The sequence below is a fragment of the Monodelphis domestica genome, chromosome 5, assembly GCF_027887165.1.
Source record: "Monodelphis domestica isolate mMonDom1 chromosome 5, mMonDom1.pri, whole genome shotgun sequence".
In the NCBI taxonomy this organism is placed as follows: domain Eukaryota; kingdom Metazoa; phylum Chordata; class Mammalia; order Didelphimorphia; family Didelphidae; genus Monodelphis; species Monodelphis domestica.
In genome coordinates, this window is record NC_077231.1 from 117,911,178 (window position 1) to 118,055,356 (window position 144,179).

The following is a 144,179-nucleotide window of genomic DNA, read 5'->3' on the forward strand; positions in this document are numbered from 1 at the left end:
TTTTTTCCTTCAATCTTTCAATTCTGTTCTAATATTTCTTGATGTCTCATAGAATTGATTTCTGTTTGGTCTATTTCAGTTCTCTGGGAATTCATTTCTTGGATAATTCTACTTTCTATCCTAAGCTGCTTATTTTCTGCCTGATTTTTTCTTTCAAAGCTTTTCCTTCATTTTCATCCTTATTTTCTTTCTTATAGACACTCATGTAATTCTTGTGGAAAATCCATTTTTCCCTTGAAGTATCTGATGGCAACTGTTAGGGAATTAATTGATCCTTTTTTCAGGGGACCTCTATATTTGCAATAATTTTTTATATTGCTTGGTGTTTGTTTTACTTATTTCTCTACCTTTGGTTCTGAATTGAGAGTTAGTAACAGGGCCAACCTCTTCCAACTGCTTTGAGTCTGGTCCTTGTCCTCTGCTATTCCTTAGGACTTCTAAGGTCTTGACCCAAAGACTTTTTGACTACTCTGTATGTTCCCCTGGGGAGTACTTTGTTCTTGCTGCTTCCGGACATGGAAACCTGCAAGCTATACATGACCTACCTCTGGTCAAGATCACATTAACTTTGATGGAAGGGTCTTTTCCCTATTGCCTGTGGGCTTGTTTATGGCTGACTTTTTGCAAAGTTCTGGGTTTGCAGAATTAATTTACTGTAGGTTGTTTTTTTGTTTTTGTTTTTTTGCTTGTTTTACAATCATTACTCAGGATGGCACAGACTGGATTTTGCTGGAGTAGGTGTATGGGAACTGGGAGGAATACTTCCCTTCAGGCATCAGTTTGGAAAAGTTTATCTACATGCATGTTAGACTACTCTGACCAATATTTGGTTATCAAAACTTACATGAAGACATCAATAAGTTGTTTCCATTCTTTAAAGTGCTTGAGTGCATATGTTCACTCCACATTCAAAAAGGAATTACTCATGGGATCAATACTCCCACGACATTGATTCTTAGGAGAATTAGCTTCCTTCTAGGTTCAACTCTCACTTCACTTCCTACTACAAGAAGCTTTTTCTGATCCCATTAAATGTAAAGCATGGACTGTGCTCAATAAACTCCAATGACTCCCTATTTCCACTCTAATTAAATATTAAGTCCCTCTAGCCTTTAAAGCTTTTTACAAACTCATTTTTGTTTGTTTATTTAGTCATTTTCATTCATGGCAAAGATTTCATCATTGGCAAACATACTGGAGTGGATTTTCACTTTCTTTTCCAGCTCATTTGACAGATAAGGAAACTGAGACAGAGTTAAGTGACTTCCCAGGCCACACAGCTAGTAAGTGTTCTCCCTACTCTCCTCTGCCTCTTAGAATACCTGGTTGTCTTAGAATCAGATCAAAAGTCAGTCTTTATTGGGGACCTGTCCTATTGCCCCCAGCTGATGCCAGTCCTTCAGTTCTCTTATGTGAGCTTCTGGAGGGCTTTTCCTTTGGATCCCTAGTGCTTAGCACATTGCCTAGGACAAAGTGTTTTAACAAATGCTTCTTGATAGACCGATAAAATTATATTGCATGTCAATTTAAGTGCTTCCCTCAGAATAGTACAGTAATTGCTTTGTCCCAGAGGCCTTTTTTTTTTGTCTTTGGGTCTGTAGCATCTAGCATAGTACCATCTATGTAATAATCTAAATGAACTTTAGAAATGAAGGTTCAAAATGTAACTCAATCTCTTATCCATTAATTACACCCTTCCTCCAAACTTCTTTTCATTTCCAGCTGACCCTAGATATCCCACACGGCTATCTTGAGTCATCATTTAGTCTCCCTCTATACTATTTCATTTGGTGATGTCATCAGCTCCCATGGGTTCCATTCTACACCTCTGTGGATGATTCTCTAATCTACTTATCCAGCCCTAACCTCTTTTCTGACCTCCAATCTCACATTTCCTACTGCCTGTTAGACACCTCAAATTATAGATCTGTCTTAGAACTCAACACGTGCAAAGCTAAACTGATCTTTCCTCCCCAAACTTTCCCTCAGAACTTCCATATTACATCAAGAGGACTGCCATCTTGCTAGTCTCTTGGCTCTCAGCCTAGGGGTCATTTTATGATCCTTATGATGTTTCACCTTCTAAATCCAATCTGTTTCCAAGGCCTCTCAATTTCACCTTTGCAACATCTCTAAAGTCCACCATGTCCCCTCTAAGAATGTCACTACCCCTGTGCAGGCCCTCATTGACCCATGCTTATATTATTACAATGGCCTTCTGGTTGGGCATGTGGCACAAGTCTTTCCCCACTCCAATCCTTCCTCCATTCAATTGCCAAAATGATTTTCCTGAGCATGCCACGTCCCTCTTCTCAAGAAATTCTGTCTAGTAGTTCCTTGTCACCTTTAGGTGACAAATACAAAATCCCCCATTTGATATTCGAAGTTCTTTAGAATCTAGCTCTCTCCATCTTTCCAGGCTTCTTTATACCTTAAATTCTGCCCCCTCAGCTTCCTAGATGTCCCTAGATGTGACTCTTCGTCACTTCCGCACATTTTCGCTAGCTGTCCTCCATGCCTGGAATGCTCTCCCTCCTTATCTCTTCCTCCTGGCTTCCTTGGCTCCTTTTAAGTTCCAGCTAATATTTCACCCTTCCCAGGAAGTATTTCCCAATGCCTCTTACTCCAGTGCCTTTCCTTTGTTGATTATTTCCAAGGTATCCTGAATTTACTTGTTTGCATGTTGTCTTCCCACATTAGATTGTGAGCTCCTGGAAGGCAAACACTGTTTTTGCTTTTCTTCGTATTCCCAGCACTCAGCACAATGCCTAGCACGTAGTAGGAGTTCAATAAGTGCTTATTGACTGGCTATTTCTTTTTGTAACACTAGCCATCACCTAGAACACTAGCTGTGTTGTAAAGGAGGTCTTTCTTCAGCTTCCAGAAAGATCACTTATTACAGTTTATCTAAGGAAATGGTGACATATCTGAATTCCCCACCAGGTGACGCCCTACTTGAGAGTCTAGTCCAGCCTTTTCAATTACTCTCTCTGGTCCATCACTGAGGTAGCCTTTTCCCAAGAAGATGCAGCATTCATTCTGGCCACCAGAGGTCACTCGGCTTACAAATGCCCAAGATAATACCCAAGTGCTAAACCTAGGCATGAAAATAGGAATTAACACCCTCATGGGCTGTTTGAATTTAGTTTGGGGATGAATGGGAATATTATTCAAAATGGTAAAATATAAAATCTGTTTGCTCTAGCTGGCTCAGATCCATCAACCTCATCTGGGAATTCTACTCTTTCAGTTAACTTTTCAAAGAGGGAGAGACAGAGAGAGACAGAGAGAGAGAGAGAGAGAGAGAGAGAGAGAGAGAGAGAGAGAGAGAGAGAGAGAGAGAGAGAGAGAGAGAGAGAGAGAGATTGGTTTGGATTGGTTTCTCCCATGTTACCATTTCTGTTCCAAGTTCAGAAACTCTCTTCATGGCATTAGGGATTTGAGATGTCCCTGGTCCCTGGTCATTCCCAGCTGTTTGCACTTCTTTCTGGAAAGTCTGAATTGCAAAGATATTGAAAGGAAAATAGAAAGCAAAAAGAGAATACTGAAATGTATAGCTAGTGTCCCTAGGGAATGCAGTGGCTACTTGTACATAGCAATGGGCACATGTGTTACCTTGGTAAAGTCTGGATTTGGTCTCCTGGCTATCTTGTTGGCTTGTATTTATTTCCTTAAGCATAATTGACTTAACTCTAAGATGGATACTTCCAGCCTTAAATTTGAACATGTGAGTTTGAGAGGTCAGAAATTCCTGGGCCTCTTGGCTGGAGCTAACTGGCAAAAACAGGGATTTTTTACAACTATACTCTTCTTGGAAAAGATGACCACTAAGCAGAAAATGAACTCTACCTGATTTATCAGAAGACACGGACCTTCAGAAAGTGTTTCAGACAGTACAGAGCCAAAGTGCTTGGGGGCAGAAGAAAGAGGGATTAGGGAAGCATCTTCCTTATGGGAAATCTAAGAGAGAACCTCATAGATGGGAAGATAGAAAGAGACAGAGAAACAAAGACAGAACAAGGGGAGAAGGAGGAGGAGGAAGAGGAGAAGAAGGAGAAGAAAACCCTTTTTGGAGTTTTCTTGGCAAAGATACTAGAATGGTTTGCTATTTCCTTCTCCAGATCATTTTACAGATGAAGAAACCAAGGCAACATGATTAAGTGACTTGCCCAAGGTAGATGTCTGAGGTCAAATTTGAACTCAGGAAGAGAACTCCTGTACAGGCACATTATCAACTGTACCACCTACCCACCCCTTATTAAATATACATATTGAATTAAATATGGTCCATGTGTAGGGACAAAAAGTCCTCAGGAGCATCAAATGAAAACCAAGTGACAGGCTTCCCAGAAGTTGAATATGTCCGCTTGTCTCTTGCCTGTTCTTTTAGTTTGAGTAAAAACTTTTATTTGGGGCTACTCTGGAAGCTTTGCTTTAAGGTATTTGTAAACTGACTCAGGCATTAGACATTATTTACCTAACACTTCCATTTTATAGATGAAGAAACTGAGGTCCAGAAAATTTAAATGAATTATCTTGGGTCACAGCAGAAATTCCAGTTTTCTGATTCCAAATCCACTTCTCTTTCCACCATAGCCAAATATCTCATTTTTGAATAGGGTTAAGTGTTAAAGAGAGAAAAATAAAGGAGGGATAGGACAGAAGTCAGAGCAAGGCATTTGTGTATTACTGATATGGGTTGAAACGTGTACTTCTATGTATTACAATTCACTGGAGACTTCGAGACTTGAACTATTACCAGAAACGGCTAAGTAAGGCTTCCTTGAATCCCTCTTGTGTCTCCTTAAGCAGTTATCAAGATTAAATTCATGTTAAGAAGGTTCTTGGGGTCTTTGTTTTGGACAAAGTCAAAACTTGCCTCACCCTGAAACCATATTCATGATGGATGATGGATTTACTGTGCCATGCTAAACCTGGGCATGAATTTAAGGGCGAGATCAGAGATAGACAGAAGCTGAGGGAGATACTGAGAGAGGAGGCTTTACCCAGAAGGCAGATTTAGGTTCCTGGAGGGAAGCTTGTGCATGACCCTCTAGTGTAAAAATAATCAAGCAACGGATTGATTATGGCTTATAAACTGCTTTTGACACTCTGCTTGCCTAGCTGAGAGGGAACCAAGTTTCCCCCGAGATTGCTATGGCCAAGCCATGAGGAGGTCCTTGGCTAAGCCTCTTGGGACTTAGTGGAGAAGATGCCATTTGGTTGGCCTGGAAGATGAGTTCACTTTCCTTTGAATGTAGAGGACTAAACATGAATCAGTTTCTATCATTCTCAGGGAACAGATGCTCCCCTCACACGAAGAATTTGATTCTTGTAAACACCAGTCTTGGTTCTGGGTCACAGATATGCATCTGACTGGATTAATCACAAAATAAGTAGCTGCACGCCACACCAAGAATAATTTCCTAGCATTGCAAAATGTGCATTTAGAAAATGTAATATTAAAAAGTGTTCCTTGTGATGGTGTTGCACCCTGGGCAGTTGCCCATTTTCCTACACCTAGTCCCACGTCTGAGTGGGAGGGCAGGAGGGTTTATGGCAGCACTGTAAATCTGGTACACACCATGGAATTCTTTTTTTTTTTAAGCTCTGGTGTTTTTTAAAAATGACACTGACCCAAATCTGGTCCTAGACTCTTCTTAGCTGGTCACCTTGGGTAAGTCACTTACCCCTCACTGCCTAGCCCTCACTATTCTTTTGTCTTAGAACCTAGACACAGTATTGGTTCTAAAACAGAAGGTAAGAGTTTAAAAATATTTTTTTCAAATAACACTGGTTTATTATAATATTTTGCGTAGTTGTTTCCAGTCTGCAGTGGAAATGAATTCTTCTGGAATTTCCTTCAAGGCTGAGATGTTTTCTATTTCTAGCATACTCATTCATTAATTATATCCACAATGACTCCTTGATACTCTGAAGTTTTTAACTAGCTCTCGCTGCAGTTATTGATAAGCCTGGTACTTCCTTGACACCATTTATGTGCCAGGAATTATTCTTATGTAACAACAGTAATTATGCATAGCTGGACCATAACTACTTGTGAGGTCCAGTAAAACAAGTGGCAGTTCTGCAAAACCAGTAGAGAATGGCTATTTGGATTTTGATGTGCCTTCTTTCATTTAATCCTTACAAATGCCTTGAGAGGTAGATGCTATCATTCTCTCCATTTTATGGTGAAGAAACTGAGGCACAGATAGGTTAAATGCCCATGGTCACAAAGCTGAGTGACTTTTAACATTCAATAGAAACCAGGAAAATCAGGAAAAAAGAACACATCTATAGGCACCATAGGAATAAAAGTTGTTTTTTTTAGGACACAGCACACTGGAAAGAGCACCTAAGTTCTAGTCTTAACTTTGCTTCCAGCTCAGAGCGAATTGCTTCAGTTTCCTAAGCCTCAGTTTACTCATCTGCTAAATGAGGGAGCGGGCCCCTTCCAGTTCAGATTGTCCACATCTTTCTTTTAGATCAAGTCAAAGTGGTACAAAATTCCTTAGCCAGGTTGCTATGCCGTTTCTAAGGGAATATAACGAAGGTGTGACAGGGTAGGATGCTGGTGTCAGCTGAGTGATTGCCAAAAGTGTGTAGCCACTAGTTATGCCTTTGTGGAGTGACCCCTTTCCAGGGCTGTTCTTTCTCAGGAAGGGGCATCCATTTTTCCTTCCCTGAGTAATGTGGTGGAGACACAAGAAATCATAGACCTGTGCTGGAAGTGTGGCTATTTTGCAGTCAAATAGCCTGTTTTCACTGTGCAATACATGAGAAAGGGAAAAATCAAAGACCATTTTAATTGTATGTGACTTTTCCTCTATATGGGAGACAAAGAAACAATAATATATTGGACAAGGAAAGGTTTTAGAGATATTATTGTTCAAATTCCTCATTTTATACACAACTTTAGAAAAAGGGGGAAAAAAGCAAGTGACTGACCCAAGGCAATTTGGGAATTTGAGCATGCTGGGCAAGACATTGCTTCCAATTAGTTTCTTCTTGCTCTATCCCAATGACGTGGGTACTTTGTAGACTCTGTATCACTATGCATAGTCAATTCAACTCAATTCAACAAACATTTATTAAATGCCTACTATATGCATGGCACTTTGGTAGGCACTGAAAATACAAAAATAAAAATGAAACAGTCCCTGCCCCCAAGGAGCTTACATTCTACTAGGGAACTCAATATTCAAACAGATAAATTTAGTGCAAGGAGAACTGAGGTGGGAGAACTCACTAATATGGTAGGAGAGAGGGAGGGGAGGGAGAGGGAGAGAAGGAGAAAGAAAGAGAGAAAGGGAGAGAGAGAAGAGAGAGGGAAGGAGGGAGAGAGAGGGAGGGAGGGAGAGATGAGAGAGAGGGAAGAATGGAAAGAGAGAAGGGAAGGAGGGAGAGAGAGAAGAGAGGGAAGGAAGGAGAGAGGGAAGGAGGGAGGGAGAGAAGAGAGAGGATAGAGAAGGAAGGAGAGAGAGAAGAGAGAGGGAGGGAAAGAGAGAGAGGAGAGAGAGAGAGAGAGGGAGGGAGAGGGAGAGAGAGAGAGAGAGAGAGAGAGAGAGAGAGAGAGAGAGAGAGAGAGAGAGAGAGAGAGAGAGAGAGAGAGAGGGAGAGGGAGAGAGAGAGAGAGAGAGAGAGAGAGAGAGAGAGAGAGAAATTAGGTAAGCCTCAGTACAGGAGCTCAATTTTAGCTGAGTCTTGAAGGAAGCTAGGGAATCTACTGGGTGGAGGGAAGAAAAGAATACATCCCAGGCATGGGGAATAAGCCTGTGCAAAGGCACGAAGGTTGGAGATCTGGAATGTAGCATGCACTAAGGGAAGCAGTATGGAATTAGTCCATAAAGGGGGAATCAGATTGTGGATGGCTTTAAGTGACAGATATAGTAATTTCTGTCTTATCTTGGAGATTGAAGTTACAGAATCTTCTTTTGCACAGGAATGACATGATCAGACATGTCTTGGAAATATTAATTTAGCAATTATGTGGATAGTAGCTTGTAAAGGGAAAAGACTAGAAGTAGGGAGGCCAATGAAGAAGCTATGGCAGTACTCTGTGTTAGAGGTGATGGGGGTCTTGAGAAGTGGTCTTCAAGGGAATAGATGTAAGAGATGTGATATGGACAGAGTTAAAAAGACTTGTCCACTTATTAGATGTAGAGAGTTAAGGAGGAAGAGTCAAAGAAGATTTGAAGGTTGTGAACTCGTGTCACTGGAAGGTTGGTAGTACCCTCTAGAGACATAGGGAAATTTGGAGGGATGCCAGATTAAGGGGAAACGATAGTGAGTTCTGTTTTGGGCATTCTGTAGTCATGATGATGATGGAACTTCCAAGGGGAAGATGCCTAACAGTTGGCAATTCAGGTGAAAAATTAGGGCTTGAAAAATACATGTGAATCCTCTGCATATAGGAACTCATGAACACAATGTTTGCTTAGGAGAGCTCCAGGAGATTATTGTCACCAGTGGAATTTTAAAAGGGTAAACTGAGGCAACTCTCCCAGAGAGATGACCTTTATTAACAGGGCATATTAATAAAGGAGTCTTCTCATCAGTCTCTATTTAAACCTAGGTGTGTCTTCCATCTGATTGACCTGATAATACATTATCTGGATCTCCCCTGGTAAACATAAGGCAATCTTGATTGGTGCCATTTTAATGATGGGGGTAATTATTTCTCAGCTCCTCCCTATTACTTCATAGATGTTGGGGCAGGGCTCATTGTGCAGCTAGGGAGAGCGGGCAGGCTTTCAGAGAGATGTTCCTGATCATACCCTCTCTGACACTCAAGAAATGCTAGCTGCCCCAGGAGACCCAGAAGTCTGGGTCACAAAACCAAGCCATTTCCATCAGGATTTCCCCCATTTTTTTAGACCAGGTCACCCCAAATCTTGACTGGGAGAGGCAAAGACATAATAGGCATCCCTGGAGGAGGGGAGCCTCAGCTCAAGCTGGCTTAGGGTCTGAGTAAATGGATGGATTTGCGGAGAAATACTGGTTATGAAACAATACAATCTAGTATTAATTTACCTCATTAGGTAGGGAGAGAATGAGACAGAGCGGGAAACGAATAATGATTGAGTAAAGGAGCCTGAGGAATGGTCAACCGGGTAGAAGGAAAACCAAGAGAAGGTTTCCAAAGGAAGAGAGGAATATCCTGGAGGAGCAGGGAGGGGGTATCTTAACAGAGGTCAAATTAAATGATGCCTGGGAGGGGACCACTTGATTTAGCAGTAGAGACCAGATTGCAATGGAAGCAATGAATATGGGTAACTCCTTCCAGGAGTCAAAGCATGAAATGGAGAAGAAACAGGATGTTGGCTTGCATGGATGGCTAGGTCAAGCGTATGTGAGATCTTGGGGAGCAGGACACAGTTTTCTTAGCTATCCAATGAAGATGAATAAAAAACACCCACCTCCCAGCTGCTCATGTTTTTAACTCCTGACTGTTGCTAGGCAAAGAGGAGATTGAATGTTGTTCTTTGAAGTTTTGGGAATTTGTCCAGATTTTCATCCAAATGTGCACCACAGCCTGCTCCATTCAGCTTTAGGACTGAGAAAGGCAATAGTCTGAGAAGAGTCTGAAATACCAGATCACAGAAACTCAGAAGGGTTCTGGGGGGGCCAAAAAGTGAACGGGCACAGAGAGTATCTTTGTCAGCTTTGGAACTTGTTCATGGGGGCAAGTCACTGAACTCATGAGGTCATTTTTGCTGGTTGGCTCAGGAACCTGTGACTTGCAAAAGGGGCCAGCAAAAAGGTGAACATTGCCAGGCCTTGAGCCCTAGCCTCAGGTTCCACCTTATCTCTAAGGTGAGACAGTGGTAAGGAGAAGGAGCAGCAACCTTCTAGAGCTGAGAATGAGAAGCATTCCCTCGCCAACCCCGCTGGCTACTAGGAGGCAATAAGAAAAAGGCAAAGCTTTCTATGCTTGTTTTCTTTAGAAAGGTGTGCGTGTGTGCATGTGTGTATGTGCATGCACATGTGTGTGCATGCATGCGTGTGTGTGAGAAGACAAAGTAGAATCATCTTTCCACTATAAAAGTATAGAGGTGAACGCAGGGTTTGGTTTGCTGAGAGTCAATGGGGTCTTACTACCAGCTAGGACAGATCCCCTAGTCACTTACAACTGAAGTGAGGGTAAAAGGAGTAAACTGAGGCCACAGTTTAAAGGCAGGGGATCTCTGATAAGCGTTCAAGAATTTACTATGAGCCCTTTATTTTTAACTGAAAGCAATGTGATTGGGTAGGGAGAGAAGAGAGATAGATAACTGGAGAGCTAGGTCTGAAGTACGTAGAGGAACAATGTGACCAAAGAATGATGAGATGGAAATGGGTTTGACTGGGAGGGTGCTTTCTGATCTGGGGCCTTGGGGCTTGGGAAGAAAGATGGGTTCTTTAGTTTCATGTAATTGTTGGGATGGTGAGGACTGATGGAGATGAAGGAAGCACATAGTCTTTTTATGAACTATCAAAAAAAGGGGAAAAGTCATCTGCCACTCCTACCCTTGGCATTTTCTGGGCATGGCATATGCACCCACTAAATTGCATCAATAATATTTAGATCAAAGAAAGGAAATAAACATTCTAAATATAACCCATATTAGAAACAAATGGGGAAAAAAAGAAAGAAAAAAAGAAAAAGAAACAAATGGGAAGAAATTATTAAGTTGGCTGCTGAAGCTGTCGGGGCTTCATCAATCACCTTAGGAAATAATCAGAGAGAAAGTAAGAAGTAGATCAAGAACCTAGAGGCAAAACTGATCACTGACTTGAGGGCACATGCTGTTTTCCAAAATCATCTATGATTCCCATGGAGGAATGTTAGTTTTATAAGGCAAGTAAACAACATTAGCCTGGGGTTATTTCATAGGTTCGAGAAAATGAAACCAAGTGACGGAAGCCCCAGAGTAGCAAAACACTTTTACAGACAAGAAAAGTAGCACTTATAAAAAGGATCTTTGTGTGTCCTCTATGGCCTTGGCTAGGTTTGCAGGGTTTTGTTTTTAAACCATTAATGGATGATTTCCAATACAATCTACTTCATAGCTATAAAATATGGTCAACATAAATTCTAATGTAAATGAAAACTAGGAAATAACTAAAATTATTTTAAAATACTCTATTACAATCAAATCAATGCATCTTAACAAAATAAAACATTTCCCCCTAAAAGTTATATGCAAAAAAGTAAATATCCACCTATTCCTGAAGTTTTAAAGCTATTTGGTGCGTACTAGTTATCAAAAGAATGGCAAGAAATTAAACAAAAGTATTTGGCGAATTGGAATGAATGGGCCAAGCAAGCTTTTTTCCTTTGGCTTCCCTGTCAAATGAATCATATATTGAGTCTTTGGTTACAGTTTTGGCTGTGACAGGTATATCTGAAATGCCAACATAATTTTTTTTGGCCACCCTTGAACTGGTTGTGATAGTATAGGCATTGCTTCGGTAGCATTTCATTGAAGACATACAAAAAGTTTCCTTCATCCCTCTCCTGAAGTTGACATTATAAATGGAATATAAAGTAGGTTTAGAGGCTGAAGAGCTGAATGATATCCAAGTGATCACTGTGAAAACCAAGGAGCTTTTCCTATAGTCTCTTTCATGTGGGTGCCAGAGTTGAACCACATGAAAAGGAAGCCAGGAGAGCAAAAATATTAGATTTAACATCAGGAACATTTTGATGGTCTTCACTTTTGTCCTTGGAACAATGTTCATTGTCCTCTTCACTGTTCGACTATCAATGCCTATCCTCCAAATATATTTGATGACCTTCTGGTAGAATATAATAATGAAGAAGGATGGAATCCCAAAACCTATCAGAAAGTGAATAATACCATACATAGTCCCATCCCAAGAATAAGGGAGGAAAAAATTACAATGCTGATCCCAGCTGGAACCATAGAAAAAGAATACAGGTGACATGAAGGCTGCATCAAAGATCCAAGATGCCACAATCATTTTCTTGGCTTTTTCTCTGGACACCTTGAAGCTCAGAGGGTAAACTATTGTATAGAACCTGTCTATACAGATGGAAAGTAGTACATAGATCTGTACCCCTGGTGTGAGGTGTTGACAGTATCTTACCAGTTTACACATGACATTACCCAGTGTCCACCTACCAGATGTGAACTGGAGCAAGACAAAAGGAGCACTGGCCACACTGATGAGGAGGTCAGCACATGCTAAGGAAACCACAAAGTAGTTGGTGGTGGACTGAGTCCTCCTGCTCCGATGGATGACCAAGCAAACCAGGACATTTCCAAAGACTGAAAACAACCACAGAATCCCAAAAACCACGCTGACTGTGGCAATTTCTCCTGGCGTTGATTCATATGCCAAGTTGGTGTGGTTTCTTTCCAGTTGGTATTCCTTGTATAATTCTGTCATATCACGACCCATCAGACGCAGAGATGTCTTAAGGTGGCTGTTGTTCTGAAGTGGCACCAATACTGTTGGGATGACCAGAAGAGGTTTGCTCTCATCTGTTGTGTGATCAAAACCCATGTTCATCCTTTCTCCCTCAACTCTGAATAAAAGAAGAAAGAAGCTCATTGTTAAAATAGAAACATATTTATGATAGCAATCTACAGTAATAAAATAATTTGGTTGGCCATCCTTGGGTTGGTCTAACTCTAAGCTGAAAATGACAAATATACAGGTGAAAATTCTTCTAATTGATTACCATCACTAAGAATCTACTTGGGTCTCCAATTCTCAATAGAGTCAAAATCTTTCTTAGTTGTCCCCAAAATATGTTTTCTCACATGTGGTCCTTGGGCTCCATTTTCCTTGCCTGAAGCAGAGAGACAGCAAAAGTGGTTTCCAAGAATGGCCTTATTCTTTCAAATTTCATCCTCTTTCCTTTACTTTGGGATTTTGGGGTCACAGAGAGCTCAATAGCCCCCCAAGAAACCCCCTACAAAAACTGTCTATATCGTGATGGTATTTTTATTCTGAATAAGTACTATTTGAATAAGTACATTCCTGATTTTTCTAACATGGAAGCATTGTGGTGGTAAAAGAGAAAACTTGGACAGATAGAATTATGTAATTGGAGCTTTGGAAAAATACAGAAGCAATGAGAGCATCTGGCAACCAAAATGCATGATATCCTAAATTGTTAAGCTATCCTAGACATGAGAATCTCATAGTCTGGCTTGTATATTGTGTATATGAAAGAGAATAATATGAGATAAAGTTGGAAAGTTAGAATGTAAGTAAAATGTAAGCTGCTTAAGAGAAAGACTAATGTGTTGGCTTTTGTTTCTCCAGCACCTACCAGTGCCTTGCATCAAGTAGCCATTCAATAGATATTTCTCAAATTGAATTGGAGGGTAGATTGGGGCCAAATTATAAGGGGCTTCAATGTCAAGATGGGGTCTTGATACATTTTTAGTGGACCTAAAAGTTCACTTAAGTCCATGGACTAATATAGACTAATATAATACTTACTCACAAATGGTATTATTTTGAAGAAAAAATATAATGCATAAAACATAAAATCCAGAATGTTTTTTGGTTTTATTGCTCACAGAGAAGTAATGACTAGATTATTTATAAAACTCTAGAATCCTGGAGGTAAAAGGGACTGAAGAAATCATCTAATCCAAATGAATAACTGAACAAATTAACGCCTGATAGTATCTTGCCAGATGATCATTTATCCTCTGCTTGAAGACTTCCAGCAATGATGAAACTACCAAGGTGCCCTATTTCACTTCCTAACAACCTTCTTCAGAAGATTTTCATCAAGACAAAATCTCTCTTCTTCAGTCAATTCCTGCTATCCTGATTTTTCTGGGTTCAAGAAAAGCCAGTGTGATTCCTAATCCAAATGACAGCCCTTTGGATATTTGAAAAATTATTATACTATCGTCTCTCTAAATATTTTCTTCTCTTGGTTATACATTCTTTAATTATGGATCAAAATTTCTGCAACATCCTTAGAGGCAGCCTGGAAGATGAATAGAGTTGAACCTGGACTCAAATCATGCACCCACACTGTTTCTTAGTTGTATGATCATGGGCATAGCATTTAACGGCTCTGAACCTCAGTTTCTTCATCTGTAAAATGGGGATAATAAGGGGCTTCCTGCCAAGGTGACTGCCTAAATAGAGGCAGGCCACTGGGTTCCCACATAACTACACTAGAAAAAACCTGACATCCACACTTAACTAAATAATGATCAAGAAATCCAATGAGTAACTATAGCAAATAATTTCTTTCACCCCTGGGCAACACAAAAACTCAGCCAGAAGCCCATAGATATTAGGAAAAGTGGTCATTAGTAAAGCCAGTACTCATACAGGCAAAGAAGTATGTAGCTTCTCAAAGTGACTAGAAATGGCCAAAATCACATGTAACTTGCAGGACTTGAGGTTTGGAGGAAGCATTATAAGGGAGCTTCCTTACAAAGTCCCATGATTATTGTAAACCCATCCCAGTTGGAATTCTTGGGATTTCTGGGGAGCAGCATGAACTTAGATATATTTATATGAAAAAAAAAGAATATTTATTTATTTGAGCAACTGGAAAGGGCTTACATTAATGTAAGACTAAAAAGAGAAAAGAAGCAAGGGTCCCTTCAGAGTCTAAGGAATTCAAGTTACTAAAGGAATCAAATAGGAAAAACAGATATCCAGGAGATGGATTGGTTCTGTTCTGAGTTTTAAGAGAGGAGGGAGATAGGAGATTAAAAGGTACCTACATTCCACAGTTGATAAATGGTTGAGGAGTATAAATAAACAGTTTAAAGAGGCAGAAGTCCAAGCTATCAACAGCCATATGCAAAATTACCCCAAATCACACAGAAAGATCTGCATGAAGTTATGATGAGTAAAAAAGAGCAGAACCAAGAGAATATTATATACAGCAACAGAAATATTGTTTGAAGAATGACTTATGTATGACCACCTTCAGAGGTAAATAGAAATAAGTAAGACATAGTTTTACCTATACATATATCTTTTTGTCAAATGATGCCTTTTCTACAAGGGAAGGGGAGGATGGAGGGAACTAAATGGATCTTTTAATGTAACAAAAAAAAAAGAAATTCAAATTACATGAACTCTGAGATTATCATCTCATATCCATCAGATTGGCTGAATTGGCAAAAAAAAAAAAGGAAAATGTCAAATGCTAAAGGGGATGTAGGAAAATAGGTACATTAAATGCATTTTTGATAGAACTGTATGGTGCAACCATTCCAGAAAGCAATTTGGAACTATGTCACCAAACCTATTAATTATGTATACCCTTTGACCTAGCATGTCACTACTAGGTTTATACTTCAAAGTGACCAAAGAAAGAGAAAAAGAACCTGAATGTAAAGCAAAACATATGACAGCTTTTTTTCGTAGTGTCAAAGAATTGGAAACCAAGGGGGTGCCTTAGAAAGTAGAGTCTGAACAAGTAGTTATGATATATGAAGGTTGCAAAATATTATTGTGCCATAAGAAATGATGAAGAGGATAGTTTCAAAACAGCATAGGAAGCCTTGTATGAACTGAAGCAAAGTGAAGTGAGCAGAACCAGGAGAACAACTTATATGATAGTAATAACATTAAAGACTTAGGAATTTGGGTCAGCACAATGACCAACCCCCCCAATTCCAGAAGACTCAAGATGAAATATGCTACCCACCCTCCAGAAAGAGAAGTGATAGACTCAGAATGCAGATTTTAGCTTGTTTTTCATTTTTTATATGGGCCATGCAAGAATTTGTTTTGCTCGACTATACATATTTATAATTGGTTTTGTCTTTCTTGTTTTCTCAATGGGGAAGGGGTAGAGGGAGGAAGAAGAGAGAGAATTAGAACCCAAATATAAAATAAAATTGAATTTGCTAGTGTAGAAGGGAAGGAGTTGGAACTTGCTCTTTCTCATAATTGTTCATGAGGAGAAGAGTATAGACACAAAGAAGGAGTGGGGTGGGAAAGAGGCCATCTGATGAACCTCACTTCTGTCTGAAATGGACAAAAAAGGTTGAACAAATACACACAAATAATTTAGTGTAGAAATACAGCAAACTCAATGGGGAAACAAACCAGGATAGAGGTGGCATTGGCCATTTAGAGAGGGGATAATACAGAGTTAGGAAGGGTCACAAGTAAACATACTTCCTGCTCTTAAAGGGGTATTAAAAAAAGAAAAGGAAAAGAAATACAATTTTAGGGGGTGCCCATCAACTGGGGAGTAGCTGAACAAATGGTGGCATGGGAATGCAAATGAATATTATTGCATCATAAATAATGCTGAAAGAGATGATTTTAGAACCAGGAAAACTATTTATACAAGAACAATAATGCTGTACCAAAAAAAAATAATAACAATCTTTTTTTAAAAACCCTTACTTTTCATCTTAGAATCAAAACTATGTACTGGTTCCAAGGCAGAAGAGTGGTACAGGTTAGGCAGTGGGGGGTTAAGAGATTTGAACCCAGGTCCTCCCAACTCCAGGTCTAGCACTAGATCTGCTGTAAGATCTAGTTGTTCTTCCTTGATCAGTGTTCTTCCTTGAATGTAGGATCCAGAACAGAACATATGACTCCAGTTATATTGTAGGAGAATAGATTTAGAGTGAAAAGTGACTTTAGAGATCATCTCATCCAACTCCCTCATTTTACTAATGAGTCTCAGAGAGTTAAGTGGTAAGCAAAAATGTCACTTAGCCAGTAAGAGACAGAGTCAGATTTTAATTCTAGGTCCTCTGACTCCAAACCCAATGTCATTTCAAAGGCATTCTCTTGTGCCTAGTATCTTACTTGGACCCTATTAGAGAACTGTAATCTTTATTTGGCATATTATGCTTCTACTAGTAAAGATTCAAGTCATAGCTTTTTTTGGCCATCATCTCACCCAATTGATTCATATTTGACCTTTCAGTTTCCTGAAAATTCCAGATGTTTTGCCCTTACACCAATTATTGTCTTAACATGCCTCCTCAAATGTGAACTTGTATAGTTGTTTTTTAAAATCCATTTTTGAGATTATATCTATCTATATATCTACATATATATCTACATATATATCTACATATATATATATATATATTCAACTTTACTTTTTTAGATTTTACCCACCACCAAGAGAATTTTGGATTCCTTTCCCCATTCAGTTTCAGTTTACCAGAAATTTCATCAATAACATCCATGCCATTCCATGAAATTATCCAGCACTGAATGGAAGGGCCAATAACAGGGTTCCATGGAATTTCACTAGAGTCTTTTAAAGAGGTTGACATGAGTCCATTAATTACCATTCTTTGAGTCCAGTTACTGAACCAATTCCAAATCCACCAGACTATACTCTCATTTAGCCTACACGTCGTCATCTTGTCCTCAAAGACATCATGAAAAGCTTCATCAAATGCCATGCTGACATCCAGGTATATACTATCTATGGAATTTTCTTGATCTTCCCATCTAATAATCCTGTTTAAAAAAGAAAGAAACAAGGTTAGTCTAGTATGACTTACTGACTTTTAACACTTCCTTTGCTATATGTTTGCAACCTGACCATATAAAAATAGATATCAGAGGGGGCAGCTGGGTGGCTCAGTGGATTGAGAGCCAGGCCTAAAGAAGGGAGGTCCTGGGTTCAAATCTGGCCTTAGACCCTTCCTCGTCTGACCCTAAGCAAATAAATGAACCCCCATTGCCTAGCCCTTACCACTTTTCTGCCTTAGAACTAATACATAATATTGATTTTAAGATGGAAGATAAAGGTTTAAGAATATTTTATTAATAATATATTCTTGTGGCTAAAGTTCTCATAAACAGGAGAGTTTATAAGCAGAGATTTATAATATAAATGTAAATTGATCCTGATACCTATAAAAGATGAGCCCTTGATACAAGGAAAAGGTCTTTTTCTTTTTTTTTTGTCATTGGACCAGTGAGCATCTTCCCCTAAAACCTGCTATTAGGGAATCTATTTCCTTGGTAAAATGCTACATAAAGGGAAATCTGCCTCACTACTCTTTGTATTCTTCTTTACAATATGATATCATTCCTGTAGGATATCCCTTACTATTCTTTTTTTGGGTTTCTGGTTTTGTTCCTAAGTTGCAGCCTGTTGATCCAAAGATCACAGGACTCTTTATTGTCCCAGGTATGCTACTAATGTTTAAATCTTAGGAGGCAGTGCTATTTTATGTTTTACTGATGACATGGCAACACCAATAGAATGTTAATATGGAAAAGATAGACCTTTGCTTTCATGGACAGTCCTAGGTCAGTAAAAAGTACTCAAAAGGAATCTACCTTCCCCTCTTCTATTTAACTCCTGGGTTCAGCATATTGACCATTTATACTATTTGTCCCAGAAAGACTTACTGTTGGATAAGCTAAACATGGTTTCTATCCATCTCAAAACTGGACAACAGACATTTTTCATCCACTTGGTCATTGTTAGGTGGATGGATGGGTTGAATTCCATTGAGTAATTATAGATCTCTTTCAGGAGGCTCTTCAATGTTCTGGGGTTTGATGTAATACATTGCTGATAATTCTGAGATATTATTCATTCATTTTGGGTTAAAGTATTAAAGTTACATATTATATATCAGTTCTCTCTTGAAGAGAAAGCATATTAAGTTATTATTCTATCAGATGAGATAAGTGGGTCATCCCAAGTAGGGAAATAGAACATAGAATGGGCACCACTTTGATGGAAGGTTTGGGACTGTAATCAAGAAGGATTTTTGTGACATACAGTGGAGGTTGGGGAGAAGAAGTATCTAGACAGTTGAGGTCTGCATGAAAAATCTGGGAAGAAGGGAAATGGAGGTGGGGGAGAAGAAAGGACATGCTGTAGAAGCAAAAAAAAGGAGCCCTGCAGAATTGGAAATTTTGTCAAGAACAATCTCTGGCTCTACCTTATCTATCGGCTGTTCTTATTTTTAACCTGTCTGCCTCAGTTGCTCTAGCTGTAAAATGGGTTTAATAAAAGTACCTTCTTCCGGGGTGTAGTGAGGATCAAATGAGACAGTATTTGTAATGCACTTTGCAACCCTTAAAGTGATATATCAAAACTAGATGTTATTATTCTTGATTTAATTTTTTTTAAACATGATTAGACACAGTGTTGGTTTTCAAATGGATCAAATGAGCAGTAGCAATAGGGTTTTCTTTGGAATGGAAAACATACTCGATATTGTGCTCATTTTAAATAGTACTTTTTAAAAGTCCACTAGTAAATAATGAACAGAACGATGGGCACATGTTCATCATTTTACAGTTCCTGCAAGGTCACTAAGAGCTAGGTTTGTATTCAGAGGAGAGAAAAAGAATAGCTAGGTTTTCACTGACTCCTCAATTCAGGAATCTTGGGGACATATGTTATTCCACCCTAACCTTCTTTGTAATGATCATTTATCTCTCACTCACCCACAGATAATCTGTTTTGGCATGCTAGCGGAGGTATATGTGACATATTGAAGGTCTGAAAAAAACATGATTACACCCGCCTTCTATGTACCACCACGTACCCTCACATGTTGATCTAGAGGTGCAACACGGGAATAAAGAATAAAGGCTGATTGGAGCTTCTAGGTAGAAAGCAAGGTACAACTGAATGATTTACTGCCTCTGGAATCAGAGAACTTGCACTCAAATCCTGCTTCTGATGCCTCCTTCTTTGGAGCTGACCTTCCTCATCTTTAAAATGAGGGGATGAAATCTAAGATCCTAGAAGAGGTAGCTTTTAGCCTTTAAACCCCAAAGGGAAGGAATCTACAATTTGAATTTTAGGGAAGAATTCATTAAAAGAATCCTATAAAATAGGAAAATTCCAAATTATGATTTTAAAACTGGATTAAAAATGTGCAGAATAGTGCAGAATGAGCATAAGAGTTAGAGAAGTTGAGTTTGAACCCTAGCCTGATTAATTTTTTTGGAATATATGTTTATATAAAGTACATTCAACATACATGGTTAATGCCCCCCCAAAGCTGTCCTGCTTGACTCTTTCCCGCTAACCTACTTCTGTTTACTTATCAACATTTTAAAATGTTTCATTGATGTTTTCTCCTTCCTCCCCTCTTCCCTCTTCACCTCCCTTTTTTCTTCCCTTTCCTCCCTCACTCCTTCTTTCCTTCTCTCCTTTTCTTTCTCTGTATATTTGCCTTTGCTATACTTGAATTAACTATTCCTTTGTAAAAGCTAATCTGACTGTTGGTGTTTAAATGGAACTGGGGGTGCAGAGGAACCTTACAAATGGGGGTGGGACACTATGACACTCTGAGGGAGGGGCTAGAGCCAATGGGAGCAAGACTAATCATTCCCAAATCCCAGTGGAGCACTGAAGAACTATGAGGAGGAGTGAAATGTCATTTATCTGGGCTTTAGATAGTGGGAGTCAGTAGTCACTGTTATATATAAACCACATATGGATAAAACCCAGTTATCTACTTAATGCATGCTATATGTCCATCACTATGCTAAGCACCATGAAAGACTGAAGGATGTATGACTTGATTTCTGACTTCAGGGAGTTTAAATCTAGTTAGGGAGACAAGATCATCCCAAAGAATAATATAAGACAATATAGGGTAAAAATGCTAAATTGTGTGAAATAGGGGCATATGCACATTTCTTATGTGGCAGATTCAATATTTTGTCTTTATTTGCTACAATACTTTACAGATTATTGGTGGCTGTCCACAGCTCCCAGCCAAACCCTTGGATTCTTGCATTTTTAGTTTTATCCTCTTGAGGGCCTTGCTTTAATCTTCCATGTCTTAGGCCCTCTGTTTCCCCTCTCAACTTTGTGTACAGCTTGGCAGTTACCCAGCTGCAGGTCAAAATCTGCTGAAGCTTGTAGCTTTATGCAGGAGTGGGAGAGTATGGAGTGATGGAAGGACTTTGGAAAAGTTACTTAAGAGGAAAGAGAATGAACGTGGGAAAGTGAGGCGTGAGAACAGGAGACAATAACAGGCAAATGTAAAAATATCCCAACTTTTCTGTAGTTCCTGTATTCATTTCCTTTTCAAAGCCAAGAACTTCCTTTATTTCAGAGTTGTTATATTTAGTACAAAGCATCTTTCTTTCTTTCTTTCTTTCTTTCTTTCTTTCTTTCTTTCTTTCTTTCTTTCTTTCTTTCTTTCTTTCTTTCTTTCTTTCTTTCTTTCTTTCTTTCTTTCTTTCTTTCTTTCTTTCTTTCTTTCTTTCTTTCTTTCTTTCTTTCTTTCTCTCTTTCTCTCTTTCTCTCTTTCTCTTCTTTCTTTCTTTCTTTCTTTCTTTCTTTCTTTCTTTCTTTCTTTCTTTCTTTCTTTCTTTCTTTCTTTCTTTCTTTCTTTCTTCCTTTTCCCCAATTAAGGAATTTTCCTCATTTTCCAAATTTTCACACCACAAAGAATATGGCTATAAATACTTTTGTAGTGGTATTTCATTTTTTAAAGCCCTTTGGGTATAATTTCAAATTGCCTTCCAGAAAGGCTGGATCAATTCACAACTCCACCAGCAATGCATTAGTGTCCCAATTTTGCCACATCTCCTCTAACATTTATTTTCCTTTGCTGTCATGTTAGCCAATCTGCTAGGTGTGAGGTGGAACCTCAGAGTTGTTTTGATTTGCATTTCTCTAATGAGAAGAGATTTAGAACACTTTTTCATGTGCTTACGGATAGTTTTGATTTCTTTAAATGAAAACTGCCTATTCATATCCCTTGACCATGTATCAATTGGAGAATAGCGTGAATTCTTACACATTTGATTTAGTTGATGCTTGGAACTTTTAAAATGAATTAAGATACTATTATCTGGGATGTGTAGCACTGTCACTAGAAAACATATTAACATAGATTAGAGTATTTAGTAGATTTATCCCCACATTGTCATCTCAATTAAATGAAATTACAAAAAGAATATATTTTGTTGGAAGATGGAGAAGGAAGAAGTTGTACCTATGTTTGCCTAGGGCTGAATGAACTCAGTTGTGGCTCTGTTTTAAGTATTTAGTATATTATCATTATCATCAACATCATTACCATCATCAACAATACCAGAAGTAGTAGTAGTAGTAGTAGTAGTAGTAATTCACATTTTTAAAGTAATTATAAAGTGCTTTCCTTATAACAACCCTGTGAGTTAGGTTGTGCAGATGTGGTTTTCCCCCATTTTCTAGATAAGGAAACAGAGAGTTTAAGTAACTCACTCATTGTCACATGGTTAGTGAAGGTTAGTCAGGATTTAAACCTACATCTTCTGACTCCAAATTGTTCTTTCCATTATGCCCCACTGGAGTACGATCCTCAAAAGAAGAATAGAGGTTTGAAGGCAAAGTCTCTTTTAAAAATAATTTGCCTCAGGTCTGCCCTACTCCTTTCTATAAACACACACTGGTTTTGCCAGCATGTAAGTAATTCTCCTTTCCAAAAGATAGATGAGAGGGGAAAAGCCAAGCTCTATAGTTCCATACCTACTAACTTACTTCCACACACCCCTGAGAACTGAAATACCTATTACGTCTCACTTTGACTACATGATCCCATTGAACTTTCTAACCCTCCATTCTTGCTTGCAGTTGTTCAGTTGTGTCTGACTCTTCATGACCCCATGACAGGTTTTCATGGCAAAAAATACTGGAGTGGTTTACCATTTCCTTCCCCAGTTTATTTTACAGATGAGGAACTGAGGCAGCCCGGGTTAAGTGATTTGCCCAGAGGCATCCAGCTAATGTCTGAAGCCAGATTTGAATTCATGGATGAAGAAACTTCCTGATTCCAAGCCCATCGCCACATAGCTGCCCTCCATTCTTGGTCAGGTAATTTCTAAATGTAATTAGAATGATAATAATTAGACATTTCTAATTAAGAAAGGAAGAGGAGGCATTACAGTGCACAGATTTCATGGAGTTCTTTGAAAAGAAGATGGATGGTATTTGGCAAGTATTCTAGTCACTGTTTGTTGTTCACAAGCACTTATGTATCTTGTTCCACATGACAAGTATGTCAGCAAGCTTCAACAAATTGACAAAATATGATCCCTATAAACAGCCCACTAGATTTTCCATAAACTCCTAGCTAGATGTAACAAGTTTCAATTTCCTTCTTTCTCTCTAAGATCCCTTTCAATACCATCGAATATTCTGAGCATGACGTCATGAGGACCTTCATCAGGGTGGTGGCAATGTCAGGGGAGAGAAGGGGGGTTTATGTGAGATATGTTATGAAGGCAAAACTATAAATAAAGGATGAATGAGAATTCGCATTAAATATGCATCCATTTTGCATGGATTCATCAGGTATCCTATGGGCTGGCTGGGCAAAACATCAAGGCACTCTGATGGAAAGCCAGGAAGCTGAATGGGCAAGGTGAGTCAAACTACCACCAGCAAGTCTAATGATACTCCCTGTGTTCGGACTCTGCTGGACGCTGTCCAAGATCTTTTGCCCGATAGTCCTGGGCCAGCAGTATCCCTATCCCTTAATGCTTCTGCTTCTAATCTGGCTCCTGCCACCAACCATCATTCAAAGGAGGACTGGAGAGACTCAACTAGGCAACTCTCTCTTTCGATACTGCTCTCACCTGCTCATCAGCTACAGCTACTGAAGACCCCCCAAATTAAGTTCTTGCCACTAAAGTCTGTAGCAGTGACAATTAGATATCTGCAATGGATATGGTTTTGTTGATGGAAATGGCATTAAAGAAGGATGCACTAGCTGGTCACGGTGATATGTGCTTATTATCCCTGCTCTCAAGAGGGAGTTCTGAGCTGCAGTGGACTAAGCTGATTAAGTGTTTGCTCTAAATCCAGCAATAACATGGTGAATCCGTGGGACCAGAGGGCCACTAGATGGCTCAAGAAGGTGCAAACTAACCCAGGAGAGCAAGTCAAAGCTCCCATGGTCATCACAGAGGGGTAGGGCCCATGAGTCATCCTTGTATGCTGTAGTCCAGTAAATTAGGGGGACTTAGTATTTTTTTTTAAAACTGCCTTGAAACAGTGCTTTGCCCATAATAGATGCTTATTCATTCATAAATTATATATAATTGTGAATAAATGCAAATATGGTCACATAAATATTTTAGATGGCCTTTTCCTATCTGTAGTAGGTGCTTAATATTTGTTCTGTTATATTCAGAAAAAGCAAGTCAGCATTCATTAAACACCTACTACATGCCAGGCACTGGGGATACAGAGAAAGGGAGTACAGAGTCCTGTAGTCAAGAAGCTCACAGTCTAATGAGGGAGATAATCCAAAATTAACTATGTATAAATATATACCGAATAAATGAAGATAATCAACAGAATTAGATTACTAGCATTAATAGACAAGCTGCTAAATTGACTAGATAAACTTATTCAAATGAAAAAAAAAGAGAGAGACAAGCTGGTAGGAGTGTGTGTGTGGGGCAACTAGAAGTTTCCATAGATTGAAAGCCAGACCTGGAGATGGGAGGTCCTGGGTTCAAATCTGAACTCAGATATTTCCTATGTGATGCTGGGCAAGTCACTTAACCCCAAATATTTAGCCCTTACCATGCCTTGGAACTGGTACTGATTCTAAGTCAGAAGACAGACAGAGACAGAGAGAGAGAAGGGGAAGGAAAGAGGGAGAGAGAGACAGAAAAAGAGAGAGAAAGAGAGAGAGAGAGAGAGAGGAGAGAGAGAGAGAGAGAGAGAGGGACAGAGAGAGAAAGAGGGACAGAGAGGGAGAGAAATAAAAGGAGAGGGAAAGAGAGGGGAAGAAAGAGGGGGAGGGAAAGAGTGAGAGAGTGAAAGAGAAAGAGAGAAGGAGAGAGTGAGAGAGAGGGGGAGAGAGAGAGGGAGGGAAAGAGAGAGAGGAGAGAAAGAGGGAGAGAGAGGGATATAGAAGAAAGGGAGGAGGGAAAGAGAGGGGGAGAGAGGAAAAGAGAGGGAGAGAGCGGGAGAGAGAAAGGAAGAGAGAGGGGGGAGAAAGGGAGAGAGAAAGAGAAAGAGAGGAGAGAGAGGAGAGAGGGGGAAAGAGAGGGGGAGAGAGGAAGAGAGAGAAAGAGAGAGAAAGAAAGGAGAGAGTAAGAGGGGGAAATGAGGAGGAGGGAAGGAGAGAGAGAGAGAGAGAGAGAGAGAGAGAGAGAGAGAGAGAGAGAGAGAGAGAGAGAGAGAGAGAGAGAGAGAGAGAGAGAGAAGGAAAAACTCCTTGTAGAAGGTGTTATTTTAGCAAAGGTTTGAAGGAAACCAGAGAAGCCAGTAGGTGAGGATGAGGAGGAATAGAATTACAGACATAAAGGACAGTAAGTGAAAATGTCTGATGATGGCAGATGAATTGTCTTGTTTGAGGAAAAGCAAGGAAGTCAGTGTCACTCTACAGAGTATGTGGGGGGTCAAGTAAAGTGTAAGGAGACTGGAAAGATAGGAAGGAGCCAGGGTGTCAGGTTATGAAGAGCTTTCAACAGCACCCAGAGGATTTTATATTTGATCTTGGAGTTGAAAGGAAGTGACTGGAACAGATCTATTAGTAGGGCGTCATGGCCAGAACTGTGCTTTAAAAAGATGAATTTGATGGTTCAGAGGGGGATAGATTAGAGTCAGGGGAACCTTGTGTCAGGGAGACCAAGCAGACAATTGCAACAATCCAGGAGTGAGATGACAAAGGCCAGCACCAGGGTGGTGGCAGTGGCAATGTCAGAGGAGAGAAGAGGGTATTTAATTAAGATGTTAAGAAAGCAAAACTTCATAGGTCTTGGCTATGATGAGGTGGGGGTGGGGGACTGGCTAAGAGAGAATGAGGAGTTGAGGACAACACCTAAGTTATAAGCCTGAGTGACTCTCGGGGATGATGGTACCCTTCCAGGGAAGTTAGGGGAAAGTTAACTGTGGTTGGGGGGGGGGAGGGAGATGAGGAAGGGGATGCATGAGATAAAAAATGATGATTCACTCAAATAAACAAACCTGAAGTCAGAAGGTAGGAGTTAAAAAAAAAAAGGCAATTTATTCCCTTCATGAAAGGGGGCACTTCAGTGATGGGCTAAAAAGCGCCAACTGACTAGGCAGCAAGCAGGCATTATATACACCACCCCCTAACCTTGATTTACAACCTAAAACACTTCTCCATTACACTGGGTTGTAGCTTCTTCCAACCTAGTTCAGGTGAGGTAAAGGGAGCAATGGAGCTGTTCATTGCTCTTTCTGTCTTCCATCAGTCTCCCTCCTAAGTTTCTCCTGAGTTCTCAATCAACAAAAGGTAACAAACTAGTCTTTGTGAGCCAAATGCTCTTCCTGAGAACAGCACACTGAATTCTACCTCACTCAGGGAGGTGAAGACATATGAATTTCGTTTTGGACATGTTGATATGGGATATCCAGTTCAAGATGTCCAATCAGTACTTGGAGATGTGAGTTTGGAGTTTAAGAAATATTTTCCAAGCAAAATGCTATTATTGCTAGCCCCCCTTCAGGTTATCATTTCTTAATTTTTCTTTTTACTTTTTTTGCTTATACATTAAAATAGTATCAAATTTCCTACTCTATGAATATATTAAGAATGGCAAAACTTTTTGTTGCTGGAAGGAACTAGGGCAAAGGGCACTAGCTCTTTTTGGTATTCTCTTCCTAGCTCAGCTCATGGTGCCCAAGAGACATCAAGGAGAGTTAAGAGGCATCTTTTCATCTCATGTCATTAACAGTTTTGAGCTCATACAGCTCCTTTGCCATTTTGTTCATTGGAATCCTTGAGAATGATTTGGGAAGTCTAAAAATGTAACAGAAAATAAAAAGAATTTCCTGACAATACAATAATAAAATAACATGCTTTTTTGAAGTAAGCAAAACCAAATGGTAATAGTAAGGCAGTAATATGTTGAATTATAGAATTGGAGCTAAAAGGGGCCCAAGACTTCTCTTAGTTGAAAGCCCTCATTTTACAGATGGGGAACCCTAAATAGTGATTCACCCAATAGCACAAAGATAGTAGGTAGTAGAACCAGGATTCAAAGATGGATCCACTGAAAATATAGAGATTTTGTCCATTGCATTACATTAATTTGGAAAAGCAACTAGATAGCATAGTGGTTAGAGGCTTGAACTTGGAGTCAAGAAGACCTGAGTTTAAACCTGATACCAGCTATATCACTCCTCCAAGATACTTAATCTTTCAGCCTCAGTTCCTTCCTTTAAAAATGGGGGATAATAATAACATCTCCCTTCCAGAGTCACTGTGAGGATCAAGTGAGATAACATATGGAAAGCTTTTTACAAAACTATGTAAATATTAGCTTGTAGTAGTAGCAATGGAGAAGAAGGAATGGGAAGTTCAAAAGACAAGCTTTTTCTAAAGACTTTTGTAGGAACAGAGCTGGGTAGAGTTGACTCAAGTCTGAAAATCAAGAGATAAATACTTTGAAGCTGTGAGATTTTCAGAGTTGCCACAGTTAAAGAAAAGACGCTGTTATCCTAGCTGGTGGCAGTGAGCAGTTCAGATGACCTGCCCAGTAGAGAATAATGTTTTGAACCTTTGTTCACTAGAGAAGGGCTCAAGGAGGTTCATAGCAGAGAGCAGGATGATGATATTACTAAGAGATAAATACTTTCCCTTTTAGACATCTATAGGTTTCTTTGGAACCATCTACATCTATTTCTAGACACTCTCATTTGGCATATTCAGAAGATGACTAGGATTTCCAGGTTATTAAGTCCTTACAAAGGTTCTAGGGTTTGTAAACCCTAATTTAAATGTATAGTCCCATCCCACCTTGAAATATAGAAGAGACTAGTGTGACAAGGTTCCTGCATCTAAATTTAGCAGACATAGTTGGGGGTTTATGAGGTTTAGATTTGCAGAATTTTTGTCATAGGGTTGAGGAAAATAGAGATGGACCCATGAAGAAGTATAGACTGCCAGAGGATTTATTTCCTGGACATAAGAGCTTTCCAGGCTCAATAGGTTTAACTGACCAAAAGTAAACATAGCTTTAACCTGAAGAGAAGTAGGATAGAAGAGAAAAGATAACAGCAACCACTAGGGGAAAGCACCAGTCAGAAATAGCCTATCAGCTGAGGGAGGCTTGCCTTGAGGTACCTTATCTCCTTTATCTTTTAGGGATAAGTGGTTCCTCCAGGCTTGAGGTGCTTGTGACCCTGTTTTGCCTGATCCCATTTCCCTTCTGCCCAGCTATTTAGGTGTACACTGACACAAAACTATCACCTTAGAGTTTGGACCATTTTCACAAAGATTGGGACAGAGATTGGGGCAAGGATGGGGAAGGACCTGAATTCACATGAGCCGATTTCAAATAAAAAACTCTTGTCAGGGACAGCTGGGTAGCTCAGTGGATTGAGAGCCAGGCCTAGAGATGGGAGGTCCTGGGTTCAAATCTGGCATCAGACACTTCCTAGCTGTGTGACCCTGGGCAAGTCACTTAACCCCCATTGTCCAGCCCTTACTGCTCTTCTGCCTTGGAACCAAAACACAGTATTGATTCCAAGATGAAAGGTAAGGGTTTAAAAAAACACAAAACTATTGTCAAGGTTCAAAAGAAAAAAGAAAAGAAATAGAGAGGAGTATTTCTCTGTGCTTTCTCCTCATATTGCTCAGTCTATTAGGTTTATCATAGATCTAGCCCAAAGCGAAATTTTAGAGTATAAAGTGTATTTCTTTGCTTCCCCTCATCCCATACTTCTCTTCTTTAAGATTCCTTCTTCCTCTTGTCAACTACTGCTATAATGTTTCAGGTTCTCAAGATAGCACTTTACCCAGGCTTGTTCCTCCCAGGAAGAACATGTTTCAGTCCTTTCTCAATGTCCTTCCTCTTACCAAAATTTCACTCTTCTGTTCCCCATTTTCTTAAAGTTGCTGCTTTTTAAGACTGATTAATTTGATAAAGCTTCATTTGTGTTAAAGAATGAATTACTGTGGGGCAGCTGGGTGGTTTGGTGGATTGAGGGCCAGGGGCAGAGACAAGAGGACCTGCAGTCAAATCTGGTCTCAGACACTTTCCAGCTGTGTGACCCTGGACAAGTCACTTAATCCCCATTGTCTATCCCTTATCACTCTTCTGCCTTGGAACCAATACACAGTTTATTCCAAGATGGAAGGTAAGGGTTTAAAAAAATGAATGAGTGACAGTGTGTTTAAAACTTGTCCTTCTTTATATAACAGGAACCTTCTGGAGAGAACACCCTAATTCAAAGGAATGAATCTAATGTAGATATTACATGCAGAGTTGAAGGATCCAATACTGGGTACAATGCTCCACTTAGGTATAAGAACTGTCTCCTCTGCGTAGGGCTTACTCTGTTTGACCATGTTGAATCTAGATTGATCATTGGTCCAGAGAGTTAATTGTTGGCATGCTGAGGAAGAGGTCTAGAGGAAGCCGAATTTCAATGATGCCCAAAGACCAAGTATAATAATGATAACAACTAGACTTTCTAAGGTGCTTTAAGTTTTGCTAATCACTTCATAAACGTAATTATCTTATTTTATCCTTACAACAAGATGCCATTGTTATCTATTTTACTGATGACGAAACTGACTGTCCAGGGCCACCCAGCTAGTCAGTGTTTGAGATCACACTTGAACTCAGGTCTTCCAGACTCTACACACTACACCTACTGGCCTCAAGCTTTAGACAAAGCTCCTGGATGTGCCCTACCGACACCTGGAAATTGTCATGGCGACTGCAAATATTGTATAGCAGATATTGTTGAACCCTGTTATTAAAAATAGATCATATTTATAGCATGCTTTTCAGTTTACAAAGCAAACCTTCCTCAAAACAACCTGTGTAAAGTAGTAAAAATGCAACTAATCCCCTCTGACTGTTGAAACTGAAGCTAAAGTGAGTGATTTGCCCACATTCACAAGGCTAACAAACAGCAGATCTGGGGCTGGAACCCCAAGCCAGGTCTTCTGGCTTGAAGCTAGCACTCTTTCCATTACACCAACTGCCCCAGTTGATGTTCAGTTTGTTTTAACATCCATTTGTATGCCCTATTAAAGCCCTTGAAATAAACGAATTTATACACTAAGATCCAGATTTGGGTAGCTCAGTGGTGCAGTGGATAGAGTGCCAGGAAAGTCAGGAAGACACTTTCCTGAATTCAAATCTGGTCTCAGACACTTTCTAGCTATGTGACCCTGGACAAGTCACTTAATCCTGTTTGCCTCAGTTTCCTCATCTGTAAAATGAGCTGGAAGAGGAAATGGCAAACTACTCCAGTATCTCTGCCAAATGAGATCACAGAGTATCAGACAGGACTAAAATGACTGAACAACAACAAAAGATCCTGATTGTGGGTGGATCTTAATCCCAATATTTTAAATGAGTATTTATTGGGCTGTACTTTGCCATCTATTCAATTTTAGCACAGGGGCAATTACTGTTCCTACTTCCCCAGAAATAAAATAATTGCAGCTTGAATTGATATGGTATTTAATATTGAGGAAATTAAGGCTCTGGGTGGTGATGTGGTTAGAGTTAGAATACGAACCCAGACCCTCTGACTCATCGAGCTAAAAGAGAAGGACCTGGAAACAGAATCATAAAATTTGGTTGAGCAGCTGTGGGGATGGCTTGTCTTGGCACATCATGTATTGAAGACATTGCTTTTGGACCTAGTCAGGGGGTCTCCGTGGTACAGTCAGGCTCTGGTCTGACTTGTTCCTTTTTTAATAGATATGGCCCTAAAGAAGTAATCGCTGTCTTGGGTCACCCTGGAATTGTCATAAGGAGTTTCCCAAAAGGGCCAGTCCTACATAGGTATGATGTTTTTTGGTTTTACTTTTTTTATTGTCTTCTTTTATTCCTGAATCCATAAATGATGGGGATGGGGAGATGGTATCAGAATCTAGATGAAATATGAGGCATATTTGGCATCTGCCAAAAATGTGAGAAAACATGCACTGGCTCTGATCATGTATACCTTTTGCTCCTTTCAGAAAGTAGTTCCTTACTGGACAAGAAAATTGCCATTACAAGGTGGTCACTGATGAAACTGAAAAAACTAACGGTAAGACTTTAATCATGCAAGAACTATAGTTGCACTGCCAGATACCCTGAACTCCCAGGACACTCCTGGCATCCTTGGAATTGGCCCAGGTGTCCAAAGAGCTCCCAAAGGAACCAACGCTACAGTTCCCAAGACCAAGGGAATGTTGAATGTCTGAAGATTCCCTCAGGAGCACTGTCACTCACTGCTTCTTTCGGGAATGCTTTGTGGATCTGGAGCTGGTGTGGCAAGATGAGGACTGCCTTGGACAGCAGCAGACTTTCCTAAGCTGTCTGTCCTTTATCATGACTCCAAAAACCTGTTGTGGTATTGGGATAGGTTTTGTTCATATATAAGAAATCATTTCTTCTGGCCAGCCCTAGCCACGGAACCTCACCATCTTCTTCCTGTGCCAGCACAAACATTCTTCTCCTGCCCTCCATTCTCCTTTGCACCCCTTGTTCTATGAACATTGATCGAATGGATATTACCATTGTAGTAAAGGGAAGGGAATGTGTATTTATATAGCACTTAAACATGTGCCAGCCAGGCACCGTGCAAGGCTCTTTTTACAAAGATTATCTCCAGGGCTTAGAGAAAAGACACATCATTCAATCTGGCCTGTGACTCCATTCGGAATCCAAATGGTTTCACCCTTCCTTGCCCATAGTTCTCCTATATGTGTTGTCTTCTTCTGTTAGAGAGCAAGATTTTATTTTATTTATTTTTTAAATCCGTACTTTCCATTTTGGAATCAATACTGTGTATTGGTTCTAAGGCAGAAGAGTGGTAAGGGCTAGGCAATGGGGGTCAAGTGACTTGCCCAGGGTCACACAGCTGAGAAGTATCTGAGGTTACATTTGAACCCAGAACCTCCCACATCTGGGCCTGGCTCTCAATCCACTGAGCCACTCAGCTGCCCCCTGAGAGCAAGATTTTAAAGGGCAGAGCAATCACTCTCTGTATTGGGATCTCTAGCACTTAGCCCTGTGCTTTGAACATTCATACTTTTTCATTCATTTGTTATAATGAAACAGATTCTAATTCTATTTGAGGATGAACTTCCAAATTATTATGAAAATACAGAAATGGATTTTGGCCAGCTTTGTGAGCTCCCCATCTTTAGAGACATTCCAGAAAAGACTAAATTATGATGTTGCGGAGGTATTGTATAAGTGCTTTGTGTATGAGATAGGAGGTTGAAATGGTAGCTTCTTCCAGATGCCCTCCAACTCTGAGACTCAATGATTCTATAATCTCTTTTATTTATCTAAGCCTATAGATAAATAGGAAATGCTAAAAATAAAAAAGGTGTGAGCCTCCAAATGTCACATGGTCTTTCATCCTATGGACATTGAACCCATAGTTTCTTTTCTTGTATTTTTTCTTTCATCAGACTATTATTGAACATCTTTTGTGTGTTCAAGGAGTGAGTTGTAGCAGAAGCTACTCATGACCTTGTTGGCAGATATTGTGGGCATATATAGTTAATTCAGTTTAATTAATTGAGTGTTCCTCCAGATGTATTTTTTCCTTCTAAAAATGAAATCCTTACTTTCTTTTCCAGTAACAACACTAAGATAGAAAGGCAAGGGCTAGGCAAATGGGGTTAAGTGACTTATCCAGGGTCATATAGATAGGAAATATCTGAGGCCAAATTTGAACTTAGGTCCTCCATAGTCCAGACCTGGATTTCTATCCATGGAGCCACCTTGCTAATCCGGTATGGTCTTAATTTACAGTCAATATGCATTTATTCAACAAAGATTTACCATCCTTACTCCACTCCACTAACCCCCCTACCAACTCACTCAGACTGTATACAAAGCACAGTGCTGGGAACTCAAGGTTTATTTTCACACTGGATTTTGTAACTTTTACTTTGTTGATATTGCCTTCCAAATGTTCTTCAAGCTCTTTCTAGAGCTAGATCTCAACCTACTTAGTGGAAACAGCAGATTTGCCAGCTCTGACCTTGCTCAAAAAATATCTATGGACTGTTTAATACTTTAATCAATGACTTGGATCTAGGCATAGAAAGCACGCTTATCAAATCTGCAGATAACACAGAATTGGCAGGGAGAGCTAACACATTAAGAGTAAAGATCCAAAAAAGACAGACCAAATGTAATATGAATTTAAAAGGGGTATGGAAAAAGCCTTACATTTAGAAGAGAAAAATCAGCCTGACAGATACAAGAATTAGGTGTGGCATGGTCAAACATTTGAAAAACGTGTGTATGGAAAAAGATATGGGAGTTATGATGTATAGAACTATTTATGCATATGTCATTTACCCCATTAGAACATAAGTTCCTTGAGAGCAGGGACTTGTTTTCCCTTTTTCTTTATTAACCAGCTTTTCATTACCAGTATAAGCATTGTAAATAGTTAGTTTGCTAACTACCAGATTGAGTGATTGAATAATGAACTGAAAGCTTAGTTTGAATTTATATTGTGATATGAATGTAATTTTGGGCTACATTAAGAGAAACAGCTTAGAGGAATTAGGAGATAATAGTCCTGCTATACTCTACCATGGTCATAGAATCTTAGATTTAGAGTTACTCTAAAGGGGATTTATTTTCAGGTTTGGATTGGACCAGGTAGCCTTTGACATCCCTTACAACTCTGAAATCCTCTGATTAGTTGAGAAGCTTTTAGAGTAAAGTTTAAGACAAACATTTGAGAGACACATTAGAGAAAAATAGAGAAGGATATTCATCTGGGGCAGCAAGGCAGCCCTTGAGCAAAATAATAAACTAGGCAAATTTGGTTTTCATTGCCCAAGTCTTCACATTCTATGTATTTTTAAAAATCTTTGATAGAGCCCATTTATTCTCATATTCAGGTCTTCAAATCTCCTTATTCTGTCCCCTTTACACACAAGAAAACATTTTTACAAGTATTTCATTTATACAAAGGATAAAACTTTGTCTAGACTCTAGAACTACCTGTATGCCCTTGGGCAAGTTGATGAGCTTTCCTAGGTCCTAGTTTCCTTGTTTATTAAGAAAAGGGGCTATATTGATGACATCAGAGGATTCTTTCTGTTCTGAACCTATGATATTATTCATCATTAAGCTTAGAGAATAATACTCTAGTGGTGAATTAGTGAGCAGATGAGTAGAATTTGTTTTGGTCTATGGTGGAAGAGGAGAGTGAGGCTTTATAGAAGAGATTCCTAATTTAGGATATATAAATATATTTAACTATTTGATAACTATTTCAATATAATTGGTTTCTTTCATAATTCTCCATATTTGGTTTTATGTATTTATTCCGAGGAGTCCAAAGACTCCTGCCAAGGGGGTTCATGGCATGAACAAAGCTAAGAACTTCTTCATGAGATGAAGGTCCTTTTAAGAAAAATAGAAACACGGCATCCTAGAACCTGATTTGGAGAAGAATCTTACATAACTTGACATCTGGTCCATTCCTTTCCTGTTTATATCATAGATTTATTTGCTTTGCTCAATATGCTCAGGATAAATCCAACATAAACCATACTTTCTATGGTCAGAGTCAGAAGAATCCATTTTTATCAATGGAGAAAAAAAATGGCTTTAGTCTCTCACAAAAGTGTGGGTCTGGCAATACCAACAACCAACCAACATTTATTAAGCACCTACTATGTGTTAGATTCTGGGCTTACAAAGACAAAAATGAAACAGTTTTTGTTATTAAGTAGTTTACATTCTGTAAAGGGAGGCAATATATTTGTAAAATTATATGTAAAATATACAGTATGCAAAATAATACTGTTAAAAATTTTAGGGGGCAGAAAGGAAGGTGATAGCAACTAGGGGAATCAGAATAGACTTCCTGTAAGAAGTGACACTTGAACTAAGCAGTTTAAGGAACTAAGGGGCTTAAGAGATCGGAGGAAGGAAAGTGTGTATTCCAGGCACAGTGGGCAACCAGCCTATATAAAAATGCAGAGAAAAGGGATGGAGTGCTCTAGATGAGGAACAGAAAAGTAAGAGGCCGATTGTCTGGACTTTGGCATGTGTAAAAAGGCTGGAAAGGTCAGTTAGAAGGGCTTGAAATGCCAGAGAAGTTTGTATTTGGTATAGGAGGGAACAGACAACCACTAGGGGTAGGTAGGGGGCAGAGAGGGAGAGAGAGTCTAAGAAAGGATGGTCAACAGTATGAAATGCTGCTGAGAAGTCAAGAAGGGTGTAGATTAAGAAAGAGGCATTGATTTAGCAATGAAGAGATTCATTGTGAACTTTGAAGAGGTCACTTTCAGTTGAAGGAGAAAGTTAAAAGACAGATGTAAAGGATTGGATATTGAGAACAGCTGAAAAAGAGAAAGATTCAAAACCCTTTTCTTTACCTCATTTAAACATAAAAATCTTTTAGTTGGACAATGGAAATATTAGCTTATTTGAAAGCATAACAATGGATTATTTAAAAAAAATAAACAACAGACCAAAATGCTGAATGGTATATTTAATATGTATTTCATATGTTTATACTTCTAATCTATTTAACTATAGAAACCAGATAAAATGCTCTCATTGACAATCTACTTAAACTACCTGGCTCTAAATGTGGAATTTTTTAATGGTTGCATAAATGTCCCAGAGAATCTCAAATTCACTATGTTTCTAATTGAGTTCATTATCTCCATCCTCCCCTTCAAACCCTTTTGTCTTCCAAACTTCACAATTTTTGTAGAAGGCACCATGGTACTCCCAGTCTTCCAAGTTTATAAATTCAGCAGTAATAATAATAACTAACATTTATAAAGAGCTTACTATGTACCAGGCACTGTGCCAAGTGCTTTACAATTCTTATTTCATTTGAACCTCTTAACAACCATGAGAGGCAAGTGCTATTATTAGTCCCATTTTACAGATGAGAAAATCGAGGCAGAAAGGTTAAGTGACTTCCCTGGGGTCATATATTTCCTGACTCAAGACCCAGTACTCTGTCCACTGTACTACCTAGCTGCCCCAATACCTCACTTTCCCTTGTTCAATCAGTTGTCAAATCTTTGTTTTTATCTCCATAAAATATTTTGCATCTAATGCCTACTCCCTACTAAAAAAAAAAAAAATCCATAACATTTTAATTCAGACTCTCATCACTTCTCAACTGTACTATTGGAATAACCTCCTGGATGGCCTTTCAGCCTCACTTCTCAGCACTCCAGCCTATCCTTACACTGTTGAGAAAGTTATTTTCCTTTAATACAGTCCTGATCTTGTCATTCTACTAAACAATCAATTTAATTAACTCCTTATCGACTTTAAGATTAAATATAAGTTTCTCTATTTAGCATCTAAAGCTTTTCACAATTTGGCTCAGTCCTATTTTTTCCAGCCTTGGGGGACATTTATCCCACTCCAACATTCTTTTCAGGCAAACTGATCTTTTTGTCCTTACTACAGGAGCCTCTATCTCTTGTCTTCAAGCCTTTGCATTGGCATTCCTTGCCTAGAGTGCTCAGCTTCCACATCTCTCATCTCTTGGAATCCCTCTCTTTGATGAAGATGTAGTTCAAGTATCACCTCCAAGAAGCCTTTCCTGATTTCCCCCAACTGCTATGCTTTTCCTTGACAAGTGCCTACTATTTAACTATTTTATATTTGTTTGGATTTATTCTGTGTGTGCATACATATATATGTAAATATTTATGTATTTATTGTCATCCTTATTTCAATGTAAATTACATGTCCATAGGGATTGTCTCATTCATTATATCTGTATTCCCAATACCTAGCAAGCTGCTGGGCACAGAATAGACAATTAATAAATGCTTTTTGACTGCTAAAAGAAAATTAGTGACTAGTCCAAGCTTTAATTTTTCCTAGACTTTCTTAGAACTTTGTTACCATGGTACCACATACAGTTCAACTCAGGCCAGAAGAACACTAAACAAAAGGAAGGAAAAGATGGCCAATTATTAGGTGATGGGGGCTATGTAGACAGCCACCCCCCCCTATATATGGGGTAATTAAAAAGGAAAATAAGGGAGCAGCTGGATGGTCCAGAGATGGGAGGTCCTGGGTTCAAATTTGACCCCAGACACTTCCTAGCTGTGTGACCCTGGGCAAGTCACTTAACCCCCATTGCCTAGCCCTTACCGCTCTTCTGCCTTGGAACCAATACACAGTATTGAGTCTAAGATGGAAGGTAAGGGTTAAAAAAAGGAACAAAATCCATTCTATATGCTGCTTTAGGCATTTTTTAGCAGATCAACCTGTTTTAAATCCTGTATTGAACAAATTGATTATATGTCATTTGAAATAACCTGGTGCTTACTAATTCTCCATTTCACTCTGTGCAAATGGTGAGCTCTACTAAGATTAATGTCTACAATAGATTCTTGTTGCAAAAATAGCCTCTCCACTTCTGAGAACCAAGTGGTTGCCTTAGTCATATTATCCTAATGTTTCACATTATTCTAATTTTCCTTTCGGAGTTGGCCTAAAGTAAAAGATCTCTTATTACTAAAAACCTAAGGATAATTGTGAGGCACAAGGCTGTCTCCTATCTGCCTAAAGACCTGACTGCTCTGTCCTCTGGGAACATCAGCACAGACTGAGTGATCAAAAGGCGGACCCTGGATTTACTGCAAACAAAATTAGGTTTTATCAATGTGATTTCTGCCCCCTCTCCCCCACACAAGTATACCTTCTAGGAGTCAGGGGAAAAGAATTCTTTGCTTTTCTATAGGAAGTGAGAGATCAGCTTTCCCACACAATCTCTGTCAAATCTGCTCTCAGCCTTCCTTAAATTGATCTTGAGCTTTGCATAAAATCTCAAGTCTAAAAGACTCTAACCAGGACCCAAGTAGGACTCAATTTCCAAATTTCCTAGAGGAGAAAAAACACACCGTGTTATCTAAGACAGATTCATCCTTTTGTTGCAGGGTACCTATTACCTACCTTACTCATGACCTCATCTCAGATGTCTTCTCCTTGGGTGTTCTCTGCCAGTAATCCCCCTTGAACAGGAGTCTCCAAACAGCCACAGATCACGGTAGAAGCTTTCGAGCACGTTCATGTCTATTCTCCGCCTTTGCCCTGGCTCAGTGCCTGCTTCCTGGTATAGAGACAAGATGACGTTTTGCAGGGTTGACTACTAAACTGTCCTCCCGCCCCCGTCCCTGTCCCCACTCTTCAACGCCCCTCCCATTTTCTTTCCAGGGCTCTGGAATGTGTCACATGGGAAATCGATCATGTGGCTTAGTGGAAGAATCTAATCATCTCTCTCCCTACCCCCTTCCTTTCAACAACAAAACAGTAGAAATATCCGAACTAGAGTGGTTGATCCTAGGCAAGAAACTCAGTATGAAAAGAGACGCCTTTACTAGCACACACATATACACACAAAACCACCATTCCTTGTCTGTTTTCCATCTCAGGTTTTCATCTGGGTTTTCCCCCAGATTTTCAAATTAGGGATGAAAATAGTACTTTCTCCCGCTAGTTCTATATCCCATCCTACTCTCTAATGACCATGAAGCCCATGTCTGGTCACTGAAAAGAGCAGTTCCTCTGACTTCAGAGCCGGCAAGTCCTTTCACTTGTCTCAACCCACTCAGACTTCATGAAGGGCAGCATCTTCAGCACCAAGGACAGCATTGTCCCAGAGGTGATTAAAGGGATTCATCCATTTCACCATTAGGTGAAATAAAGTGTACTTCAGTGCCCCGCTTGGAACCCCAAGTCAGGAGATGTATTTAGGATTCTCACTGCCCCTTCCATTAATTGAGTGATTATGCAGCACAATGGGCTTCGTTTCCCTTTGAACCAAGGGTCACTCCTCTCCCCTGCCCCCAGCCAACTCCCATTACCCCCTATCTTCCAGCATTTACACTGCTGAAATCATGTAAAAAAAATTGGAATGCTGGACCTGGATCTGTGTGTGTGTGTGTGTGTGTGTGTGTGTGTGTGTGTAGAGGCTTTATAGGGAAGGAATATCATAATAGGTATGGAATTACAGCCATGTTCTTGTAGACAGACCATATATATATATAGGTACAAGTGAACAGATGTGTTCTTGTGCATTTTTATAAGCCTTTATTCTCTTCCCCGAGGCCTCCCAGAGAGTAGGATTTACAAAGTAGGAAGGAAGCCTCTAGCTGTGTATTTAGCAACCATCCAGCTCAGCTGATGTCCCAGTTGCCATGGTGTTGTGTAACTGCTGAAGAGGATGATTTCTTTCAATGATGGTCACCATGGGACCCCAGCAACTGAAGAAAGGCAGAGAGAAAAGGATTGAATGGGTGAAGGGGACTTTCAATTAACATTCTTAAAGCCAAATTTACCTAATGGGCCCTTTCACTACTGGATTGTTACTAACCCAATACCCTGAAAAGATTGCAGAATTAATATGGAGACTGCAAACTTAACTCACCCCATCCCCCATCACTTCTATCCTAGAGAGGCTATTTAAGTGCAAATGGATGAAAACTCTAGCTTCACAAAATAACCAGGGGAAACAAGAGAAATAGATTCTTATTCAGAATGGAATATCTAAATATCTTAAACTTTGCATCTGATCTGTAAGAACTGAATGACAATCATCTTATTTTCTTTAATAAACATGGAAAATGCCTTTAAAATGTAGGCAGCAGGAGGTGCTAGCATTTTTTAAAGAATTGAGTTAAAATTAACTATAAAAAAATTTGAGAAAGGTACTATTTCATTGTCAAAAATCAGGGGCAAGGAATAGTCATTCCCCATAAGACTGGAGCCTGACTGACCTCTAATCACCTGTAAGATAATTATAAGCATACACATTTGGGGGAAATTTGCAGTTTGTAAAAATTTACCTAAAGGAGTATGTTCTTTTCATATATTATTTTTTAAAATGACACTTGACTCAGGGTAAATAACTTCATTCAATAGAGCATTACCAAAAAAACTTAGAAAAATCAATTTTTAAAACAGAGAATCAAAGGTTATCTAGTCCAGTATCTAATCAAATCATGAATCTCAACTACAACTCAAGACTAAGTTATTTTACAACTCCTTAAAGACCTTTGATGTCTCTAAGTTGGCCCTTTCCATTTTTTTTAAGCCCTTTCCATTTTAAGCTAACAGTTAGGAAGTTTTTCCTTGTGTTAAGGCAAAATCTGCATCCTTAACATAAACAGTATAACTTCTCAGTGTCATAACAGAATTGAATATACAGAAATGCTTCAACACTTTTCATATACACTTAAGAGACAGCCAATGTGGAAATCTTGTTGAAAATGTATTATCCTATTGACATGGGCACTGTACCCCCCAGAAACCCAGGCCAACTATTATCAGGGAAAACTCCTTTGCCCTTGCATCCTTGTGACTCTTAACCTAGAAACACCCAATGACCCCACCCAGGGTCCTGAGATGTTTACCCTCTTTTGTCCTCTAGATTTAAGGTGGACAAAGAAATGAATCTCTATGCCTCCAGGCAGATGACCACCCCACCAAATGCCTGAGGGACTAACATTCTGGTCATGTCCACACCTGGACAGAGCATCTGAAGAGTATATAAATCCCAGAACTGATGTTGTCTGGGGGACAGCCTCTCCATCCATGCTGTCCTCATGGAGGAACAGCCTTTCCTTTCATGCTGTCCTCCCAAGGAACTGCCCCCAACCTTGCTGTTCTACCTTGCTATCCTCCTGGCCACTCTCAACATTACTTCCTAAATTAATAAATCTCTTTTTGTTTTTAAGCTAAGTCTGGAGTCATTGCATGCTTGCAAAAGGTATCCTTTCCGAACCCCAAAGGGTATCCTTCCACACCCATAACACTATCTCCTATTTCCAATCTTAAGCTTGCTTTTGCCCAAATATATCTTATTTTCCTAAGAAAATGAACCAGACAGAATGAATAAATCATATTGTAAAGTTGGTCTCTTTTTAGTTTGAGTCTCAGATCCTTTAAAAAATTCTCAGAGATCATTATTCGATTACAAATTAATATACTTCACAATTTACAGATGAGAAGGCAGCTGGGTAGCTTGGTGGATAGAAAGCCAGACCTGGAGATAAAAAGTCTTGTGTTCAAGTTTGATCTCAGACATTTCTTAGCTGTGGGACCTTGGGCAAGCCACTTAACCCCAATTGCCTAGCCGTTACTGGTCTTCTACCTTAGAATTCCGACTTAGAATTGATTCTAAGATAGCAGGTAAGGTATTTTTTTAAAGCCAGTGGGAAAAGTGATAGCACTGAGAGAACGTATGCAGCTAGAGAAAAGTATGATTAGAAATGTATATTAAATATATCTTTTAGAAAATGCCAGTATGAGGGATCGGGAAGGAGCTCAATAAGGACAGTCATTGATAACAGCACCTGCAATGAGCTCCCATTTTGTGACTCTTTACAGTAAGCCCTCAGGACACCTTTTTAAGGTATTCAAAATAATTTTCTGACTGGTATAATTTTATCTGAAACTCAGAGAATGGGATTTTTGCTCTCAAAATTATCTGGACATATTAATTATGTTGTCATCCATTACTAGATTTTTTAGGTTCATGGAAGTACATAAAAAACCAAGTGAGCCCCCAGACAGCTGATAACTGTCTTCCATAGCTATGACAAATATAGGAATTAGAGGTATAGGTAATGGAGCTCTGGCCCACAGCCCAAATCCAGCCTGATGCATATTTTTGCAGGTCCTATGAGCTAAGAATGGCTTTGTATTTGTAAATAAAGTTTGAATGCATTTTAAAATGTAAAAACCATTCTTAGGTCATTGAACCTCCAAAAATAGAAGCAGTTGGATTTCACCCATAGACCACATTTGGACAAAATGAACACTTCTTTGGGAACAGAAATTGAAGAAGTTGGGTACAGTGAAGTTGCTTTGCTGGACTAATTTAGTTTGGAATTGGCAAACTGAATTCAGAACAAATTCAATAATGCAAATATTATGGGGGACTGGACAATGAAAGCTCAGTCTTTAGAGCAAGCACATTATATTCTACCTGCTGGTAATTTGAATGGAGGGTTTGAATGGTGAGGCTACTTCCAGAAATGTGTGATAACCCTGATTATGTATTCTGTGACTTGTAATGAAAAGCCTTTTAATTGGCTTCTAAGCTAGACCTGTGAGTCAATACAAGAGGCTTAATTGGAGGAATTAACTTTTCTACTATTCTCCCTTCTCCCCTCCCTTCCCCTTCTCTACTTTCTATTGAGAAGGAAGAAATGGTGAAATCTTCTAGGTGGTAGAGTTCCTCCTGCATCTGGTCAGTCACTATGTAACTTTGGACACATGGTGTTTTTGTTTCTTTTGTCTCTAATGTGCTCATTCTTCCCTGATTGGAGGTAAATGAGTATTATTTATAGAAATGATCTTTTGAGTTTCAAAAAATGCGAAGTTACTGGTAGTCCACTGCTGGAAGTTCACAACAGCCATAGTTGTAGCAAGCAAGTTTGGTGAAGAACAAGCCACTTGCTTTTCTAGTTTAGCTCTCAATGGGATAGTGAACATGAACATTTCTTAAGTGACTATTGCATGCAAAGCACTATTCTAGATACGGGGGATACAAAGCCAAAAACAGATAGTCTCTGCCCTCTAGTACTTTCCATTCCATTCAGGAATAACTATGGGGTCAAAGGAGCAGGATTAGGGAAGGCTTCCAGAAAAGTGGAGGTGACATCTGAATTGATCCTTTTAGAAGACAAGTATTCTGAAAGGCAGAGATGAGGGATAAATGCATTCTAGGCATGGGGAATATCTTGGATGAATACATAGACACAGGAAATAGAATGTTAAATTTTGGGATCATCTAGTAGGACAGTTCAGCTGGAACAGAATTTTTTTCCTTTGTTTTATGTTTTCAGCTGCATTTATATTCCAATGGTTCTTTCTCTAGAAGTGGATAGCATTCTTTTTCATAAGTCCCTCAGAGTTGCCCTGGATCATTGTATTGCAAAGTCTATCAGTAGCAAAATCTATCAGATTTGATCATTCCACAATATTGCTGTTACTGTGTATAATGTTCTCCTGGTTCTGCTTATTTCACTCTGCATCAATTCATGTAGGTCTTTCCAGTTTTTTCTGAAATCATCCTGTTCATCATTCCTTATAGCACAATAATATTCCATCACCATCATAAGCCACAATTTTGGAACAGAAAATTTTATGCAGAAAAGTGGTATCAATCTAGCTGGAAAAAAAGCAATTAGGGGGCAGATTGTGGAGTGCATTAAATGCCAGACTATTTGCATTTTATCCTATGGATAAAGGAGAGCCACTGAAGATTTTTGAGCTGGGGAAAACACATGGTACAATTTGTACCTCAGGAAGATTATTTTGGCAATTATGTGGAGAATGGATTGCATGGAGAAGACTGAAAACATTCTAATTAAGAGGCTTTTATAATTGTTCAGAAAAAAGGCAGGGAGGGCTTGAACTAAGATGGGGCTTATATGATTACAGAGAAAGAAATTGTGAGAACGATTCTGTAGAGATACAATTACTAAGACTTGGCAACTAATTGCTAGATATAGGGGATAACAAAAAGAGGATTAAATCAAGGATCACTGGGATTATGAAGCTGGTTAATTGGTAAAATGGGAGTGGTTAGTAGGACATAGTAGTTTTCTTGTTTATACTGGCTTATTATTTGATTTTATTGATTAACTTAATGCAGAGTCCAGGTAAGTTTCATTCAGAATAAATGAGGAAACTGAGTCCAGGAAAAAGAAGGCTTTCTTTTTACCTCCAAAGGACACATAGTGGCACTCAAGCCCAGAGTTTAGGTCTTTTGTCTCTCATTCAGTACTACGCATAGTATGCTATTAGATTAGGTCACCCACCAAAAATCTTTCCTGTGCCAGGAAAAGATGGATAATATGATAATGATGATGATGATGATAATGATAATGATGATGATGATGATGATGATGGTGATGATGTTGAACATGATTTTGATCATGATGATATTGATGATGGTACTGAAGATTTTATTGTTGATGATGATGATGATTGGATTTGGAGTTGGAGGTTTTCCTTCCATTTGAACCTTTCTGACTCTTCCCACTGTAATGATGAAAATTTTCTTGGAAATTGTCTCCAAATTCTTTCCTTCCATTGTATTGGTCTTCTCCCTGCCCCCCTCATGTGCTTCTTTATGAAATATAAAATTATCCCATTTTATTTCTTTCCCCATTTCTCTTAGTATTATCTTCTTTTTTACCCCTAGTTTATATATATACATATATATATGTACATATACATAATTTTTTTTTACATTTCATCCTATATAGTTTGTCACTGTTCTATGTATACTTCTTCTAGGTACCCTGATGATAATAACAATTTTTAAGAGTTACCAATATCATCTTTTCTTATAGGAGTACAAATCATTTGAACTTATTGGATTCCTTAAAAAAGTTTTTTTTTTCCCTTTCTTAATTACCTTTTGGTGATTCTCTTGAGTTCTGTGTTTGGGCATCAAAATTTCTACTTAAGTCAGGTCTTTTCTTTATGAATGCTTGGAAGTCTTCTCTTTTATTAAATGGCCATACTTTCCCCTGCAAGAATATAGTTAATTTTGTTGGGTGGTTGATTCTTGGTTATAGACCCAGTTCCCTTGCTTTCCAGAATATCATATTCCATGCCTTCCAGTGTTTCCAGTGCAGCCAGGTCCTGTGTTAGCCTACTTGTGGTTCCATGATATCTGAATGGTTTCTTCTTAGCAGGTTGTAGTATCTTTTTCTTGGTCTGGTAGTTCTTGAATTTGGCTATAACATTCCTGGGCAAATGTCAACATTCCTGGCATTAAATGCAGGAGGTGATCTATGGATTGTTTCAATCTCCACTTTTGCCTCTTGTTTAAGAATGTTGGGGCAGTTTTCTTGGATAATTTCCTGTATAATGATGTCCAGGCTTTTTCTTCTGTCATATTTTTTTTGGGTAATCCAATAATTCTTAAGTTGTCTCTTCTGGATCTATTTTCCAAGTCTGTAGTTTTAGCAATGAGGTGTTTCTTCCTCAATTTTTTCATTCTTTTGATTTTGTTTTATAGACTCTTGCTGCCTTGTGAAGTCATTTGCTTTTGGTTGTGGATTCTAATTTTTAAAGACTGAATTTCATCCCTGGATTTTAGGTCATCCTTCTCCTTCTGATTTGTTTTTCTTTGTAGGTCATCTTTTACTTTCTTTGCCTTGTTTTCAATCTGGACAATTCTGGCTTTCAAGACACTATTTTCTTGTTTTAGTTCATGTGCCTCTGTTTCCAGATGACTTGTTTTGCTTTTTAAATTCTTTTTATCAATTGTCTTCAGCCTCTCTTAATTGTTTTTTGAATTCTTCCAAAGCCTGAGTCCAATTCCCTGGAGTTTCTGAGTTTTTTGCTTGGTGTTCCTTAAGTCCTCCTCTGTTCCATTTGCTCTTGGTTCATTACCAGGAAAGAAGCTGTCAATTATAATTTCTTTTTTCTTTTTATGTTTTTTTAATATTTTTTTTATATTTTTTCCTCCCCCATCATTGGCTATCATCTTACTCCTCTGTTTATTTGGGATCTGTGAGTTTGGGCTATTCTGTCCTAAAGGACCTTCTTCTCTGCTCTGCCAATTGGCTAGATTAGGCTGATGGAGTATTAATGAACCCTGAGGTCAGATCATCTCCAGCTGGCAGCAGAAGCTGAAGGTGTAGGTGAAGGTGTGGAGGCTGAAGGGAGCTGGGCTTCCTGCCCTGTTATCAAGGTATTCTGTGGCAGTTGCAGCCTTCACCCTGGGATCCAAGTCAGCAGGATTCAGGCCAGTTGGTGGGGAAGGGTATTGAAGATTGAGTTTCCCTGCCCCCTGAAGGCTTCTTTTCTGCCCTATTGATAGACTAAATTAAGTTGGGGTGGGGCTGAGCAGCAGAGCTGAATGTGCCCTGAGGCCAAAACCTTGAGAAGTAGAGGCCCAAGATGGGGAGTGGTGGCTGTGATTAGGTTGCTTTCCCTCCACAACTCTCTTCCATCTGCCTCCCTGCTGGCTGTAGTAAGTGGCACAGCTATGGCAGCAAGGCACTCCCTCTGGGCTGGAGCCCTTGCCTGGAGATTCCAGTTACAGCTGGAGACTCAGCACAGTAGGTGGAGGAGGGGTCCTGGGACCTTCCTTCTTCCTTTTCCTTAAACATGAGAATTCAGCCTTCTCTGTGTACCTTTTAAGTTGAATGGAGCAGGAGAGTCCCCTGACTCTGTCCTGTTAGATTTGGTTTTCTGTGCCCTGGAAACACTTTGTTTTTGATAGGTGTGGAAGGGTTTTCACAGAGGTCTGGACTTTTGCTGCTTTGGCCATCTTGACTATGTCCCTCATAGTAGCTTTTTAATAAACAAATGCTTCTTGATTGATGCCTTCAATAGAAATAGGTTTGTAGAAGGGACAGGCTTGTGGATAGATAATGAGTTACTTTGTGGACTTTATTTTGAAAGTCCTATAAAACATTTAGGAAGACTTATCTTGTAGTCATTTGATAAGTGACTAGAGATTAGGAGAGATATTGGGAATGGGAATATATACAGATTGATACATCATTTGACTGAAGATGATACTTAAACCCTATGGAGATGACAAAATATCTAAGAAAGGGAATATACAGAGAGAAAAGAAGAATATTCAAAACAGAACCTAAGAAACACTCACAATTAGGGGGAAGTTGAGAGGAACAATTAGATAAGTAGAAGAACCAGTACAGAGTGTCTAGGAGGAGAAGGTAGATCAGTATTCAAGGCTACTGAGAAAGCAAGGAGGAGAATGTCTAGTAAATATCTAGATGGAGGCATGTAAGAGATCACTGGCAATCCTGGAAAGAGTAGTTTTTAGTTAAACTGTAGGAAAAGAAACCAGATTGTAAAGGACTGAGAAGTGAGTGAATGGCACAGAAGGAAATGTAGATTATTCTTTTAGGAGTTTGACAGTAAAAGAGAGAAAAGATATAACAGTATAATTTTCATATTAATTCAATTTACTACATAAGGCAGAGTTCTGGGATACAGTGTGGATTCAAGTCTGGCCTCAGAAACTTACTAGTTCTGTGACCCTGACCAAGTCACTTAACCCTGTTTGCTTTCAGTTCCTCAACTATAAAATGAGCTGGAAAAGGAAACTGGCAAATCACTCCAGTATCTTTGCCAAGAAAACATCAAACCAGATCATGAAGAGTTGGACACAACTGAAATGATTGAATGAGAACAAATCAAGTCCCTACAGTGTGCTAGGTGCTGCACTCAATGGTCCCTGCATTCAAGAATTTACATTCTATTCGGAAAAAACAACAGAAGTTCCCAGGACCAAAGATTTAGAACAAGAAGGGGCATTAGAGGCCACTGAGTTCAGCTTCCTCATTTTACATATGAAGAAACTGGCCTATAAAGCATAAATAACTAGCAGAAGGTTACCAAGGTAGCAAGCAGCAGACCTGAGACCTGAGCCCATATGCTCTAAATCTGAATCCACTGGCCTTTCCCTTTCACCAACATTCCTTCTACATTTACAGAAAATTGGGGTAGATAATAGTTTAATATCTACTTTGTATATCTTCCTGGGAGGAAGAACACTAGAAGGTTACAGAGAAGTTTCCTACAGGAGATGCCACTTGAGCCGAGCTTTGAAGAAAGTGGATTCTTCAAGGTAAAAGTAGATGTAACTGCAAGTATGATTTTTAGAAAGAGTTGGAGCCAGTTATTAAACTGTGTTGAATATATCAATTATAGTAATGTATTGTTAACCATAGTTTTAGAAAGGATAAAGTTTGGTGTATAGTAGAACAACTAATTGGATTAAGAGCTTCTGTCGGAGGAATAAAAACTTCAGGTGTGTGTCGTTATCTAGGGAAGCTGAAACTCATGCAGTAGGAAAGGAGCTGTACTCATTTGGAATGGAGAGGGCACAGCTGAGCTGATGAGATCATTAGAAAACAACCCTGGCATGTCCAGGTGGTGTTTGATCTTGTGAAGATTTGGACTCACTTGACAGGCCCCCGGAGTATTATGGCCAAGGTAGGTTACTTTGACCTTATACTAGAACTTATTACTTCTTATCAAATGTGATCAAAACTAGTTACCAAATGTTATAACATGTTTTAACACACTCTGGATGGATATTTTGTCTTCTTAATCACATATGCTTAGTAACTGCCACAAACCTATAAAACACAGGGGTCTTTGCCACAACTGGGCATGGTGAGACTCCAGTTTTAATTTCCACAGTTAAAGTCTGGATCTTCAGCTCAGAATGATGGCCCAGAAATTTCTTTCCTTCTTACATAGGCAAAGAGGAGGGAGTAAGTACATTCCAGCCAGAGGAGAAAGTATTCATGGGAGCACACACAAAAAGAAATGGAATGTTGGATCTGAGGAACCATAGGTTTGGCTCTGATGTAGGGTGTAGAGTTCAGTACCTAATGTCACTGTACTAGGCTTACTTAACTTGGCAGGCAGATTTCTATTTTGCTTTAGTTTTCTTAAGGGCCACTTGAAAATCACTTTGTGGTTTTGATATCGTGATTTCAATTTGCTCACTGATGGCAATACTTCACTCTGTAACTTAAGGAAAATTTCTTTCAGATCATGTACAAATTGGAGGGCATCCTTTACTTTTAGAAATGCTTTGGGAACTTCCTGAGGAGTTGTTATAGTCTGTTCTGTAGAAATGATTTCTTTTACATTGAAAATGGCATTTACCATTTAAAATACTCCATTATTAGTTGTGAATTTGGGGTTCCAAGATGCACTAAGTTAAAGGAAGGGATGTTGCAGGAGTTGGCATCTCCCAGAAGGAGACAATGCAAGGAAATCTGGTCAAGTGCTAAAGGGGTAGGGAACTAAGTGGCACAGTAGATAGAGTGCCAGGCCTGGCATTGAGAGAACTGGAGTTCAAATCTGCCCTCAGAAACTTTCTCACTGTGTGACCCTGGGCAAGTCACTTAACCCCAATTACCTAGTCTTTGCCATTCTTCTGTCTTAGAATTGATACTAAGACAGAATGTAAAGGTTAAAAAAAAAAGAGTAGTATAGTAGTAGAGGCTAGGATAACAGGCTAAAGCTAGTGCTGACTTCTATGAGGCCACTGCAGGGACCAAAAGAAACAGGATGTAATGTGGGTAACAATGTACAAACAACTGTGTACAAGCTCGTTATATGCAGGATAAACAGTCACTTAACTGGGGACCTACCATTTTCAGCTTTGGTCCCTGCCAAGGGAGGTTAGGGTAGAGAGTGAGTCTGAGATCCTTGATGGTGGCTTCCCTAAAATAGTTCCTGCCAAACTTTTCCTCCCAGCCCATTTGTGTGACCCTTCTAACAGCTTCCACAGCTTCTCACTGGGGGTGGTGGTCACCTAACCTTGGTCTGCCTCAGTTTCCCCTGTATAAAATTGGGGAAATGTTGTTGTCTACCTCCAAGGGTTATTGTGAGGATTAAATGAGATAATATTTGTAAAATATTTGGTGAACCTTAAAGCACTATGTAAGTTTTGGATTAGAGAGCTTATTTCTTTTTCTATTTGAATTTCTTTATAAGGTCTTTGCAGGGTCTTTTTCATATATTATCTATGGTTTGTGTGGGAGAGCTGGGCTCCTATATGATCTTTCATGTTGTAATCTTTTTTTAAGCCCATACTTTCTGTTTTAGTATCGGTTCTAAGACAAAAGAGTGGTGAAGGCTAGGCAAATGGGATCAAGTGACTTGGTCAGCGTCACACACCTCGGAAGCATCTGAGGTCAGATTTGAACCCAGCATGTCCCATCTGTAGATCTGGCTCTCAGTCCACTGAGCTACCCACGTTGCAATCTTGACTGAAAGTCATCAAGATTCTTTTCTGTGTTGTTCAGTTGTTTTCATTGAGGGCAATGGCCAGTTAACTTATAATTCCAATAGATGAATTGATGGATTTTTTTTTCATTGTTTTTAGGCAGTAGAGGGAATGCTAGAACTGGAGATAGGAAGACCTGAGCCTCAACTGTTGGCATGTCCCAGTTGTGTGACCCTGGACAAGTCACCTAACCTTGGTCTGCCTCAGTTTCCCCTGTATAAAATTGGGGAAATGTTGTTGTCTACCTCCAAGGGTTATTGTGAGGATTAAATGAGATAATATTTGTAAAGTATTTGGTGAACCTTAAAGCACTATGTAAATACAATCTATTAAGATTGTCAGAAAACTTAATTTGTTCCTAACGTCTGCTGGCACTGCCTATACACAGCTATAAAGTATTATGGGGATGTCATGAGGATCCAAAGCAATGGACTGGTTTAAAATTATGAATGAAACGACCGGTGAAATGTCATCGTGTTGACCTTCTGCTGCCCTCTTGTGTGCGGTTTGTACTGTCACAGGTGCTGTGGGAGTCCTTTTATACACTCTGCTAAGCCTTATACAGTCAGTCTTATTACTGAAGCTCTCCTGTCCTCCAGCGGCCACAAATGGTCTAGCAAATCTGAGTTTCTGTTCCATTAGCGACGTGAAGCACAACCATCATGGTTTTTAGGTCAGAAATGTGATTTGTGAGCAAAAAGAAATGGAGGGGGAAAATGAACTTAATCCAAACTTCAATCAAGCTGAGTTCTCCCAACCTCAACAGAATCAGAATTTGCTAAAAGAAAGACTTAGAAAGGGGATAGCTAGGTGGTTCAGTGAAATGAGCTAGGCCCAGAAATGGGAGATCCTGGGTTCAAATCTGAACTCAGACACTTCCTAGCTGTGTGAACCTGGGCAAGTCACTTAATCCCCACTGCCTAGCCCTTACCACTCTTCTGTCTTTGAACCAATACACGATATTGATTCTAAGATGAAAGGTGAGGGTTGGAAGGAAGGAAGGAAGGAAGACCTAGAAGGAATAAAGGTAAGAGACCTTCTCAAAGGTATCCTGTTATATACATATGGAAAGAATACTGGATTTGGAGTTGGAGGATATGGGTTTGAATCCTGGTTCTGTGTAACCTTTGGTAAATTAGCTATTCAGGTTTCAATTTCCTAATACATTAAATGAAGGGGTTGGACTAGATTTTCCCTAAAGTTTTATTCAGCTAATAATTAAAATCATGTCAATGAATAGATATTAATTGAACGGTTATGTTATATTTTTTAAGCAAAACAATCTAGTAGGAAGGGAACATAAGTCCCAGACAGAATCTCAGAATCCATATGTAAATGTCCAGAATTTACACTATGTATATGGACACACATATAAAAATATCTTTGTACTGACTCTGAAAAAGTGGATCGATTGCTAGACCTAGTATGAGAAAGTTTGAATCTTGCCTAAGATACTTGGTGACTTTTGGCAAGTTAATTAACTTCTCAGTGCTCTATGAAACTCCAGCCCATTTGGTAGAGATTTTTCTCATGAAGGGAGTTCTCTATAGCCATTTTGTCCCAGGACCAGTCTATCTGTCAGTCTATTGATCAGCAGAGCTATGAAATCATTTCTGTGTAATCAGTATAGGCAACCATTTTTTGGAGAAAGTAAAAGGGAAGGAGGGAATGGAATGGAAATTTCATTGGGGTGGGGAATTGCCAGAGAAAACTTGACCAAAGTTAGCTTAATGTTCCTCTTTCTCTTTCAAATATTTATCCATTGCTTTATTCAATGTTTGAGAAGCACCTCCCACTTGCCAAATATAGAGTGAAATAAAATCTGTATAAGCCTCATCTCTTCACAGAGGTTAGGGACTCAAAGGTAATGGGACACAAATGTGGATAAGCTGGAATATATGATATTACATAATGAATGAATTAGGGAAAAGTTTGTGGAGTTCATGGGGTAGAAAGTTGGCACCAACAGAGGGGATCAGGGAAAGTTTCATGGAAGAGGTGAGGTGACAAAAAACTGGAGAGGGATTTGATTGACAGAGAGGAGGAAGAACATTACAAGAATAGTGTGAACCAAAGGAGTGGGAAGGGAAGTGGCAAAAGGAGAAGAGGGGAAGAAAAAGAAGAAGAGAACAGAGAAGGTTAAGAAAGATAGAGTTTAGTAAAGGAGGGGGAGGATTTTAGGATGAGAGTGTAATGGAGCAGAGCATGAGGAACACCTGGCCAATATGGCTCCCTGAAGATGAAGCTGATCACCAGTTTCTACATATCTCAACCAGCAACATCTTGAAGTTTGTATTCGATCTACTAATGATCAAGAAATCTAATGAGAAACTACGGTATATAACCCTAGAACTTCACAAGAAATCAGCTGGATCTCTATGGAAAATAGGAAAGGGGGTCTAAGCACATCATAGCCTTGTAGAACCAACCAGAGACTGTCAGAGATATGAATAGCCTGTAGGTTCTGTGAATTAGGTAATCAGAAACCAGGACTGGAACCTTGGAAGTACTATGGAACAGCACTGAGTACACAGCAAGGTAGGGCTCAGGATGGGCTATCTCAGGCCCAGGAGATCTGAGGTCTCTAGCACATTGTTCTGAAGTGCCAGAGAGAGCTTTGAAGATTTAGCACTTTAAGCTTTAATACTAGAGGAGGGGACAACTGTGGGAAGTAAGGGTCAGCTCAAGAACCCAGGTGACCCAGGACCATCACATTTAGAGCACAAGAATGGGCAGAGCCCAACCATGTTACAGAGCCCCAGTTTGGTAACTAAAGTTGGAGAGAAGAATAAAACAAAGAAAACACTGCAGAGTAGAAAAAATTGGGGGCAGCTGGGTAACTTAATGGATTGAGAGCCAGGCCTAGAGATCCTGGGTTCAAATCTAGCCTCAGACACTTCCCAGCTATGTGACCCTGGGCAAGCCACTTATCCCCCATTGCCTAGCCCTCACTCTTCTGCCTTGGAACCAATACACAGTATTGACCTCAAGACAGAAGGTAAAGGTTTGAAAAAAAAAAAGAGTAGAAAAAATTATCACAAATCTATAGATTCCCCACAAAGAAAAAATAAACTGTAATATCTACAAGTAGAGGTTTGAAGGAAAAAATGAACTTTCCACCAGAACTACACAAATATCTACAAAAAATGAAGCATGAGACTTAAAAAATGAAATAAAAATGGCATAGGAAAGAATTGGAAAGAAAACACATAGCTTAGAAGAGAACATGGCAAGCATCCAGGAAATGGATTCCCTGGAAATATAATAAAAAAAAGAAATCAATGACTCTATGATACAAAGAATAATACAAAATGTTAGAAAAAATAGAAGAAAATGTAAGATTTTTATTTTTTTAATTCACCTGAAAAATAAGTCAAGGAGAAAAAATGTAAGAATCAATGTACTCCCTGAAAAACTAGAAGTGGTGCCCCTCCAAAAAAGAGGGCCATTGAAACAGTTTTGTAGACACATAGAAGAAAGGAAGCACAGTCAAGCAGGAGAGGTCTGAAAGTAATGCATATAATTTATTATATACCTTAAAAAATAAGCTGTATGAAATGGAGATTCATAGTTACATATAATATCCTCTTTTGTGGTCTATGTGTACAGAAATGCTCTTTTTTAAAGTTCTGAATTTTAAAAATCATTTTAAAAAATGAAAGAGAACAGAGTCAAGGTTAAGTAGAAAGTAAATGAAGCTAGAATGGGGCAATGGATTAGGGGAATAGAGATGACTGAAGAGTAGCTTTAATGTAAATGACCATGGAAAAGTTAGAAGTATAATGCAGTCTGTATATGCTCTAGGGCACCTTTAACTCAACTTCTACTCTTACTGATCAGCCTTGTCCTTAGAGCTTGGCTACCATATCTCCCTTTTGGAATTATAAACATAGCCCCAAGGGTTCAGAGGGTGATTATCCAATGCCATTGGTCTGAGCCCTCACCAGGGTGTTTTCTAACAAGATTATCAACTGAGTATCATTTTGTTAGGTAGCATAAAGTTACTTTCTGAAAGGGTATATTTACTAAAGTTGTATAATAACAATAGTGGTATGAAATAGATTCCACCAAAGTCTGTGGCACATTTTCCCAAAAGGCATATAGATTCCAAGGAAAAGTGGGCTTAAGCTTAGAAAATATATTTGGTAACGAGGTAACACAGAAAATACCACTTGTTTGCTAGAAGTAATTTTCTCTCACTCATGAGATGCTCAGAACTTTCCCCTTATAGATGATGAATCTGTGGCCATCTAACCTTGGCTCCTGATGCAGACACTACTGCTGGGTGATTCAGGGAAACTGCTAGTACATTGATGGAAACGTAAGGAGGTCCAATACCCTTCAGACGTTTGGAAGCTGAGAAGGTCCTCTGCTAAGTGGAGATAGAAGCTAAGGCCTTCTTGCCTAAAGTGTTCTTTCTCAGGAGGTTCAGTTAGAATTCCATATACCAATTTCTAGAAGAGCTAATTCAATGCTTTTATGTAGGAATCAGAGGATATAACAAAATCTCCCTGACAATTGCAACAACTATCTAGTCTGATGTTATTTCAATACATCAGATGTCTTTCAAAGACCTTCTGTGCTTAGTATCAGGGCCTGTGAATGGCTGGAGAAGGGATTCCAAAGGGCACCATAGGATGGGCTAAGACAGGCAAATTATAGGAAAAATAAGACTGAATAGAACACAGGTGAAATTTCAGGAGGAAGTAGTAAGGGCATATTGTTTGCAACAGCTAAGTGGATGAAGCTGGATGAATGGGGCTGGGACACAAGTACATCAGGAGAAAGATTAGTCTGACATGATTTATAGATAGAAATTCATTGACAAAGGACTTGAAGTGCTAGAACACTTGTGAGTTCAAAATATAGGACATCCCAAAAGTTTTAGAGCTGTTTTAAGCTTTAAATACTTGAAAGCTTAGAATTTAGAATGGCAAATACCCATAAATATGCTCTTTGCTCTTTCCAGCCAGGTGAAACACTCCTTTTTTGACAAACTTTTTTGGGAATAGTAAAGAAACCAAAGTATTATAATTGAAATAAACTTAGGAAACTATCAGTTCACTTCATCTTCTCTTGGGAATATTAATAACTGAACTAAGATTTAGGAATGGACAGGTCATTTAAACTTACTACATATCTAATAGAAAAATAATACCTAGCTAATTGGGTTGTTGTGCGGATCGTATAAGAACATATGAGAAAGTACCATTTAAAAGACAGTGTTATTAGTGGAAAGAACATGAACTTGACCTGGTCTTGTCCCACAGCCTTTCAATTCTGTCTTGGCCAGACCACATTTATGATATTCAGTGCTGAGCTGCATAGCTTAAGACAAAAGATGAGAGGCACTCCTGATTTGCTAATCAGTGGCATTTTCAATGGAATTGGACATTTTTTCTAACCCCCTTTCTTAGGAGGGGCAGGTGATTGGCCAGGATGAGACACTAAACTCCTAAGTGGTGCCCAAAGCGAATAGGGCTATTTCAAAGATGATTAGAAACAGAGTCAAGAAAGATGGAAACTCTTAGGAAGGAATTTCTACACCCCAACCCTGTAGAAAGAGCTGAAGGGAAAATGGCTCTATCTTTTTCTTTTAGGACTTTTTCCAAGTATTCCAGTACTTCTCTTCTTTGGAATTCCATGGAAGTAAAAGAGAGGTGTTGGCTTTCCAATCTCTCCTCCTCAGAGGTAACAGAGACTTACTTAAGCAGGTCTGAAAATAGACTTCAAGCCCCCAGCTGTCTTCTAGCTTTTTGTTTCATTCCCTGAGTTCAGATCAGCAACTAAGAATTCTGAGAAACGAATATTTCCAACAATCCTGGAAAATGGACATTTCTAGCAATGGAAGTTTTGAGCACTAGTACCAGTTGCCCACTGGGAGACTTTCTTATTTGCATGCTTCTCAAAGACTATGATGATCATCAAAATATCTTGTAGCTGAAGAATTTAAGAAAGTTAGGGCAGAAATGAGGGCAAGTAGGGGGTACAGTGGGTAGAGCACAAGGTTTGGTGTCCAGAAGACCTCTGTGTTCAAATGTGGTCCCAGATATTTACTAGGTATGTATTCCTAGGCAAGTCACTTAATTCCATTGGCCTCAGTTCCCTTATCTATAAAATGAGCTGGAGAAGGAAATGGCAAACTATTCTGCTATCTTTGCCACAAAAACCCCAAATGGAGTCATGAAGAGTCAGATATGACTGAAATGCTTCATTAACAACAAAAGGGCAGAAAAGACCAAGGCTGGTATTCTGTTATTTCAGATTTAATTTTGGGATGAAAAGAGGCACTGGTATATCATTCAGCTATTAATAAAGAGAATTGCTTAGCCAAAACAAAGAAAGATATTCCGGCACTTAGCTTGAGTGGATGCAGTCCTCTTACTCTCTTACCTCCATATGGAAATCCATCTGGTCAGTAGGATATGATGTAATATTCATTAGCTAACATTGTGACATCTTCTAAATCTGGGGGACCATGACCACAAATAGGTGGGACTTTTTTGTTCCCTCGGATGATCAGGAAGCCAGGTTAATATGGCTAGAGTAAACCTGAAAGCTGCATTTAGGGAAGTATAGTATGATGTCTGATCCCAATCTCCCCGTCACCTCCCCATCAAGTCCCAGGCAACAGCTTTGTCACGTATCAGAGAAAAACTAGCCTAATACTGAGAAGAAAGGGAATTCTGGCAGATGTTGGACAAATCAAGTCAAATCCACAAGCATTTTTTAAGTGCCAACTACATGCCAGGACTGGAGATACAAAGAAAGCAAAACAGTCCCTTCTTTTAAGGAGTTGGAAATCTAATTGTCTTATCACACGCCCCTTGGCTGGTCAGCAGATCTGGGCCTTGTGAGCTGCTTTGCTAGTGCAGATCTGAAAAGGAAATAAACAACTGTCCTATACTTGTATTGAAGGCATGACTTTAATGCCAGCACCCCTCAGTTCAGGCTCACTATTAATATGAAATGAGGCACTTATAAATCATTGGACATTTTACAAATGAGATTTACTTTGCCCTAAAACAGTCATATGAAATAAGGATACAGTAGCATTTAGCTTCTCTGGAAGGGGTCCCCCTCATCTTCATGTGGAAAGGTGTCTGGTCTATTGGGCTGGCCTCTCAGCCAAGGTGATTCATGTGGTCCCAGGTACCCATTAAGTCAGACAGACTAAGCCTCTACATAGCTAGGCCATTTTATGAATGTAGAAGATGAGGGAAGCTACCTCCAAGAAGCAGAGGCCAATCAGGTCTTCTTTTAGCTCAAATTTCCCCAGATTGTGACTAGGAAGAAAGAAGTTGCATCAGGGAAATGCTGGTTTTATCACAACTTGATACCCAAATGGTATAATGAATACTTTTCCTAAAAGGAACCTACATACTCATATTTCAGGAGATCCTAAATACAAACAAGATCTAAGTTTTGTATAGGAGTTTACAATTTCTTTGCAGTAGGGACAGTGTCAGAGATGAGCCACTCACTACCCAGAAGAAGCCAGTGTCTTGAGCCTGGAGTCCATTGTTCTCCCATATGGCACATTGATAAGCTGCAGAAACAGAAGGAAACTAAGATGGTGAAAAAACTTGAATCCATGCCAAATGTGGATTAGCTGAAGGAACTGGGAATTTTTAGCCTGGAGAAAAGAAGACTCAGAGGAGATATGATAGCCGTCTTCATTTACTTGAAAGGTTGACCTGTAAAAGAATAATTTGATGGGCTATGACTGGGTCAGAAGGCAGAATGATAAAGAATGGACAGAAGTTGCAGAGGAGATTTAGGTTTGCCATAAAGCATAGTTTCCTAATAATGAAAACCATCTAAGAGTGGACTATTCTGCTTTGGGAGGTGGTAGGAGATCTTCAAACAAATGCCGGATAATTTCTTGTCAAGTGTATAGTAGCAGGAATCCAATTTCAAGAGATGGACCAACTAGATGGCCACTGAAGTTTCTTGCAACTCTGAACTTCTGTGATTAATGCATGATCTAATCATGTCATTAATATTTATATAAAGAAGTACTAGGGCAATGTACCTATTACAATTGGCAAGTTCCCCATTGACTCAATGAAGTGAAGCCTACTGAATTTGCTACTGTTGTTCTTAAAATGGAATGTGGTAAGAACAAAATCCTAACTCCTCCTCCCCTGTTCAAGTGAGGCTAGTTTTCCTTCAAAGGTAACAAGACCATTCTGGAAATCTGGTTGACTTGAGGGAAGTAAGGTCTCACTGCTGACATGGCTTCCCTGACACTCGAGTAAAAAACAGCCACATGGAGCTCCTGGCTTACTCTCTGATGGAAAACAATGGGCAGCTTTGATCTGCTGAAACCAACTGAGGTTTCCTCAATGCCCATTCTAGTTCAATATCCTTCTCCCACTATGGTTAAGTTTGGTAATTATTGAATGATGTATGAGTGCCTACTTTTGTTCCAATATGGACACTAAACTACCAGAGAACTGCCCCCCACCATCCCCCTTAGTCTAGAAGGAGTGGTGTAGTCATCTGGGTTTAGAATGTAATGAGTTCCTCAAAAAGGAGGGTCATCAATTCTGAAGACAATGAGAAAGACTTGTCTTCATACTTGTGGTGATTTGGGGGATACCTCTAGAAAAACGGTCATTCACCCTGAGACACTCACCATACCTGAAATATTTGAGAGAATGCATATGGAGACCATATCCTTAAGAATTGTACCTGAGGAGCAGCTAGGTTGTTCAATGGATAGAGAGCTAGCAGGTCCTAGGTTCAAATTTGGCTTCAAACCTTTCCTAGCTGTGTGACCCTAGGAAAGTCATTTAATCCCAATTGTTTAGCCCTTACTGCTCTTCTGCCTTAGAATGGATACTTAGCACTGATTCTAAGATACAAGATAAGGGTTTTAAAAAAGAAAAGAAAAGAATTGTACCTAGAAAATAATTGCATTCAGCTAGTCTTTAGGCCCTTCAGAACTCAGTTGATCTTCAGAGAAACCTAGAAGAATTGTATTCTGGGAAGAGAGAGATGTCCTTTTTATTAGAAAAGGACAATTTCAGGAGAACTAGTCCCAATTTGCTCTTGCAGGAACTGTATGCTTCTGTATTGCTAAGTCAGCAATTTCAAATTGCCTTGGATATTTTTATGTGGATGGGGGGAGAAATATTTGGTTTTGAATGACTTTTTGGAAGTTATACAAAGATGAAACTGTGGTCCAGGGTCCTGTAGAAAGATATCCAGATGTTAAATTAAAGGAGGGCTTCTCATGATAGTGAGAAAATGCAAACCAAGGCATAGAATCATCTAATAAGTACACTGAAGAAATTGCTTGGGTTTTGCCTTTTTAATTTGTAATTTAAGAAGCCAACACAAGTTTTACTCCATGGCTTTTGTGAGGACTCTTTTTTGCAAGCTGTCGGGGAAGGCACTTGAAAAAGCAATGAGTAATTCTCCCCAAGGACTTAGAGATAGTGTTGTAATTGAGGATATGGCCAGTTGTGTCAATTGTAGCCCTGTTTAATTAGCTGAGGACCAGTGGAGATGCTATGTTGGTTTAAAAAGTTCCATTCTAGCCTCTGAACTGTGAACTGTGAACAGTGAGTTCTAACTCTGGAACTTCCAGTAAGGGGGCTCCAGTAATGCAAAGCTCAGGTCTCAGATGCATTTCCTCAACCCTAAAGAAAATAAGATACTGTTTGTTCATGGCAAACAGAGCCCACATACTGACCTACACGTGTCACTTGCTCTTTCTGGGGGGAGAAGGGGATTTCTGTGTGGCTTTGTGGCCTTCCCCCAGCATGAGGTCAGAGCCAGCTCCCAGAATAGTACCTGAAGTGCTCCTGCTAAGCACAGGGCAATAGAACTCTGGTCTCAGTAGTAGTACTGGTCCTGCCCCTAGTGCAGGGGAACAATATGAGCATCCCAGATAGCATTCATGCCAAGGAATAGGAGAGCAGCAATCAGGAGCAGGCAGAGGCAAGGATACCAGCTATGGTGGCAGTGGAAAAGGTCCAGTGGCAGAAGACTGAACACTGGCATGAACAATAGCAAAAGGCAGATCCATTGAGTCCATTGCTTTCTGTAATCTAGAAAGGATTTCCTCTTTACATTGCAACTAGTACAACTCTCCAAGGAGGGCTTGGATGACCAAGAGGTAGCATTGTTGGGAGATGGTTTGCTTTCTGCCAAGAAGAATTGGAAGTGCCTAACCAACCCCCACAAACGAAGGTGGGCAGTCTCTCAGGGGCCTCTCATTGGGCAAAGATTTTTGTGTCTCTCTCTTCTACCTCTCCCTACCCCCCAATACCATAGGACAGCCAGGAAGAGAAACCTTCTAGGTGGTACAGGAAATACTAAATTGGGGTGGTACAGAACAATTCTCCTTGACCTGTGATGAGAATCAGTGGTTGTTATTGATCTGGGACTCTCCTAGATTTAGTCACTCCTCCAGATAGTTGTTATGCTGCTTTGTTCTTTTGATTTTTCCATATTTCTGTTTTAGTTCTCTTTTTTCTACTTTGTTGTTCAGCTGTTTTCAGGCATGTTCAGCTCTGTGATCTCATTTGATGTTTTCTTGGCAAAGATACTGGAATGCTATTTTAAGTGTTTAAGATACTTCCTTCTCCAGCTCCTTTTTATAGATGAGGAAACTGAGGCAAACAGTTTTACATGACTTGCCCAGGATCACAGAGCTAGTAAATGACTGAGACTGGATTTGAATTCAGGAAGAGGAATCTTCATGACTCCAGGTCAGACATTCTATCTACTGATTGAAGTCATTTAAGTCTTTAAGAAAACTTGAAGAACCCTACCAATAATGGGGAGAGTATAGTTGTACTATCCTATCCCCCTGCAACTTAGTCTAGTTTTCCCTTTAAAGTTTTTTTGAGACCATCCTGGGTATTTGGTTGGCTAAGGGAACTAAGGGAGAGATTGTTGGCATTCTCTTTTGGTCAATCTTAGTACAAAACAGCCATAAGGAACTCTAGGCCTGTTCTTTGATGACTGGCTAGTGGAAAACAATGGGCATCTTAAGCAAGGGAGTTTTTTTTTTTCATTAGGATCAATTATAGGTGTCCCCAATGCCTATATTAGTATTCTCCTTCTATGGGTAAATAAGTCTCAATCAATAAAAATTAGTGCCTACTATGTGAAAGGCACTTTGCTAAGCATTGGGGATACAAAGAGAAGGACAAATCAGCCTCTAACCTCAAGTTTACAGTCTAAGGCCAAATTGAATCTAAACCAAATCTCTTTTTGTTAACTGTAGTATGAATTTTGTTCCAATAAAGAACCTAAAAATTACCAGGGAACTGGTTCAAGTCAGGCTTAGTTGGGAGATAACTATGCTCCTTTCATCTTTTTCTTGAGGCTTCAGTGAACAACATATTCTAGGTCACCCCCCAAGTTAAGGGTTGGTGATGAACTGTTCATTTCAGTGCTTAGAGGAGCTGGGGAATGGGCCCTTAGAACCATAGGCAGGACTCCTCTGTGATTTACTTGTATTAAGTATGCGACCAGAGGAATCCCTGATCAATTTGATAAGTTCTACCAATCCACTTGATGAGATTTGGATGGGTACCTCCTTTGTTGGAAGGGCACCTCCCATAGATGTGGAAAGATACTCTAGCTTCTTGCTGAAGGAATACAGGGAAAATTTCTGATTGGTTCTGATTAAGCTGCTTCTAGGTCCATTGTTTGTTAGAATGACACTTGTCAGAGAGATCATGCTTTCCCCTTACCCTAGAAGAGTGAGTTGTGAAATGGCTTATTTCTTTTCATTGCCTATGCTTTCTCTTCATTTGACTTCAGATTGAAATGCTACAAGTGAAAAGGAAGGAGCAGAGAATTTCTACTTCTCTGCAACCCACCCTCAGCAGAAAATACTTGCAGCAGCACATATCAAGTGGTCTATTCTTGGCCAGGTAACTTGAGAATAGTTTTGAGACTTACATTCCCTGGATGTATTCTTCTGTCTTTCTGTGTTCTTTTCTTCACTGGAGTTAGAGATAGAATTCATGAGAATTGTCTTTCTATGTATATTTTTAAAGTTCCCAAGAGATCAAGAATTCCTAATGATTTAAGCACCAGCCTCTTGACAGCAATGGTCATCATCTCCATGGACTGTGGGTGTACCTAAGGAAGTACACAAGATGGTCCTTAGGGACACAGTTTCAACCAATTAGATGATGGGTCACATCCCACCCTCACCTTTATAACCAACTGATGTGCATGTCTCAAAAACTACTGCATCATACCTGTTGCCCAATACTTTCCCTTCCCATGGTATCCTACTGTCTGTGCAAGTGCCATATGTATTCCCTTTCACGTTGGATTTCAGGTTTTCTAAGTAGTTATAACAGCAATCCAGATATATGGCTGCACAGGCGCCATTGGGAAAACTCATTCCTACCACCCACGGGTCTCCTAAATGATGTCATTGGGATAGTGAGCTCTATTCTGTGGGCCACTGATTGAGACCATGGCTTGCTTCAGTTTCTTTTTTGGTGGGAATTATTTTTCACTACTGAAATTCACTTGCTTAGCAAGCTCTATAGATCAAATTAATAGGATAATTAATTGCTTGCCACCAGTTATTACTTTGAAAGCCCATCCTGTCTGCCCCCCAGAGAACATTTTAAAGGTAAAACCATCATGATTACTAACTTGCTCTGGCTTATTGCAAAGTTTAATTTTAAAAGTTTGCTTTCTTCTCCTCTAAAGATAAGAAAGATAATAATATTTAAAATGTAGTTTTACACTGCCCTCAGCCAGCTTGTGTGCCCTTGGATACTGATTGCCCCCTAATGGTCATGTCACATGTAATAAGTAAGAAAGATATCATAAGGAAAGAATCAGAGTTCCACAAAGCTGAAGGGTTCACAATGGTGACTTCACTCAATTTTATTGTAGTGTATTGTGAATTATTTCAATTTACATTCGCCAAGTTAAGTGGATTTGCAGATTATAGTATATTGTTGATCAGTTGTTTCAGTTGTGCCTGACTCTTCGTGACTCCATTTCAGGTTTTCTTGGTCAAGATACTGTAGTGGTTTTCCATTTCCTTTTCTAGCTCATTTTACAGATGAGGAACTGAGGCAAACAGGATTGAGTGACTTGACCAGGGTCACATAGCTAGTAAGCATCTTGAGAATGCATTTGAACTCGGGAAGATGAGTCTTCCTAACCTCAGGCCCAGCACTCTATGCACTGCACTACCTAGCTGCCCAATATATTATATAGTTTTGACTAAACTAGTGGATAAGTAGTTTTAAAAGATTTCTGAAAAGAAACCATAAATTGAAGATAACATTAATAACATAAGCATGATCAAGCAAGAGGAGAGCTGATACTTCTATGCTAAGTTGAAGTTCCAAAGAAAAAATAATAATGATTCAATCAATATAATAAAAACCTATCAAGATTATTTGAAATATGGACTTACATATACTATTATTAATGATACGCTTTACCTTAAGTGCATATTGTCTTTGAGATACTAGCTAGTTAAAGTAGAAAGCCATAACAATTAGCAAAACATTTTGAAAATCAAGCACCTGGAACACAAAAGCAAACTTCTACAAAATTTCCAGCAATATTTAAAGTCACGCAACAGTCTTGTACTTAAAAATTTTTTGATACCTTCTATGCTAAGTATTTTAAAAGCTCTCTGGAAGCTCCTTAAGTAACAATGAAAGACAAAAAGCCATACCACTGCAGAAACACTTGTTCTTCATGCTCTGGTAAAAATGGTGGCAATAACATAAGGAAAACAATATGGTAAGGAAACAAAATGTGTTCCTTTGTCAGCCAGGACTGTTGTAAAACACAGAAAACAATGCCAAAGATTTGAAGAAGCAAGTATTCAAATGAGCATTTGTGAGGTTTTCTATAAAGCTGGACAAAAGTCCAGTTGTTTCAAGCATGTCTCTGAGGTTTCTGGCATTTGCTATATTGTTTCAACAATAAAACACATGAAGAACTCCTTTTGGGGGGAGCCGCTAAAGGAGAGATGTAATAGAAAAGATATGTTCTTAACACTACATTACTTCTCAAATATAAACAATGTTTCACAAGAAAACTCTATGGGAAGAGCCACTGATGGAGTGGGTGATTTGAATGGACTAGACACAGGATTCTAACCAAGAGAGAACATCACATGTGAAATTCATTCACTGCATCATTTTTAAGCAAGCCATTGCAGAAGCATACAAAGTACTACAGGATGTCCCCAATATGGTTAATTTGTATTAAAAGAATCCCTTTAAAGAGTAAAATCTTTACAATATTTCATAATTAGCCAACCCTGGATAAGGAAGGCCCTGGGTTCTAAAAAATGAAAAGAACTGTAAAATTTAAAGATGTCATATACAGTCTTTTTTTTTTTTACAAAATAAATGTTTAAAATTTGATGACCTTTTCTGTGATGACAAAGCACTTGATAAATGTTTATTTATTGAATAATATGCTACTTAGCAGATTCTAAAAAAAAAAAAACAAACCCTTTATGTAATCAGATATATAATAATAAATTAGAGAGATTAATCACTTTAGGGTAAAGGTGACATTTTAACTATGAGTAAGTCACTGCTTGTCCAAAGAAACTCATGTTCTAGCTGAGGCATTTTGAATATTTTTATGTTTGAAAATATTGCTATCATTATGTAACTCTCTTGCCAAAAACAATGCAATTGTCACTCATAAAAACTCATCTAAAAATCTTGGAAACAATTCCCTACCCTAAATAAAGGGTTTCAGTAGATTTTGAGCCCACTTGTTAATTAATGTTTTTCAAGTCAAAAACAACCCCAACCAGTTTTACATTGTACATAATATATTTTTGTAGTAATATGACCAGTTTCCTAAAATCTTTCAAGCCATTTGGAGATTGCTAGATGGGTAAATCTGACCTAGCTATCAAGTTAGTTAAGTGCCCTCTGTAAACTCCAGTGTATGGTGCTACAGATCCAGAGAAGTCTTTTGTCGTGCATGCCAACCTGGAGGACTTGAATAGTCCTGTACCAAGAGAGTGATGGCCACTAAAAACTAATTTCATCTGTCAATAGAGGACTTACTGACAGACAGCAAGACTCACCCTTCCAACCACAAATTGGACTTCTTGGCTCTTACTGAAAAGATCAAAGAGTTTACATATAGAGTTTGTACTAAGTACAAACTGACAACAATCCACTGATAAATTCTGATCAGAGCCTAGTTTTAAGCTGCTTGCTAGAGATGGGTAGGAACAGTAGCCAACTATGAATTGAGCATTCCTTACACACCAGGGAAAACTAAAATTGACATGGATGCTTTGTCTCAAAGAACTTATCACCCCAAAAGCCACTGAGGAGTGAAAGTTATAAATGATATCCAAGGAGCTGAGCTGCATTCAAGTGGTTGGTGCTGCCTAAAGCATACCTGGAAAGAACTGCATAATGACTTTGGACATGTGGATAAGGAAAGAATTCTGGAACTAGTAAGAGACTCATTCTATCAGCCTAAGATCTTGCCATTAAGAAGTGAATATAAGAGCTAGCAAACCTTCAGAATTTATCTGTATTGGCTTCTTAATCTCTGGAAGGAGACAGCAAGAATATGGTGAACGATCATTCACCAGGTATGCATGAGCAGGACCCAGAAAGCATCTCCTATTTTGCTAAACTATTGTGAAAGAAGTATTTCTCAATGTATGGGTTTTATGCAAAGATCCATTTTGACCAGAGTAGAGATTTGGGGGGCAAGTTTCACTCAATGAAACGCTAACTTTGACTGCCATAAGGAATACCATTTCACAAAACCCATATCCTGAATATTTTGACTGTACTTTACTGAACATCCTAAGAACCCAAAGACCAGAACAGTAATCTCAGAGTGAATCTGTAGCATTTCTAGTACATGTATGTATAAGACTCTATGAGCAATTGTGCCAGAGGGTTTATACCATGTTGGGTGAAGGCCATACCTACTTATTAGCTTGTGCTTTGGTATGTTAGAGGATGCAAATACTCACAACCTGCATTATCTCTAGACTGAGAATTAGCTATCAATTGACTGTCTTTAGCTAAAAGACCTCTGAGAAAACAAAAGATAGTATGATGCCCAACTTCCATGCTCAAGAAACATACAAATTAGCAGATCAATGGAAGGTACTCCAAACATTGTGTCACTTGTTTACAAAATAGCCTCAGAGCCTGGTGGGGTTCCTATAAAAACAATTCATCAGAACCATTTACTGTCCACAGGAGAGTTAGACTCAATGAAGAGTAAGTAGAAATATGTTATGGACATTTATCCCATTGGATTCTAAATAAAAGACTGCCCTCCAGTTGTAAAGATTGTGAGAAACAGGTTCTGATTTAGAAAGTGACACTTCCAATAGGTCGTGACCAGACACATGTAAAACCCAGTGGAATTGTGCATTGGAGATGGGAGGGGGTTTGAGGAAAGAGAGGGAAAGAGCATGAGTCTTGTAACCATGGAAAAATGCTCTAAATTCATCAAATAAAATAAAATAAAAAGAAAGTGACGTTTCCAGTGAAGAAAACATTTTACTGAACCTAACAGGATCCAGTTTTGACAACAGGGAAAGAATGAACCCAGATCTAGTACTTTTCTTGCCTAAAATTTCAGCCAGTCAGACTCACAGGGCAAAAAGTCACCCTACAGAACCTAGTAATAATGATAACCAACCCAGATCCTTCACAAATTCATATTTATGAATGCAAGACCATAGCCATGATAAGAAATAAAATTAGCCCAGATCATCCACTAATTCAGGTGTAGGGGCAAATAGATAAGACAAGTCACAAGAGAGCTACTGTAGATATATCTGACATATGTCCAGATTAACGTATGATGTTCCAAGCAAAACTGGGGAATTGGTTAAACCAGCAGCCACATAGTAATGCTAATCTTTATTCATGTAGTGTGTGTTTTGCATGTAACTGCATGATGTATCTGTTAATTACCATGTGCCCTGAATTATTTTATTGTTTTGTTATTTGTATTATCTACCAGTGCTATTACAAGTACAATAGTTCCATTTAACCTGTGTCACGTGGCTGGTTTTTTGCATATATACTGCAAACAAAAATCTATCCCAGAGGGAGAAGATTTTCCTAACAGTATCCATTAGAAAGGGCGCTGGAAAAGATAGAGGATCACCCTGTAGCTTAATTAGAGGACAAAGGCCATGCAAAGCAGGGGTGGGTGGGAGCACACAGAGACACACATGTATATATATCTCTATATACACATATGCATATAAGTAAGTATATATTCTTATCTACCAATCTGAAGTAGAGCAGTGACCCATAGTCCAATCCCACTGCTGATCAGCACAGAAGCTTTGACCTTCTCCATTTCCACCTGGGCCAGCTTGCCCCTTCCCTGGAAGCCTTTTGATCCCTTGCTTCCAAGGCTCACCATACTGATGTTGGACTTAGTTGGCTTTAGTCATCCTGCAATTTAGAACTCCTAAACTCAAGCAATCCACCAAAGTTGGCCTCTCCATTTCAAGGACTCCAGTCTGCCACTAAGACTGCAAATGGGAAATGCTTTTTGGTTAAGGGTTCTCCAGAAAGTATTTTTACCTTCATGGGGGTGAAGCAATCTAAAAGGTGTTTAGAGTGCCTTATGTTTCTGTGTTTGGGTTCCAGTGAAACCTTTGATCTCAAGAATTTTATGTAGAGAGTGAAATAAAGACTGCTCCATACTCAATACCTATGTTTTCTATTAAACACTATATAGGACTAGAGGATGCTGTTGCCTGTTTGAGGAGACCCCAAGGGCTCCACTTAAGATTTCTTAAGCTTTTTCCCAGGCTAAAAACTCCAGAATGGGGGTAAAGAGCCAAAAATCAATAATACTTCCTTTGGAGTTAGCCCCCCAGATGAGAGCTGAGTCTGTGTGGACCTAGGGTCTTTGAGGGCCCTTGGGATGCACAGAAGTCACTCTGGGCTGTTTTTCTGCAAAGTTTTCTCTTTTCTTTCCTTCTTAGAGACTCTGATTACTGCAGATCCCCTTCCCTTAGGAGTTCAAGAGTATTTTTTAAAAAGGCTTCTATGCTACCAAAACAGAGGTCTTGGCTCCTCAGGATTGGCTACACAGATGTGTGTGTGTGTGCCTGGACTAAAAAAAACAACAAAAAACAACCCAAAAAAAACCATTTTATAGAGATCCCCTGCAGATACAACCTTTCTGCAAGCAGTTAGAATTTCTTAAGGTGGAATGAAACTAATTTGAACTTTCAGAGACTAAACACAATAGAGTGTAATTTTAGAAAGCAAAGAAGCAACAGAAATATTAATATACCTGCTATCAAAGATATTTCCCAAAGGAACAAACTAACAGGAATTATAAAAATTAAAATATATTTACCACCCTTAGAAAAGGGACAGGCATAAAAGATTTAAATGACCTTGCATTGGGGGTGATTTCTTCAGGGTTTTTAAATTTTTTATTTATAAGCAGCAATGGGTAACAGGGTTGGCTCAGACTATCAGCCCCATCCTGCTGACCTTTCTAATTTCTATCTCTTTCCCCATTGTCAAAACTGGGTCCTGTTAGGTTCAGTAAAATGTCTTCTTCACTGGAAACATCACTTTCTTTTTATTTTATTTTATTTGATGAATTTAGAGCATTTTCCCATGGTTGCAAGATGCATGTTCTTTCCCTCTCCTCTCTCAAACCCCCTCCCATCTCCGATGCACAATTCCACAGGGTTTTACATGTGTCTTTGGTCAAGACATATAAACTCAAGACAAAAGGCTCTGAAATTTCTTCCTACTTACAAAGTATGGACTATCCTCTGACAACACAGATAGAAAACTCTTTAAAAAACATATCTGTCACCTTTTGATCAGAAATATCTCAAATAGGCATATATCCTGAAGAGATAAGAGGCTAGAATTTATATGTACATATTCATAGCAGCATTTTGTGTGTGTGTGTGTGATATCAATGAACACCTACCAGCTGGGAGAATGGTTAAATAAAAATGGTTTATATGTATAATGGAATGTTACTGGGTCATAGGAAATGATGATATGGAAAGATTCAAGGAAACTTAACAAGAACTCCGAACTGATGCAGAGTAAAGTTAGCAGGACTAGGAGAGCAATTTCAACACTGACTACAAAATTGGGTAGCTAGGTGGCACAATGAATAGAGATCCAGGCGTGGAGGAGGATCTAGGTTCAAATATGACCTCAAACACTTCCTAATTGTATGACTCTATAAAAGTCACTTACCCCTGTTTGCTTAGCCCTTGCCTTTCTGTCCTACAGTTGTTAATAAGACAGAAATTAAAGGTTATTTTTTTAACTGACTACAAAATTGTAAAGAAAAATAACTCTGAAGGACTTGATCAACTCTGACCCTGTAAGATGGAGGATGAAACATGCTTTCTACCTTTTGCCAGGGAGGTGAATGGATTTAAGATAACAGAATGGGACATAACATTTGCAGACATAGCCAAGATGTAAACTATTTGTGTTACTATTCTAACTTATTATGAGAAGGGCTGTTTTTATTTTTATTTTTTAATTGAGAAATAGGAGTTAGGTGGAGGGGTAGGACTAGAGCAGTGATGGTGAACCTTTTAGAGATCATGTGCAGTGCCTTGTCCAACCCTTACCCCACACAGGAGAGGGAGAAAGCTCTCCTGGTGGGTTGTTGGACAAAGGGATGAGAGAAATAAGGAATTTCCTCAACCCAGGGAGAGAGGGGGAGGGAAGTAAATGTTCCCATTGAGCTACTGGACAGAGGAGTGGGTGATGTGAAAAAAATGTCATCAGGCATGGTGGAGAGGGCAAAGGAATCAGCTTTGTCCAAGTCCCTCTGGCTTTCTAGTAACAAACTCTGGCTAGTGATGGAGGGCATGTCCACAGAGTGCTCTGCATGACCTCTTTGGCTCATGTGCCATAGGTTTGCCAGCATGGGACTAGAGTTAATAATGCCTTCCAAAAAAGGGAGAAAAATAAAGAAAAGTGTCAATAATTTAAAATGTACAGAAGGTGGTTTAAAAGGACATACATTTATAATTGCTTCTGGAACTAGGATGATGACTTACTTTAAAAAATGAATATTTGATTCTCCTTTTTTCTGTTTTTCTTTGTATAAGGAAATGTTCAGGTTTGTTGCTGTATATAATATTCAGAATAAAAAAAAAACACATCTAACATGTTTAGAAATTGGAAAGAATCTCTCCTGTTCTGTCCCTTGCCACTGCTTTCTAACACCTGTTCTCTAGGAGTTGTATTGCTCCTTTGACATTTCCCCTCTACTTGACCTGCTGGACTGTAATAATCCACAGAATCCCAATATATCTCAAGAGTATCTTGGAGGCCATCCACAGAACCACCTCTCCACATTCAATGCTCCAGCCAAAATCAGCCAACCTTTTCCCTCCTAGAGCAACAGCAATGTCCCCCTACTTCCTCCCTCTCCCCACCACACACATCCCTGGGAAGGGGAGGAAGGGAGGAGGAGTCAAGTAGCATCCTCAAGAAAGAAAAGCACAGGTCAGATCATCTGTAAATTTCAAGAATCAAACAAACACACAGGACTAGGCACAAGTTACACATCAAACTCTTTCAAAGCAGTCTCAATAAACTGGTGCTGCCCTACAGTTGTAGGAAGCCAGCTTCTAATAATAATTAAATGTTCTAACTCTGGCCCAAATAAAGAAATGGAGGCAGTTAAAGCCCAGCTCTAGTTTTGTGGGTCAAATCTGGCCTCTGGCCTCCCTCCCTCTTCCCCATTTTCCTAGAATTTTAAATTCTAGGAAATAAAATGTTGTTTCTTAACTTCAATCTTGCAGAGGACAGATAACAGACTGGAAATGTATTCAAATAATTTCTAGTTCAGAGTAGTTTTATAATCATGCCAATAGATATGTCCAATGGGAAGCCTTACATTAATTTGCAGGTATCATTTCCCTTGCATCTGAAATGTTTTTCCTGGGTTTTTTTTTGGGGGGGTGGAGGGGGTGAATGGAGTGATAGTGAAAAATGAGAAGAGATGTGAGAACAATTGATGGAGGAGAGGATATTGATGGTCTCAGGTGGAGGAAATTGCTACAGTCTGGAAAATAGTTGAAGAATTTAAAGCGACAGAAACAGCTTTCTACATTTATGGGAACATGGTTTTTCCTGAATTCTTGTAAGGAGAGCAACAAAGCCTTTGATCTTGGGGATTAGCTCCAGATGATTCTCTTCCTAGATCTCTTTTTATCTAATGTGGATGCCTACCTTTGTTCATCTTTCCTATCCACGAACTTCTACTCTTGCACTACCCACGACTTCCCTGGGAAAAAGTTAACTCTTGTTTACTTTCCTAATTCCCTTGGCCCCTCAGCTTCTTATCGGGCTGCTTTGGAAGGGAGACGTCCGTGCAAGCTACGGAGCTTCCCAGAGGAGTGTGAGCGCCAAGCTGGCTCCCTATCCCAAGTTCCGAGCCCCTTCGCCTCCCTTCCCAGCCAACTCTGGCAAGCAACTTTCACACCCTTTAAGTTTTCTGACTTCCGCTGCCCAACTTGGCGAGGGTACCACACGGAGCAGGAGGAACAGATCGTACAGTTACGAGGCAGATTGAATGGGACCAGCCTCCTTCCCGAGGTCTCCGCTACCTCCGCCAGTCGGTGAAACTAGGAAGAACAGGACCCTAACCGCGAGAATAGCTGAGCTCGCCTAACTTCATTAACTTCCAGTTTGTATTTGTATTTTTGACTTTTCATTTATCAGACGCTGGCTTGAGGATGTTGCTCCCTTCAGAACCCTCCTCCCCCAGTCCCCTCTCCACCCCGATACCTCGCGATCGCACAAGTCCCATTCTTCTGTTTTGCAAATCCCCAGGATTTCGGTAGCCCCAAGAGATGTCTGGCAGAACTGCGCCTGGACTACCTTAAAACAAAGCGCCCAAGCCCGGCGAGCCAGCCTCCGCGGGGTGGCTCCCAACTCCACAGCCAATGAGTCCCCTCCTCTGTTTAAATAGATTTGCAATGTCAATCATTTTCTCCTTCTTCAGCCTCCCTTCCACCGCCATATTGGGCAACTAAAAAAAAGTGCTCTTCTTTACGGGGTGTCTTTTTATATTCCTCCCTCTTACCCCTTTCCCAGTCTCTTCTTACACCACGACTTTGACATCAGCTAGGTGTTTTTGTTTTGTTTTTTGTTTCCTCCGCGGCTCCGTTTGGGAAACCCACAGGCTCGTACCGGCTTGGTCTTGGACTAGCTTTTCCAATTTCCCCCTTCCCCTCCCCTCCCCTCCCCATTTCTCCTTCCCCCCCTCCCTCTCTCTCCCTCCCTTCCTCGGTTCGTCCCTCCCTCCCTCTCTCCCTTACACTTGATCTGCTGGGAGACTTTTCTGCTGGCTCTCCCGGGCTTCCCCCTGCCCCCTCCCCCAAACCCAACACTGATCCTAAAGCTTGTGTAATTATTGGTGGTTGTTTGTTTCTCTTGGCCCCGAACGGGAATCGCGGGACCTATATAAAAGGGGCTACGTGTTCGGATTTTTTGTTGTTGTCGTTTCTAAAAGTTGAGTGGAGACGAGGGAGGACGATGTCAAACGTGCGTATTTCTGATGGGAGCCCGACCCTCGAGCGGATGGAAGGCAGGCCGGCGGAGTACCCCAAACCCTCAGCTTGCCGCAACCTCTTCGGCCCAGTGAACCATGAAGATTTAACGCAGGACTTAAAGAAGCATTGCAGGGACATCGAGGAGGATTGCCAGCGCAAGTGGAACTTTGACTTTCGGAATCACAAGCCCTTGGAGGGGAGTTATGAGTGGCAACCTGTGGAGAAAGACAGTTTGCCCGAGTTTTATTTCAGGCCCCCGCGGAACCCCAAAGGGGGATGCCAGGGTCCCGTCCAGGAGAACGGGGATCTTAACGGAGTGCGCCCAGCGGGGTTTTTTATTGCTTCTCAGGGAATCTCAGAGGACACCCACTTAAGAGATCAAAAAACTGAGGGTGCATCCGAAAGCCAGACGAGTTTGGCAGACCAGTGCACAGAGAGGAGGAAACGACCGGCCACGGATGGTAATCGCTCCTTTAAAATTAAAATAAAACAAACCCCTCCCTTGTTTACTCGGTCTGTCTGGGCCACTCCTTGACTTTACTGGAGGTCCGTCCCCGAAGTTGTGTCTAGAGAACACCAGCGCAGTTCTTGGCTTTTCCATCGGGAGCTGAAAGCTATTAACCTTATGCTCCGGTGCTATCTATCATCTAACTAGTTATCATTTCATTTGAAGTTAAAGGCTACTAATTGGGAGTTTCTTGCCAGTCAGTGTAAAAATTTATCTGTAAACTTAACTCTTAAAACCCACCACCTCCATAAAACACCTGTCCCCTCCCCCAGTCTGCCTTCACAAGGTATAGGTGTGACCCAAACTATTATCTTGAAGCTAGGATGTTCCTAAATATCCCTGTGAAAGATTGCGCTATATTATCCCTAGCTAGGTACTGGGGACCTGGGAGGAGGTCTTTGTTAATTGCAACAATATTTTCAGGACTTTAAGACAATCGTCGATTGACCCAGGATTGTGGGTGGTGGTAGTATTCTTCTTCCCTCCCTCCCCTTCCCCTCTTGGCTAACTTTTGTTAGCTAATGCTTTTAATAAAATTTGTTGCTTGTCTTCCCTCCCTCCCCTCCGCAATCTTCCCTGCTAGATGTCTCACCTCAAAACAAAAGAGCCAACATTAAAGAAGAAGAGGTTTCAGACACTTCTCCCAATGCTAGTTCAGTGGAGCAGACGCCCAAGAAGCCCAGTCTCAGAAGACATCAAACGTAAACTACTTAGGTGGGTTGCTGAGCTAGGGTTCAGAAATGAAACCAAACTGCCCTGCTGGAACTGGTAGTCTGTGCAAACTCCAACACATTTTATTTATGAGTCGACTTATGGATAAGAAGTTTGCTAGTTTGTTAAGGGTATTTGGGGCTCCCTCCCGCCACCCCCACCTCCTCTCCCCCAGCCCCATACACTTTGTGAGGTTGAAAGAATAGGAATGGAGTGGGGGAAAGGGGTCGCCGAGTTTCATCAGGTTTTCTCCATCTGACAGACCTTTACTTTAGACAAATTAAGCAGTTACTCCAGAGTGAAGGGTAGCATCCTGGATGAGGACTTCTTATCCTGGTGAAAGGGACTTACATGAGCCCTCACAAAAACTTAAGTGGAAGATGAGAATTTTGTCAGCCCTATTCCCAGCCCCAGGAAAGGAGTTTTAAAGTCTTATCATTTTCAGTGGTTTCAAATAAAGACATTGTGTAGACCCAGAAGGAAAAAGGGGAAATAAATGGTTGCATCTTTTCATCTGGGAATAAACTAAGCACCAGTGACTCAAGGAAGAAGTTAGAAATGTGGATGAAGTGGCATGTGCAACTCATTTATTTTGATTCTTTTAGTGTCACACCACTTCACTGGGTTTTTGGAGGGTGAGGGAAACCTATTTATGCAAAAGAACACAAAGAATCATTACAAGTTAACCCACAAAGTTTTTCTGTGTTTCTGAAGTGCTGCAAAGTAACAGTTAATGAATTCTGTCCCCCTGTAAGCAATCTGGAATATGTCAGCATGTATATGCAAATTGTGCTAGAACAACTCACTATTTGGGAATTTGAAGGGGAAAAGGAATAATAAATATCAGGGCTAGCTAAGGCTCTGTCTACCTAGTACTAGGGGAGTGGAGATTTTCAGTAATATGCTGAATCTGCTCAGTTCAGATAGATTGAATAATTCAGTGCCCAGAGCTTGGAGGGGGGGGGGGGACTGAATTCATTTTTTAGGTCTGCTAATTCTACTAGTCATTGAAAATTGCTTATGAATAGAGATTGAGTCTTATTTCTCCCTATACATGATAGATGCACAATAAACATTGATTCAATGTTAAATGAATCTATGCAACATGGAGATATAGGACACTTTAAAAACAGAGGGAGTGTTTTTATTTAAAAAACAAACCTGGAAAAGTCACTCCAATAATTTGTAGACAAATTAAATTCATATAACCTTTACACAATGCAAAACGCCCACTTTCAGGGCTTTTTGACAAATGGCTTTATAGAACTTCTTTATATAGTGGAGAAAATTAGGTGAAAATTTTTGACTAATTCACCAGATGTCAATACTTGCAGTGCTACCAGGTCTCTGCCATGTGTCTTATATATCAGATCCTGATAAATTTTTGATCTTGTCTTATTCGGCCAAGCAGGATTTCCCAAATTCAAAGAATCCTTAGAAATGTTCATTTGGACTTTGGCAACTTAAAAAAAAAAAGAACTGTATATATAGATATAGATATACATATATGTATGTGTGTATATATATATCCATCATAAGAAATAAGTTTGAACTTTAAAACATTTCCCTCTATCACCTTAAGAGATGGCCTTAAAATATTGCAGAGGGTCATATTTAACTGCATGAAATAGGTGGAAGGGCCACAACTATAATTTCATATAGTTTTCATGTATTTACTTACACTACATATATTTTGCATCCTGTTACTTTGTGTGTGTGTGTTGAGCCACTAACCATATGAACAATTCTCAATATTCCCCCCTTCCAATGTAGATCAACAACTCATCTCTGTAAGTTAGTCTTATGAAGAGTTGTCTGGAGTACTGAGAATTTCAGTAATATACACAACAGAATTTAAACCCTGATCTTTGTGATTCCCAGGTCTACTATATCATGCTTCTTCTCATTCTGTTCCTCCTCATTCTATTCTTAGGCATATTTCAAACAAAGGTGAGGTTTTTCTTTTTGTTTTTGTTTTACACCCTCATGATTTGTTTTGTCTCTCTGTATCTCTCTCTTCTTTTCTTCCCTCTCCCCTGCCATCAATCCAGATCCCCTAAAGTAGACCTTCATAGCATGGGAGGTGGGCTGGGTGGTGGTGGGATAAAATGCACAATTGAGGTTAAGCTAAATTAGCATTGCTACTTAAAATCTTTACAGGTTTCAGTTTGGAAGATTGAATGACCAAAGAGATCACTCATCTATCTGTCATTATTAGCTTGTGTATATAATCCATCCACTTCAGGCAATTGAGTAAGCAAGACAGGGAGAGGATAATTTTTTACCAAGTGCAGTGATTTATTATGCTGCTCTTAGAATTAGTTGTATCAATGCCCTTGATGCTCTTTTTCCCCCTGATCTTTTGTTTTGCAGAATTAAGAATGTGTCCTTGTTCACTGGATATACCGGAGCGTGATGAAACAAGGAAGATATAAATTAAAATTTAAGAATACATATCGATGACTTTATGGAATGGATATCCTATATAAGCACTGAAAAGTACCAACACAATAACACTAAAATTGTAGGCACTCTCAAAAGATGTGCCTCTAAAAGCATTGGATGTAGCATCATGCAATTAGGTTTTTCCTTATTTGCTTCATTGTACTACCTGTGTATATAGTTTTTATCTTTTATGTAGCACATAAACTTTGGGAAGGGGGGGCAGTAGGGTGGGTTAAGATATGAAGAAAATGGAAAACTTGCTTCAAATTATATAGCAAGAATATAAATGACTTGCATGAAAAGAAGCAACCTTGGGTTGGGGGTGGTGGTTAAGCTTTTTCTTTAAAGATGTAATATCCCTTTCAGTGAGATCTGATATTTCTTTTTTTTTTAATTGCAACAATTAAAACAGTCAACAGTTGATTACTGTTTATTATATTATACTTATTAAGAATCAGGAACTCTGGTGTGTCCATTATGTTAGAGCAAAGGCTTTTTTCAAAGGAGGGTTATAAAATGGAAACCTCTTTAAAGTGAAGTAATTATCCAGTTAATTAAGGCTTAAGCAAACAATCCACAGAATTCAGTTAAAAAAATTGGGTTCTGAATGATCAGAATTGGCAATCTGTATTTATCAGATAAACCAGAAAATTGTCTATGCAGTCCCTTCATTTTGTGCTTGTAAACAAAGCTTAAATAATGCTCTTTGGGTATTTAAAAAAAAAAGAATCTTGAGATTCAAGATAAAAAATAATGGAATGCATTTTAATTTTAAATTTCTCATTCTCTCCTGGCTATTTTACCCAGAGGAATGTGATGTGTTTGAGGGAAGGGGAAAATGGGATCTGAGTGGTTGCTGGTGGAAGAGGGAAATGGATACTGCATCTTTAAACAGTATTTCTACAATTGCTGTATGTGTAAGAAACATTTTTAAAAGTGTACCTGTGTACATAACTCTGTAAAGACACTGAGAAAATTATACTAACTTATTTATGTTAAAAAAGATTTTTTTTAAAATCTAGAAGATATAAAAGCCAAAGTGGCATGTTTTGTGCATTTGTAAATGCTCTGATGGGTAGGCTTTAGGGATTTTTTTTCTTCTGTTAAATAATATGGCTGTGCTTAAAGAATTGCCTACTGAGCCAAGTATAACTTTTTTGTAATGTGTAATTGTTCCCTATCAATCAATCAATCAATAAAACTGCCATAGCTATTAAATGAGTTGTACCGATGTGGTTGCTCCTTGGAGCTATTACACCTGATACTGCAATGGCCTTAATAACACACACCTTGAATCAGCAAAGGATCTACAACATACAGGGCCAGATTTGAATAAATGTTATATTGATCAGAATACACTTGTCTTTATTTTCCATTTAGTTATAGAGACCGCGCAGTTTTAGAGCTGGAAAAACAACTTAGAAGTCACATGATGCAATTTTTATTTTGCAGATCAGGAAGTGGGCCCACATAAGAGATTTGTCCAAAGTCATACAGGTACTAAAGAATAAAACTTAAGATTTTTCTCCAGGGCCTCTGATGCCAAATCCAGTGTTCTTTTCCTTACTGCCATATAGCCAAGATCTCTGAAATAAAATAAGCTCCTGGAATCATATAAACAAACAGAGTCCAAGTTAGGATTTCTGATAATCTTCTATAAGTCAAAAGATTGATGGGTGTAAATTTCATAACATCTATTTTGGCTGTCCAGAGATGCAGGGTATAAGAGACTGATCCATTAATAGAAAAGCTCTTTGTTGGAAATTTGGTAAAAATCTTAGTAGTATTAATATTTTCCCATGTAATTCCTATCTTGATCATTTTTCTGTCATAATACTTTCAAAGTTTAACCACCTCCATAAATACAATCCTTCCTTTTTCAACCCTTCCCCAATTCGTAGAAGTGAAATGCATTCTGAAAATATGCATTTGACTGTAGTAATTAAAATTTAACTCAACAAACATTAAGTGCCTACCTACTACATGAAAGATCTGGGCTTAATAAAGTTGGACTTCTGACTAGCTTTGGGATCCTGGAAGTGCCTTCAGGCAACTTTCTAGGACTCATCAATTAAATCTGTACCCAATGTCGGTGTGTGGGAGGGCCTCATGTTAAAAAAAAAAAAACAACTCCTTTCATACTTGCCCAAGGACAAGGCACTGTGTTAAGTATTGAGTCTAACTCAAGAGAAAGAGGGCTTACCTCTATAGAAAAGATTTATGCTAAATATTTGGAAGGACTTCCTTTTGAGTGAGAGATCAAGACACTACAACATTTGGGTGGAGGTTGTCACCTTCTCTAGAGATTAATAAAAAAAAAAAAACCTCATCACACTCTCCCTAGAATGATCTAGTAGGCATAGTTCATAAAAGATGTCCTCTCAAAATACCTTTTGAATTTAGGATTTGGTTTATTACCTAGGAAGATTTAAATTGCAAATCCTTGTGAAATTTTGAATCCTGACCCTGTTTATTTATCCTTTGTTCCATTGACCAGTACTATGAAGCAGAAACAGGAATTAAAGCACTGAAATTGATCAGGTGATTCAAATTCTAATCCTAATTTTACAATCACTAACCATCTGTTCCCTCTCTAGGCCTCAGTCTCCTCATATTTAAAATGAAGGGACTGGAATAGATCTCTAAAGCCTCCTCCAACTTTAAAATTTTAGGCCTCTCTGAACAAAACTGTCAACAGCAGGTAGTTCATCATTCTTCCCCTCCTTTTTATTTACACCACCTAGAGAGCTGAATGTTAATCCTCATATAAAGTTTTCAAAGCCCTAAAAATCATAGTATTCTTTTTTTAAAATTTAATAGGACTTAAAAGAAATTTCTTAATTTTATTTAAAATTTATTTTAAAAAGTTATTCTTCTTGGGAGAATCTGATTTTCTTATCTTTAATTTTGTCCCATTAAACTTTTACAGCATATAAGAATCTGCTCAGACTGGTCCCATTTCCCCCTCTGGACAGCCAAATTATATTTATCCTTTAAGGCCAAAGTCAAGTTCTACAGTATCTACCTCCTCCATTTGGAAACATGCTTCATCTATCTCATTGGAACTCTTTTCTTTATTTTAAACTAATAGGAGGTAACCTCCCTTTCTCTTAACACACAATTAAGTGCTGAGCACAGAAAAGGTAATAAATACTTAGTACAAACCGGGGTTTTCTGAACTGGGACAAGTTTCTTATTTTTTAAATTAGCAAAGAATTCTGCACATTTTATAAAACTTGGTTAATAACTAAACTACTGTATAATGCACCAAAGCATTTTAGACCTTGAAAGGACCTTAAAGAACATCTAGTCCACCAATATTTTATATATGAGAAAACTGAGGCCCAGAGAGTGTGTAAAGATTTGCCTACGATCATATCTCTAGTTAGTGGCAAAGTAGAACTTGAAAGTCCAAAAATCAGACTCCTTTACTGTAATTAAAATGAAATTCTGTTTAGGTGAACTGATTGGGCCTTAGAGAAAACACCCGGTTCCTTGCTATTGACATCAGTATGGATGATTAGATGGTGGGGTTGATCTGTGAGATAATAAAACTTTTTATTGAAAAGAAAAATCCTTTAATTTCAACTATATCTATGTATATAAAATTTAAACTCTTAATTCAAACACAACTGAAAAAAGGAAAACATCTTTTCCCATACCAAGTAGTTTATAATTCAATTTGACAGCACACTCTTAAAGAAAAAGCAGTTTTAAGTTTAAAATCACAATTTAAACTTTAGCCTTAAATCAACTCATAAAACTGATATTTATATTTTATGTACCTTATTTTGCTGAGAGATCCCGTAATATGCTTCAGGACTCTTGCCTCCATTTAAATAACAGACGGTTTATACAAGTATTTCTAAATCTCATACAGTAAGGTTTTAAAAAATTCTACCAAATCTATGCCCTACCAGCACTTTAGAGGAGTGATAGCCCGGGAAATGAAGGGGCGAGGAGTTTGCAGTAGTGCCTAAGGCTCAAAGTTCTTGCGTCAATGCAAGCTAGATAACTCGAGGATTTGGGGTGATCGAACGCTGAGAAATGGGTGCTAGCTGTGCCAGTCAAGTTTACTGGAACATAACGCCAAGAGCTGCTTCCCCATTTACGCGCCTGTACCAAGAATTCGAATTTAAAATCCGCCCGGCCGGCTAACTGTCGGCTGCTTTTCCCCGGGCTGCAGCAAGTAACCCGTGAGCGACCTCCCCGGAGCCTGCTGCGGACATCGCTCGGGTCAATGGTGGCTGACATCTTTTCTTTCCTTGCAGTGATACCGGCCACTAGTGCATTCGACTCTTATAATTGGTCATCCCTAAGGTTCGGAGGACTGCCAGTGGAACGTAGCAGCTACGGCAAATTGGGCGAGTGACAACATAAAATCACTCTTTTAGCTGAGCGCCCCTCCAACCAACTGCCTTGGTGCCCCCTAGAACCCAACCTTCTTCTCCCCTTGCGTCTTTATTACTCCAGGGACTCAAGTCTGTAAGGCAAGCCCCACGACAATTGCACTACAAAGGCCAAGGAAATAAAGCCTTGTCGTCGTCTGTAGATGCTTTCGGGGTTTATATTTTTCGTTTAGAAACACCCCCTGCCCAGCTCTTTTCTGGATATAAGAAACAAAATGCAACTTTGATAGCCCGAACCGAAAACCAGTAAAAACTTCCTCCCCTTCACTCCCCACCAAAGATTATGGAGAGAAAAATGGGGAGAGAATCCCTAAGAATGAACCGATCTTCTAGGGCAAGCTGTTTACTCCCACCCCTCATCCCGGGCTCCAATGATCCTTAGCCCGCGCATTTCGAAAGGATTTAAAGCTCGCTCAGCTCGTAGGAGGACACGGGGAGAAGACGCCGCTCCCAGATCGGGAAAAGAAGTGATTATTTGCTGAAGAACCCCACGGAAAGAGGGTGGGGAGCGCGAAAAGTCGGGATTTAGGCGGGTCTGGAGAGATAAACTGAGAGGAAACCCTGGCTGGGGGTGGGGTGGAGGATGGAGGGGGCACTACGGAGAGGTAGTTATTCTGGCCAGGATGCGACCGCGGCGTAACCCTCCCAGAAATGAACATTACGGGCAACTGAGGGAAGACTTCATTGCCTAATCGTTCCTCGCTTTTACTTGCAGGCTGGCTTCTTAAACCTTTGTCATAAAAGATTTAAAAAAAAATTCTTCAGGGTAAGTAATTAGCTTTTAAAAGAACGGATTGAAACAAAATTAAAGGCAGCTACAAGATCCACCTGAACCACGCCCTGTCTCCGGTCAACTGGCCAAAAAAGAAAAAAATATTCGGGAGGGGGGCAAAGAACCCCTCTCCTCCCAGGCCCGAGGATCCTGGGGGTGACTGGTAAACGGGTAAAGACCTTTTTATAGATGCCATCCAATTGCCATAGGGAAGGACTAGTAATGATTCTGGGATGTTTGGGCAAACCGGGTAGTAAGTGGGGGCATTCATATGTACGTCTATGTACATTTACCCATATATTAATGTACGTATGTGAATACAAACGTGTGCGTACACGTAAGAATTAGAAAGTGCAATAATAAAGTCGACGGAGGTTCGAAGTCTTTCCTCGAGTCTCAAAAGAAATGCAAATAAAAGGCAGAGGAAAACAACTCGGAGCGAGTGCAACCATGGATTGCATCATTGTAACCTCTCCACCTCAGGAAAGTGTAGCAACTATCATGGCGCTGGGTTGGGGATGCGTCCTTGCTTTTCCTTCTTTTCCTTAAAAAAAAAAAAAAGCCTCAGAAACAAGTCTCCCTAGGCCGTTTTGCAAGTTTTTTTTTTTTTTTTTATGCTTACAAACGCTTTTTTTGGCGGGGTGGGGTGGGGTGCTGGTGCTCAGGGTAGGGAGGAGGGAAGAAGGGGGGGTGTGGTTATTTATTTTTCTCCGTCCTCCTTCCCCGAACCTCGGTGGTGCTAGTGAACTCGATCGGCATTGGCTGATTTCAGTGACCCCCGGAGCAGCGTACAGTTTCAGATTTAAGGTGGTTTCGGGAGACTTTGCAACCTGGGTTGAAACCTCTCTTAGGCTCTGCAATATAAAAGAAAACCCTAACTCTGTGGCGGCGTTTTAGCCTAGCCTTTCCTTGCCTTTCCTTCCCTTCCCTTCCTCAAGTTCCTCCTCCCTACGTGTCACTCTCTTTCTCCTACCACTTACCATCTTCTTTCTCATTGGCCGTTTCTTGCAGTTTGAATTTTTTAATTTTTTTAATGTGTGTGTGTGTGTAGGGGGGGGGGGGGGGGAAGTAGCAAGTACATTAGGAGGCTGTAATGTACCGAGAGCATGTGATGAAAGCGACGTCAGCAGCCGATATCTATAGGGTGTTTGCGTGGTGGTTTTGAGGAAGTAGGCGGAGGCAAAGTCGAGGCTTCCTGTCTGAATTTCTCCTTTTCCAAAATGTGGTTGATAATGAGTGGGGGTTGGGGAGGATGCACGTATGTAGTGATAGTACGCACGAGAAAACGAGCAGAGATGTAGTAGAATCATGCTAAGAAATGCGGCGCAAACCTCTTAGGAGTCGAACTATATGTAGTATATTTCCTGGTTTAGGGCAAGAATGCATTTAGGCTCCCATTTCTCCTTCCATCCCTTCTTTAAAATCAGATGATTTAGAACTGAAAGGGAGCCTGGAGGTCGTGTAGTCCAACACCTCCTTTCTCCCTTTGTTTTAACAGATAGTGAAAAAAAATGAGGTCAAAGACAATACATTAATTGCCGAAGGTGACACAGGTTAGAGATCTGAACCTCTTGCTCCAAATTTTAAGTTTTTTTAAATTCAGTTTAATTCTACAAGCGATGGTTAAGAACCTGTTATATACAGGGTAGGATGGAGCAGCAAAGTAGCACAAGTGGGATAGAGCACCAGGCCCAGAGAGGGAGGAGCTGGGTTCAAATGTGACCTCAGACACTTCCTAGCCCTGTGACTCTGGGCAAGTCACTTAACCCTATTGCCTAGCTTTTACAACTATTCTGTCTTGGAGACAATAAAAAACCCCAAATAAACAAAAAATCAAGGCAATATGTGAGACTGTAATGATACAAAGGCACAAATGAAACAGTCCCAGCTGAAGAAATAAAAAAATCTAGCCACACTGCAATCATACAAACCCACAAGAAATTACACACAAAACAATCAAAGGAGAAATTTTCTCTATAAATGTTACACAGCCTTCAAGGAATGTACATTCTAAAGGAAGATCTAACACCTATCCCTAACCTTTTGTACTGTGTCTGACAAATGGGAGATGGTTTATGTTTGTTGATCAATGCATGATACTTGTATAGGAAGTGATGTTGGGGAAGGGGTTCGGAGCTGGGAGCAGAACTCTTGAGCTGGATTTTGAGGGGATCGAGGAGTATAAGAGATGGAGGAGAAAAGGGAACCCATTCTGGACAGGTGGAGAGGGGGGTGGGATGGAATGTTTAGTTTGTGGAACAGCAGGCATGCCAATTTGTCAGAAAAATGGAATATGAAGGGGAATGATGTGAAACAAATGTGGACAGGTAGAATGGAGCCAGATTGTGAATAGGGATAAATTCCACAGAAAGGAGTAGGTATCTTATTCATGGAGGCAGTAGAGAAGTTGAGAAAGTTGGGGAGAAAACGAAAAATTTTAAGCAAGGGGAGTGCCTTAGTCAGATCTGTGCTGTAGATTGTCAGCATGGACAGCATATTGGAGAGGAGAGAGTTTGGAGGTAGAGAGACCTATTAGGAGTCAATTTACAGTAATTGAGAAAGATAAGCTGTGGTGGTAGGATTGATAAAACCAGGCAACTAGATGGAATAGAAGGATGAGTCAGAAATTTTGAATTGGGATGATTGGAAGAATGATAGTGTCCTTAACAGGGAAGAGGGAAATTAGGGGAAGGGACAGGTATTGAGGGAAAGATAATCCTCTTTGGATATGTGGAGTTTGAGATGCTTATGAGTTATCCAGGAGAAGGTGCCTGGCAGGCAGTTGGTGGCATGAAAATGAAGCATGGAAGAGAAATGAGGCCTAGATATATGTGAATCTGGAAGTTATCTGCAAAGAAGATATTTGAAACCCTGGGAACTGACTAGATCACTAAGAGAGAATAGAGAAACCAGAGAGTTTGAGGTTTGTGTGGAGTTAGAGGAAGGATGTAGATAATGATCCTGAAAAAGCACACTGAGGAATAAGGTCAGACAGGTAGGAGGAGAACTAAAAGAGAGCAGTGGCACAAAAGCTAAGGAAGGAGTAACTAGGAAGATACTAGTGCGAGTTCTTTGTCTACTATCTGATTACTTTTAGGTCAAAAGATTAGAGACTAACAGAAGGCCACTGGATGTTGCATTTAAGAGATAGCAATATAGTATAATAATTAGATTTATATAACACTTTAAGGGTTACAAGATACTTTATACTATATATATGTATATATATATATATATATATATATATGTTTTATCTCATTTAGTCCTCACAATAACCCTATGACGTATGTGCTATTATTATGACTTTTACAGAAGGGGTAACTGAGGCTCAGAAAGGTTAAGCAATATACATCAGAAAGCTAAGTAATTATCTGTGCAGAACTTAAACTTAGGGCCTCCTAATACAAGTCTAGCACTGTATCCACTGTCCCACCTAGCTGTTCTCCTTTGAAGAAAGCAGTTCAGATGAGTGGCAAAGTCACAAACTAGTTTGCAGAGTTGAGAAATTTGTAGAAGGTAGAGAAGTAAGAGACAGCTTTTCTAGGAGTTTGCCTTCTCCTTGTGCCTTGTCTAGAGTACAGAGGAAGTAGAAGGATTTTTCTGCCCTCTTCCTGTGGCTATGACAACTTGTAACAGATCAACTTGAAAAATAAGAGATGCAGATTATCAGATAGAAATGTGAGAAAAAGTTAGTCTTGGCAGTCAGGAGTTCAAATGCAGAGAGGTATAGCTCCAGGGTATCCAACTGAGTAAAGTTGTGTCAGAGATGTCCAGGGAGAGCTTTGTAAAGACAGAAAAGAGACAGGACATTGGTATTCTCCAGTGCTGGAGGTAGAAGTTGCCTTCATTGATGTATTCTTTATATCTGTTTCTCTCTACTATTGTACTCTATGGGTTTGCCTACTCTTTCCACAGATACTGCATGATTTTGTGAGAGTACACACCTGGTTAATTGTGTCAACTGGAAAACTCTTAAAGGTGAATGCACCAGTAGGGGTTCACGAGATATAGTTTTAGGAGTACCCATAGAATACCTTGACTTTGGGATTATCTTCTGCAGAGGCACCTAACCATCAAGTTTGTGTTGGGAATCACTTCAGAAAGGGGATACTATGGTTGACAAATACTTCATGTAATCCCAATTTAAATTACTCCTCTCATAGAGACTATGGATATTTAAATATGTCTTTGAAAGAGAATGGGATCTTGAAGTATTATACTTTGACTCTTGTAGGTTTAATTGTCATTCTGGAGAAAATTAAGATTCTGTTAACTATCAGGACTGAAGAGAGATGGAGAGAACTTTCCTGAGGGATTAAGTTACCTCTTATCTGGTGAAGATAATTTATGAGAATTTTTTTTAAACCCTCACCTTCTATCTTGGAAGTGTCTGAGGCCAGATTTGAACCTAGGACCTCCCATCTCTAGACCTGGCTCTCAATCCACTGAGCCACCCAGCTGCCCCCACAAAGAGAATTCTTGAGAAGACTTTTACTGCTGTCATCAGAGAAATGAATGGTGGGACTGTGTTTCCAGAAAAGAGAAGAATTTGAAAGTAGTAATATCTTGGGTTGTGTCCTTTTTCACTGTGATAAATTATTGAAATATCTAATTTGTTTTGGTATTATTTTTGTTACACAACTAGTTAATGGTATAGTATTTAATTACATGAAATAAACTGAGGTGGAGCTATAGAGCTAGTTAACCGAACAACTAGACTAATATTACAATTTTAGTAATTTATGAGTAAATATCAGTAAGACAGTATGGTATACTAGAGAACTGGTCTTGGAGTAAAAAAAACACCTGACTTCATGTCATACTTCTTCCACAAACTGGCTGTGTGACATAGTGCAAGTTACTTAAACTCAGCACTTGGAGCAACTCTATTATTTAAGGGGCAGAGGAGGTAGGAAGATGGCATTTCCTTATTTGGGAGTTCCCTCTATCAGTGAATTCACAGGCCTAGTTCCTATCCTTATTCTATAAGATAATGTCAGAATGTACCCCCTTGATTGCATTAGAACCTCTGATGAGGATTAATAAGGTAATATACATCAAGAAGGAGTTTAAAGAGAGAAGTGACTACCCTCAAATAAGCTATAAATGGTGTGTTCTTTTCAAATCCTGCAATTCTTCAAATGTGATATAGCAATCCATCACTCTTCAAGGAGATAGAGGCAACTTTATTTTCAGTGCTTGCCCATAATGAGTAATGCACAAATCTCAATCTCTTGGCAAGCCTTATATCGGGAAATTTTTGAAGAAACTACCACCTGCTAGGCAACCAATAGTGGACTCAGGGTTCCCCAGCTCCTGAGACTCATGACGTTACTACTTTCTCTTTGGGCAAGTAACTTCTTATCTGCAAGCCTCAGATTCCTTATTTATAAGATAGCATTGGACTTGGTGACCTCTAAGCTCCCTTTTTGTTTTAAATCTATGATCCTCTGGTCTCTTATTGACTCTTGGGTTAGGCGTAATGTTTATGGGATTTTCCTGATGCAGCCTCTCTCTTTTCAACCACAACATGGAGAAGGGGGGCCAGGCCTTATTATTTTCCTAATCCTTAGAGATTAGCTTTTCCTTAAAAAGTGGCAAAGACTTCTTTAGAATGGAATTGGCCCTGCTTCTTGATGCAACTTGGTGGAGATTCCTAATGTCCTAAAATTATAAAAACTTCTAGCACTGGGTATTTGGGAACAGTCTAGGCCTTTCTGTCTCGGCAGATTTTTGAAGACTACCTGTTTCATCACATCCTGCACCATGTCTTGCTTTGATGGCTAGGTGAGTTTTCATATGAGGACGAAGTAGACTGTGCTCATATCCACTGTATCCTTTGCTATAGTAAGGCATATTAAAGCTCCTTTTGTTAACTTCTATTGACTTTTGAATGCCTCATGTTGTACCAACTTAAACTGAGGCTACTAGCATTCAGATCTGCCTTGAACTCTCTGTTACATTTTAGGAAATGTAATGAGGCAGGGAGAAAAGAAAGAAATTTCCTGTTGCTAGTCTTCCTCCTCCTTTTATTTCTTTTCTACCTTAGTGGAAGTCCAAGGGAGAACCAGTATTGGCTATAATCCAACAGAGGTCAGTCAGCTCAAAGGAGATCAGACCCATTTCTTCTTGCTTCTTTTGATCAGCAAAGTGGGTGACTTTTTCTGGCTCAGTGACTAGTCCTTTTTGGTTTCTCTCACAAGTCATAGATATGTACCAAGACCAACTAAGGAGCCATGTTGAATGAATAAATGAAAAATTATTAAATGCTTAATATGAACCAATCATTGTACTAAGCATTGAGGACATACATAAAATAACAAAGGCAGTCGTTGCCCTAGAGACGATTACATTCTCTCTCTCTCTTTTTTTTAAACAGGATGCAAATACCTTTTACTGAAGTAAAAATGCATATTTATTTTAGCTACATTGAGATTAAATAGAAAGAATTAACAAATAGAAAGTCTTTATTTAATTGTTCTTTTATATTACTGTCATTTGAGAAGATTACATTCTAATGGAGGAGACTTTATACTTAGGGGAGAGTATTGGCCAGGGAAAAGAGTTTTGGTTTACAAAGTTTCTGGGATTGGTTGGAGCCTTAAGGGTGTAGATTGACACACCCCATCAAAGAATAACGACAGAATTAATTTCATTATAGTTCATGGGTCCAGAAGAAAAGGGGAAAGGAAAGAAGAGATACATATGACAGCTACCAGCAAGGTTTGTAGAGAAGGAAAAGGAAGAGAAAGGAGAGAAGTGACATATGATGATTGGCACTCTCCAGAAGTAGGGGTTGGGAGAAGCAATCACCAATCAGAAGAGTGAGGTCACAGGGTAGAAATTCTTTTGGGGTGTAATCTTTAGTGTGTGTGTGAGTGGGGAAGGAGCCAATGTATATATCCTCTGGGAGTCAAAGTGCATGTGCTAAGTAAGCTTCATGGAAGAGGTGCTCCAGCCTAGAGGTCAAGGCAGTCTCCTAATAAATTAAATAAAAATGGGAATGTTTGTAGGCAACAGGAAAGTATCTAGTGGATAAACAGAGATCAAAGATTAGAGAAAACAAAGTCCTAGAGGAAATGAGAAAGGAATGGATCACTACCACAAATTGGTCTTGGTTTAAAGTAGAATACGCATTTGTTAATTGCCTACTGTGTACCAGGGACTGTGGTCCCTTCAGAGATATCTAATTTGATCTGCACAACTGGGGAGTAGGAACTATTTTTCCCATTTTATAGTTGAAACTCATGCAGACAGAGGTTAAGTGACTTATTCAAAGTCACACATGTCTAGTAAGTATCTGAGGCTGGATTTGAATTCAGCTCTTTATGTCTCCAAGCCTAGCATCCTCTAGTTCCCTTTCTATGACAAGGAGAAAGTCACCATTTCTGTCAGACACTATAGAAAAATGGAAAAAATAAGGCATGATGTTAAGTAGCTTTGAAGTATCGAAGCAGATAAAGGGAGTTGATTGAGGATTGCCTATGTTATCTTGGAAAAGTATGAAGTGAGGATCTCTGTGTAAAGGAGAGGGTTGGAGGAATGGTGGTGTAAGTAGTTTGGTGACAGAAGAGAAGATTTGGAACAGTTGTGGGCTATTCAATAGTCAATTAGAGATGGTGGGATCATAGATATAGAGCAGAAATAGCACTTAGATATCATTTAGACCAACCACATTTTATAGATGCAGAAACAGACTAAGAATGTTGAATTGACTTGTCCAAGGTCACTTGAGAAGTGTCAAAGTCAAATTTCCAATTGTTTTGGGGTATGAGTTGAACTAAATGACTACTGAGGTTCTTCTCAACTCTAAAAAATAATGATTCTGTGATTTTGATTTTTTCCCCAAATCTATTATGAACTTGAAATATAGATTCCTTAGAATCACCTATCTATACAAAATGGCACAATGAAAATCACAGAGCTTATGAGAAGAATGGGGTTAGTGGCACAAAATGCTCAAAAACTTTATTAAATAGTTTCCAGCCCAATGATTAGTACCCTTACCATATTTCTCCCCATTCTTGTCTATCTTCTATTTAGCTGTGAAAGTGGTGTTCCTTTAAATTTTTTTAAAATTTTCATTAAATATTTTCTAATTATGTGTAAATTTTTAACAATCATTTTTTAAACTAAAAAATATTTTGAAATATTTTGAAACCCTTACCTTCTACCCTAGTATCAATTCTCCCTCGCTCCCTCGCTCCCTCGCTCCCTTGCTCCCTCCCTTCCTCCCTTCCTCCCTTCCTCCCTTCCTTCCTTCCTTCCTTCCTTTCCTAAGGGTCAGTTCCAAGGCAGAAGAGTGGTAAAGGCTAAGCAATTAGGGTTAAGTGACTTGCCCAGGGTCACAGGCCTGGCTCTGTATCCACTGAACCACCTTGCTGTGAGCAATCATTTAAAAAAATTTTTTTTAAGTTCTTCTCCTTCTTTGAGACCATGAAAAACATTTCCATATGAGCCATGTTGCAAAAGAAAACACAAACAAAATAAAACAATTAAGATAAAGAAAATAAAGAGTACTCTTCAGCTTGCATTCAGATTTATCATGTCTTTCTCTGGAGGTGAAGAGCATTTTGTCTTGGATCATTTTCTCTATCAGACTAGCTAAGTCTTTCACAGTTCATCATTCTTACAATATTGCTGTTATTATGTACAGTGATGTCCTGATTCTATTCATTTTACTTTGCATAAATTCATGTCTTCCCAATTCTTTTCTGAAACCAACCTGCTCCTCGTTTCTTATATATAGTACAATAGTACTCCATCATAATCATATGTTATAGCCTGTTTAGCCATTTCCCTTTCAGGTTTTAATTTTTTAATTACATTTTTAAATTAAAAAAATTTTCCCCATGGTTACATGATTATTGTTGTCTCCTTCCCAGAGTTGACAAGCAATTCCACTGATATACTATCACTCAAAATCCATTTCCACACTATTAATTTTTGTAATAAAGTCATTTCCTAATTGTTGGCTAAATTTATCTAGGTCTGAGATGAATAAAATGAGGTCCCCCTCTAATTTAGTTTTACTATCAATTTTCTCCTGTAATTCGTTTAACTTTTCCTTTTAGAATTTGCATGATATGGAATTTTGTGCATTTGTGTTTAGTATTAATATTATGTCTATGGTTCATTTTTAGCAAGATGTAGTTTCCCTGCTTAGTCTTTTTAATTAGGTCTATTTTTGCTTTTGCTTTGTTTAAGATCAAGATTGCTACTCCTACCTTTTTTACTTCAGCTGAAACATCATAGACTCTCTTCTAACCACCCCTTCCATTTTTTTAACTCTTTGTGTGTCTCTTTCAAAGTTGTTTCTTTTAAACAACATGTTGCATTCTGGTTTTTAATCCATTTTGCTATCCACTTGTGTTTTATTGGTGAGTTCATCTCATTCACATTCACAGTTGTGATTACTAACTGTATTTTCCTCTAATCTGTTTTCTTCTGTTTGTCCTTCTCTTTATGAATCCTGGTTCTCTCTAAAGTCTGCTTTGCTTCTGACCACTGCTTTCTTTTACTTGGCCCCTCTCTTATCACCCCCCTCCTTTTTCTTATCTCCTTCCCTTCCTACTTCCCTGTTGGGTAAAATAGATTACTGTTACCAATCAACTACACACACACACACACACACACACTCACACATACACTTCCCCCTTGGGGGACCAATTTAGATGAGTGAGGTTCAATCATTCATTGCTTCCCTGCCCCCCATTTCTCCTCCACTGTAAAAACTCTTGAGTCTTTTTTATGTGAAATAATTTCCCCCATTCTTCTCCCTACTCCCAGAGCATCCTTCTTTCTCACCTATCCACTTTTTAAACATCATCCTAGCATAATCAATTCACTCCTACACCCTCATTCTATGTAAAATCCTTTTAATTATCCGAATAATGATAAAGTTCTTAGAAGACACATAGATCATATTCCTATAAAGAAAGGCAAACAGTTTAACTTTGTTGAATCCTTTTTATTTCTCTTTCAAACTTATTTTTTTATACTTCTCTGGAGTTTTATGTTAGTCAGATTTTGTGTTCAGTTCTGATCTTTTCATCAAGAATGCTTGAAAATCCTCTATTTCATTAAATATTTCTTTCTACTTAAAAGATACTTAACTTTTTTTGATAGATTAGGTTAGCTGTAATCTCAGGTCTTCTGCCTTCTAACATAATATTTCAAGCCCTCTTCTGTTTTATGGTGATAGCTACTAACTCTTGCATTATACTGCCTATGGCACCATAGTATTTGAAAATTGCTTAAAGTATTTTCCCTTTGATATGGAAGCTTTGGTACTTTGCTATAATATTTCTGGGGTTTTTTATTTAGGAATCTCTTTTAGGAGGTAGTCAGTGGGTTCTTTAAATTATTATTTCACCTTCCAATTCTAAGATATCAGGGCAATTTTCCTTGAGAATTTCTTAACATATTATATCGAAGCTGTTTTTTTGACTCTCGCTTTCAGATAATCCAATAATTCTTAAATGATCTCTTCTCAGTCTGTTTTCTAGGACAGTTGTGTTTTCATGATAGATTTCAAATTTTCTTCTATTTTTTATTCTTTCAACTATGTTTTTTTCCATTGGTTTTTTATGTTTCATGGAGTCAATAGCATCCATATTCCCAATTCCAATTTTTAAGAAATTATTTTCTTCAGAGAGATTTTATACCTATTTTTTCCATTTGACCAATTCTGCTTTTTAAGCTGTTATTTTCTTTAGTGTCTTTGATGCCTATTCTGCCAAGTGATGAATTATCTTTCCATAATTTTCTTCCTTGTTTTCATTTCTTTACCTAATTTTTCCTCTACCACTCTTACTTGGTTTTGAAAACAATTTCTTAACTATTTTAGGAATTCTTGTTCTGCTTGTGTCCAATTCATATTTTTTACTTTGAGGCTTTGCTTTAATCTGTTTTAATTTCATTGTTTTCTTCTGAGTTTGTGTCTTTATTTTTCCCTGTCATAATAGTAAATTTTTATGGTCAGGGATTTTTTTTTTGGTCACTTTGTGTTTTTTCCCCACCCTTGATTTGTAACATTACCTGCTCCTACTTCTAGTGCACCACTCTGTCTCTTCCATTTATATATATGATAGAGGCAAAATTTGCAGAATTCCTGCCAGAAGAGATTAAAGGGGTGAAGAAAAAATCCAGAAGCACAATCATCTCCCCAAAGATACTTAGAGATTGGGAACTATATGTGTGTGGGTTAGAAGCCAAATTAGAAGAGAAATTCCATTTAAAATAACCTTAGACAATATAAAATACTTAGGTCTAAAATATAGGAACTTTATGAACACAACTACAAAACACTTTCCACACAATTAAAACTAGATCTAAACAATTGGAAAAATATTAACTGCTCATGGGTAGGATGAGCTAACATAATAAAAATGACCATCCTACCCAAACTTATTTACTTATTTAGTGCCATACCAATCGAACTACCAGAAGCCAAATTAGTCCAGACATTAACTGGTGAGAAAATGAGTCACATTCAATATTAAAAACTGTATCCCACTAATTTTTGATTATGAACCATCTCAGGGACCAAATGTTGAAGAGCAGGAGTTTGAATTGACAAGTAAACTCCTAACTTCAAGGCAGAGGTTATTAAAATATAGAACAAAACATACAAACAAAATTACAATAACTCAATGGCATGAAGGCCCTGGTGCTTGCCGATGAACTATACAGTGGATAAATTTGGTCAGAAAAGAGAAGAGTGTGGCATTTTTCTCCACACATTTTCTAGATTTTTCATATCACCAATGAGTCAGATTGAGAAGACAGAAGCAAGATACTTAATATTGGATTCTATATGATCATTTGGTGGTAATAGACATCTCCAACCAAGGGATGACTAATACCTTTGCAAATGAATTGACTAAACTCAGCATGGCCTTGGAATGCATAGGAATTATTAAATTTCTGGAAGATTTGAAAGAATTTGTCCAATGTCAGTGGGAATGTCTAGAGAGAGAGAGAGTGGCTACCTCTGTAGTACTACTACATTAGATACTACTATAAAATATCCTTCCTATGGATTCTGAAATCCTTGGAAAAGGTGGTAAGTGGGGCAACAGTTATCTAGATCTCATGGATAAAAGTTTTCTAAATATTTTTAGACAAATTATGTTCCTGTTCCACTTTTATTTCATTGCTTTCCTATAATTTTTTTCTGTTTATGTTTTTGTTGTACAGAATGAAGAGAAATAATTTTTTTTAGATTCATAAAACAACATTAATATTTAACTTAATCTCTTCCTCCTATTTAATTCTGGGCCAGGTCATTGTTCATCTGGTCTCATTATTTATTAAAATATATGTGCTGATGGATGAACTTGATGGGTTATCCACCAATTGCATATTAGTATTTTTTTCATATTGTTTTTAGATATATTGGGCCGAACTTTTCTGAGTAATTGTAGAGCTAGTTAAAGAGGTTCTTAATGTTCTGGGGCTTCATGCAATCAGTACAATTTTGCATGTTTAAAAAAATGGCATAGGAAGTATTTCATTGCCTATCAGGATTCTGTGTTCCATTTGAATTCTGTGTTGAAATCATCTTTGAAAGAAGTGAATACCTTCCTTAAACATCTATTTTCCTGTTTTATGCCATGGTTGATGCTGATAATAGGAAGATTAATGGACAAAGTTAGCTCTGTTATGTATTTCAAGGAATCTTGTACAGTTTTAGCAATGCATAAGGAGGAGATCCGTTAAGAGTTTGTTTTATTCTACTCTATCAACAAATAGACAACAGCGAGATCTTATATTCTTTGCATGTTTCAATCAACAAACATTTATTGAATGCCCATGTGGCAGACACTATGTAGTTTACTGAACATAGAAAAACAAAAGGAAAATAGTTCCTACCCTTGAGGATATTCTGGGCTAGAACTGACTCAGGCTAATGCTCTGGTAGTTTAGGTTTGTAAAATTTAAATTAATATTCAATAACTCCAAGTATTATATTTTATAAAGTTTATTAGTAATCACATGAAGTAAAAGAAATAAAAGAAAAAAAGTAAATAACACGTGAGTAAAATTCTCCTGACTGGCACTCACCCAACCACCTCAGCTGCATTTATGGGAGAAGAGAGCAAAAGGGAGGAGCTACCCAAAAATATATCCTCCCTACTTTAGCATGTAATGTGAGAAGGAACATGGGAAGCTGGGAAAGAGAGTACCTGGGGAGCAGAATCCTAATTACACAACCCCTCCCTGTGATTCCATTGGGAAAGGAACATGTAAAAAACTCCCAGATTTATACGCCTAGTTTCTCTAATGAATCAATACACATAACCAACTTAGCTCTAAATATATTTAACTAGAGGTACATATAATATTGAAGTTTTAAAGGGGAAATTACAATAATTTGGGGATAAGAGAGAAAGAAAAGAGAGAGAAAAAAACTGATTGCTAGACACTGATAAAAAAAGCCAATTTGGGGATAATCCCCTTTGGCATAAGAGTGTACATTCAAAATAAATGCATTCCGATCTTTGTGGTGGCAAAAAATTGGAAAATGAGGGAATGTCCTTCAATTGGGGAATAGCTGAACAAATTGTGGTATCTGTTGGTGATGGAATACTATTATGCTCAAAGGAATAATGAACTGGAGGAATTCCATGGGAACTGGAACGACCCCCAGGAAGTGATGCAGAACCAGGAGAACATTGTACACAGAGACTGATACACTGTGGTACAATTGAATGTAATGGACTTCTCCATTAGTGGCAATGCAGTGATCCTGAACAACCCAGAGAAAGAATGCTATCTACACCCAGAGGAAGAACTGTGGAAGTAGAAACACAGAAGGAAAACAACTGCTTGAACACATGGGTTGATAGGGATATGATTGGGGATATAGTCTCTAAACAATCACCCTAGTGCAATTATCAATAATATGGAAATAGGTCTTGATCATTGATATATGTAAATCCCAGTGGAATCACACATGGAGGGGGAGGGAAGGAAAAGAACATGAATCATTTAACCATGGAAGAATATTCTAAATCAATTAAATAAAAATTTTCAATTTAAAAAAATGAATTCAACTCCCCACAGTTCAATTCACTACATCCCAAATTTCATTCTAAATCTTTTAGTGCAGTGTGTAGTTTCTGTAGGTATCTTCATTGTGTCTTCTCCAAACAGTTGTAAGATTTAAATTAATGTCTAGGGGCCAGCTGGGTAGCTCAGTAGATTGAGAGCCAGGCCTAGAGAAGAGAGGTCCTGGGTTCAAATCTAGCCTCAGACACTTCCCAGCTACCACTCTTCTGCCTTGGAATCAATACATAGTATTAAAAAAATAAATTAAGTCCAATACTTCAAGTATTATTTTTATAAAGTTTATTATCTGACAAAATAGAACCACATGACTAAGTTTTTCTACTTCTTCAAAAATCCCTACTCCACCAAAGCCACAACAGGAAGGAAAGAACTAGACACGGAACTCCACCCAATTTATATCCTGTCTACATCAGCACATAACAATAGGAAGTGAATAGGGTGCTGGGAATTGTAGTTTTGCTGGGGATCAAAGTTTTTAGGGTAATAGATTCAAATTACACACAGTTCACTTTCTTGATTCAGGGAGGTAGCAAGTTTCTTATCCTAAAATTACTCTCAAAAAAGAAAAAATTTTATAAATCTAGAATTTTATGACAATAATACAATTCCCTCCAAGGAGGATGTTGACCATCACATAGATCACCTCAGGATACATGGCTGAGTTATGAGGTTTATGAACCAGTTGTCAAAAGAAAATAAGCATAAACCCCAAATACAAGGGGAAAAAATGTAACTTCTGGATGAAACATAAAATATCAGAGTGTAAAAACTCCAAGTAAGGAAAAATAAACTCATAACAGGTTCTAGAATCAGGGCCCGATTAAAATGATATATGTCCCACAAGCCTATAGTAGCAATTATAACAATGTAGCACTTACTCAATTAGCAGCCAGGCCTACAGAAAATTGCCATACCATAAAAGAAAGAAAAGGTACTAGATTTTGAAGCAAAATGGCAATATCATTCCTAGTCTGATTTTACCTTTGCTCTCAGAGATAGGGGAGCCAAAAAAGCAGCCAAACTGAGGTACTTGGTAGAAGTGTGGATCTGGCATGAGGGAATCCTGTGTCTGACTTTGCAAAAAGCTGCTTACTCGAATCCCCAAATAAATTCAAGTCCCCTGTCTTGGTACAGAATCTTATTAGTCCCATTGGGATTGGTTGGTCTCCTTGACCTTGTGCTCCTTGGCACTGTGCAATGGCTCTTTGGTGATACTTTCTCCTGGAATCAGACATAATCATTAATCAAAGTCCCATAATATTTAATCAATAGCAGGTTTCCATAGTCTAAAGCTTTGGGGTATTCATTGACATTAGAGCTAATGGACATTTTAAACTTATCCTAGTGTAAAATCAAAAAAACATTAATACTGGTAACAGGTGCTTCAAGTACAAAAAATGAGAGAAAAAAGAAAACTCAAGTATCCTATCGCACATGAAAGGAAAAACAATAAAATTTTAAGAAAATAAAAAATATATGGTTCAGATTCCATGACAAGGTGTCAGCAAAGTAGAAGTACAAACAAAGGTTTCTCACCCAAAAAGTGAGATCCATTTCCTTTTTGAGTGGGACATGATCCACAGTGTGACTGCACATGATTTTCACCAAGTAATAGATTTTTAAAATTGTATTATAGCAGCTAATGCTCATTTAAAAAAGTACCCCAAATCCCAACAGCCCATTTAATGACAATAGCAAACAAACCCACTATCATTAGGATTCACATGAGTCTCTATAACCATTTGCTGTGTGATATTTTAAAAACCTATGAAACTCATGGATACTTGTCACAAGTCTACCAGATCTAGCCAATCTTTTAACCTTGGTGAAGATATTTCTAACAAAGTCTATTACTGCCATCATTCCAAAATGTGGCAGGAGAGACCAAAAAAAAATAATAACAAAACAAAAAAACAACAACAACCAAACAAACCTCTGTACTGTTGATGAAAACCTTTTGGACCTAAAATGTCACCAAGAATCTAAATCATTCTGGTGTAAGGATAGCATAAGCTGAAGAGTTACAAATATAAAACAAAACAAAACAAAACCCATCCAGGGGTAATCAAACCCCTTAGGAAATCTTCCCCCCCCCAATGAGATTATAACCCATCACAGGGTAACCAAGCCCCTTGGGAAACCCCCCTCCTCTGGTATGAGACTGTAATAGCTGTAAAAGTCATGTCTTTATATGTCCCATCCATTACAATGTGGAGTTGAGGAATATAACTGTAAAAATCACTTTTGATATCTCATCCATTACATTTTTATAAATGCTGAGGTGGGGAATACAATAGTGCTATTGCACTTCACTTCAACTACTAAATGGAACTTTATCTCTTATTACAAACAACTCAATGATAGGCAAGTGATCAGTCAGAGGTAGTGGTGTTACTAGATATCTGAAAATCACTTCTGAAGACCCCTTAAAATCAAATTGAAAATTTCAGGTCATTAAATTTTCCAAAGGTTGTATACAGATTATAACAGACGTCCAGGGGCTGTTATAAAAAGAATTTTCCTTAGTGAGTTAGGTCTCGAGAAGGAGCAAGGAGTCTGAGAAAATGGGTGATAAATAAGAGACACAGACAAGTAAATTTTTAGTAAGGGATGGCATGAATCCCTGATGACATTCCCCTTAGAAAAACAGTAAAAAGAAAATGTGAGAAATATGCTGACACGTGGAAGTAAAAGTTCCGAGATAGAAAGGACGTGGCCAAGAGTGGTGATAGGAAAAAGAAAGAGACACCAGGGAGAACTTCAAGGTTGCAGGAAACAAGAGGAAGAACCAAACACTCACTCTAGACTTTATTGTGGATAGTGAGGATGAATGACTACGTAACAAAGCATAGTTGATTCTCATTGGTAGCATAGATAATGACAAGATCAGAGTAGGTGGGGATTCACCTGACATGCACTTTTCAGAGGAATGAGGTTTGACAAGGTGAGGGCTAAGCCTTTGTGGCTTAGGCCCAGTAATTCTCTTGCCCTTAGATCATTAACTTCTCTGATCAAGTATTTAATACATCAACCATACTTTCATGCCTGGTATGCTACACAGATTGTAACCAGTTTGATGGAGTCCATTTGTCATCATCTATGTGACAATTAACAAAGACAAAAAGGAACAAAAGGCCATTAAGGCAACACATGACCTTGATGGATCTGGTGACAAACCCAGCATCCATAAGGACCTACAGTTTAGCCACAGAAAAGAGTTTGACTTTTATGGTGGTATTTTCTTCAGTCCAGTCAGAGGGAGGACAGTACAAATAAAGGCAATGTAACAGAACATATAGCTAATGGCCAACACGGTAGCTAAAAATGACCTAGTGTAATAGAGAATATTAATCTAATCTAAATATGTGAACTTTAAAAACCAAAATTAAATCTTAAAACAATAAGCAAATACAATATATGTGACAGGATGTGAGCAATGAATTCAAGATTCCTTTTCTCCAATTCTGATAGCTGTGCTACAGAGACTTCTTCACTATTTGGAGGGGAAAAAACTGAAACAGTTAACATCAATAAAGCAATGTAGTGTGAAAAGGTTTAAAATTCACCTCCATACTCTTTAAGGTTTCTTCCTCTCCTGAGTATCATCATCCATCTAGATTCATTTGGTCATACTTCTGGGCTTCCCAATACTGGGGCAGATTTCTGTACTGAGCATAGTGTGGGCAAACCCCATATTGGAAAAGTTGCAGAGACTGGGCATGCTTAGATAGTAAGGGTAATGAATCTCCCTTCTGAATTTTGAGATTACTCAACCTAATAGCAAAGACAAGTGCACCTATGAATGGTAGTAAGAAAAGACATCCTAAAACTTCGAGGGGTGTGAGCTTGGTAATGCTCTCTGGGAATGTGAGCCTTTTGAGATAAGCAGGAAACCGGGCCATGCTTTCAATTCTACTTCTTGTCCATAGGTGGTGCTACTCTAGTATGTACTGGCTAGGAGTAAAGTTAATAGGTTTGGAAGAGTTACCTTCCTTCCCCTCCTCCTCGGGATAAAAATTCCAGGGAGCTCTTGCTTCCATTGCCACATGGGCAGAGGACTGCTGTTCCCCTTGATTGCTCTCCCCAGCCATGTGGGCAGGGAGTTAAGAGGGTAGAAACATGCCCCCTTAGGTGAAAGCCCTGAGGAAGCTAATTGTTGCCTAAGAGAAACACCCAGAGGCTTCTAAGGCAGCAGCAGGTACTCAGGTATTAGTAATGTAATGGAAAGGGGGACTTATATTTTACCAGTCAAGCAGAAAACAGCCTGCAAGGACCCCCAGCTAGTGTGCTTAAGAGAAATGGTGGCAGGCTTGTGCAAGGACCCTGCAGGCAGTGTCTGGTCAAATGTGGGAGGCAGTGGCAATAGCAACAGCAGAAGCAGTGGTGGTGGTGGTGGTGGTGGTGGTGGTGGTGGTGGTGGTGGTGGTGGTGGTGGTGGTGGTGGTGGTGGTGGTGGTGGTGGTGGTGGTGGTGGTAGAGGTGGAGGCAGTGGCAGAGGGTGGGTGGGTAGGCAGTTGCAGGCTTTTAAAACTAATCTATCTTTTTGTCTATTAAAAAAATTGCTCTACCAACTTAAAGAGGAAAAAGGGTCCTAAACTCTAAACTTCTGGTCACCAACAATGTAAAATTTAAATTAATATTCAATAACTTCAAATATCATATTGTATAAAGTTTATTAATAATCATTCGAAGTAGAAGAAATAAAAGAACAAAAGTAAAAGCCTGAGTAAATAACATGTGAGTAAAATTATCCTGCCTGGCACTCACCCAACCACCTCAGCCACGTTTCTGGGAGAAGAGAACGAGAGGGAGGAGCTACACAAAAATACATCCTCCCTATGTTAGCACGTAACATGAGAAGGAACATGGGAAGCTAGGAAAGAGAGTCCTGGGGAACAAAATCCTAATTACATAGGTTCAAAATTGTAACAAATGAGACACTTAGAGATCATTCAACAGTTAACAAAAGGAGATTTACTTAGCAATAGCAGGAGAAAGATATTCAACAAGGCTAGACACTGAGGACACTTCAAGTTGATTTAGCTGAGTGAGACCCCTTTGCTTGAGTTGCCCATCATGACCCACCCACCAAGCATCAGTAGCTCTTGGAACTCCAATATAGCTTCCTTATACTTAGGCAGTGAGGAGGTGACCATAAAAGCCTGAACCTTTAAGTCTTCTGAGCCAAACAAGACTTAAGAATGGTCTTAAATACCATTTTAAGAGAAAAAAAATCCCCACCCAGTGCTGGGCATGCCCTGCCCCCCACTTATCCACACAGGGGAGAGAGGAAGTGATTCTATTGGGCTGCTGGGGAGAGGGGCAGGTGAAGTGAGGAATGATATCAGCAAGGGTAGAGAGGGGGAGAGGAATAGCCCAAGCACTCTGCTCCCCTGCAGGTCTGCTACCTGTGAACTGCCTGCCTTACCCTCCTACTCGGCTGCTCAGGGAATAGGAAAAAGTATCATCAGGCATGGTGGAGAGGGGGAGGGGAACAGCTCCCCCCCCTCCCCCCTGCCTTTCTAGTAACAACTCTGGGGGTGGGGTGGGGAGATGGTGACTAAGTGCCCACAGAGAGCTCTTTGTGTGCCATCTTTGGCATCTGTGCCATAGATTCACAATCACTGACAGGACAATCCAGAGTTCGGGGATATATATATATGTCTATTCAACATATCAAAACAAGATGATTCTAGGGAGAAAATACTACAAAGAGATGTGTGAGTATGTGTGTGTGTGTATGTGTATATGTGTGAAATTAGGCAGGCTTCCTAGAAAAGGTGGTACTTGAGTTGAATCTTGAAGGAAAGAAGGGATTTGAAGGGGCAGAAATGAAGGGAGACTCCATACTATCCTATATAAAGGTATGTAGATGGAAAATGTGATACTAGTTTGGTTGAGAAGGGAAATAATATATAATAAAGGTAGAAAGTTAGGCCAAGACCAGGTTGTGAAAGGCTTTAAAGACTGTTTTTTATTCAGCTATGGGAGTGAAAATGTCATTTGCAGGATATAATTGTTTATAAGAGCCTATATATTCTCTTCTCTATCTGTTTTCATCAAGAATACTCTTGATACTTATCTAGGCCATTCTCCCGGTTTGTGCATATGGGGAGATAGCATATGGATTGGCATTTATTACTGTTTTTTAAATTGCCATTAACTCCCCAACCCCAGTGGTAATATGACTCATTATTTTTAAATGTTTTTATAGGATCTTCCCCTGTATCACAAATTTGGGTATTTTCAGAATTATATTGCTTCCGGGAAGGAATTCTTCCCTATATACTTGGTTTTGTCCTAGTCTTCTTTCCAGCTTTATCTTTTCTTCAGTGTCCCTTCCACTTCATTTGCCACGCTGGGGCTTGAGATGTTGGGAGGCATTATACTATATAGAGCAAGTGTTGGAACCGGAAGTAGAGGATCTTGGATTAAATCCTGGCTCTTCCAATTACCTTGGGTATCACCTTGGGTAAATCATTTCACTGCCCAAGGCTTTGTTTTCTTCATTTGTAAAAATGAAGAAATTGGTCTTAGTGTCCTCTAAGGTCTGAAGCTAGGAGCCACTGAATTCAATGAAATGGTTCCAATGTCATGGATGATGAAAATGGTTTGTTTAAAAAAAATGACAAAAAGAATTCTATTTTTCTCCACTTTCTCCTATCCTTCAGAGTGAAGTACTCTTGGATACAAGTAATTCAATTTAATTGTACCTTACACCAAATTTCCCAAGTCCTTACTTAGATCTGCCTACCATCATTTCCTGTTCCTCTGACAAAGTGGTGGCCCTTCTTGCCAAGGCCAACCCCTGTTCTTGTGCTTTTGATCCCGTCTCATTCTTTCTGCTCCAGGGTCATCCATTGCCCCTACCATCTTCATTCTCTTTTACCCACTCACTCCTCCCTTGCTGTTTACAAACATATTCAAGTTTAACAATTCTTTTACTTGACCCTACATCTTCCAAACTAAAAACTACAATATGGAGATATAGCGCTTCTCTTTGTAATGGCCAAACTTCTAGAAGAAGCCCCTCATTGCCTCCATTTCCTCTCACGTTTTCTCGACATGTTGCAATTTAATTTCCAGAATAAAAATATTGCCCAGCAGAGGTCACTGTGGCTGACTCAGGGTATGACTTAAAAAAATTGTCTTAATTTTAAATTTACACATAAGTTTTCCATGGTTAAATGATTCATGCTATCTCCCTCCCTACTTCCCTCCCTGGAGCTGACAAGCAATTCCACTGGATTATATATGTATTATCACTCAAAACCCATTTCCATATTGTTCATTTTTGTAATTGAGTCATCTGTTAAAACCCAAACCTCAAATCATCAGGGTATGACTTCTTGATGTTTCCACTTAACACCATCTTCAGTGGGTGGAGAGAAACCCCAAGGCTCCTAGTACAAAGTAACCTGCCTGCTTGTGGTGATGACATTAGTTTGTGAGGGTCTAGTAGTTTAAGGTGAAGGTCCCAGTTTCCTGTGACTTCCTTTCTGGGAAAAGCTAAACATCTTAAAAATACAAATTGTAAGTAGAATTTCTCAAATACTCAAAGCCCTCAGACAGTCTATTGCCAATCTAGGGAAGTGATCTCCTGGGCTTCTGCCCATCCAGGTGAATTCAGCCTGGAAATGAAACAAAAGGGAGAGACATTTTCTAGTGTATTCTGTTTTCTTTTTTAAACCTAACCTTCCATCTTAAAATCAATACTGTGTATTGGTTCAAAGGCAGAAGAGCAGTAAGGGGTAGGCAAGTCACTTGCCTAGGATCACACAGCTAGGAAGTGTCTGAGGTCACATTTGAACCCAGGACCTCCTGTCTCTAAGCCTGGCTCTCAATCCCACTGAACAACCCAGCTTCCTCCTAGTGTATTCTTTTAATAAATCCACTTGTGAGCTAGGGAACCAAAGTTTCCAGCAGCTACAAGACTTAAGAGTTGGTCTCCTGGGAGAGTCCTCCATTTGCAGCTATCATTGCCTGGCACTTTTTTCTTTCTAATTCTTCTCCCTTTCTAGAAGGATTAAAAAAACACCAAACTACTGATGTACCATGAAACTCTGTTCGCTAGTTTTGATCCCCAAATAAGAAACCATTTTTCTTTTGCTGGAAAGAAATACAATTTTAAGGGTCTTTAGTGACTTAGGTCCCTTTGCAAGACAGCTAATTCAAACCTCACCAGGACTATTGTAACAGAATCAAAGAACGTTTAGAGTTGGAAGGGATTTTAATGGCCGTGTGGACCACCTTATAACTCACAAGATATCCTCAACAAGACTCCTACTTGTTTAAAGTCTTTTAATGAGGGAGAACACAGTACCATGGTAGTTCATTCTTCTTATGAACAGTTCTAAAAAGTTTTTTCTCACATCAAGGCTTAATTGTTCTTTAGATTGCTTCTTCCAGTTCAAGATTCTTCCCTCTGGGGACAAAGAGAACAAATCTAATCCTTTTCCTACACAACAACCTTTCAAATACTTGAACAAAGCTGTAACCCCTGGGGAGGCAAAAGGCACCCTGGATAGAGTACCTGGTCACTTGTCTTGAGTTCCAATCTCATTTCACTTTCTAGCTATACAGTAGTAGTCTCTCGGTAACCGAGGATGACGGTTGTCTTTGTGCGTTTTTGTGCACAAAGACACTTGTGCGTGAAGATTTAAGTGGAAAAGTCGATGCACAGAGATAGTCCCACTCTCTCGGCGTTGGAAGCCTGGATCCAGTGGCACGAAAAGTCGTTACACCTGGAGAGTTCCTCAGCTGCATTGGATGGCCGTGTTGTCTTTTGTGCTCTAACACGCCCTAAGCACTCCACAGTGCTTTGCTGTGTCGCCATCTCAGTCGTTGAACCTTATTGGTTTCTTCCACATGTTCCGCCGAAGCAGTCTTCACATGCTGGGTGAGCAAAGCCCTAGTTCACCAGGGGTCGACGTCGACCTGATGGCTACCCTCACAAGGTTTAGCCGGTCTGTCGAAGCTGTTGCCTGGGGTGTGGTCGCTGCCACATGCTAGCAGCTACTGAGAGCCACAAGTGAGAGCTGGGTGTCAGGTGAGGGTCAGAGGCTGGAGAGCTGCCCTAGGAGGGCACGACAAGCCCTTCATACCAGAGATACTACCCTTCCCTGAGCACCCCATACACCTAGCTATATAACCTTGTGCAAAGTATAACATCTTCCTCCCAGGACTGTTGGGAGGATGAAATAATATTTGTAAAGTTTAAAGTGCTATTTAAATGCTGCTTATTTATTATTATTAAGCATTTTCTTCTTCAGCCTTACTAGTTCTGATTCCTTCAATTAATCTTCTTCATCTGGCAGGAGTCAAGATTCCTCAGGAATTTTGTGGTGTTCCCCTGGGTGCTCTCCATCTTAACTATGGTCACCAAAGCTAAATGCATTTCTTCAGATCTCAGCTGCCCAGGAAAGAATACAGAGGAACTATCAACCCTTTTTTTCTTGGAAGCTATATTCACCTCTCTTAACGTAACCTAAGAAGCAATTAGATTTTTGTCTGCCACATTACACTGGACTTTTAATGGCATTTTTGGTGATGTATGCTGGTTGTTTACTTTGCAATGGGCCCCTACTACTGGGAGATTAGAGAATAAACAGCTGATGACTATTCAATAAGGAAAGATCAAAGAAAATATGACCTGCATCCCTAAGAACTACACCTTGGATGGCTGCTAGGTGGCTCAATGGATTGAGAGCCAGGTCCAGAGACAGGAGGTCCTGGATTCAAATTTGACCTTAGATACTTCCTAGCTGTGTAATCCTGCTAGTTTTTTAACCCAGTTGCCTGGCCCTTACAATTCTTCTGCCTTGGAACCAATATGCAGTATTGATTCTAAAACAGTAGGAAAGGGTTAAAAAAAAGACTCTGCCTTGAAGATGATTGCATTAAGTGGACTTTTAGGCTCCCCAGCTGTGTAGTCCCTAGCCCTTTTAGCCTGGTAAGTTCTATTGGGGGATGGGAGACTTTCCTTAGATCTCAGTTATCCTTCAAAGGTACTTCCAAGCAACCAAGAAGAGTTGAATTTGGAGACTTGAAAGTGATTTTTCACTTTCTAAAAAGGACAAAGAAGAGTGAGACATGCTTTTCCCTGTTTGAGGCTGGATGTCTTTAGATTGCTAATGTTCATTAGCACCTAATTTCCTCCCTGGGAACCTACTGAAAGACGGTGCTTTAATATTTATGTTTGAATGGAGAAAGAACTGTTTGCTTTTGAATGGCTTTTTAGAAATGACAATTACAGCAGAAAAAGGAATCTTCCGTCATATAACTGTAAATGGATATAGCTAGCTAGTTGAGAGATGGCATAAGGGACTCCAACAGTGTGAGAATGCAGACCAAGGCAGATTCCTGGAATTTTAGGACTGTATAACAACTATGTTGAAGGAACTGTTTGATTTTTTTTTTTAATTGGCATTTGAGGGGTCAATTAGAATTCATGACACATGGATTTTGTTGTTATTCTTTGGTTCAAGCCTTTGGGGGTATGCACTTAAAAGGGCAATATTCAATTCTCCCCAGTTGTTACCAGACATTTCTGGAGTTGGAAATAGACACAAATATGCCAATTCTGCCCTCCTTAATTTTCTGAGGATAAGCAAGGGTGCTCCATGTGTTAAATTTTTTTTCTACTATCCCATATGAACTATGAACTTTTTCTTTCAAGAACTTCCAGTGAGAACCCTTTATGGAGCCCCCAGGTATTCTTCCCCCTCTTCAGCTATGTGTGCATTCCAGAGCTGGACATTTCTAATCTTGCAAGAACTCCTGTGAATTTGAGATGTCAGAACTCCTAGCTCCCTCAGTGAGGGTCCATTAGCAGCAGAAGGTAGCAGAGGATGCAGTAATTCTTTGAATAGTGGTGCAGTCAAACCTGGACATAGGGAAGTGACACTTATCTGGGAATATCAAAGCAGTCAGGCCACAGCATAGGAAGTAATGCTTCATTTGGCATAGGACAGAGAGCTTCAGTCCTAGTAGTAGCTATCCTACTCTGGAACAGGGAGTTGTGGTAACACATGAGATGGCAGTCAGGACAGGGCATAGGATAGGATAGCAGTTGATGTTAGCAGAATAAGAGACAAGACTCCTAGTTATGGTGGCAAGCAGTGGGGAAGGGTGGGGCAGCAGGGAGAAGAAAGGACTGCTGGGGCAAGGGTACAGAAGAGAGAGGAAGGGCATGTATTCACAGAATTCATTTTTTCTATTTAAATTTATTTTAAATTTTGCATGGAAATATTTTATTTTTGAATCACTTTCATTTCCCAATATGTTTATTCTCCTCTGTCTAGAAGAATGGCACCCATAAACTTGTTTTAAAATATTTTTATTTATAATTTTATATTTAAATGTTATATTTATATTTACAAAAATAAATCAATGATAAATGTTGGAGGGAATGTGGAAAAATGGGAATACCAATACACTCTTGGTGGAACTGCAAACTGATCCAATCATTTTGGAGAGCAATTTGGAATTATGCCCAAAGAATAAAGTGTATATACTTTTAGACCCAACAATGCTATTACTGGGTCTGTTTCCCAAGGAATTCAAGCAAAAAGAAAAGAATCTACATATTCTGAGATATTTATAGCAGTTCTTTTTGTGATGGTGAAGAACTGGAAACTGAGTGGATGTCCATCAATTGGGTAATTATTGGACAGATTGGACAGGCATATGATTCTGATGAAATATTACTGGGCCATAAGAACTGATGTGCAGATTAATTTTTTTTAAACTTGTAAAGATCTACATGAAGTAATGAAGAGTAAAATGAGTAGACTCAAGAGAACATTATACACAGCTACAAAATTAATGTTCGAAGAACAACTTTTGAATGTCTACCTTCAGAGAATGAACTGAAAAATAGAAACACAAAAGACTCTATATATACATATCTATTTGTTGGGTGATATATACCTTCTATGGTAAAGGGAGAGGATAGAAGGTCTGAGATATTTGGGAATAAATTCTGTTAAATAAAATTTAAAAAAGATAATGGTAATTCAACAGATTGTTTTTCTTTATAGTTCTTTTTGCTTTTTACATTTAGAAATATTTTAGCAAGGGGTATTGTGTATGGCTCATTGGGAGGCAAAAATAAGCATCTCTAGATTATTTTTTACACACACACCCCTTTTCCACAGGACACTGATTTATGCTCAGGATTTTGGGGCCACTTTGGTTACTCTCTTTTCCTCGTTGAGAAAGGATACCAGGCTGGAATTATATCTATCTGCTTCCTTAAATATTGCTAGTCATGGGGATATAATTTTAAGACTCAAGCTGAAATCCTTATCACTATTTATTATGGTGAAATCAGGCCCCAAGCTTTATATCTAAGGCTTGTTTCCTTTCCCACCAAGTATGAGTCCTACAATGAACCCACATAGTAAATAGTAAAAAAAAAAATCTCCAAACCCCACAAAAACAACCCAAAAAATAAAACCTAAAATGTTTATCCAGTTAAATAGCAAAAAAGAAATCAGAGGAATATCTATCTATACCAGAGAATAGAGACTGAAAGAGCCTTCTTTTTGGGAGCAAGATAACTAAGCTCAGCCAAGAAAGTCCAAGTCTCGAAAGGAAAAATTCCCTCAAATCTCTTTTGTAGGTAACTAGAAATGGGGAAATGTTTGAAGTCAACTTCTTTCCAGGGTCTTTCTCCCTTTATGGTTCTGAAGAGAGACTGGGATGTTGTTTCTCTTGATGCTAGAGGGCACCAGAAGCTCTGGGAGTTAGGAGAGTGTGAAAAGACTCAGCTCAAGAATAGATTTCTTAAAAGAATAGATTTCTTTCTCTTCTGCTCTCCACAGCTTTAGTCTAGGCCCTCATGCAGGACTTGGACACTAAATAATCAAACTCCATCAATGAGGAGAGATCTCTGTACAATTGACCCTTTGAGCCATATATTGTAAGAAAGGATAAGTTGGTTTCATCAGACTGCCAAAGGGGCCCATGACCCCCAAAAGATTAAGAACCACTGCACGATAACAAAGAAGAAGACAGAAGAACCAGTAAGTTCAATACAGTTGATGTAACTTTGGAATCTAGCCCTGGGTCAGGGTGGCTACATACTTCCTACGTTCCCAGTATTGTCCTGGCCAATGAGGTAATGAAGCATAGGCCCTGAGATTGCCTGAAGAGAGTTTGTAGGAGAAAGATACTAGAAGGAGAAGGAGGTAGAATGAATGTGATCAACTTGGGGAATATATGAGGAGATCCCATTGCTTAGGCTTTCGCCAAGTTTTTTATTCTGAGAAACGATGAGATCACTGGATTGCTGCTACATTGCCAAGGATTGTGGTGGTTGGGGATGATCAGGAATTGGTGGCGTTCCCTTTGGTGAGACTGCCCCGGAGGATGAAGCTGCAGTGTAAACTGCCCCCTCTGGTGTTTAAGCAGGAAAAGTCATTCTTACTCTTAAAGCCCTGAATGCTTAGCACTGGCTAGAATTATTTTCAGTGAACTCTACTTCCTGCTTCCCTTTCCCTCTGTGTTTTCTGTCTATTTCTTCACTGTTGTTTATTTTAGTATTATATAAATCATTTTAAGAGTCAATAGCCCAGTGTCGTGTTTGATGTTAACGTGCACCAGTGCAGATTGCTGGGTCGGGCAGCCAAGAGAAGGGGAAGAACACTCCGAGTGTGGTGAGGCTGAAGAGTAGGAATGTTGGCAAGTGAATGATTTCTTCTCCGGGACAAAAAAAAAAAAGAGAGGATTAGCCATAACAGTTTCTCTTAGTCAGATAATTAGGAATGATAGCAATTAATTACCTGAAGCAAGTCATATTCCCTCAGATTAAAGATAGCTCATATACACCACCCTGCCTCTACTCATTCCTCTCTTCCCTTTTGTAGACTTTCATTACTTAATAGCTGGATTTTTGCAATAGCCTGCTGGTTGGTGTCTCAGCTCTCTCCCTGCTGAGTCTAGTGTAGTTCTTACCCCATTAGCTAGGATGTTTGAGTATATCAAATAAATACTAGACTACTGAGCTCATTTGCAACTGAATGCCTGATCTGATGCTGTGTACTTGATCGATTCTGTTGACTGATCATTCTTACTGAGACCCAAAATTGTCTGATGATTGCCGTTTTGTAATATCACATGAGATCTGGTGCTGCTAGGTCTCCTTCCTTTGCATGAAAAAATTATATTCCCTTGATAATTTTGACCTTTTTATTTCTCTAGCTAAATTTTATTATTTTTTCTAGCTCTATAATATAATTTTTTGGTAACTTGATTGATATGACACTGCAGGAATACATTAATTTCAATAGCATTGCCCTTTTTATTATATTGGCTCATCATTTTAAGAAAAAAAGATCCATTTATTCCTATATCTAGTGGAATGGGTGTTTATTTTGTCAAAAGCTTTTTTTTTTTTGCACCTATGGCTATAATCATATGATTTTAGTTGTTTGTAATTGATATAACCAATTATGTTTAAAGTTTTTCTAATATTAAACCAGCTTTGCATTCCTGATATAAATCCAGCCTGGTCATAGTATATGGTTTTTCTGACATATTACTGTAATTTGCTTGTTGTAGTTCAGTCATTTTTTGATTGTGTATGACTTTTCATGTCACCATTTGGGGTTGTCTTGGCAGAGATAGTTGAGTGGTTTTCCATTTTCTTCTCTAACTTATTTTATAGATGAAAGGCAAACAGGGTTAAATGACTTGCGCAAGATCACACAATAATTGCCAAGCCCAAATTTGAACTGGGAAAGATGAGTCTTCCTGATTCCAGGCCTAGTACTCTATTTACTGCTCCACATAGCTGTTTATTTATTTATTTATTTTTTATTTTTGCATCAATACTCATTAGGGAAATTGGCTTACTTTCTTTGTTTTTACTCTCCTTGACTTAACTATTTGTAACAAAGAAGGAATTCAGTAGGAGTTTGGTAGCTCCCTCTTTACCTATTTTTTTTCAAACAGTTTATATATTAGAAATAATTATTTTTTAAATGTTTGGTAGACTTTGCTTGCAAATTCATCTGGTCCTGGTGAGTTTTTCTCAGGAAGCTCATTTATGGTTTGTTCAGTTTTTTTTTTATCTAAGAAAGGATTATTTAACTATTCTATTTCTTCTGTTAATCAGAGCAATTAATATTTTTGTAAACATCTAACCATTTAATTTAGATTGTTAGTTTTTTTGACATATAGTTGGGCAAAATAACTCCTAACAATTGCTTTAATTTTATCTACATTGATTATGCATTCTCCCTTTTCATTTTTGGTACTGATTATTTGGTATTCTATTTTTTTAATCAAATTAGCCAATTGCTTTTTTGTTTTTCATAAGACCATCTCTTATTTTTATTAGTTCAATGTTTTTTTTAAAATTTCAGTTTTATTTATCTTGTCTTTGATTTTCAGTATTTCTATTTTAGTGTTTAAATTTGGTCTTTTTTAATTATTTTTTTAATTGCATACCTAATTCTGCTCTTTTTCTTTTTATTGATATATACATTTAGAGATACAAAATTTCCCTAAGTACTGCTTTGGTTATATCCAACAAATTTTGTAATATTTCATTGTTGTCATTCTTTTTAAGGAAATTATTGTTTCTATGATTTATACTTTGATTCACTAAGTCTTTAGGATTAAGTTACGTTGATTCCAATTAGCTTTTAATCTGTGCTTCCATGGTCCTTTCTTAAATGTAATGTTTATTGCATTGTGGTCTGAAAAGGGTGCACTTAAGGGTGTACTTAAGGGTGCTTCTCAGACTTGGTGAGGTTTTTATGCCCTAATGCATGGCTAGTTTTTTGTTTGTTTTTGTCAAGGTAAAATGTATGGCTGGAAAAAAGGTATATTCCTTTTCATCTCCAGCTTTCTCCAGAGGTCTTTCATATCAAACTTTTATAAGATTCTATTCATCTTCTTGACTTCTTTATTATTTATTTTATGGTTATCTCTTCTATTATCCTCCCCCCCACTTGTTTTGCCTTGTTGCCTCCTCAAAAATTTGTTTTGCTTCTGACCACTGCTTCCCTTAATTTGCCCCACCTCTTATCACCCACACTTTCGTCTTTGTCTTATCCTATCAAACTTCCTTGTAAGGTAAAATGAATTTCTATATCCAATCTCTGTGTATGTATGCCTCTTTGAACCAGGTTAGATGTGTGAGGTTCGAGCATTATCCACTTCCCTAGCATTTCCTTCTATGTTGCAAAAATTCTTGTGTATCTCTTGTCTGTGAAACAATTTCTCCCTTTTTTCTTCTCCCTCTCCTCTTTTTCCAGTATATTCCTCTTTCTTAACTTTCCATATTTCTTTTGAGATCATCCCAACATAAACTTATACCAATGTATATTCATATATCCAGGATTTTAATATTTTAAAACTATAACTTCTTGCTCTTCAGTATTTTTTCACTGAGAAAAGTAGCTTGCAACTATAGATTGACAAAAGTTGGTTTATGCTTCAATGTCTGTTTCTGTAATGATTGAAATTCTTAAGTAGTATTTCTTAATTTCAAAATAATTAATTAATTGACTGATCAAGACATCCTAATTATAGTAAGAGGATTCTCTGGAACTCTCCCAAGATTCCCAAAACTCTTGGCTCAGGTACCTATATATCTGTTTGGGAGCTCTTTATTCAATTCTTCCCTTCAATAACCCAAGACATCTCTAATTGGTAAATAGCTAATTAAGAGGTGGTCTATCAAACTTCCTGCCCTTCCCCACACCAACAGGTGGACAGGTATTGGTTTGTCCTGCATGTCTGAAAAGAATCATTGAAAAGCATTCCTGTTAACTAGAATTTGTGAAAGGAACAAATTCCTAAGGACAAAGAAAATGCAAAAACTGCAGCAGACTGGATAGACTTTCTGAACCAGAACCCAGGCAAAGAAATACACAATAATTCTTTCTATTATACAGAAATTGATTGGGTCCTTTCTAGTCCATGGTCCTGATGTAGGAATAAATACACTATGTGAAAAATACATTCTTACACTTCTCAAGATGTGCTTTTATCCTCTCTGATTCCCTTTGGAATCCTATACATTCTTTCACATTATTCTTTGGGTGTTCAATTTCCTTGGAAGCATTTACATAAAAGAAAATTTCCAATGTTTCCATTCGGCTTTGATAGATAGTGAATTCTATTAGTTCTCCTTGGTCTGTTCTGAGTGAAAGTGAACACTGACTACACATTATTCTTTGCTTCTGCAACAGTGGGAACAATTCAGAGAGTAGGACATGCTGAAATAAAACTCAAAAATCTGGTGTAAGTTGGTCTGGACACAATAATAGATATGTTTTCATTATGGTTGGTCTGTATTGGCTGGTGGGTGTATAATAATAGAGAAGCCAACTTTTCCTGTGTCAGCTTCATATTGGTGCTTCAAAGCCATAACAAGAACAACCATTCTGGAGGACAATTTGGAACTATGCCCAAAGGGCTTTAAAAGACTGTCTGCCCTTTGATCCAGCCATAGCACTGCTGGGCTTGTACCCCAAAGAGATAATAAGGAAAAAGACTTGTACAAGATTATTCCTAGCTGCACTCTTTGTGGTGGCAAAAAATTGGAAAATGAAGGGATGCCCATCAATTGGGGAATGGCTGAACAAATTGTGGTATATGTTGGTGATGGAATACTATTGTGCTAAAAGGAATAATAAAGTGGAGGAATGCCATGGGGACTGGAATGACCTCCAGGAAGTGATACAGAGAGAAAGGAGCAGAACCAGGAGAACATTGTACACAGAGACTGATACATTATGGCACAATTGAATGTAATAGACTTTTCTACCAGTATCAATGCAATGACCCAGGACAATCCAGAGGCATTTATGAGAAAGAACACTATCCACATCCAGAGAAAGAACTGTGGGGACAGAAATGCATTAGAAAAATATATGATCAACCACTTAGTGTGATAGGGAAATGATTAGGGTTTGAATATGAATAATATGAAAATAGGTTTTGAACAATGATACATGTATAACCCAGAGGAACTGCTTGTCAACATTGGGAGAGGGATCATGAATCATGTAACCATGGAAAAATATTCTAAATAAAAATAAAAAATAAAGGGGGGGGCAGCTAGATAACTTATTGGATTGAGAGTCAGGCTTAGAGACAGGAGGTCCTGGGTTTAAATCTGAACTCAGACACGTCCCAGCTGTATGACTGTGGGCAAGTCACTTAACCCCATTCCCTAGCCCCTACCTCTCTTCTGCCTTGGAACCAATTCATAATATTGATTACAAGATGGAAGGTAAGGGTTAAAATAACAACAAATAAAATAAAATAAATGAAAAAAAAAACCACCCCACAATCTAGTTTCACTAGATAAGCCAAAACAAAAGTCTGTATCTCAGTCAATCTCATCTAGCATTTATTAAGCATCTACTATGTGTAAAAAATGAAATTAATTGACTTCTATTTTTATTTTTAAACAGTATTATTAAGGGATTTTTAGAGGGATTCCATAGGGGAAGCAATTAAATCTGTTATACTTATTAATCAATCAGCATTAATAGACATTTTAGGAAGGTGGTCCAGTTAGTCTTATTTAACTATCCTTCATCTTATATCTTATTTATATTGAGGGGTGGTTGGATGGAATTGGGTAGATTCTTTTTCATATTAGGTCTTATACTTTAAAGAAGTTATAAGCACATTTATTAGCAATAATAATTACACTTGTTTAAGCACAGAATGTGGACCAAAAGGGCCTCCACCCTTTTAGCCTGATGAGCAAGTAACTAAAAGGAATGTAGGAACTTCACCCTTTCCTTGTTTAATCATCATGATCAAACCATGGAAGGCAGAGATTTCCCAGTACAGAAAGTTCCCTAACTAATTTTTATGCCTCTCAAGTCTTCATTTCCCTCTGTTGCCCAGCATGGCTGAGAGTGCCCTTCCTATGACCACTTAGTCAACAGAGATGAACTATGTCTTGTCTTTCCATCCATGCAGATCCAGGACCTTTCTAAGACTCAAATAAACCCAGTCTTGTCCCAGGCCCTTTAGGAGAGACAGGGGATAAGTCTCTCAACTAATAAGATTTTGTGTTTACTCTGTATCATCTGTTTCATTTGGGTATCAAGCATTATAAAACTAGTGCTTTAGAGGAAAGTGGCATCTCAGATTGTGAGGAAGATCTGAGTCCTGATTGAAGGAGGGGAGGCTCCTTTAATAAATAGTTCTTGTCTTGGATCTCTGTCTCAGTTATTTTTAGTGCAGATTGGACAAATGTTTGATGCACATATATTAGAGGCACTGTACTAAGCTCTGAGGATATAAAGAAAAGCAAAAAATCCCTGCTATCAAGGAGCTCATGGTCTAATGGAAGAAACAACATAAAAACAACTATGTACAAACAGAGATGGTAGTAGCATTAAGAGGGATCAAAAGAAGTTTTTTTAGAAAGCTGGATTTTAACTAGGACTTGAAAGAAGCCAGAGAAGCCAGTAATTGGATATGAAAAGGGAGAGTGTTCTGATGGGAGATAGCCAGTGAAAAGTTTAGAGTCTGGAAAGGGAAGATCTTGTGCAAGAAACAGTAAGGAGGCCATTGTCCCTAGTCTCAGAGCATATGATAGGGTGAAAGTGGGGAGTGGTCATTTATAAGCTATTTGGAAATGTAGGAGTGGATTAGGTTGTAAAGGGCTTTGAATGCCAAAAAGAGGATTTGATATTTTATCCTGGAATGATAGGGAGTTGCTGGAATTGACTAACTGGGGAGAAGGCATGTGACCTAGTCATATTTGTGCTTTTGGAAGATTAATTTGACAGAAGAATGGAAGAGAGACTAGAGTGGAGAAAAACTTGAGGCAGGGAAGCCAAATAGCAGGCTATTGAAATAATGCAGTTGTCAGGTGATGAGGGCTTATACTTGAATGATAACAGTGCCAGAGGAGAGAAGGGGACAGGTACCAGAGAAATAATAAAGGTGAAAAAAAAAAAACCCTTAACCACTGGATATGGTGGGTATGAGTAAGAAGCCAAAGATGACAAGTAGATGGTGAGCCTGTATGTCTGGAAAGATGGTGACATCTCCCACAGTTAATAGGAGCGTTAGGGTGTGTGTGAAGAAAAATAAGTTTGGTTTTCAGTATGTTGAGATTAAGGTGTCAATGGGACATATAGTTCGAGATGTCTAAAAAACAGTGGGAGATGAAAGACTGAAAAACGTTAGGGCTGGGACAGATAGATGGGAAAGCCATCTACTTAAAGACGATTGAAACTATGGGAATTGATGAGATCATGAAATGAAATCTTAGATTGGGGAAAGAAAAGAAGGGATAAGACAGAAATTTGGGACACTTCTTACTATTAGTAGACATCACGTGGAGTTCTAGAAATGAATGAAATATCTAACACAATCCTCCTAGTCTTTATAATCAATTCTGGAGTCGTGATTAGAATCACCATATCTACTCTAGGCATTAAGCTAATCAAAATACCTGGATGTACCAATGTTTCTTGTGCCTGGTTTGAACTGTTTAGCTAGAATTTTGATTAATGCTGATTTCTGTATCACATTTCTGAGTTTCTTAATATACTTTAAAAATATGAGATTTAATGTTAAGGACTTGGTGTAATAGTATAATATGCAGACTGCCTGAATCAGCATACTACTGATTCAGCATTGGCTTCAGATACAGTATGGGTCCACATGTGGTATGTAGATTATCATTATGTAGCAGCAGGATACAGGTGTAGCTGTATATGTAGCAAGTTAGAAGCAAAACTTCAAAGTTTGTCTCAGTTTTTGTGAGGCTGATGTTTAACTTGAAAATGAGGTCTTGTTTTAAGAATTATTATTGGGAACTTCAATGATCATTTTTTTATATGATCAGTTTTTTGTCTTTTCCTACCCTGTCCAAAAATATTTTTCTAATATTCTAATATTTATTCTAATAATTTAAAAAGGGAAAGTACCCATTTGTACAAAGTTATTTAAAGCAGTTCTTTTTGTGGTAGCAAAGAATTGGAAACTGAGGGGATGCCCATCGATTGGGGAAGGTTGTGGTTTATGATTGTAATGGAATGCTGCTGTGTTACAAGAAATGATGGGAAGATTTAAGAAAGGCCTAGAAAGACCTATATGAATTGATGCAAAGTGAAGTGAGCAAAACCAGGAGAACATTGTACACTGTAACAGTAATATTATATGATGAACATTTATTCCTAGCAGTAATCCAAGAAAATCCTCAAGGACTCATGATGAAAAATGTCATCCTCCTCCAGGGAAAGAATGGATGGAATCTGAATGTAGACTGAGACATAATATATTTAACTTTATTTCTCCACTTTTCTTTGATTTGTTCAAGTCCTCTCCCAAAAGGACTAATATGAAAATGTTTTATATCATTATACATATAAAACCTATATCTGATTTTTTTTGCTGTCTCAGGGAGGGGGAATGGGAAGGAAGGAAAAAGGGAAATTAAAAATTTGTTCGAAACAAAGAAAACAAAGGTTAAAATTGGTTTTTTATGCCATTGAGTTTTTAAAAAATAAAATATTAGTTATAATATTCTAATAATCTTTCTTTGACTCCTTACCTTGACTTACTATTAAATTTCTCTTGTTTCTCATTTAATTAAGTTATCATGATTATTATTATTATGGGGATAGGAGTGGGTGGAAAGTGGATATTGGTAAGGCCATTTGGGATAACATTATTATTTTCCCACAGATGTCTCCATATTTTTTTTTTTAGTTTCATTAGTAAGGAGTTTGGGTGAAGTCTCTCTCTCTCTTTCTTTGGTAGGCAGTATGACTGAATTGCTACAGCATCCACAGAATGTTCAAATATGAAAGGAAGAGATGGTGTAAAAATGGAGGTTTGAACCCCTGACTTCAATTCCCAGGAGTCCTTGGTAGCTCCCAGAGTTCCCCATAATCTCAACTCTCTATTTCTCTCTCTCTCTCTCTCTCTCTCTCTCTCTCTCTCTCTCTCTCTCTCTCTCTCTCTCCCTCCTCTCTCTCTCTCTCTCTCTCTCTCTCTCTCTCTCTCTCTCTCTCTCTCTCTCTCTCTCTCATGTTCTCTCTCTCTCTCTCTCTCTCTCTCTCTCTCTCTCTCTCTCTCTCTCTCTCTCTCTCTCTCTCTCTCTCTCTCTCTCTCTCTCTCTCTCTCTTCCTGCTTGCGCTTCCAAGCACACACTTCTCTTGAGATGTAGTGTCAGTGAAATTGAATGGGCCTTTTGCCCCTCCTAGGCACCTGCTTTCTTATTTTGTATTTTCTATAATTCTTAATCTTTAATAAAACGTCATAAAAATATAATACTTTTATTACTAGAAACTAATCTTAACTGTTACAATGTAGTCCAAAGTGAAATCCTTATAGTTCTTGTTAAATGATGGAGTTAATTTTATTATTGAGTTGAAGGTAGAGGACAGGCAGAGGTTTCCCTTCCTAAATATCTCCTCTCCCCAAATGTTATATTTTTTACATGTTGATACAATTTTTAATAACAATTTTCTGACATTTTGCAATCCATGCTCTCTTTCTCCCTCCCTCCATCCTCTCCCCAACATGACAGGTAATATGATATAAATTGTACATGTGTTATCATACAGTATATGTTTCCATGTTCATCATGTTATGAAAAATTCACGGCGAAATAAAGGGAAGAAAGATGTGCTTCAATTTGCATTCAGATTCTGTCAGTTCCTTCTTTTTCATCCGGAGTCCCTTGGAATTGTCCTGGATCCTCCTATTGCTGATAACAGTTAATTCATTCCCAGTTACTGCTGTTACTATGTGTGACCTTCTCCTAGCTCTGTTCACTTTGCATCATTTCATGGAAGTCTTTCCAGGTTTTTTTGTGATGGTCGCGTTTGTCATTTCTCATGACTCCCTCTAAAATGTCTTTCAGGCCTAGCAGTACCTGACTTTCCCTCTACTGCCTCCTCCTAGAACAAAGGCTGAGCAGAGTAGAAGGGAGCAGGGACTTTCACAGAATGCTTGGTCTTTCTGAGTGTCCTCCTTTGGTCTCAAAGAAAAGTAGAGATTTATCTTAACCAAATATGTCTTCTAGGCTCAATAGTATTCATGAGGGCCTTGGTTTTTGCAGTCTTCCCCAAGGAAAGCTGGAAAAGAGGTCAGGGGAATATTTTACAGGGCCTGGCCACTACTACTAGCGGTGACCAAACCACTTCAGAATTTCTGAAGCATAGTTAGCTGCCAGAGAGTGTAAGAATGTCAAGCAGATCAAGTAGCAGAAGCTTCTTCCAACTTGATTGTTCAGTCTGTCCTGGGAGAAAAGTCAGCAAAGTGTCTTCTGGCATGGAGAGGGATGTTCTCATCTCTGTGGGCTCTGCTGACTCAGTAATCTTGTGTTGGGAAAGACGCAAGGGCCAGGGATAACAGTAGAAGACAGTATCCTCACCAGGGTGGAACCTTGAGGCTAATTGGAGAGGAAAACTCAGTACAGACAGAACAAAGACAGGGACCCACACAAGAGAGCATGTATCCAAGGCCATGTTGGGTAGCATGTACATTGGTGAATATGCTGAGTAGAAGGTCCAAGAGAGCTGAGAGGCTTATCTTCAATGCACAGAGGAGAGAGAAAAAAGGAGTCTGGGTCTCCCCTCCGGGTACTTCAGAGACCTGCTGGCCACAGACCTGAAAGGCTGCCAGACATCAGCAAGGCTGATGCCAAGGCCAGTTTTTCTTTAAAAGGCAGGACACTATCGGGGCAGACTCAGCGGTTGCTGCCATGGCCCATAGACTTGGAATGGAAGTGGAAGAGCTTGAGAGTCTGCCCAGGAGCCACCTGCCCAAGGCCTAGGGAGCCAAGAAGGTCCCAGGACCAGGGCAGGCAACCATGTAGATCTCTCAAGCCCACAGCTGGGAGGAAGTGGGCAGGACATGCTTTAGTCCCTCCCCTTTCAGCTCTGTTCCAGAGAGGGCAGGACTCAGTCCAGAGTGCTGCAGCTGCTTTCTTGGGTTCCTCTGGAAAACTTTCCGTAGGAAGGGACAAAGAGTATCCCATCCCTGCAAAGGAACCTTTCTCCACTATTGCAGCAGAAAGAGAGTCTCTACTTGTCTCCATTGCAATAAAAATTGTCAACCCTTGCACTGTACATTTTATGTATAAGAGAGAGACATAAGAGAGGAGACATGGGGAGAGGGTCCTGGGAACAGAGCCCTATCTCTGCCAGGGACCCCAGAATCATTATTATTATCTTCTAAATTGCCCAGGGCAAAGAGATTCGACTTAAACTAGGATTCTCCACCCCCTCCAAGCAGTAATTTGGAAACAGTGACTAGGATTGTCCGGTGGAGGCTGAATTCCAGAGGGAAGGCAATCCCAGAGCCTGTGGAAGTTCTATCCAAGGAAAGAGTAGCCACTCCTATAAAAAAGTGGGAGTGAGTAAGAGGGATTGCTCACCAACCCAGCATGGCACACTACTGCACACACTCCACATGGACCCTCCTGCCTGCCTCCTCCGGACTTCACAAAGAGGAAGGGAAAATAGTAAAATGGAATCATGGATGTCTTTTCTGATTTTTGCTCTCCTAGTTCTATATCTGGATTTCAAGTCAGAAGGATCCTTGGAAGTAGATGAGGAAAGGAAGGCTCAGAGACTGAGTGATTTGCCCAGGGTCATAATCTACCAAGTGTCTGAGGCAAGATTGCAACTGAAACCTTTATCCCTCTGGATCAAACGTTCTAGCCACTACACTATTTTACCCCTTAACTCCCCATTTCTCTTGTTTGCTGCATAATGTAGAGTAAGGAGGGGAGACCCTACATTTGAGAAGTCAGGCTGATTGACAGATTCAGCCTGAGGAGAATTGGAGGAGAGGCAAAGAGAAGACTGACAGTCCTGGGCAGTGAATTGAACTCTAAAAGCCAACTGACAGGATTACTTCCAGCCTGGGAAGTGAGGGAAGAAGGTGAATCTTCTGGAAGTGGAGAAAGAGCCCATCCAGTTGGGACCTATCTTCCTTCTGGGACCCCAAAATACCTCCACTGAAGAGACTCTTCAACAACAGCTACCCGACTTCTCAAGAAGGATTTAGACTGGACTCTCTCTGACCAGATCCTTCCCTGGGATCTCTCTCTCCCTTATCTGTTCCTTGAACTGTACCTTAGGATTTAGTTAGCTTTAAGAGTAATCTCAAAAAGCAGTTGGAAAAAAGAGAGGCCAGGACCCAGAAAGCCTCTGGCCTCCAGACTCTGGGGCCAATTTGCAAGAGGGGCAACCCTTACAGCTCCCCTTCACCCACTTCCCTTTTTCTTCATACCTCTGCCATTACATGCCTCACTAAACCCCAAATAAGTCATTTAGAAATATTTGGACTTTGGGTTTGGGCCTGTCTTGGACAACCAAACAAGGGGACTGGGTTAAAATAGTTTGAGAAAGGATTTCAAGTTGAAATCCTGTCCTTATCTGTGGCAACCCAAAGACTTGGGCTTGTCTTATTTCTCCCAAGGAGGGAGTTAATTACAAATCCCTGTGACTCAGTATCTCTGACCAAGGAAACTGCCGTTCTTTCCTTAACTGTTGGCTGTACCTAAAACCTCAGGGGCTGACAGTTGATGTCCCCTTGGGGGTGGAAATTACAAGGGGTCATTTTGCCTCACAGAGACAGATTTGACCTCAAGGGCCCTAAGCTCCTCAGAGGGAGGCATAGTGCCACCTCAATGAATTAATCCCTCTCCAGTCCCCTGTCCTCCTTTTCTCAAGATAACATCTCATTGGAGTCACCTCCTTTCCAAAGAGACAGTACCTTTCCCTATAAGTAACAAAGGAGAGAAGCAATCCCTTCACTCTCTCTCCCCTTTTCCCCTCCTTCCTTTATCTCCTCCATTACAATAATAGTTGGAATAATTCTGAACTCAACTTAATGGAATTATTATCTAGCCCACATTTTTACTTTTCCATGAAGATAATAGGAGAAACTATGCTTGTAGAACTCAAGATATACTATTGTTATTGGTGTTCTTCAGATGCTACCAGTTTAGCAATCATATCTAAAAGGAAATGAGATTAATTTGACATTTTTCTTTAATTTTTTTTCATTTGTTTCAATTCACCAAGATCTCCCTCCCTTCCATTTCTTACCCATTTCCCCATGTACCCCCCACCTTAAGAACAGAAATGCCAACCACTAAAAACTTGTATATAGTCAATCAAAACATATTTCCACATTGGCTATGTTCAAAAATCTTTTGTCTCCTCTATTAGAAGATGGCTAGCATGCCTAATACTGTAATTACACATAGTAGGTGCTCGATAAGTGTTGAGCAAATGAATATCTAGTCACTCTCTTAATATCTTGTCTCCTGTCTTAAACTGAAAGTCCTTCTTAAAGATGATTTCTATTTTCTATCTTAAAGCTCTTGGTGGAGAAGACTAAAGCAAAATGTGGACAGAAAAGCTCTGCTTTCCTTCAATCATCTGTTTATATAACACCATCTCTTAAGCACTGGGCTTCCTCCCCCCTCCCTGCCCCCCTTTTATCTTTTTGCTCTGAACATAGTAAAAAAAATTCTTTTAGTTCTCATTCTGGGTTTTCAGCTTTATTCACTGCATGCTTGGGAAAGTTTGTTTCTAAGTCATAGAGAGGGCAGACTCTTTCTTCACCTCCTATCTGTTACACTCTGCTCAAATGGAGCTTATACTGTAACTAATCCAGATCAAGAATAGAGCTGGCTTGCAAAACCTCTGTGTTTGGAAGGCTTTCCAAGTGGCCTGAACTCTCCTTTTCCCTGGAGCTTTCAGAGAAAATATCTGTGCTAATTGTAAGGGGTTAGAGGGAGTTTTAGTTGCTCTCCAAGCAAGGTGACATTATGGACACAGTCCAATTCTGGTTTAGGAACTTGGAAAGGAGATAATATCTTCTCTGTCTTCCCCTAGGCTATAAGTGGTTTCTTCTCACTGGCTCAGGAGAATTAGAGAGATAAAGCTAATGTGAGGGCATTCAAAATATTTGGGTTCATATGCTTATTCCAGCTCTTATACTATTTGAGTGCCCTTGGACAAAACATTTTTTGTCTTTCTGGGCCTCAGTTTCCTCATATGTAAAATGAAGGGGTTAGATCAAATGATCTTTAAAGCTCCCCTCAATTCTAATTCTTTGTTTCCTATATAAAACCTTAATCTGCCTTTTTTACAGCTTCCATGTCTTGTACTTCATTCTGCACTCCTGAGCCAAGTGGAATAAATCTACTTCCTTTCCCACATAACAGCCCTTCAAGAACTTGAAGACAATCATCACATTCCCCCCAAGTCTTCTACAGTTGTGTTGTAAGGGTAAATTTAGGGTTGAGACTGAATATAAATTTAATTGGCTGCCAGGGATTTAATTCAAATCCCAAATAAAATACTCAAGTCAGTTTGGAAATTTTATGGTGGTTTAATTAATATAGAGGGAAGGGATTAAGAAGAGAGAGGGAAAAGGGTATAGGATTTCACCAGCCTAGCCTGAGCCAAGGGAAGTTCCAAGACCTTCCAGTCACAAGGCCTCCTTCAAGATGAGGGGCCTCCTAGGAGGATGGCACTTTTAGGAAAACTAAAGGAAAAGGAATCAGCCTAAACTCCAAGAAAGCTCAGTGAAGATGCCTCACCTGAACTAGGCTACTAAGCTTCTCCCAGTATTGTATCAAGGACACTCACTGCCAAACCCGGAAAATAGCTGCAGCCACGCTAAGATGCTAAGACATCCAGCATGTGGCCACTAGCCACCTCTCTTCCACAAGAGCCAGAGCCACCTCTCTGCGAAAAGGTGCCGGAGAGAGGAAGTGACACAAAATATATAGACCATTTTTACATCACTTCCTACATCTCACATGTACCAATAGTAGCTTAAGGTTGACTTAGGACAGCCCAGGGGTCTGTCAGTTGTTTCTGATTTGTTATTTGCTAGCACATGTCTGTCATAGGCCATCCTTCTCAACACTTAATCCTTAAGTAAGGGTATAGACATTCCTGTTTTGTTAGACTAAGCAGGGTGGAGTAAATCTAAAATTCACAGTGTCAATCAGTTCTCATATGGCATGATCTTGGGCTTGTTATCATCTTGCCTTCCTTCCTCTGGATGGTCTCCAGTATAGCAATATTCTATCTGATTAGGGCAGAGTACAATAGTACAATCCCCTCCCTAGTCGTGTTAACTTTGGGGGCTGCCATATCTCACTATTGACATGTATTAAGCTTGCAACCAACTAATACCATCAGATTTTTTTTCTTGTAAATTGCTCTTTAGCCATGCCTTTTCTCCCATGAAGCTTATTCTCCTTAGGAAATATTTATATCTATATATCTAGCTAGCTAGGCAATGGGGGTAAGTGACTTGCCCAGGGTCACACAGTTGGGAGTATCTGAGGGCAGCTTTGAACCTAGGACCTCCCATCTCTAGGCCTGACTCTCAATCCACTGAGCCACCCAGCTGTCACTGGAAATATATATATGTATATGTATATGTATATATATATATATATAAGTGTATATATACATATATATTTTTTTAATAAACCCTTACCTTCCATCTTGGAATTAATACTGTGTATTGGTTCCAAGGCAGAAGAGTGGTAAGGGCTAGGCAATGGGGGTCAAGTGACTTGCCCAGGGTCACACAGATGGGACGTGTCTGAGGCCAGATTTGAACCTAGGACCTCCCATCTCTAGGTCTGACTCTCAATCCACTGAGCCACCCAGCTGTCATTGGAAATATATTTTTTGAAATCAAATGTAAGACTTTATATAGCTTTGGGAGTAATTATTAAATTGCTATTCTCTATGAAGAATGTAGCATACCAGGCATGTTGGCATCTGGGAAGTATGATTGATGTATTGATATTGTATTACCAGACACATGGTCAGACCCCTTGGCGGCCATGCTGCCTCAGCTCGGGGTACATTCATTTGCATAGCGCAGTTAGATTAGAGCCCTTCCCTCCGAGTACTTTCATTTGCAAAGCATGGGTCAATCCCCACCTCTTTGATCTCATCATTGTCAATTCAACCAATGTTAAAACCTATGTCATGTTACCTATTCATTGATCCACATTCCTAAAAACCTTCAATAAATACTGGAAAACTAGAGCGAAACTCTCTCTTATAAGCTCTCTTACTAGCCCTTTACTAGCTCTCTCCCCCTTCACTTCCTCTCTCCCTCTGTTCCCTCCTCAACTCTCTCAGTATAACTCTTACTCACTCTGTAGCAATCCAGCCCATAGGTATTATGGAGAGACAAGGATTGTGAATGGGCACATGGCCATTCTGCACATGGCAATGAACTCTGTTCCCAGCGTGGCTGGAGTTAGGGCACGAAACCTTGCTTCCCTTTGTCTCACTCACCTGAGGTTAAAAACTCCACCTTCATCTTGTTGTGATTTGCAATTATCCAATGGCAATACACTATGTAAGTCATCTATATGTATTGAGGCATTATGTAACTTATCAATATGTATTGAGTTCATTTGCGTATCAAAAAAGAATAAATTGGGAAGCCATGGCCAGCTCCCCCCCTTGGACGATCTCACAGATTTGCCCAACACTTTTTCCACCTTTCTCTCTCCTCTCTATTTTTACCTGAGGCCTGGCCTTTGGCCAGGTGTCTCTCTTCCTTTTCCAATGCTAATATCTCTCTATTAGTCTCTATTCATTCTCCCAGCTGAACTATATCATCCCCTGACCAGTGCAGTGTTAAATTGGGATCTCTGGATGGAATATAGCCTTTCAGTGATGTCCATTGATCGGAGCATGGCTGCGGCTCCAAAATATTAATAATAACTGATTACTGACTCATTATTGATATCTCAGAGGTTGGCTCCTTCATGCCCTTCGTGGGATCCAAAACTTCTATCCCTTTTCTATTTTCCTACCATAAGGCTTCCCCCTGTCCGGGAGGCTTTACACTCTTACTCTCTCTTTCTTCCTCTCCTCTCCTCTTGCCTCTCTTGCTTCACTGTATTTCTTTCATAGTGACGCGGTCGCCCCAGTGGGACACCAAGGAGTTGAGACTCCTCACCTTTTCTAGCAACACTGTTGCCCCCCAAGCAGACTCTCTTGTCTAGGAGTATCAAGGAGTTGATACTCCCCACCTATTCTCTTATTCCTCTCATTTCCTTGGAGTTCGCATTACTCCCCATGAGTTTCTACTGCCTTTGAGTCATTATTATTCTTCCATTTCCTTAGCCTCCTCTCTCCACCTCAGGTTATTACCCACAGATAAATAATATAGGACTTCCGTGGGGGGTCGCTATAAAGCACAGTTAGATTCTGGGGGAAAATACAATATTCAGATAAGTTACAATCATTGCCCTTATTAAGTTTACAACTTAATGGTGGGATAAATGAGAAACACACAGAATCCTGAATCCTCTCAAATATGGACCTCTAAAAGTTGCTATATGTGCGAGGAAAATTCATAACATATTTAGATTATAAAGTCCTGGGTTTATAATCTAAGTTCAAAACAAGGTTCTGCCTATCACTTATTAGCTATATGATCTTGGGTAAGTTACTTGGTCTCAGTTTCCTTATGTATAAAATGAAGAACTAGATCCTTGAGGTCCATTCCAACCCTTTATCTGTGATATAATGAACATAAACTTGTTTAATGGCAGTGGAATAAAAATGGGGAAAATCATCACATCCTCCAATATGAACAAGATTTTTGTTAGTAAAACTATATTAAAAATTTGAAAAAAAAAACTTAGTCACATGGTATATCTATAAAGGACCTATGCTCTCAAAAAGATGTTAGGATAGACTGATGTCTGGGTGGCAGCTGTATTTAGCTTAGTGTTGGACTTGAAGTCAGGAAGATTCAAGTTAAAATCTGACCCAAGATGCTGTCTAGTTGTATGACCTTGGGCAAGTCATTTAATCTGTGATTGCCTTACAAAAGGATCCACTGGAGAAGGAAATGGCAGATCACTCCAGTATCTTTGGCAAGAAGATCTCATAGTGAGACTGAATGATTGAATGACAACAATGTCTGGATGAGCAAGAACTCCTTCAATTATAGCTCCCAGGAGGCTTTGGAGATGTGTGTTTCATGATAAGGAGTACTAATTGTGATTTCCTTTGAGGAAGGAGAGTCTACCTGAGTCACATACTGTAGAAACATCTTTCTACTTCTTTGAATTTTAAAAATCAAGGACAAACACCAAAGTGGCGGAAGGGGGAGGGCAGAAGAGAAAGGGGCCAACGAGACAGTGGAGGGGGTGGGGTGAAATGGCTACTGTAGGTTCTCTCTTTGGATCTCTCTTCAGCTCCTAGTTCACAGACAATAAAGTATTTTTACCTGACACGTCTAGGGGACACTAGATCCATAATTCCTGATAGAAAGAAGTTCCTGCCATTCATCGAGGCACACTCTAAGAACCAATAAGTTTCTCTATTATGCTCCTTCTCCAAAAAAGCTGAGAGGTGGAGTTAATGAGAAGGCAGAGAAATTTTCAGTTTTTCTCCCTTCTTTGTATGGAAGTGGCTCAGAGAAAGTGGAGAGCTTGAACTCATGTGGCCTAAAGAATCCAGATCACATTTTTGCTCCGGTATGTAAGTAAGAACTATATCTGATGTGATTTGCTATTTTGAGGTGTTGTGATATCACAATTCTTTAATTTTTGAGTAAATTATTTTTGTTCTCACTGCAATTTGAGGTCATGTGATAAATCCTGACTGATCTAAAAAGGGTAAGTTTTACTGGGTTGGGACCATTATGATGAGTAGTTTTGAACCCCAACTTGAGTAGCTTCTCAGGGTAGCAACTTAAAACATTGTTACAGTACCAGAATGATTGTTCTAATAATAAAAACAATAGGTAACATTGAAACAATGCTTTAGTAAGTTTGCAAAACATTTTACAAACATGATTTCATTGATCTTCATGGGAACTCTGGGAGGTTGGTGCTATCATCATCTCTATTTTACAGTTGAAGGAATTTGGGCAAACAGAGCTTGAATGACTTGCCCAAGGTCACACAACTAGTAAGTGTCTTAGACTGGGTTACTTCAAAGGTCTTCCTAACTCATGGTCCAGCATTCTATCCATGGTACCACTAGCTGCCTTTATTCTCCTAATGATGAGAATGCTCAAAGCCTAAAAGGATTGTTTTGGGGTACATAAACATATGAAAAGCTAGAAATGGTGTGAGGCAGGTGATAGACAATGTAGTTTTCTATTCATGCTTAGCATTTGAGTTTCTTTAGAGTTATTTACATAATTGGCACAAAGTATTTTGAGTTCTTAAAGTGACTACTTCTAAGTGTCAGATGCACATATCTCTGTGGGGAAAATTAAATAGGAATCATCAGATTTCCTGTCTCTAAACTAGAGACTGGTGTCTGGCAGAGACTCAACTCTCATGAATGAGCATTACAGTTAAACAATTAATAATAAGCTTCAGGGTATTAGCTAGGTAGGAGTGGCCCACTCTGCAGTGGAAGTGCCTGTTCAGTACTCCTGGAAAGGCAAACTCCTTCTAACCAAATTTCTAAGAAATAGATAGACCACTGCTTGATGAAGAAAGCTGAGAAGGTTTCTTTCCTTCCCACAAGAATTTTTTCTGGTCTCATGACTGGATATATTAAGTTTTCTGTCTTTTCCTACAAGAGATATAGCCAGAAAACCCAGTGGGATTTTCCTTAAAAGTGAAAATGTCCCTGCTATAGATCCTACCTGATGCCAGAACCTGGAGTTAGAAAGAAGCTCTACAACCTTTTGCCTAGTAGAGCTTTAGCTGGCAGTTCAGTACCTATAAGAATCATGGGGCCAGGTGAGATACAGTGAGCAGCAGCCAAGTAAGACTAGTAGGGAGCAATGTCTGGCAGAGACAAGTAGGCCTAATTGGACCAACACAATGGCAGTGCCAGAAGGCAGCATTGTAGATACATGTTGACTCTCCACGTGTATCTTGGCCACATGTATTCTTTATATATGTGCCAGGCTACACATAATACTCTGAACACGTGTTTCCCTTGTGTCAGCATCTCTACCTATGTTTTATGGGTCATCTATTCTCATTGATTATTCATTTGGGGAAAATAGTGCTTCAGGACTGATGAGGAAATGTTTTATTTACATGATGTTATTTCATGTAGCCTTTGCTTTGTGTCTTCTAGCTGAATAGTAAAGGTGAATATATTGGTGGGGGCTCTTGAGTTATGGTTTGAGTGGGTGAAGGTTGAATCTCAGGTACTCTTGCCAGGTAGACCAACTTTATAAGATATAGGGTGGGTTTTTACATCATACATTAATGAAGTGAACATTCATATAATATTCTCTACCAAAACGGTTTCCTTAGATCAAACAGATCTCAGCTACCTGTGTATTGACATAAAATCACAAATTAATACTACCTATGTTTTATTGTATTTTCCCAATTACATAAAAAAAACCCCAAAACCTTTTACTTTCCATCTTAAAATCAAGACTGTGTATTGGTTTCAAGGCAGAAGAGCTGTAAGGATTAGGCAATGGGGGTTAAATGACTTGTCCAGGATCACACAGCAAGGAAGTGTCTGAGTTCAGATTTGAACCCCAGACTTTCTGTCTCTAGGCCTGGCTCTAAATCCACTGAGTCACCCAGCTGTTCTTCAGCCCCCAATTACATTTTAATTTTGTTTAGGATGAAATCTGGAGTTTTATACCTGACTGCAAGTTTAACACTTTTGGTTAGAGAACAGCATGAAACATTCATTGTCTTGATTTTCTTAATTAAAACAGCTACTTCCTTTTTCTTAAGTGTTCTCACTTTTCTCTTAGGTGACATGATAAATAAAAATAATGAGGATAATAGTAAGACATAAAATCTCAAAGCAGAATGAATGTGACATAATTAGAACTGAGGTTGAGTGGCAGAAATTGAGTGAATTTTATTAATTCAGTTAGTATTTTTTAAATGTCTATTAAATGCTCAGTCCTGTATTAGGAGCTTTGGAGGAATATAAAATAAGCACAGTACTTGGCATCTATCTTCTAAATAACTGAGCTGGGGACACAAGATTCACATACATTGAAGAGCTGAATAACAATCCTGGCTATACCATGCATTTATTGAATGATCTAGATAACCGATACTATAGGAATTTAAAGTATGTGTCATGATGATAAAGGATCTTAGATCATACTATATAGGTGCAACAATTGGGTGAGCTCTGACTCTACTGTCTAAGGACCAGGTATATTACATTTTACCCCTTTCCCATGGTTTTCCAGTATGCTCAGGGATCTGAGAGGCTCTGATCTCTTCTATTGGCTCAATCTCCCACTGATTATTTTCTCCCCAGTTTTTAGAATCTAAGCACCCTCATTTTATTTAACAACTTAAAGTAGTTTTTACAAAGGAATATTTATTTTACAAATATATCAAGAACATTTTCTCTCAGCACGTTAGGGGGCATAATATCTCTGTACCACTTTGGTGTCTGGAGAGGAGAGGGGAATTAGGTTCAAGGTTAAGCACAGATCCTACAAAGCATTAATCCTAAAAAAGTTCCACATCCAACAACGTCATCCCCTTTCTCTTGCATCCCAAGACTTTGCCTTCTCTGGACTTTTCTGCTTGTCTGGTTGCAACATTTGGCTTGAAATCCTCAGCTCTGTTGTCTGTCTACAGCCCAAGCTCCAAGGTCAGGGATTCCACTCCCCAAGATTAGACCTGAAAAAGACAAACACGACAAAAACCTTCACCCCTGGATGAAGCTAGGAAAGAGAAAAGACTATTTCAGGTAGTTTTTAAAATGAATCCAGTTCTGGCTACACAGCCAATGGAAAGGGACTGCTCCTAACCACATTGTAGGCCAGTGCAGAAAGTCTGTGCATCCTCCAAATTGCCCATGTAACAGAATCAGGTTTCTGGTACCTTCTACGTGCATGCCTCCATATCAAATGGTCTGGGCCTGCACCAAATCTTGTTACATAAGGGTATGTTGAAGGAGCTAGGAATGTTTATGGAACACTAGGGGTCATTGTGAAGACTGAGGGGCTCTGCCCCCCTCCATTTTTTTAAACTTATATGGGGAGTTCACTTTTTCAGTGGCATCATGTTCTAATGAGTCATTCTTTCAGAGGGAATTCCATTGATCTTCTCATTCAAGTTTTGGGGTTCTGCTTAAGTGAGTTTATAGTATCATTCATAAAACTAGACTGTGACTGAGTAGACCCAGCAAGGTCTTTACCTAAAATTCTAGGATCAAGACATAAATAGTTTGTGAGATCCAAAACTTCTGAGCGACATCTCCTCTTGTATACTCTGTTCTCATGCCAGAATACGATGAGAATAAATTAATTTATGAAAAGAAAATTAGGTTACAAAAGCCCATCAGCAGTGTGTTAACACTGGTGGGATGGGTAGCAAAACAGGATATAGTTGGGGTGTTTTTAGCACCCCGTAAAAATACAAGAAAGAGGCAAAGAGAAAACATACCCTGAAAAAACCATGTTATGCTATTCTGGGGGAAATTTAATTACCCATAAGGCCTTTCCTCCAGTTGGGTTTTTGTAGTCCCAAGATGCTGACCACTTGCAGGGGGATCCCAAATTGTTTTCCACTCCTTTAAAGTCTCTGCCCTATTTCTTAATTTTCCCAACTGCTCTCTTCAGCTCTTTTTGTTTGTGTCCCAAACTTTGTGTGACTGCCAGGTCTCATTCCCCTCTGGACTCAAACTCAGAACAGCTGGGACAAAATGACCTTCTCCCCAAGGGAGCTATTTATTGAATTCTTCCGTGGGAGCTTGTGGGTGGGACTACATTCACCAGAGTAGGAGGGGCAAGATAGTTGTCTTCATGCATTTCATATTGGTTGCTTTCCAAATATATGAAGATAGCTATTAGCCTGTTCTATTTAGCCTCTTACGGGAGCAGATGCAGATAGAGATTTGGGGTTACTCTGAGGAAAAACTTCCTAATAATAATAGAGTTTTCCAGGAAGGGAGTGGGCTGCCTTGGGACGGGGTAGGTTCAACATCATCTGAGAAAAGGCTCAGTGACTAATTGCCAGAAATGTTGAATTGGAGATCCTTGTTCTGAGAATAAAAATACAGAAAGAAGCAGATTTAAGAGATTAGCATGTTGACTTTATTTTCCATGTTCAATTTTTTTTTTTACCACATTGTTCATCTTCACTGCTGCTGAGAATAACATTCCTCATGGAGAAAGTTTCCACATTTGAAAAGATGGTGTGGTATACTGGTAAGGGCATTGTTCCAGAGTTAGGAGATTTGTCTGCTTGCTTTGTAATTTTGGGGAAGTCAATTTATACACCTGAATCTGTTTCCCTATCTGTAAAATGAATGGTTTGCTTAGATAATCCTTATGATGCGTTTAAAAAAGTTTTATTAACATATTTATTTGTTTCATTTTGTATCATTCATAAAACTAAATTGTGACTTAGTAAACCCCAGGGAGGTCTTTACCTAGAATTCTGGCATCAAGGCATAAATAATTTGTGAAGATCCTGAAAGCCTTAATTTCCTAATTTCCTAAAATTTTCCCTCCCCAAGAAGGAGGTAATATGCTATAAATTGTACACATATTGTCCTACAATACATATTTGCCTGTTTTGAAATAAGATATATACTGCTTACATGAGAGAAAAATTCATGGAGTAAATAAAGTGGGGAATGTTTGTTTTAGTCTGCATGCTGGTTCCTTCTATAGTGGTGGATGTCCTTTTCTGTTATGAGTCCCTTGGAAATATCCAGCATCCTTCCCTTCTTGATAAAAGTCATTCACAGTTGATCATCATATATTATGTGCACATAATATATGTTCTTCTCATTTCACTTTGCATCACTTCATATAAGCCTTAAGAGGTGTGTGTGTGTGTGTGTGTGTGTGTGTGTGTGTGTGTGTGTGTGTGATCATCTTGTTTGATATTTATTATGGCTTATTTTACTTTTATATTACAAACATTTACAGGTTACCCTAATCTGTGAGATGTATCTAGTAATAGAAGTAAAAAAAACAAATCTTATAATATAGTGACCTCATCAATGAAGTGATCCTGAACAACTCAGAGGGATCTATGAGAAAGATCACATTCAGAGGAAAAACTGTGGGAGTGGAAACACAGAAGAAAAACAACTGCTTGATCATATGGGTCGAGGGGATATGATTGGAGAGGGAGACTCTAAATGAACATCCTAATGCAAACACCAACAACATGGAAATGAGTTCTGATCAAGGACACATGTAAAACCCAATGAAATTGTGTGTCGGCTACAGGAAGGGGTGGGGGAGAGGGGAGGAAGGGAAAGAATATGATTCTTGTAACCAAGGAATAATGTTCTAAGTTAAAAAAAAAATAGTGACCTCATGTAAAAGTGCCTGCAATACTCTACATCTGTAGCACAATTGTTCAGTCTATTTAAAATTTTTTTTAGTTAATAGAAATCTATTTTCTCTCCTCCCCACCCTACACCCATTTAAAAAGAGAGAAGGAAGCAGCTGGGTGGCTCAGTGGACTGAGAGCCAGGCCCAGAGATGGGAGGTCCTGGGTTCAAATTTGGCCTTAGCCACTTCCTAGCTGTGTGACCCTGGGCAAGTCACTTGACCCCCATTGCCTACCACTTACCGCTCTTCTGCCTTTGAATCAATACACAATATTGATTCTAAGATGGAAGATAAGGGTTTTAAGAAAAACAGAGAATATAAAAACAAATTTCTTGTAGCAAATATACATGGTTTAGAAATAAAAATTCTCTCAATGATTGAATACAAAAGTACATATCATTCTGCACTTCAAATCCATCACTTCTGTCAGGAGATAAAATGGCATGTCTTATCATTGGTCCTCTAGAATCATGAATGATTATTATATAGGTCATAATTTTTACACATTTTAAAGTAGTTGTAAGAATTTTGTTGCTATATAAGTTGCTTTCCTGGCTCAGCTTATTTCATTTTAAAATTAGTTTGTTGGGGGAAGCTGGGTAGCTGAGTAGCTCAGTGGATTGAGAACCAGGCTTAGACCTGGGAGGTCCTGAGTTCAAATTTGACCTCTGACACTTCCTAGCTGTGTGACCCTGGGGAAGTCACTTGACCCCCATGGCCTAGCCCTTACCACTCTTCTGCCTTGGAACAGTATTGATTCCAAGATGGAAGGTAAGGGTTTTAAAAAAAAATGAATAAAATTAGTTTGTAAAGGTCTTCACTGTTCCTTTTTATAATACTGATGTTATGATCTAAATTTTTCTTCTGGTTCTGCTTATTTCATTCTGTATCAGTCCATCTAAGTCTTTCAAAGTCTTTGGAACCATCTATTTCCTTTTTTCTTACAATAATATTTCATCACATTCATGTGCCACAATTCATGCTGCTATATGAGCATCTCTTTAGTTTCCAGTTTTATGTCGCCACAGAAAATGGCTATGCATATTTTTGTACATATAGGACCATTTATGTTTGTTTAATCTTTGATACAATAGACTGCTTGCTCTATTTAAGGAGGGCTGTCTGCAATAGATACAAAAAAGAAGTCAGCCAGGTTGTAGAGGAATTTGGCAAAAAGAATGCATGTAAAACAATAAGAGAACAGTATAAGCTGGTATATAATTAAATGATAAATTATTTGACAATGCAAATCAATGCTGTTAAATGAGTACAAAGAAGGCATAGAACAATGAGTGATGAAATTGCCAGGGTAGATTCCTTTGGGAGATGGAAATTGAATTGATCTTTGAAGAAGTGATAGAATTTGGTTAGGCAGAGAGGTGGGGTAGTTAGGAAGGGGAAGATGAAAGGCCCATAGAATGAGGGAAGGCATTGAGGGTAATTGAATATGTAATATATGAAGGAAAGGACAAAGTTAAGGCAAAGTAAGACAGCTAGATGGCACAATGGATAGAGCACTGGGCTTGGAATCTGGAAGACATCATCCTGAGTTAAAATCTGGCCCCAGACACTAGCTAGGTGACCCTGGGCAAATCACTCAACTCTAGTTTGCCTCAGTTTCCTCATCTGTTAAATGGATTGGAGAAGAAAATGGCAAACTATTCTAGTATCTTTGCCAAGAAAGTCTCAGATGAGGCCACAGACCATTGGACACACCTGAAAGTGATTAAATAACAACAATAAAAACTAGACTATAGTTGAATTTAGACAAGCTCTTCAGGTTGGTTTTTAAGACTATATAGTATCTGATTAAATAAATATCTTTAGTTACTTAAGTCCTGAAGCTCGTGTCCTAAGTCCTAGTTCTTCAAGTCCTCATAAAATTTTGAAAATGGGAACCTTATGAGAAATGTAATATTTGTTTGGAACAATAAGAGAACAATCCAAGGAATTTAGTAGAAGGAAAGAGAAAGACATTTCAAGGACCACTTAGAATTAAAATTGTGAAGACCAAAAAATGTATCACAGATGCCTTCCCTCCTTTTTGTTCCTTCTTTTCTCCTTTGGTGATCTACTCATTTCAGCCAATCAGTGTTGTGTTATCCTCTGACTTCCCAAAGACCATACTATGTAAATCTCCAGATGAAGTGTCTTGTGCTCTGCCTGCTTTCCCGTATGCCCCTAAAAGCTATCACTCCTAACACACTACCACCAAGATTTACCAGACTTGTGTTCCCTCTTGAGATTCTATCTTCCCCCTAGCTGATGTGAAGCTAATGTGAAAAGCTAGGATGTATCCCTCGGTAAAAGTGCAAGTCTGAGTGTTATTGTGAAATGAACTCTGGATTATGAGCCAGGAGAGGTCTGATTTTACATCCTGTCTTTAACACATCCTTGATGTTTTCCTAAGGGCAAAGTCACTTTGCACCTCATCTTTCTCATCTGAAAATGGAGATAATAAAACCCCCATGACAAATGCTTCCTAGGATTGTTACGGTCAAATGAGATAATGCATATAAAAGTATTTTATAAGCTATAAATTGCTATATAAATATCAACTCTATTCTGTCATTCTCTCAGATATCTTGTGATCAAATGAAGTAATGTCTATAAGGCACTGCATAAACCCCAGCCTCTATAGGATGTTCCAAAAACTTTTATGCAGCTTTAAGTTTTAATGGCAGCACTAAGACTTTTGGGACACCTTGTATAAACATCAGTCATATTGAGTGTATTTTTAACAAGGAGCTTTGGTGGGGGGTGGGTTAATACATGAAACCAAATAATTAACTCTGTTACCATTAAAATGTCCTTGAGAGACTGATTTTGGATAAGAATATCAGATTAGGCCAGCATCATAACCAATAAAGTCAGAGATTATTGGCCCTCTCCACCACCAAAGATGTTGATGAACCTGGATCAAATATCTATATACACTTTGGGGAGCTCATTATTCAACTCTTCCCCTTAATGTGCCAAGACATCTCTAATTGCCAAGTAGTTAATTAGGAGGTGGTCCATCAAACTATCTACCCTTCCCCATCCCCATGTCATGGGACCCCCTGAACACAGGAAAAGAACCATTATCCCCTTTATTAGCCCAATTTTTTAAAAAGGAAGACATCTTTGGGATTCCTAAAGACACACATACAAAAAAAATGCAAAAAGCAGCAGACTGGATGGAATCTCTAACCCAGAATTCAGACACAGGAATACACAGAAATTCTCATTGACCTTTGTATTTATTTAATATATCAAAATGAACTCTCACAACTCTAATGGTGGAAATTTCAGGGATCTAGTAGGTTTGTTGGGAAGATATTTGGGTCCAGTTAGGTTCAAAGATTGAACTATCTTAGTTGGTTGTTTATTTATTGAGCTTGACCCTTTCTCTCTTCTTTGACTCTTAGAAATCCTATTGTTATGTTATTACTTATTTGGTCACCTTATAGAAATGATAGAAAGGCTTAGAACTGAAAATAAGAAAAGAAAGAAAAGATATGTGAAAAGGAAAAACGAAGGACAGGCATTACTCAAGAAGTGATCTGGAAGAGCCAATCATGCCAAATACAAAGCACAAATGAAATTATCTTTCTACGCTTCCTATCTGTATCTGCTCCCAATTATCTTTCTAGTCAGCCCTATTGTATAAAGAAAAATATTGACCTTTGGATTATGGGTCCCTAAGAGTGTATCTGAGGAATAGCCAGGTGGACACTTGTGTGTGACCCTGGGCAAATCACTTGATCTCCCTTGCATAGCCCTTACTTCTCTTCTGCCTTGGAACCACTAGCATTGATTCTAAGACAGAAGGTAAGAATTTTTTTTGTTGTTGTTTGTTTGCTTGTTTTTTAAAGAGTGTACTAGGAATTCAATTAGAATTGGGAAGTACAGGTAGACTTGGAGGGACAAGAGGAAAGCACAAAGTAATTTGCCTATGACCTGTACTGAATGGATTAAACAGAATATTCCAGTGATCCCTAGACAAATGGTATTTTGTGTCTCTTGTGGAAGGGATACCAAAGTACACTTTAGGGATGTTGGTTGTTTTGACTCAGATCATAGAGTCTTAGCATGTTTCAAAGTAACTTTAGAGGTCATCAAATATGCAGGGTTATCTTTAATTCTCTGTCTCTCACCCTTCATATCTTATTTTCATATTTTAGTTCCTAATCTTTTCTTTAATTAGAAATTAGATTACCTAATTTTGTATCTTATGAATTTTTTCAAATAAATTGATCTTGTTTGTCGAATGGTTTTTAATGTATAAAAATGTATTCCTTTGTATTTGTGGTCTCACCCCAAGCTGAGGAAGGGATCTAGTCTTGGTTTATTGAACAACTGGCATGCATTGTTTTAAAAAAAATCAATATCTTGTAAGCTCAAATCCTTATTTTCTGTCATTTCATCTTTCCATTACCACACAAATTTTGTCTGATTCAACTTCTTTTTCTTATGTTCTACTTTCTACTCTCTACTCACCTCATAACCACTCTAGTCCAGACCTTTATTACTTTTGATCTGAATGTTTACAATAACTTCCTAATTGGCTACCCTGAATCCAATTTTCTTCTCTCCAGTTTCTCCTCCACTCAGCTGCTGATACATTGATATTTCTTTTACACTTAGTTCTTTTTTAACCCCAAATTGTATTATTTAGAATCTCTAGTTGGTATTCCATTAGTTATGGGTATTTTATATTTTTGAAAGCATTCATCTGTTTCCTTTGTTTTCTCAGTTTTGGTAGCATATAACTATGTATGGTACTGATAATTCTTTTTTAGTTCTAGTTTTGTTGTTATTTCATCTCATTCATTTATTTTATTTACTTGATCCTTCCTCTTTTAAATCAGATTAATTAATAATATAAATTTTATTGACATTTTTAAAGAACCTGCTTTTAGTACTATTTATCATTACTAGTTTTGATTGTCATTTATTCTTTACTTTTAAATATCTCCTTTTTATGTCTCATTTATTTATTTTCTAATTTTTAAAAAAATATATGTTCAGGGGGCAGCTGGGTAGCTCAGTGTATTGAGAGCTAGGCCTAGAGACGGGAGGTCCTAGGTTCAAATCTGACCTCAGATACTTCCCAGTTGTGTGACCCTGGGCAAGTCACTTGACCCCCATTGCCTAGCCCTTACCACTCTTCTGCCTTGGAGCCAATACACAGTATTGACTCCAAGACGGAAGGTAAGGGTTTAAAAAAAAAAATATATATATATATATATATATATGTTCAGTTCATTAGTTCTCTATTTTTCTATTCTGTTAACAAATGGTTGCAGGGACATATTTTCTCCTCTAAGAACTGCTTTATGTTTGATCATTTTAATTTTCTTTTACATAAGTATTAATTGTTTACATGGTTTGTTCTTTGACTCATTATTTAAGTTTTCATTGTGAAGTCTCTCTTTGGATCTATATTGTTTGTGTTCTTTGAGTTGATTACTATTTTTGTTGTGTTAGGGTCTGTAAAGTATGTTTTTACTATTACTGCCTTTTTATATTTGTTTTAAATATCTTTGTGCCCTAAAAATGGCCAGTTTTTGCCAAAGTTTCCTGTAGTGCTGAGAAATATTGACATTCTTTATCCAATGAGATCTCATTGACACCTCATCAGTCCTACAAATCAGGGTTTGATTTATTGTTTTGTTGATTGTCCAGACTGTAAGAGAGGAATCAGATCCAGCAGTGCAAGGAGCAGAGAATGAGAGGGGGAGGTACAAGAAGAGAAAAAACTCAAGATTCCAGTCAGAGAACAGAAGCCGGAAGAACTCCAACTGCTCTGGGATTTCTTCAGCTGGGAGCCAGAGAAGCAGATCTCCTAAGCTGGGGTCTCTCTTTGGAGATCAACTGTTCCCATTGAACTCCTGAATATCTCTCACTCAGCTTAAGATACTGTGGACTGGGACTTTGAAGAAAGCCGTCTATAGAGAAATCCTCTCTCCAAAGTTTTATTCTCCATCTCTTTCCCTAACTTGTTCTGGTCTCCAATATTCAAGCTAGGAGTAAGGACCAAACCAGTAGTTGACCAGAAGAGGGTCAAGGCCGAGAGCCTGAACCCTGAGATTTGGGGGGGTCAGTCTGCCAGTCAATAGGGCTTCCTGCTTACCCACTTTCTTCACCTGACACCCTTCCCTGTGTGAACCCAAATAAAGTGTTTAATACTTAGAATCAGGTCTGGATAGGTCCTAACTCTAGGAAAGGGGGCTGAAGATTTGGGGAGAACCAACCTCTACCTAAAGAGGAGGGTTAGCTCAGGATCCTAGGGATCTAAACAATTAGATCCAAGGAGCAATCCTCTTCCCTGGGCTGAGGAGTAGCTCGAGATCTTGGGGAGGAAGTGACAGTTGGTGTACTTGAGGGACTAGAGACAGAAGAGTCCATCCTGCCTCACATCCATAGCTGAGATAAAAAAGGGAGGCAGTGTGTCATTTTACCAAAGCTCTTTCCTCTAGTTCTTAACTTCCACCTCCCAGAGCCATTCTCTGAGGAGACATACTCTGTCCCTCAGGGAGACAAAACTGGTTTATCATCTCCAAAGGGAAGAGAGGGGAAGATCAATCTCTTCCCCCTCGCCATTCTCTCAATCTTTTTCTCTCTCCCTCATTTCTGGCCATACATTACAATTTCATTACAAGACTTAAGAAAGTATTAATAATGTAGATTAAATTTTAAAATGTTCGGGCATCTTTGACCCAGCCATCACACCGCTGGGTTTGTATCCCAAAGAGATAATAAGGAAAAATACATGTGCAAGAATATTCACAGCAGTGCTCTTTGTGGTAGCAAAAAATTGGAAAATGAGGGGATGCCCTTCAATTGGGGAATGGCTGAACAAATTGTGGTATCAGTTAGTGATGGAATACTATTGTGCTGAAGGGAATAATAGATTGGAGGAATTCCATGTGAACTGGAATGACCTCCAGGAAGTGATGCAGAGCGAAAGGAGCAGAACCAGGAGAACATTGTACACACTGTTTCTGGTACAATCGAATATAACGGTCTTCTCCATTAGTGGCAATGCAGTGATCCTGAACAACTTGGAGGGATCTGCGAGAAAGAACACTATCCACATTCAGAGGAAAAACTGTTGGAGTAGAAACAGAAGAAAAAGAACTGCTTGATTATATGGGTTGAGGGGATATGGCTGGGGATGTAGACTCTAAATGAACATCCTAGTGCAAACATCAACAACAGGGGAATAGGTTCTGATCAAGGAAACATGTAAAACCGAATGGAATTTCGAGTGGGCTACAGGAGGGATGGGGGTAGGGGAGGGAAGGATAGAATATGATTCTTGTAACCATGGAATAATGTTCTAAATTAACTAAATAAATTAAAAAAATAAAATAAAATGTTTGGGCATACTTTTTTATCTCCAGAGATCCTAGGTATTAAAACTTTATCAGCACACCCTTTTATTGTTCTGTAAACATTGCTTAAGCTCAATAGGGGTGCATTAGAAAGTTTGGGGAATGATGTCATCACCAAAGTAGAGGACTGGTAACTGTAGGCTAATAATAATAAAAAACTAGCATTTACATAGTGCTTTAAGGTTTTCAAAATACTTTACATCCCTTGTCTTAATTAAGTCTCATAACACTTCTGCCTTAAATCATTTAGCTTTTTTTCTGTAGAAATTTTTTCAATTTCGTATTTTCCCTTTTGCTCCAAAATTGAGACAGACATAGAATCTCCTGACACTACTGTATTATTCTTTTTCTCTTCTTTTAATTGAGTTAATTTTTCCTCTATGAATTTATAGGGTAAGGCATTTGGAACACAAAAAGTTAATGTTGATATTAATTTGTTTTTTATATTTTCTTTCAGTATAATGTAGTTTCTTTGTTTCCCTCTTTTTATATTGTGAATTTTTGTTTTGTTTTGTCTAATAGCATATTTGAAACTATTGCTTTGGGATTCACTTGATACATAGTAAATTTTATTATAGACTCTCACTTTGATTCTTTGCATGGTCTTGTTTTTAGGTCTGTTTCTTGTAAGCAACAGATTGTGGGTTTTTGTTTTCTTACATAATCTATCACTTTCACTTTATTTGATTATTTAACATATTCATATTTTAAATTATGAGATTTAGATTTGTATTTTCCTCCATTTGACTTGAATATATTACATATATGTATATATATGTATTTTGAATTAGGATTTTTCTCTCTCTCCCCCATAAAGATAGCATTAAAAATAGTTATTTGAGCTAACTGTACTTTAAGGCAATTGAAGAAGTACTGAACACCATCAAACCCCTCTCAAGTGGCAAAGCACCTGGTACTGATTTTATACCAATAGAGATCTCTACAAGGCATAGGGTCCATTGTTTATATAGAAGCTGACTGACAACTAGATTATGTGGCAAGGAGAAGTCATCCCCCAGGAATTTAAAGATATCTCCGTTGTCCAACTCTATTAAGGAAAAGGAAACAAGCCTTCCTATGACAACCACAGAGGGAGCTCTCTCTTAGTAATTGCAAGCAAAATCTTTGACAGTTCTCCTGAATCAAGCTGATCCTTCATCTGCAAGATGGTAACCTGCTCAAGAGTCAATGTGGCCTAATAAAGGGTTGAGGAATAGTCAATGTGTTGTTGGCTGCTCGACAATGCCAGGAGCAGAATAGAGGTCTGGAAGCAACATTTGTTGATCAGAATAAGCCCTTTGATACTGTCAATTATGAGAACTGGTGGAAGATGATGGTGAAAGCTGGTTGCCTAAAGAAGTACATCAATCCTTGTTTCATGATGCCATGTTTACACATGCTCACTTTCGGGATGAAAGATGATGTTCTCATGCTTTCCCAGTCAACAGTGGAGGCAAGGTTGTGTGCTTGCTCGCATGCTCTTCAGTATGATGTTTTCCTTGATGTTGTCAGATGCCTTTGATGAGGTTGAAAATTGCATCAAGATCAGCCTCTGCACTGATGATAAAATATTTAACCTGAATCTAACTATAATCCAAGAGCAAAGTGGAGGGGGAACTAGCTGGTGTGAGACTTTTTGTTTTGGATGATCTTACACTCAGTGCAGCTTCTGAGGCCCAGACGCAGAAGAGTATAGATTGATTCTCTGCTGCCTATGCTCATTTTGGCCTGACAATCAATACCAAGAAAACAGGTGTCCTCCACCAGTCAGCAACACACCATCCATACATAGAATTATTGGTCACTGTAATTGGAGAAATTTTGAATGTTGTGGATGAATTCACTTACCTTGGCAGTAGTATACTCTCCCAGGCTGTCCACATAGGTGATGAAGGTGATTCAAGTATTGCCAGAACTAGCTCAGTGTTTGGGAGGCTTCAAAAGGAAATATGGGAGAGAAGAGGTATCAGGTGCCTACCAAGCTAAAGGTCTACAGAGCTGTTGTGCTTGACTACACTGCTTTGTGCTTGGGAAACCTGGCTGGTCTATCAGTACCAGGCCAGAAAACTGACCAGCTTCCACTTGAATTGTCTCAGGATGATGATGAAGATTACCTGGCAAGATAAGGTACCAGACACTGAAGTTCCTCTCTAGAGCTCAGTTGTATTTTAGAGAGTGCAACTCTGATGGGCTGGCCACTTAGCCTGAATGCCAAATGCATACTTACCCAGAAGATGATTTGAACAAAGTGAGTGTTCACATTGTGGTTAGAAGAAGAGGCAAGAGGACCCTCTCAAGGGATCACTGAGGAACTTTAATATTGAGTGGGAGACATGTATAGGAAATGCTGGCACAAGACTGCCCAGCATCGAAGAAGGCACTCTATTTCATAAGCAAAGCAAAATCTTTGTGTAGAAGCAGAAAGGAAATTTGAGACTTTGAAAATCCAGAGCCACTGTCACCTTAAATGTTTTGATGGACCAGTTATGCTCAATCTATAGTAATGCCTTCTGAACTCAGAGGATTGATCAGTCAAAGCGCAAGGCACAGTATTCTGAATGATGTCACTTTTTTAAAAGATGAAGGATGAGTCACAACTTTAAGGCAATTCTTTTATTACCAGCTCTCTTTCTCTCACTAGCAAGTCTCTCCTTCCCTCTTGTTATTTCTTTTCCTAGTTTTGAAGTTTTACTTAACTTCTTGGTTCTTTTTAATCTAGTTATCTAAATCTTGATCCCATTTTTTTCTCATTTAAGTAGTCAAGTAAAACCCTTCTTCCTCTCCTCTCCTTCAACTTATTATATTTCTTAGTTTAAAAAATTTTACTTGCTATACCACCCCTTATTCAGACCATTGTGGGCAGGTTCTCCACCACAACAAAACTGTTTGGCCCGACTATCAGCCTCAGCAAAACAGAGGTGCTGTTCCAACCTGCACCAGGGAGGCCAACGAACCAGCCGTGCATTACAATCGACGGCACGCAGCTTTCTAACGTCAACACTTTTGAGTACCTGGGCAGCACCATCGCCAACGACGGGTCCCTAGACCACGAGATTAATGCCAGGATCCAAAAGGCCAGCCAGGCACTCGGGCGGCTGCGCTGCAAAGTCCTCCAACACAGAGGTGTGAGCACTGCGACGAAGCTCAAAGTGTACAACGCAGTGGTCCTCAGCTCGTTCCTGTACGGCTGCAAGACATGGACACTGTACCAAGATAGGTATTCTATGGTGAACTGTCAGCTGGACTCAGGAAACAAGGCCAACCAAAGAAAAGATTCAAGGATCAGCTAAAGTCCAACTTGAAGTGGGCTGGCATTACACCAAAGCAACTAGAACTTGCTGCCTCTGACAGAAGCAGCAGGCGAACCCACATTCACCATGCTGCCGCCACCTTTGAAGATGAACAACGTCGATGGTGTGAACGCCGACACCAGGCCACAACTGCACCTCCCATAACAACTGGCGTCCCATGCCCCATGTGCCACAAACTCTGCGCCTCAGCCTTTGGACTCCAAAGCCACATGAGGGTACATCAATAGATGATAATGCACAAAGACAATTATCATTCTCGGTCACCGAGAGACTACCACTATTCCTTCTGGAATTAAAGCTTCTAAGGTACTGATTTTGATTTCTCTCTTCTAAATACTAAAAAAATGAAAAAATAATACTGCAAAAAGAAGTTTCTAAGTTTTTTTTTTCATGTAACTCTTCCCTGGCCCTCTTTTTTCTGTTGGACTTCACTATGTAGCAATTATCATAGAATTCTTGCCTCATAATGGGAATTTTCCCATGTGCTTGAACGTGCTTTTCATTATTCTCTTTTGCCCTCTCCCATGATCAATATTTTCCTCTATTTGCTAGAAATTCTTTTCTCTGGGTCTATGCCCTCTCATTCTTTTGGGTGTCAGGCCTTGCCCCCACTTGTTTCCCACCTCCTCTCCCCCAGTTCTCTAATTCCTCATTTCCTGAGGCAAAGTGAGTGATCTCTCCAAGAAATAAATCTCTGCAAATTGTATCTATTGTACAATAGATTATAGGGTATCTCTATTCACCCTTGGGAGAATTCTTCAGTAGGACTCTCCCATTACTGAAATAAGATTTCTCTCTTTCTTCTCCTCTGCTTCAATTTTTTCCCTTTGCCTTTTAATCATTCTCCTGTAATGTACCTCTTTTCCCAGGGAGACTGCGGGAGTAATTTTTCCTTTATTATTACTCTTTAACTAGATTAGAGCACATCCAATATTCCCTTCTGTCTTCTTCCTCTCCTCTCAGCTTTTCATACTCTAGCGATACACATACATGCACATACACTTACATCTATCTCTTGACTAGGGTATAGTGAGGTTTA

The 144,179-nt window shown here is 39.0% G+C and overlaps 2 protein-coding genes and 2 long non-coding RNA genes across 10 annotated transcripts in view; 2 read left to right on the plus strand and 2 right to left on the minus strand.

Moving 5' to 3' along the window:
- Positions 1 to 6,792: 6,792 nt before the first annotated feature.
- Positions 6,793 to 71,897, minus strand: GPR19 (G protein-coupled receptor 19). Of its 5 annotated transcripts, XM_056799162.1 has the most exons (5): positions 40,916 to 41,024; positions 39,002 to 39,134; positions 37,825 to 37,981; positions 17,271 to 17,445; positions 6,793 to 12,538 (listed from the first exon to the last, which is right to left on the minus strand). In XM_056799162.1, the coding sequence occupies exon 5, from the start codon at positions 12,520 to 12,522 to the stop codon at positions 11,269 to 11,271; it is 1,254 nt and encodes a 417-aa protein (XP_056655140.1). In that variant the 5' UTR covers positions 12,523 to 12,538; positions 17,271 to 17,445; positions 37,825 to 37,981; positions 39,002 to 39,134; positions 40,916 to 41,024; the 3' UTR covers positions 6,793 to 11,268. The 5 variants fall into 5 exon arrangements, with proteins under 5 accessions (XP_056655140.1, XP_056655142.1, XP_056655138.1 ...); XM_056799164.1 differs by lacking the exons at positions 39,002 to 39,134; positions 40,916 to 41,024 and adding an exon at positions 71,768 to 71,897; XM_056799160.1 differs by lacking the exons at positions 39,002 to 39,134; positions 40,916 to 41,024 and adding an exon at positions 71,470 to 71,571.
- CDKN1B (cyclin dependent kinase inhibitor 1B) lies at positions 71,889 to 77,254 on the plus strand. 3 transcript variants are annotated; one of them, XM_007503492.3, is made up of 3 exons: positions 71,889 to 72,697; positions 73,328 to 73,458; positions 75,829 to 77,118. In XM_007503492.3, exons 1-2 carry the CDS (start codon positions 72,220 to 72,222, stop codon positions 73,447 to 73,449), a joined length of 600 nt encoding a protein of 199 aa, XP_007503554.1. In that variant the 5' UTR covers positions 71,889 to 72,219; the 3' UTR covers positions 73,450 to 73,458; positions 75,829 to 77,118. The 3 variants fall into 3 exon arrangements, with proteins under 3 accessions (XP_007503554.1, XP_007503555.1, NP_001265866.1); XM_007503493.3 differs by lacking the exon at positions 73,328 to 73,458 and having other exon boundaries at positions 75,829 to 77,254; NM_001278937.1 differs by lacking the exon at positions 75,829 to 77,118 and having other exon boundaries at positions 72,220 to 72,697; positions 73,328 to 73,449.
- Positions 77,255 to 80,650: 3,396 nt separating this feature from the next.
- On the plus strand, positions 80,651 to 81,465 carry LOC107650098 (uncharacterized). Its single transcript, XR_001624869.2, has 2 exons — positions 80,651 to 80,810; positions 81,025 to 81,465. It is a non-coding gene; the product is annotated as an uncharacterized LOC107650098 (long non-coding RNA).
- Positions 81,466 to 129,359: 47,894 nt separating this feature from the next.
- The window catches only part of LOC103098261 (uncharacterized), a 65,873-nt gene continuing 51,053 nt past the window's right edge, over positions 129,360 to 144,179 (minus strand). Inside the window, exon 6 of the long non-coding RNA XR_001624866.2 lies at positions 129,360 to 129,772. This is a non-coding gene — a long non-coding RNA (uncharacterized LOC103098261). The remainder of the gene's footprint in view (positions 129,773 to 144,179) is intronic.

Excerpts from the sequence above, each read along its gene's own strand:
- CDKN1B (XM_007503492.3), top strand. The coding sequence starts at position 72,220 with ATGTCAAACGTGCGTATTTCTGATGGGAGCCCGACCCTCGAGCGGATG. Across the intron at positions 72,698-73,327 it reads GAAACGACCGGCCACGGATG|ATGTCTCACCTCAAAACAAA; the intron begins GTAATCGCTCCT and ends CTTCCCTGCTAG.
- GPR19 (XM_056799164.1), bottom strand. The coding sequence starts at position 12,522 with ATGAACATGGGTTTTGATCACACAACAGATGAGAGCAAACCTCTTCTG.